The sequence below is a fragment of the Perca fluviatilis genome, chromosome 7 (assembly GCF_010015445.1).
Source record: "Perca fluviatilis chromosome 7, GENO_Pfluv_1.0, whole genome shotgun sequence".
Taxonomy (NCBI): Eukaryota; Metazoa; Chordata; class Actinopteri; order Perciformes; family Percidae; genus Perca; species Perca fluviatilis.
Genome location: NC_053118.1, coordinates 11,689,784 through 11,833,962, shown reverse-complemented (window position 1 = coordinate 11,833,962; position 144,179 = coordinate 11,689,784). Strand labels below are relative to the sequence as shown.

Below are 144,179 nucleotides of genomic sequence, written 5' to 3'. Positions count from 1 at the left end.
CAGAATAGACAACAGCCGCTGCTTGACAAATTGCCTGCAAAATGTCTGTTCCTAAACTGACACGTTGCACGATGTGCCCACGTGAGTGCACGACGCGCCGACAGTGAGCGGCACTCGATCGCTAGCCTTTCGACCACCGGGTTTCAATGAAAGCGGTGTGTTACAAAATGTAGGTGTTGCTACGCAGCAGAATACCTCACGTCTCGGTGTCACTCATTTTTCTACAGCTTATTTTTAAACACGGAGATCACATCAGCGAGGCGTCACGTAATTTCCATGTAATTAATCTATAGCCCAAGCGGTTCCTCACAAAAGTGTTTTTACGAAAAGTATAAAGTGAAGTGTTGTGATGGCTGTCACCGTGCAGCAGTGAGAAAAAAGTGAATGTGAGTTGTGTATGATGGCTACTTTTGTTATTCATTTCTGTGCTTAACTTGGACTCTTTATTTAAAAAAAAAAAAAACTATCCTATTTTAGACAACGTACGTGTCAAACTGGACTTTTAAGGACAAATAGCTGCGTTTACTGTATGCGCCCCCCCGCCCCCTCCATTTTATTTGAGCTAATTTAATTTCTTTCTCAAGGGTGGGCAAACTAGCTGCCTCTTCAAACTTTCAGAGTATGTAATTTGGTGTAAAACAGTAGCACTTTAGGCGTTCTCCACCAGTGAAATTAAATGGGACCCTGCGGGTTTGTGTTGTAGGGTATTAAGTAATGTTTATTGATGTTTATTCTCCGAGGGAGCTGCGTGCAAAAAAATCACTCACTTCAGCTTTGATTAATTCCCCCCCCCCACCCTTGCTCCACGTAAACGATGAAGCTGAAGCAAAATCGCTCTTTAGCCATGACTAAGAGAGACTACAAGTGGAGCATCTCTCTTTAAAAAAATAAATAAAATACCCTCATGCTGTTTTATGTAAAAAATGGACTGTGACCATGAGGACTTTTTTTTTTTTTTTGAAAAATGATGGCTGGAAGCCTGCAGCACGATTCATCACCTATGAATTTGAACAGCTGCTATGTCTCCGTTTTACTCCTCGTGGGTGGAGATCACATTTAACAGGACCATGGCCTCAGTCAGAGAAAAATGTGATCTTGTTTTTGTCATTAAAATGTAGGGCAAAGGTCAAACGTAACCATGTAAATTTCTCAACTTTTGGTAGCACGTTACACTAGATTAAGGAACTATCAAGTATCTAGATCATTAGACACCCAAACACATAGCGAATACATATATTGTTCTACAGAATAAGGAAAGCCTTCTCTGCTTTTATTCACTCCCTTCAGGTCTCAAGTAGATCTAAAGTGGAGCTTCTGTTTGTTTCCTCTTTGAATCACCTTTTTTTCCTAAGTGTTCCTCGGTGTTTCTGCTTGGCTGGCTGCAGGACTGACACCTCTCCCCAGATCCGAGCATGTTCAGTCGCCGTCCTGCTTGCCCCCTGTGCCAGCCTGTCATCTTGCCTAACCCATCACTCTCACACAGCACAATAAGTCCCCACCTGACGCACATGCACACACACACACACACACACACACACACACGCACACACGCACACGCACACGCACGCACAGAAAGTAACTTCTCCTCTTCACTCAATGATAAAATGAAATGAAAAGGCATAAAGAAAACAATGGCGGTGTTGCTATGGCAACTTCGGGCTGAAATCATCCGTATCCCCTTTTTCCTGCTCTTAAACACTAATATGTGTTCTGATAAACCTTTGAACCTGCTCACAATATAAAGAGAATGCATAGGTACTGATAGAAGTTGAGGGCCACTTGTGAGACAAACATACTGTAATCTTACAGTATGTAATCTACCTGCCACACTACATTGCTCCTTTTTTGCTATTTGTGGTAAAAAAAAAAAAAAGGTCCTATTTGATGTAAGCTATAAGCGATGAGAGGCAGTGCTTTGCAGTGAGTTTAATGCAGCTAAGAGGCGCTGTTAGGCATGGTGCGAAGCAGAGTTAAAGCCTCTGAGCTGTTCTAAAATCACTGTGAAGCACTACATTGAGTGGCTTATTGCGTTTATAAAACGACATTATTCTAATGTTATCATTCAGTACTCCAGTCCATGAGAGGGTTAGCCTGATTCATTAGTATGACGTTATTGGACTCTTATTCAAAATCAGATATGTACCTCTTCAGCGTTGTGCACCTCCAATACGACTGGTGTAATGTAGATTGATGATGATTATTATTTATTATAGCTCAATTCTACAATCTTCAGTTCTACAATTTTCGGTGTTACTTTTATTAACTAAATGCTTGGCTGGATTGTTGGCATACGGTAGTCATTTAAGCATGGCAAATTATCAAATGTAAAACTCAAAATCAATCAAAGCTTGTAACAATACCTAAATAATGGTAAAACATATACAGTTTTTGATTGATTATTTTTAGTGTGCCTTATACATGTAAATCAACAATTTAATGATTTTTTTATACAATCAGAACCAGGACTGTTATGTGTTGTCAAATGTCAAAATTGATTTTCTTATTTTATAAAGATTCATACGATTGGCTTGTTAACATTGTAAAAAGTGTATGAATGTTATGATTTGCTGCTCCCTGATGCTCTGCATGATTTGTGCCTCGAACATGCACATTTTTTTGTCCTTTGTCTGTATTTCTTAAAGGTCCCATGAGGTTTTTTTTAACATTAATATGCGTTCCCCCAGCCTGCCTATGGTCCCCCAGTGGCTAGAAATGGTGATAGGTGTAAACCGAGCCCTGGGTATCCTGCTCTGCCTTTGAGAAAATTAAAGCTCAGATGGGCCGATCTGGAATCTTCCCTTTATGACATCATAAGGGGAAAGGTTACCGCCCCTTTCTCTGCTTTGCCCACCCACAGAATTTGGCCCGCCCATGAAAAAGAGAGAACCCTCATGGCTTGCAAACGAGCGAAGCATGTCAGTTGGTTAAGGCCACACCCCCACCGTCCACCTTGCCCCCCCCCTCTCTCCTCCTCAATAGCATTTAAAGCTACAGACAGAAATGGTACATCTTAAGGAAAGCTCATTGTGGGACTGGCTCTAGTGGCTGTAATTCTGCACCAAGGCTGAATTTCGGGAAAGAGACTTCAGATACAGTATTAGGGGACCACTAAGGCCTGTATAGAAGCATCCAAAAAGCAGCATGTCATAGGACCTTTAACCTGTTACGTCATTGGTTTTACAATTTCCTTGCCAAAAGACTACAGTTGGAAATTAGCCGACGGGCTGACAGTGGCACATTTACAGTAGTGTTGAATAGTGTGCGTTGTCCTTTTAACCCTTGTATTGTCTTCCCGTCGTCCAAGCAGTTGTTGTCCTCTTGCATCAAAACTGACCCAGTCTGGTTTGCCTGTTTATAAAGCATAGCATTTTTCCCCACGGTCTGTCTTACATCTTCTTAGCCAACTTCATTCCAACCCATTTCAACAAATTTTATATTTATTATTCATGGTAGTCTATATCCACGATGTTCCACTTCCGGGATTGCTCCGTTGCCGACAGAAATTCTGCCGGATTTCACTCATTTAAGCCTGATATCCGTTGCTTTGGGCTTCCTTTGTGATGGCATTTTAATCTCCCGTTGATTTATGAGGACTAAGGTTAACCTTTTCTCAGATCTCTGCAGGGTAAATCCAGACAGATAGCTAGACTATCTGTCCAATCTGAGTTTTCTGTTGCATGACTAAAACAACTTTTGAACGTACACAAGTTCCACCAAAACACGTTCCTTCCCGAGGCTATTTTGCAGCGGCACCGTTGCTCCGTAGGGCGCTTATCAAGCCCATGATAATTGTGATTGGTTAAAAGAAATGCCAACAAACCAGAACCCATCAAGGAATGCTGTGTGGATTCACCAGACCTTCCTCCGCAGCGCTGTGGAGGAGGAAGGTCTGGCAAAGCGAGACTACATTCATGGTAAATAAAACCTAATTTACATGAAATTATACCTAATTTCTGAGGAAAATGAGGAGAATTAGTTGTTTTGGATTATAACAGACTGGTATATGTCAAATATTAGCAAGGATATCCCCAGGTCAGAATGAACAGATGTTTTTTATTCACAAACAACAGAGCAAACAAAAAGCGCAAAACTATTTTATGAAGAATTGTCTTAAATGGGTCAAATTTGACCTGAGGACAACATAAGGGTTTTATAGAGGAAAAAAAAAAAATGTTTGTATGTTTTGTCTGCTGAGGTTGTAACCCTGCAGCAGATGTCTCAGACACACACACACAAACATAAACCGGAAGGCCTTACAGTAAGAGACAGCTGTGGTTGTGAGAGGCCAAATCTGCTAATGACCCCCTGTCATATTCATTAGGGAGCCTCGTCAGTGTCTGCATGGCTGCAGTGATTGTCGGGCAGTTTACCGCCTGCCGCTAACATCTGAAAGCCACGTACACCTGTGCTGGTGGTTACAGGTGTTTCAATGCTGGGATGGATTTACTGTCCCGCATCCTGTCTTCCTTTGAGGAATCAAGGTAAGACCCTTTTACTTTTCTCTTCAGTGCCTTAAGTTTTAACATCCAAGTGGAAACTTTTCACTTTGAAACAGTTGACTTTTGACCAATTCAGTCTAAAAGCAATAGGAAGTGGGATTTTTTTGTTCAGATCAACTTCATTCTGATATTAATTAAAGCAAAATAACAAGTTACTGATATTGATTGGCAACCAACATTACTAAAATATATATATATATATATATATATTGCTTTTTCACATTACCGCCCAGCAATGCGTGCAAGTTGGTGCTCAACCACTGCAAAGATGTGGTGCTAACAAAGGTGTTGAAGGAAAGTGACCTCAAAGAACCCAAACAGAAAAAAAAAACCACTGACAAAATCATGTCTATTTTTAGAAGAAAATCAAAGTTGGTGTGTTCTTTTTCCGACCGTGTCCTTGCAGAACCCACATCGGCTTGGTAAAGAAACCTCCTCCTACATCCCAAAATGAAGCAGGCAATGGGATCAGTAGCTGAGTAACTACAGAACCAGTCAAACACCAAACACAATACCCGCAGCGAGTCAAACTGCACCACATCACACTAAAAAGAGCATTTCAGTTCCAAACTTTATCCATTTTGTACAGGAAGAGAAAAGTGCTAGTTGATGCGTTATTCGTAGCAGGAGAGAGTTGCATCAGTTCTCTCAGTTCTGACTGAAGTCAGTAAGAGCCGTGTTGCCTCATACTGTCCCTTCCCCCTTACCCTCAGCACACTGCATTGTGGGATATCCTGTTGGTTTATCTTCCTCTGCTGCTTGTCTGTTGGTTGTCTGAGCGTCAGCCTTGTCCATGCGATGTTCTGCTATTTCTCTCTCATGCCCTAAAAGAATGACGGGGCTTTGAAAGGCTTGGCTGTCACGATCCTTCAATAGCAGCCGGCTAATTGCTGACCCTAACAGGCCCAATTAGCTCTTACAAGCTCGGCGCAGGGGCCCATGGGAGCCGTCTGCGCAGACATGGGGACGAGACGTGGCCACCGCTAAAGCGTCGAAAGCACAAAGAGGGAGCCACACGGCAGCAGTGTTCTTTCTATCTGCTTCTCTTTGGCTTTATTACCCCCGCTGCCTCTCTCTCTCCATCTTTCTCCATCTCTTTCCATCTTTCACCCATCCCATAGTCTCCGTCCTCTGCCAAGGCCCTCAGAGATCTCTTGAAGTGCAGGGAATCAGAGGCAGAAGAGCGCTCTGGGAAAGCTGGCTGAGCAAGAGAAAAAGGGGCTCCAGCGCTGAAGCTGGTATCACGACAGCAACAAGCGTGTAATCAGCCCTCTTTTTAAAGTGGCTTCTCAAAGAGCGCGAGGGCTAATGTGCACAACTTAGACTGATATTTTCGATAACAGCCCCACATTTAGTAGCTGGCAAATACATCAGGCTGGCTGTTCCCTTTTGAGTGTGAAATGTGATAAAGACATACATCTCTCCACTGATAAGGAAAATGCGGGGAGGAGCCGGAGTGGTTGGCACACAAAAGAGGTCTGTTAAGACATTGGGAGTTTGGTGATTTTACAAGCCATAATTCTTCTGCTAAAAAAGAAAGAAAGAGAGAAAAAACTGCAGAGAGGAAGATGATTAACGTGGGCCGGACTGCTCGTCCCTCATCTATTCTGTTATCTTCATTATTTGGAAGGCATTAAAAGAGGCCAGGGATGGCAGCTTGGGGAGAGGGGCTCAGGAGGTGGGGGAAGTTCTATGTGCTGGGATACTAATTACAGTGTCCACTAATAGCGCCTCAAGTAAACCAGGCCAATGCATCTTGCTTGATGAGAACATGCATCAACCAGCTTAATTGAGAGTAAAATGAGGCAGGCGTGCCACAGGACCTATTAATCAACATTGATGAATGAAAGTGTAATTAGAAGTGGAAATACAACAAAAAAAAAAAGGGGGAGAGGAAAAGCAATCGGTTAACTTAAAGTTAAGGCCACAGTTGTTAACTAACACGTTGCAATATTGTGCACATTAGGCTTTATCTATCAGACGCTGCTTCCTGCCCAACTTTGTTTTTCCCTTTGTGGAAAAATGTATAGGTAAGAGTGTGTTTGCTGACGCATCATTTTTGATTACGTAGATATTGTACTTCCCTCGCATTAATAGTAAGTATTGCTGCACCTGCAATACAGTGTGCACCTGCCGCACAATATGCACTCCAGCCTAATTAGTTTATTCAAACCCCCTCCATCAACTACAGTACTTGATGCATTCATCTCTGCTCTCCTCTGGGGCGTGATGATCATTGCTAATATGGTCCACTCCCTTTTTACACTTCCACTGTTACTTCCACCGCTGGATTAAGCAGGTGTGACACCCGAATTTGCCGAACTATCCATATAAAGAACATATTTTTTTTTTATGTGTGTCTTTGGCAGCGCACTCGAGGCAAACAACCGTCATCGTTTTTTTTTTTTTTAACGTGATCATGTCAACACTTTCAAGGGTTACTTTATGTCATGAGACTTGGGATCTGCGTGTGATGCAGCGTGACATATTCAGCCTTAATCTGTGTTTATTGTTCATCATATTTATCTTGTGTTGCAGCGTTTTCGCTCCCTGACATTGACATTCATTGCCGGTCCTGCGCAGCCCCATGAGCTATGTGAATAAACACAGCAAACACAACACCCTTGAAACGCCATAATCCCTTTTGTTTTGGTGGAGGCTCTTTTCGCTGTGTATGCAAGTGGGAAAGCCTCTTCTCTCTCTCTCTCTCTCTCTCTCTCTCTCTCTCTCTCTCTCTCTCTCTCTCTCTCTCTCTCTCTCTCTCTCTCTCTCTCTCTCTTTCACACACACACACACACACACATAGAGACATAAACAAACTCGCAGGCACAAATCAACACACACACACACACACACACACACACACACACACTCTCCTGTCTGCTCACTTTCCCTTTCAAAAGCTCTTATCTATTTATAGACTTTGATATGTAAACCTATGAAATCTTACCTCAGGCGAGACAATCAGGCCTGTTCTTCTTCAATCCGCTGGAATCAAAAGACAGAAAGGGGAACAAAAAAACAGATGAGAAAAGCGAAACACAAAAGAGACACAATGTAAGAAGAGCGAGGCAGAGGCCTGCTTATACTACAGGGTTGATAATTACAGCCAAAGACGAGGCAGATTAGGACGACGTTTTCGCCAAATGCTTCCTGAAGAGGAGACTGACAGAGGAAGCAATGTGTTTTATTTTTGAACCAACTGCTCACATTGCCTCCCATCACTTTGCATTAAAAGAGCAGGATGGCGTTGCTCTGCTGGTGGAGGAGGAAAGCAGGCTGGCGATCTGTCATGGGACGGCGCACCCAATATCTGAGACGCGCTGTAATGAAGTGGACATTGGGGGGGGAAATAAACGCGGCAGATTTACCAAATTTGGGGAGCGGCAAGTCTAACGCGGCATAGCAGTACGGGGCACGAGAGGTCAGCTCCATTTTCTCCTGCGCCCACTGACATCATCTAAAATGGCCTGGCTGAAATTAGCCTAACCCCCGGAATGACATATCTCTCCGCATAAGCCGTGTGGACGCGACGAGCGGCTGAACGTGAAATCCAAATCAACACATTGTTTTTGCGATGTCAGAAGCAGCCAGGGAATGACCATCACTCCGTGGCTCGGGGATATTTGTTGTCAAAACGGTAGCTCTGCAAACTGTTTGAAATAATCTAATCCAGCGAATCTTGACTCGTTAGGGTCATTATGCAGGCTTGACCTCGTTCTGTAGGGATGGATCTCAGCCCAGCGAAGGGGAAGCGCAGGCGGACAGCGCTGTCTGCAGGAACACGTGGAACTTCCGCCGTCAATAAGCGTGACGCATGTTGGCCTCAGAGACGGGTGGCTGCCTGGTGGAAGTAGCACGACACCCGTTGACTTTAGAGCCCTTTACGCCCCCGGCACCAAACAAGACAACACAAATACAGTCAATTTCAGCAAGGAAAAAACACACACACATTGTAGGGCTTAAGAGCACTGAACTATTGTTCCATGGAAAAGAGAGGCCCTGCATTATAACACAGGAAATGTCTCGTAGACCAATTATAGATAACACAGGATATTAACATATAGATACTGTATGTAGGGTTCTGTATTTATTATTGACCTGAACCGCATGGCACTGATATGAATACATTTTGCAATTCCGTTAAGCGTTGCATATTTACTAGGCCTTCAAATAAAAATTTGAAAATAAAATGATTAGGAAATTGCAGTGGTGGAAAGAAACTAAGTGCAATTACTCAAGTACCCTTTTTTTTTCATTTTACTTGAGTATTTTCATTTGACTTTTAGCCCTCTACATTTATTTAGCAGCTGTAGTTCCTAGTTTTACATATGATTGCTGTATACAATATGCTGCAATTCATAAATTAGACTGCCTACTATACACTCAGCGGCCACTTTATTAGGAACTCTTGTACAATCTAATGCAGGGGTCTTTAAAAAAAATTTAAGCCAGGGACCCCTTAACTGAGAGACACAGAGCAGGGACCCCTACTACAAATATTGTTATAAAATGAAGTTTCGTTTTAAACTGGGCCCACAATAACGTGTGGACAGCCTACAGCCTTTATACTTTTTTTGTTGTTGCATAGAATACTAAGCTATTAAATAATAATTGTTGGCATGATTTTATAAATCATGTTTTAATGTAAAAATTGCATGTGGCACAGTGAATCTTTAGGAATGACCTATATCTGTGGATGGCCTTAGTGACTACCTTTCCTATAGGCCAGTAAGCCTATCATCAATGTTTATTTCACAAATAGGCTGATTTATATTTGCTAATAATATGTTGGATTTATGTTAAGATATATTCGTTTTTGAAAAGAACTTTCAAAAAATGTACAATAATTTGGAGGCCCCCCTGCAGTAACTCTGAGGACCCCCTAGGGGTCCCGGACCCCTTGTTGAAGATCTCTGATCTAATATGATCCAGTACAACAGTTCTGCCATGAATTGTACTTTTACAAAGCTCATCATTTTTCATTTTTCATTTAATTACATGTTCATTTTTGAGGTTGTAGTTTCCAGTGGTGTCGAACTGGATTACATTATATTTTGGCCACTCCATTTACATACATAAGAGAGGCAGAATATTATAAACACCTGCCAATATGATGCACTCCAGTACAACACCACCACCCACTATGTCTTCAACAATAAACATAAAGTAGAATTATTACCTTGACATTACCATGACACCCTGACAGTGTAAACAAAAACTGGAAAATTATAAGCTTTGTAAAAGTAGAATTCATGGCCGAGCTGTTGTATTGGATCATATATTAGATTGTGCGAATGTACCAAATGAAGTGGCTGCTTAGTGTAAAAAGCAGGTCATATTTGCCCACATGTTAATGTAAAAATAACAATCCGGAAATAAAATAATATAAAATTGGCAGGAGCTGTTCTGCAAAATTAATACTTTTTTTTTTTTGTATTTTCATACTAAACTAAATTATCTGAATACTTAGTGGAAAATTGGTGAAAAGGAAATACTAAATTTGAACGGTATGTAAAGCATTACAGCAGATAATGAACCCTCCAGAACTTTAAGTCAAGTATTGATTTTGTCTAAAATGTGGCATTCTAAAATTACATTTTAATATATTCCAACAATTTGTTATCTCTTCTGATACTTCATAATGTAGACATTCATGCATTACCAAGCATTCATTTATACTTTTTTTTTTTCTTTTTTTTTCATTAACTTCATAGTGTAATTTTGATAGAAGTTAATTATAATGACGCACGGCGTGTATTATATACCAGCCAGACAAAACGTGAATACACTTTAATCCTTAAATGAAGCTATGACTGCTACATGTCTCCTCCAGACTGCTGACAAACTGATGATTTTACAATCATCTCTATCCCTGTCCTCTTACGTGGCCGACGGAAGAGGCAATCGTCTTTGCTGTCTCCCTGTGTCTCAGAAATAATAAATACACTTTTTTTTAATGGCTGACTTTATGTTGCTTTTGCAGCAGAGCTGTCGCTTGGGTAGTAACACTAAAGATGCAATCACGGCGGACGGCGGGTGGAAGATGGACGAGTGCGCGGGACAGGTGGACAGGTGAGATAAGGAGGTTTTGTGAGAGGCAGTCAGGCCTGGATTTGTGTGGCTGTCCGCTGCCGGACGCTTAATAGCTGATGGCAAGCTGTGATTGGGATGAACATTTTAAATCTCTGGTCCAGTTTACCTTGACCTTTTTCCTTCTTCTCTTCTGTTGGAACACATTGCTGCTACCTCATCTGTTGTGCAGTACTAGTGTCTTTGTTTCAATGTGCACGTCGCTTGGATCTTAACTGTGGGATTTATGGAATAGTAAGGCTATTTTTACAGGTATAAAAGTACGACATATTTCACAGTCTGTCTGTCTGGCCCGTTTCTATTACATGAATTCTTGCTATACCGGAGAGTTTTAGATGCAGGTTTGGTCCGTCCATTTCACGCAGGGTTTCCGCGGGGTCTTAAAATGTCTTAAGTCAAACATTTCAAAATCAAAATTTTAGGCCTTAAAAAGCCTTACATTCGCTGAAGTATTGTGTTCTAGGTCTTAAATTATTTTAAACGGGTCTTAATTTTCCTACGTCCATGCAACGCTACCTCTAATGCTCTTTTTGTAATTATTCCGTGGTGTTGTAGTTCTTTCTTTTGCTAGTCCAAATATAATTTTGCTGTATTACGACTACAAATGAGACCAACATGCAGCTTATATTGCAGCCACCCAGCTTCCGTGTTATTGGTGCGAGTCTCTTACGGATTGTACCACAGACATTAAGCGGATTTTATTCTTCAGCTTTGGGGGGAAGTGCAAGTTTAGCGATACTTAAAATAAAAATAAAAACTGAATTTAGGACTTAGTTGATGTTGTGATTATGGTCTTAAATTTCATTCATAATGGTCTTAAAAGGTAAAAGGCTTGTGACCTCTTAATAAAAGCTTTGTTTCCTTGCCACCCTTCATAACAGATTATACGTGTGTGTGTTGGCCATTTCAACCAAATATTCAGTTTGTTTTTTGAATAATTTTACCAGCCTGAAGATGTAAAAACTATGCCGTGAAAGCAAATAGCAGAAAATAATCTGAAATAAATGACATCATTTTGTATATTGTCCTAACCTATCAATTATGACACGACCACTCCGATTTTTCTTCCGACCCCGAGGTTGGGAAACACTGGTCTCTGAATAATCTACAGAACATGCTGTCAACAGTTTGCGTAAGGACTATTCCTGACAAAACATGGCATCATGACTTTGCGTAAACATACACGCCACTTTCCTAAAGCCAAATGGCGTGTTTTCTGTACGCATTTTGAGCTATCCGCGTGTACAGTACAGGCCAAAAGTTTGGACACACCTTCTCATTCAATGTGTTTCAATGTGTTATTTTCATGACTATTTACATTGTAGATTCTCACTGAAGTCATCAAAACTATGAATGAACACATATGGAATTATGTACTTAACAAAAAAGTGTGAAATAACTGAAAACATGTCTTATATTTTAGATTCTTCAAAGTAGCCACCCTTTGCTTTTTTATTAATAAGGGAAAAAATTCCACTAATTAACCCTGACAAAGCACACCTGTGAAGTGAAAACCATTTCAGGTGACTACCTCATGAAGCTCATTGAGAGAACACCAGGGGTTTGCAGAGTTATCAAAAAAAGCAAAGGGTGGCTACTTTGAGGAATCTAAAATATAAGACATGTTTTCAGTTATTTCACACTTTTTTGTTAAGTACATAATTCCATATGTGTTCATTCATAGTTTCGATGCCTTCAGTGAGAATCTACAATGTAAATAGTCATGAAAATAAAGAAACACATTGAATGAGAAGGTGTGTCCAAACTTTTGGCCTGCACTGTATGTCTACACTGCATACAGCCGATGTAAACCACGTGGTGTGTATGTTTAGGAAAGAAACATTGGGGAAGGCTTAAAATAAATAAATAAAATGAAATAAAAATAAAAACGGTTGAAAAACACCACACGTGGGACGCGATCCTGGCTCTCCTGGGTGAAAGTCCTGCGTTTTACCCTTCAACCCCCCCAACCAGCCACCCTCCGCGGACTTACGTCCTTTCATACTACTCGCTACGGCGAAAATTCACAGGTAATGTAGGTCAATGGCGGCCAAAGGGCGTTGATAAACACGCTAAAAAGCGATTATGCGTCTTGATAACATGCCAAAATGGCATACGAATTGGCGTGTCATACATACGCCACTTCATGAGATCAGTCTGTCCTGAGGCAGAAATCGGTGCCAATGGTTCAGCTATAATCTATAATTAGCAGTCAAATACGTTCAATCAGTTGATCAATTAATGTCCAGCAGATGAAGGCCTTTACATTTCCCATGATAAACGCCTGCTGTCACTTTCTCCAGTGCACGGGTGGGGGGGGGTCTTCTGTTTGACATCTATGGCAGTATCGCCAGTGGTTTGGAATAGAGGAAGAGAGAACACAAACAGAAGAAGAGCTGGACTGTAGGCAGCTACGGTTCAGCAGCTGTGGCTGATCAACTAATAAAAAAAAAAAAGAGCTCCACCTACAAAAACACCAACTTTATCCGCAACGAAATCCCAGAAAGAAGATCACAGCGTTGGACACGGACCACAAGATTTGACTCTTTGAAGTGCAGCGTAATATATCTTATAAATGAGACAAACATCCAACAACAATACATATCTTACACAATGGTTAAAATGTCGAGCGTAATGGAAAACATCTGCTACAAGCGGCGCAAATGAGCGGTTTAAAGTCAATCTAAAAATGCATAACAGGTCCGTACATTTCCACTCAGTCTCTCGCTGCTTGGCCTCTCCCAGAGTGATCGATGCTCTCTGGCCCACTCGGCGATGAAAAGAGTCACCCTTTTTGTTTCCTGCTGCTAGCGGATTTGAGCGAAGTTTGATGGATGTGGGTGGACTTGTCACACGTGGGCGTTATCTCTTTGTTGTGTGAAACGGAGACAAAAGAAGAGGAGTGGATGAGGAGACTGTGATTTTTATCTCTGAAGTGCAAAAATGTTTCTCGCCGCAACACGGGGAGGGAGTGAGAGAGAGATTAGAGCCGTTGAGGAACAAAAATAGATTGATCAGATCGCACGATAAGTATAACGGGAGGGCTTTGTTTGTTAATTCTCATTGTTTTTTTGTTGTTTTTTTTTCCCTCTCTGTGTTGTGTTTAACATTTCCCTGATCCTCCCCTTCTGATTTACCTTAGCATCCTGTTATTTCATGAGCCTTAAATATGGAAACGTCTGTATTTACACCTTGTAGTAATTAGTCTCCTTGCCTCCATAGATTAAAAAAATAACCTAATTAGGAATATTATTGTTTTGCTTGGCTCCACACCTGTGTTACTGTGTGTGTGTGTGTGTGTGTGTGTTGTGTGTGTGTGTGTGTGTGTGTGTGTGTGTGTGTGTGTGTGCGTGTGTGTGCTGGCCTCCAGGGCGGCGGTCCGCCTGCCTAGTGTGTGCTCCAGGGCCTCCGTGACTCACTGAGGGGAGTCAGACGTGGCCTCCCAGGCCGGGACCAGGCTGGGAACCCCCCCCACCCGATTTACCTGCACTTAATCCCCATAGAGAGGTCAGGCCTATGTTCCTCAAATCCTCCCTCATGTGGAAGAAAACACCTGCGATACATTTACTTCTGAGAACCAATGTTCCTAAAGAGGCCCCGTGGGAGCCCAAAAACGTGTGTGTGTGTGAGGGGGGGGGGGAACTGTTTGTTTGTGTTTGTGTATATTTATAATAAAAGGGCTGAGCCACATGTGCGTGCCGTACGCATGCATATTGTGCGAAGGCATCATTTCAAAGGGAAAGAAAGCAAGACTTGACATATCGCCGCAGACAGTTCAAATTACTTTTATGACTTTGCTCTATCATCCTGAATTTGCTCACGCAGTCTCCTTCTTTTTTTTCTCTCCCTCAAACAATGTAACTTTTTGCTCAAATCTGACAGATGTGGAAGTAATGATGCCTTCTGCGAGCGAGGCCTCGTAGTCTACAGGCCCGCGTCTCCGAATGCGCCAACACTACCTGAGGGCTCTGATAGAGATGATTTCAGTTCTTCTCAGCCGTTTAATGATGGATGAACCTGCAGCTGCAGGAACATTTGACAAGCCGCTGTCAGCTGTGACAACCGGGGACTGAGTGAACGAAGGGAGGAGGAGGAGGAAGGTAGGTAGGAAGGAGCAGATACACACGCGCGGAGACGTGCAGACAGACCACAGATGATGGCAGATGGATTGAAGGCGGGGGGGTCGGCCGCTCAATCTGCGGCATTGACAATATGGTGTCAGCCCCTCGCTGGGGAGACGTGACAGGCTGGCAGGCAGGTGGGCTGCTGCTGTCTGTGTCACTGACTGGGAGATCAGGGCCGACATGCAGAGATTCCGGCAACCCAGACTGCAGGTTCTGAGGCTTATGATTGCAGCCGAGGCCGCGGTGACACATGAACTCACGGTGGCACACACAAGTGCAAACGCGAACACACACACACACACACACACACACACACACACTCACCGAGTGTAAAGTTACATCGCCTATCGCTAATTACTGCCACAGAGCCGGCATTCGGAGCCGGGGCTCCAAATTACACGGCTCAACCACAACAAGGGCGATGTGCCCAGCAGTCATTTGTCAGACTAATTATTTGTCTTGGGCTTGTAATTGCAGTGAGAACAGGTACTCAGGTAATTGTGTGGTAAGCTGCAATGTTAAGTGATGCTTTCCCTCCATTTTCAGGTCGAGATGAAAGGAGTAGAGACTGCAGTGCTGAAATACGTGGTTCAATCCGGCCTCCCAGTCAGACATTGCGTCTAAAAATATATGCCTCGGATGAGTCTCGGCTTTTTGAGAGGAAGAGAAGAGCACCTTGATGTTAGGATCATCACTGTGGGTAATGGCTCTTTCCATTACACTGGCTACTTCCTGAATATATGTAAATAATCAAGTCCCTGGTGTATGCTGCATAATAAGTCCATTAATCACAAGCCACAGTCCACGGAGGTAAAATACTGTTTGGATGTACAAAAGGAGAATAGTTCAAATCAGTCGAAGTCTCATATCTGTGAGCAATAGTTGTGGTAATTCAAAGTAGCACGCTTCCACTTTGTGCAGTATTATGCGGCTGCATACAAGACACACAGGCCACTGTCATTTGCAATGATGTTTGGCTCACTAGCGCTGTCACCCATCATCATAATTATGACCGCGCTCTCTGTTATTCTTATTTTTAAATGTGTATCCCATGATTCCTCACGGGGGCTACGCAGGGCCGACTGGACATGATGTCAGGTTGAATATTATAATGAGCAAAAAATAAATAACTCATCGAGAAGTATAAACAGAGGAATTTTTGTTATTTGCCCTGAATCCAATAGTGGCCCTCCCGCTGTCTGTGAGACTTGTCTGATCTAGACAATGGTCACTGGAGTCCTCCGTGTCTCTTCCTGACGAGCAAATCAGTCTCACCACGCGATCGTCTCCGGCCCTCCTTGTAATGCTGCTCCTGTGCCCAATATGGCCCAGGGGCCCGCTTGTTCTTTTGTGTCAGGGAACACGCAAGCTCTTGAAAAAGGATCCATAACGATCAGCGACAGCCGGGGCCAAGCGCGGCTGGCCTCATGCAGAAAAGGCCACTTCTACATGAAAAGGTAGAGACATAACCGAGTCCTCTACCTTCCCTTACCTTGCTTTAATGCGGCGCGTGGCCTGGTCATGTCTTTTTCATGTGTGCCGGGGTAAGAAATGTCGGCTCTATCGCTAATACCAACAGACGGCGACAGTCCCTTTTCCGATAAACAAAATGTTCTCTCTCATGAACAGAATGTGTTTGGGTGTCCGTCAGTATTTCAGACACCACCTTTAGCTTCCACTCCAGGATTAAGTGTTTTGCAGCTCAACACAGTCACCGTCTGTGTAATGTGCATGATCAGTGTGTCTGTGGAGGATGAGAATAAGGAGTAGGCGTGTGGGTTTTTTTTTTTTCTTTCTTTCTCCTTTTCTCTCTTTCCTCTCTTTCTTTTCTATCTTCACGGAGGAGACACCACGGTGCCATCTGCTTTGCATTTGTTAAACAAAGATTTATTGTGCAGCAAGACACTAATCCAAAACACACACACACACAACACAACATCTCGCCTTCTTCTCGTCACAGGCCGCGAAGAAAAAAAAAGTGAGGGATGTGGGATTGGAAACGCTTGGCGCTCTCTTTGTCAACTCTCACTCTGACGAGAGGAGAGAGAGCCGGCTGGCACACAGAGGTAGGAATGCCAATTATGGCCTCCTCTGCCTCCATGTGGCACACACCAACACGCCGATTTGGAGCTACAATTATAAACTTGTCATACGCGTGTTTATGGTGAGGTGGAGACATAAAAGTGCACGACTTTGAGAAAAAAAAAAGAAAAGATGTACATAAAAGATGGAATCAAAGCAGGGGGGAAATTGTTCATCTGTAGCTCGGCAATGACAGGATTCATTTGTACTGTGGCGCAGAAGGTGTTACTCACTTCAGCATCAAACGTGTTTGAGTAGGCAAGGATTATCTTCTGCTCATGAAGGGAAAACAGGTCAAAGTGGCTCTCAAGAACAGCTCGTATCATGTCAGCTCGGGAGGCAGGGCGATGTAGCTCGGCCTGTTACTCCTCTCTGTCCTGTCCGGGTGAACCCTCGTGTCCACTGACTCCTCCTGCCCTCTTTGTCACCCGCATGCCAGGTAGAGAGGCAAGGTCCCGGGGGCAGGGGCTGTGCGCCCCTTTCCACTGGAAAAGGCCACCGCAGAGGGTTGGTAGGGCCCCTCAGAGACGACAGAGAGGTTAGAGGGCCCCTCGGATGCGGCGGCGTAGAGCCTGTCGAGCCGCTTCTGAAACACTCGTCTGCGTGTTACCACACTCCAAGAAAGGGCCGGGGGTCCCCATCTGCCAACTGGTACTACCAGGGTGTTCATCATTTAGGGGGCTAAACGCCGAGAGGCACAGCCATACACACACAACGGAGGCACATATGAGCATGTGTTCTTATGTATATGCACTTGTACAACCAAACAAACACACCCACTTACAAAAGCACAAGTGCACACGCTCTCACACACACACACACACACACACACACACACACACACACACACACACACACACACACACACACGCAGGATGCATCCCAGAACCCCTATCCAGTGGCAGTGTTCAGTGCTGAGCCCTACAACCTCGGGGTGAAGCCCCTGCCAGTTCACCTGCCAGGGCTGGACAAGCAGAGCACTTAGCGCCCCCGAAAGGCCACTCTCACCCCCACCCATCCACAGCCACTGTGGAACTCGGGGTCAAGGAGGCTTCGCCCACCCTCCCGTTCCCTCTCCGCCAAACATCACCCGGTGTCACCCATGCGCACGGCTCGACAACCCCTTGTTCTCTAAGCCACTCACGCTCTAACTGCTACATTTGTAAGAGATTACTTCCTGCAGCTTCTCATCTCATCTACAGTGGCATGTTAAAGGGTACTTATCTCAGAGTGGATTTCCGTGTTATAAATAGCGCAATAGATACATTAACATCTTCATTATAATCATTCACTTTTAACACGCATTTTCATTTTAAATCAACACGCTAATTTCATAAGGTGTTGGAGGATCAAAACTCAGCACAAGCCAATTAAAACCAATTATCAAGCTTTAAATGATCAGGTTTAATGTTTTGACTAATGGCGAGTGTGTGTGTGTGTGTGTGTGTGTGTGTGTGTGTGTGTGTGTGTGTGTGTGTGTGTGTGTTTTACAGTACAGAAAAAGGGAGGAATAGTTATCATTTGTGTTGTTTTCCAAGCCAGAATTCATTATTTTAACGGTGGTATGTATTGCCTTGAGAAAGAATGCCTCCACTTCTCCCCCTGTGCTAAATTGGCCTGTTGTTGCTGTGTGCTGCATGCTGTGCAACATTGCATTGCTAAGAATAAGGCCTGCGACTGAAAAGAAGAGACATGAATGAGAAAAGATATCCACCCTGGGAATGCAAGCAAACAAGAGGATGTGGCCAATTTTTTCTCATGACCTCTTTCTTAAGAAAAAAGTAAAGCGTAACATTTTTTCTTTGTAATAGCCAGAGCTTTGTACATTTCATCCCCCATCAAAACTGCAATCAATCACTTTGAGCAAGCAGGATGGTTTCATAAGGAATTTGACCTAGTTAATTGGTGCTGTGTAATACAAGACAGTTACACAAAACTAAGACTGACAAGTGTTGTGAGGCAAATGTAGCAGTGTGTATGTTCTATAACATCCTACGTGGCTTAAGACTTTTATCTTGAACGGTACAGGTTAACACTTATTGTGCTTCTTAAAATGTTGCTGATACAGTATATTTTAATGTGAGTTAATGTTTTTCTCATGTAGAATTTCTACACTTTGTACAAAGGAGAATGATCTGAGTTTTGGCAAGACGTTTAGTGTTTTTATTTTATAAACTGTAACTGTGAGTGAGGCCTCTGGCTGTAATTCCTCTTTTTCCTAAGGAAGGCAAGCATTGTCTTTGTGACAATGTGAATGTACTGATACTATTACATTTAGCATTTTTGGATATATACTATCCGCTTTCTTTGTTAAGAGTTGACATGAGAAGATTGATACCACTCTCGTGAATATGAAGAGACAGCTACTGTAGCAGCTTAGCTTAGCGCAAACACTGGAACAAAATGAAATGCCAGTGTTGTCATCACAGTGAGGTTGCAAGGCAACCCCGAGAGACGGACGACAAGTTACTGCACATTCACTCCCCTTACAACCTTACAACCAAACATGTTATATTACATAGTGTATATCTCTTCTCTCTCTCTCTATATATATATATATATATATATGTATATGTATATATATATATGTGTGTATATATATATATATATGTATATATATATGTATATATATATTATATATGTGTATACATGTGTTTTTATATATATATGATATATGTGATATGAGATATGTGTGAGATATGTGATATGTAGTAGCATGTATTATGTTGTGTGTATACTGGCTGTGTATATATATATGTGAAATATATATATATATTATATATATATTTTTTTTTTTTTTTTTTTTTTTTTTTTTTTTTTTTTTTTTTTTTTTTTTGTTTTTTTTTTATTTTATATATATTTGTTATATTTTAAAAATATATATATATATATTATATAAATTTTTGTTGTTTTTTTTTTGTGTTTTTTTTTGTGTGTGTGTGTGTTTATGTGTTGTGTGTGTGTGTTATGTGTGTGTGTATGATTTTAAAACTTTTAATAAAACCAACAACAGAACCACAACCGAAAAAAAAAAAAAGGGGTTTTCTTTTTTTCAGACAAAGAACTGGATAAGGAAAATAGAAAAGGTGACCACACAGACGAGAACATTGACATAACCAACAGAGTAAACACGATGTATTTTTTTTTTGTTTTTGGTTTTTTTTTGTGTGTTTTTGTTTTGTTTAGTATATTTGTATTTGTGTATGGTTTTGTTTTGAGAATTTTGTTGTTTTTGTTTTGTTAATTTTTATTGTGTAGTTGTTTTTTGTTTTTTTGAAGGTTATATTTTTTTTTGTTTTTGGTTTTTTTTTTTATGTTTGTTATTTTTGTGGTTTTAAGCCCCAGCATGGACTACATGTTTAAAAAGGCAGAGCTTTAGGATGGAAGCACGGAGATCCCAGCTCACAGAGACAAGGAACGGAATGATCATGTGAGTCCAGACAGAGGAACACACATCCCCAACAGGAAACATAGCACACAAGGAGGACTGGATACTTTTGGAAAAGAAGTGAATGAAACATTGGATCCCTACATATGATCACCAATTTTTTTTTTTTTGAGGAAAAAACAAAAGGTTACATTTGTAGAGACAAAATGAGTTCCTAATACAGTACGGAGTAATTAGGCACGCCAATATGGAGTTTTTTTTTTTTTTTTATTCCTTTTTACCCCTTTATTTTTTTTTTTTACTGAAGGAGTAAAGTATTGGATGAGCCAGATACAGCTAGGAACACAATGGAGGAAGGACCAGATACAAGACACACAGACTGCACACAGGACCGAGACACAGCACACACAGGAATGACAGACACCTACCGAAAATAAATTTAGAACTCCCTCTCCTCCCTGTTCTGCAGGTTTTCCCCACAAAGTGGAAGTAGCCACATGTAAAAGTCTCCCAGAAATCCTGCCTTGGAAAGCCGAAATGGTAGAAAGCTAGTGCAATTGTGAGTTTTACTTCAAATGGACAGCAATAAAGCAATAATTCCCTAGCGAAAATAGGAGACATGACATGAAAGAGGGAGGTAGCAATGGTAGTAAAATAAAAATGGTTTTTATATTGAATGAAAATGTAGAGCTATAATGGAATACAGTATCAAATTATGAATCAGTTATGAAGGAAAGGTCACAAATGATATGGATGGAATATACAGGCGAAATAGCATAAATGGTAATGAAAAAGGTTAATATGGGAAATAGTGGTGTAACAATAGGTAAATGATAGTGCAATGGAAGAATGGATAACAGCAGCTAGCAAATGATAGTGCAGGCATGTTCCACCAAAACAAGTTCCTTCCCCAGGCTATTTTGCACCGGCACTGTACCTGCGTCCGCCGCATACCACATACATGCCAATAAACCAGAGCACGTTTTTCTCCCATCCCAGAATGTTGTGTGGCCTAGCCAGACCCTCCTCCGCAGCGCTGTGGAGGAAGAGACATCTTTTTCTTAGAATTTGTGAACATTAATTTAGCTTTTTCAGCATTTGGACCAGTGCAAAATCATTCACTCTGCGTTCAATAGCGTTAAAATTCAAATTGAAAGGCGCCCAGATAGCTCAGGTGGTAGAGCGGGCGCCCATACAGTATATAGAGGTTTACTCCTCGACGCAGCGGGCCCGGGTTCGACTCCGACCTGCGGACCTTTGCTGCATGTCATTCCCCCCCCTCTCTCTCCCCTTTCATGTCTTCAGCTCATCTGACTTGTTTGTTAAAGGTCTCTCCAATTGATTTAGCCTTACTGTAGGCCCCTCAGTATTTCTACAGGATAGCACATGATGCTGGGATACAGAAAATACATTTGTATTTTGTATTCTGTAGAACTACATGAAAGACCAATTAAAAATCCACACTGACAAAACAGTGACATTCAGTAAAAGATATGAAGACAAATGCAGATAGAAGGTGCTATTCTCTTTGGTCCACTGCCACAATAAACTGCTTTGAATTTGCCTGCAAAAATATTATCCCTCTGTCTTTCTTCTACATGCAGTTTTTTCTAGCACAATCCAAGCCCCCGGGACAACTGATATTGTACCAACCTCATTTACATTATATGTATTGGTAAATCCTGAACAAAACTGAAAAAGAAAATGCCCGTTTTATTCTGTCAGAAAGCAATTCCCCTTCCTTCTGTGTGGTTTCTCTGTTTTTGACACTTAAGAAGACTTATTACATTTTCAGGGGTGAATTAAAATAGTGTAAAAATCTCTTCTTTTTAAACGCATCAGCGAAGCTGGAAACAGGCCTGGCTGCACACCAGCGTTAGCTGGGTGTTAGAGAAACACAGGGGAACTCTCTTTACATCTCTCTCCTCATCCATCTCACCTCAAAAAAAATCTTTCATAAATACACACACAGTCATATACAGTACGTGCACGCACAAACACTCCGCACACACCTAATTAAAACAACAGCAATATGGTATAGAGGAGAGAACGGGTCCAAAGGGAGATGGCCTGCAAAATACGCAGTTCCATCCATGTTGCTGTTTATCATATTTACAACCAATTTTCCCGCCAATGCATTTTCTTGTTGTTGTTGTATGTAACCTCCAGTTCTCCATCTTCTTTCCAATCCTTTCTGTCTCTTCCTTTGGCTCTCCCCTCCACTAATTTACCCTCCAACCCGCTGCTTTCGCCATGTACAATTACAAAGGGGAGTGCTAGTTAATGCGCACTAATAATGTTCAAGCTGAGAAGGTTTGTCGGTAATAATTAGTTCCTGTGGAATGAGTTATAGTAGTCACAAGATGTGTATAAATACCTACTGTTGCTCTGCCTAATTTTCAATTTCCAATGCAATGTGATTGTTTCCCGGTGCTAAGTAAATCACTTTGTTTTGTGTGTGAAATTTGTCACCGGTGACAATCAGCAGAGAGGAAAAACGTTGAAATGTCAACGCAATGTGTCATCTTAGATGTCTGCTAGAATTTAAAACGGTCATATAATTGTATGTTTGTATGATTTTTTTTTTTTTGCGTTTTCGCGTAACGACAATTACTGAATCGTTGAATCTCATCACAGGTACACAACAAAAAAAATATACCCTTAGAAACCAGGGAAGAAGGGGGCTGGTGACGGCTCGTCCCTCCAAAGTTGATCAAATTCCAATCTTAGATTGCCTCCTTGGATAATGTGGAAATATTAGAGAAGCCTTGATCTAAAATGGAGCATGGAAATGAAGTGGCAGAGGGAGCCCTGAGGACAGGCAGCAGACACAGCGCTGGGCTAGCCATACATACCTCTGGGAGGCTGCAAGCACAGCCTGCCTCTCCTATGTAAATGTCCCATTCCACACATTAGTCATACTGCCTTCACCGTGCACTAAAGTGTGCCTCGCCCATCAAATCCTGCCTGCCTCCGTGAAGATCCCTCGAATGTTCCACAGATAAACCCCAGAGGCCCTTCCTACCCCTCCACCACCCCCACCTTCAGGACCATTGATTGGTTAGATACCCCAGGTAAATGGTGGAAATTCTAATGGGACACTTGAATGCTGATGTCAGGGAGTTTCTGATATGGGCCAATTGATATCTGTGAACGAAATACCTCTGGACTAAGAAGTTTTTTGTTTTTTTTTTCCTTTCAGCTTTGATCTAAATTTACATCCGTTGTTTTTCATGATATATTTCATCATAATGAAATCCCTGATTTTTATGAAACGGCGTCAAAAAAAGTGGCAAGTGTATGATAGAAGGGCAGATTGGAGAATCTGAATCATTTACAACATGTACCATTGAGTCACAGACTATTGATCACCATAAACTATTGACTTTCACATGACTGTTTTTTTTGTTTTTATTTTGGTCATAACGTACTCCGTCACAGTGCCTTGAAATGACATGTTACGAACCAACACACCAGTCCCATTACCCTCCAGAAGCAGTAGGAGCTCCACCTTATGGCCCTATCCCACACCATCAGTCCCCTCTTCTCCCTGCTCTGTTTCTATTGTTGAGCTGTGAGGTCTGGGCCAAACTGCCTAATTTATTCCACAATTAATTGGTCTCGGGCTGTATGGCTGATTAAAACCTGTAATCGCTTACAGGGGAGAAAAAAAAGAGACGGGGGGTTGGGATACCGCTGCTAACCAAATGACTCTATTAGACGTCTCACTGTCCGGCCAGATTTATCACCTCAGAGATGATGCTTTCAATCTTAATTGTTTCATCTGTTGATCAATCGTGAATTCTGTAAATTCGTCGCCTGTTCAGTATTTACACAGTTTAACCAACTGTGTCGTTGGACATTATTTTTTGTAGCTTACAGTAGTGTATGTCCGTGTACTTTGTTGCTTTACGGAGGAAACAATTACTATTCAATACAAGATCATCTGAATATACAATACATAAATATAAATCCTATTTTTTTTACGCTGCACTCATAGATATTTTTTATGTTTCAGTTGAGATCCCACCGATAATTATTGCTGAACTCAGCACTGTAGAGTGTATTTTGGTTAGTATCTTTTTGTCCAGTCTCATTACTTTCATCAACTCCGTTTCAAATAGCAGTGGACATTTTTTATTTTATTTATTTTTGTAGTTAAACATTTTTTATGCTTATGTAAACCCGCTATGAGCACTACCTGCCCACCTCATAGCCAACCCTGTCTCCTAAAAACTAACATTCCCATACAACAAAACTGCATTCTCAATTACATTACAAGGAAAATGTCATTTTTATCGACCGGCGCACGATATGGTCGCCGTTTTAAACGCGTGGTTAACATTGAGACAAACTAAACTACTTGGTTAGGTTTAGAAAAGCTCATGGTTTGGGTTAAAATAAGTTTGTTACATAATTCAAGTTAAGTATGCAAGTTTTTTTTGTTTTGTTTTTTAAAGATAATTTTTTAAGGCCTTCATTTGATAGGACAGTTTGGGCATGAAAGGGGGAATGACATGCAGCAAAGGGCCGCGGCACGTCTGAGCCTCTGTGTATGGGGCGCACGCTCCAGTTGAGCTACCCAGGCACCCCATGTATGCAAGTTAAAGCTTTAGTGTGTAACTTTTTTATATTAATGAACGTCCGTTACGTTCAAGCCATGGCCAAATGAATTGCTACAATGTTTTTTAAGACTATCAGCTCCACACAACTCTCTCTGGATTTCTTAGTATGACTATGTTCAGAAACTGGTGTCGTCCAGCGACATTCGCGCGCAGAAAATCTAGCGAAGATAATTACCTCTTCTGAAGAGTCCATGTTTTTCCTCCTTGGCTACTAGCGACTGCGTGGAGGAAGGGTGGGGGTGGTGCACGATCAAGGAAGGCTTGTATCATGTGGATGTGCCCACAGTTTTGTTGTCAGTACTTAGAAATTCCTCATGGGGGTGGGCGACAGAAACTACGCACTATAGCTTTAAAGCTGCAGTAGGTAAGATTGTGAAGAGCCAGGACTTTGCTAACAAATTTGAACACGACAACTTCTCAGTCCCTCCCCCCTTTCTGCTGCAGCCCAAACCGTCTCCTAAGCCCCTCCCACACAACGGAGTTTGACAGAAATGCCGGCATGTCACACAGACAAAATTTTCAATAACTAAAACACTAACACAACGTTAACTTTACTCACCAACAGTAAAACGATGCTAACTAGCAGGCTACCGTTAGCCATTTCAGCATCACATCAGACCGACCACTGTGCTAACGTTACTATCATCCTCACCAACGTAGCTTTGTGGACTTTTGACTACTAATAACCAAGTGAAAGATAAATCACTCATGGTAATTATGTTACCTGTTGAGAGGAAATGTGGCTACATCTGCATCGTTCTTCAGATCTTTAAAATCCTGCAGCCACGCCACCTCTGAAAAGCCAATCCATTATTCACAGAGTTTTGGAAAACTTTTCTGCAGCTCGTGTGCAGGGAGGGGGGAGGGGAGAACGCTATATATGCGTGTACGTGCCTGAGCAGTGATTGACAGGCAGATAGACCACCCCCGTGGCCCTGATTGGAGAAAATCAACCGGGAGCGGTGGAATTTTGCCAATGGCACTACAGGCTGTAGTAGGTGCCAGAGGAGCTGTCTTTTTTTTTTTTTTACATAATTCATGTAGTTCTACTGGAACATAGGGTCAGTTTCAGCAAATATGACAGAAAGTTAGTTTTATAAGACTTACCTACTGCATCTTTAAGTGTTACTTGCATGATGCAAGTTAAAGTAAGTTAAGTAAACATCTGAAGGCTGGAGCAAGTCAGCGTGGACTTTTGGTTTCACACAGACACGAACAGCGATCTCCTGGATGACCAGTTCTGTTGTATGGGAATGTAATTTTTAGGAGACAGGGCTTTCATGGAAGACAAAGTCAGCTGGTGAACATAGTCGAGCATTTAGCAGCCAAAGAACCAGATATTACCCACAGAGAGCTAAAAGGAGTGTGAATATTGGACTTACATTCACAAAGTGGCCAGAAACATTCCTCCAAATGAATGCTCCGTGAATGCTGGATGTGTAAATAGGCAACATTTTACTGACCTGCTCACCATAGCAACTTTATAAGATGATAAAATGTCAATGTTGTATTTTCAGATTGTTTCCGCTGCCCCCAAGTGGCCAAAACAATTCTGCTGATGCAGCTTTAAAGCTATAGTGCGTAGTTTATGTCTCCCCCATGAGGAATTCAAAGTAATGACAACAAAACTGTCGGCGCATCCACATGATACAAGCTTTCTGTGATCGCACAACACCCCCTGCCCTCCTCCACGCAGTTGCTAGTAGCTAAGGAGGACACGGAGGATTAAAAAACATGATGGACTCTTCAGAAGAGGTAATTATCTTCACTTGATTTTCTCCGCTCGAAATGACACCAGTTTCTGAACGTAGTCCTACTGAGAAATCCAGAGAGAGTTGTGTGCAGCTGATAGTCTTAATAAGCTTTGTATCAACTCATTTGGCCACGGCTTGAACGTAACGGACGTTCATTAAAAAAAAAAGTTACACACTAAAGCTTTAAGTTTGTAGATTTACATGCTTCATTTCAATGTATTTCTGTGTCTCTGTACTCTGAAAATGAAAGTAATCCAATAATGACTAAGGTTAATACAACTACAATTTGGATGAGATAATTACTATTATAATTGACTGTTGAACCATCAGTAACTTAGCCCGGTTGTCTCTGAGCCGGTTCGCCTTCTGTCCTCCGCTTGATCTGTCTCTTTGTGTACACAGAGAAAGAAGAAAAAGTCAAGAGTCAGAGATCACAGAGATGAATATGTTAGCAACGTGATAGACTTAAGTACAGCAGGTGTTCAGACTTAAAACTACTCAACAGGATGTGATTGGTCTGTGTCTCCTGGGGTCACTGACGGTAGTTTGCTTTTCTTACAGTCTTCTAGGATCTCCTTAATGGCCAGGTTGTTCGTTGTGTTGAGCAGACAGAGGTAAGGCGATTTCAGCCTGATTGCTATTCTAATCAGGCTCTATATATGACGGACTCTAGGCTCCAAACCTCCCGACCAAGTTAATGTCATTAAATAAATAATGAAAGATATGTATTATCTATCACTCCATCCGACATGGGATCATCTATGTATTATGCATTACCTTCTCTAATTTATTCATTAAGACAAAACGAAAGTCTTGTTAGCCTCATTTCTAAGACATGAGCCCAAGCCATGCTACCCTCCACGCCGACACACGCCTATTTATACACAGCCACGCAGGACTGCAAGGCGGTTTGCGACAAACCCACTGGTAATTAATTGAAATATAGGACTTAAGAAATAATCATAGCTCATTCATTTATTTGGTAATGTTCTTTTTATTTAAAGCATGATTGCGTATAAACGTTATTTTGTTTCTACTATTCAATCAAACTTGGCTCACTAACAGTGTTGTATTTTTCTATCTTTCTTTTGATTTTAAGTTAATTAGTTAGCGAGTTATCTATATATTGCTTATTTCTTTAAATGCCTAATGCATATAAAACCTATATTGCCTTATACACACAAAAAAAAATGTATTACTGGTCTAAAGTTGTGTTCTTTTAACCCCCTTTGAGAGCCATTGTGTTTGCAGAGATTTGCAGTGGTGGAAAGTAACTAGGTATATTTTCTTAATTCCTAAATTAAGCAAATATATTTCCTAAAAAGTGCAATTTTAAAGTGCTTGTACTTAACTTAAGAATTTCCATTTCAAGTGTCTTGACACGAGACACTAGAAATATTGCCCTTTTAACTGCAACACAATTATCTTATGGCTATAGTTACTGTTTCAGATTTTACATCCAATCCAGTTTAAAAATCATTATTAAAGTACCACTGTACAGTGAGCTCCATCTGGACCAGCTACATCATGTAAACACTGATGCAGCAGTAATGAGAAAAAAAATAAAATAAATAAATATATATATATATATATATATATATATATATATATATATATATATATACACGCATTATAACAACTGACAGAGTACTTTTGTAAAGTATATTCTAATACTTTTGATTACAGGATGTTTACCTGTAATGGAGTATTTTGACATTGCAGCATTGCTACTAGTGCTATTGAGTGATTGTGTACGTATTGCTATACTTGAAGTAGTAGGTAACTTTTCTCTCTTTTTTTTTTTTTTTTTTTTTTAACTCCTGCTGTATTTGTGTAAGAACCCCCATACCCTACATCCCCCCACACACTTCTCTGTCCCCACACTACTGCTCCACAGTGTGCAAATGTCAATAAAATCCTTAGCAGGTTAATCTCCCACCAATGGAAACATGAACACTTTATCCAAAGCTGCATATGTTTCACACCCGGGGTCGATTTACTGTATGTCAGGGGCGATATTAGCATTCATATTAGCCGCCCTGCCCATGTATGATATTCGTCATTGCCAGCCCTTTAGCACACCAACACAGTTCAGGGATGCTTATCTCATGAGCCATAAATTAGGGGATGAATTCCCTCCGAAACATCGAAGGCGAAGGATGGAGGATGGAGTCATTGTGCTTGTGTGGTGTTTTGACACTGTAATGACACATGTTTTACAATCACCCCCTTCCCCTTTTCATTCGGAGGAGTGGACCTGTCCGCTCCTGCTGGAGAGAAATGGGCCTCTCGGACATTACCACCTCCTCCCAGGGGACACATAAATGAGCGAGTGGCAATAGGGGGAGACTATAGGAGGAGGAGGAAGAAGAAGAAGAAGGTAGAAATGGAGTGTGTCCAAACACCGGAGGAGGGAGGGACTATATATATATATATATATATATATATATATATATATATATATATATATATATATATATATGTATATATGTATATGTGTGTGTGTGTGTATATGTGTGTGTGTGTGTATATATGTGTGTGTGTGTATATAATGTGTGTGTGTATATAATGTGTGTGTGTGTATATAATGTGTGTGTGTGTATATAATGTGTGTGTGTGTGTATATGTGTGTGTATATAATGTGTGTGTGTATATGTGTGTGTATATATATGTATATGTGTGTGTATATATATGTATATGTGTGTATGTATATATGTATATGTGTGTGTATATATATATGTATATGTGTGTATGTATGTATGTATGTGTGTGTGTGTGTGTGTTAGTATGTTGGGGGAGTTGCTTGGATGATGCAGAAAGGGAAAAGAGAGAGAGTGTTTGTTTATAATTGCAGCCGGGGCTGCTGCACAAGCACAAAGGTGCATCATTACTTACCTGACAGAGCGCCACAATCACCGGCCCTCCCTAATAAATACTCGTTACTAAAAACTAGAATACAAATAAAGTGAAGGTCACATCTGAGGGAGGCGTGATCTAGTCCAGAGGTAGGTGTCTTACCCATCAACCCAACCTCTCTCTCCCTCTCTGTTTCTCACATTGGGTCTCTCTTTCTTGCTCTCTCTCTCTCGCGCGCGTGCGCGCGCTCATTACAGGAGAAGCCATGCAGCGCTGGTTAGGAGAACGTGTGATGAGCCTTGGGAGATATATCCACTGGGAGGGAGAGAGGTAGAGAGAGAGGGAGAGACTGAAGGGGAATAGATAAAAAAATGCTGACTTGTCTTCAAAGGAGGCAAAAAATAATTGAAATGGGGTGTGCGTGCGTGCGTGCGTGCGTGTGCAGGACGGGTGGGGTGGCGGGCGTAGATTGAGTGGCTCCATGTTCGAGTTGGTCATTAATTGAGGAGGAATGTGAAACACTGTGTGGTCCTCGGCCGACACCCTCGCTGACACAAAGGGGGAGATTGATAGAGGAAACGGCGTGATAAAGATATGAAAGGAGGGAAGAGAGGGAGAAGGAAGCGAGCAGCTGAAAACATAATAAAGTGGAGGGAACGTTGCCGGGGCCCGACTGGATCACGGGCGAGGGAGAAAGCGAGCGAGTTCAAAGTGTGCCCGAGACGGAGTCCTGTCCTCGCCGTGTCCTTCCTCGAGCCCCGAGTCACGCATCGCTCATCTTGTCACATTGAACTCCAGATGCTCCTACCCAGGAGAACGCTCCGGCCTCGGCCATTTTTCTTCATTCTCGCTAACAATTTGGTAATGAAATATTGATTTTTAGTTAGATTCATATTGATGCCATTAGCTTTGCATTGATAAATCACGTTTGGCTGCTTGTCTAGCGCGGCAGAGCAAGAGCCAGGGCGGAGAGATTACAATCAAAGCCACTGATGTGTTAATTTGATGGATATTTCCCCTCCGCCACCCCACACACACACGCCCCCTACTTCTTTCTTCCTTTATGTTTCACTGCGTTTCATAACATTGTGTTTTTTTTATTTTTTATTACAAAGCACCCTGTAGGGATATTTATGTCCATGTCCATTTCTCCTGAAATAGCCTTTCAGCTGGCCTGCCTGTGGCAACACTGCAGTCTTAAAGTCATTTCATCTCTTATAGACAAGACAAGAATATGAGGGGCTGTTTCACACCCGTTGAGTCAAATGAGGCAAACAGGAGAGGGCATGGCTATTTCTACACTTTGACACCAAAAAAAAAAAAAAAAAGCAGCAACAGAGACTCACTGTTTATGAGAGGCCTTTTTATTTTTTTTTTGCATGTGATAACCATAATCTCCCGGGGGTAAGCGATATGGATTTTAATCAGTTTTTCAGTATTTATCGTCAAAGATATTGGCAATATATGTGAAAGCAGGGAAAGCAGCTCTCAGGGTACATTTTTTAAGCAGAAACTCCGTTTGAATGCCTCAAAATGTTACAGCTCTCTTAAAGCGTTTCACATGCTAGGTTGGGAGGATATAACATTTGAGAAACATTAGAATCATTTTCCAGATTAGGGCGGTTTTTAAATGAGTCTCCTGCCGCAGCTTCGCCTTCCAACTGCAATATGTGTCTGCACACAGTCATCTTAATGAAAGGAAATGATGGCGTTCACTTTAATGACGTGGAGTTCAAGGACTGCTTATTGTTCCAGAGAAAAGCCATCTTTTTTTCACGGTAATATGAGTCTTTCTCTTCTTTTTTTTTTTTCCTTTTCTTTTTTTTCCACAATGCAATTTCATTTTGAGAAACAGACACCGAAGGTTAAATGTGCTATATAGGTTGTCAAAATATGAGAGAGAGAGAGATTCAGGATGTGAAACAGATATATTGATAACGTCTACGCGTGCAGTTATCATTTTTTTGATAATGCTTCATCTCAACTTTTTTTTTTTTTTTTTCTTTCTGGGCGATTATGCAAAACAGAATATAGTCCTAATTATCACAGACACATGAGCCACTCTGTTTCACTCCAGTTATAAAGCAATCCTACTCCAGATGATCAACACAACTTCTCCCTTTAACATCCTGCACACATTTCTCTGCAGCTTTTTAAAGAAACGAAGCAATGGCAATCCAATTTACAACATGTTTACTGTGTGTGTCATAAAACAGCTCCCCGTTTACATGTTTTCTCTAATTTAGTGCTCTGCGTGGAGCGAATCTCTCACATGCTACTTCTCCAAATATTTTGGTCCAAATGTGATTTTGTTTGATAGAATGACAATAACTGGTATTAAAGGCAGGCAAGATGATTCCCAGACGTCTGGGGTGCTCTGACATTTACTCGAAACACAATTAAACCCCAGAGTTATGGCTTCTTTAGGGTTCCGCGTTTTCCCTTTTGATCCCATAGTGCCCCCCCCCCCCCTCTACTGTCATGGATTATAGGGCCAAACGGGCTATTTGGGGAAAGGCCAGTCAGGTCCAAATGGGGCTAGTGGAAGAACACAGGCTCCACTGGCCTCGGGGAGGGCTTCAACATGACTGCGACAAATCTAGCAGATGAACTGGCTGCCCTCCAGTTTGGCTCCAACCCGCTTGATACTCCGTGTTCTTCTTTGAAAATAATGTTGAAAATAACGCAGTGAGCTAGGCACAATTGATCTGATGATTGTCTATGAGGAGACATTTCTGTTCTGGAACTCCACCTAAAGTTGGAGCTCTGTTTTGGCGTCATTTCCTTCCCCCACCACCCCCACCAGATAGTTGCTATAATTTGGCCCTTTCCCTGATTCCCATCATTCTAAACTTCCATCAAGTCCAAGATGCCTGTCTGTGCCCCTTATCGATTCGGCTTAGAGTCCCCACCTCTCTGGAGATATACCCCCAGCTCAGGAGGATTTACTATTGATCCCCACTTCCTGCGCGGGTGATATACCCTCATCCACACACACATTTAGTCTCGAGCTCACCGACGAAGGTGTGCGGCGCAGATATAAGGACAATATTATGACAGAAGAGATAGACTGTGAGAGAAAAGTTTTTCCCTAAGAGGCCACGCGGGGAGAGCTGACCCCTCATTCAACCAAGAGTGAAACACCTCAGTTTGGATTCTGTACGCGCTGATCGATGAGTCTTTATGTTGCACTGCCCTTTACAGTATTGTACTACCAAGCTCTTTATTACTTTAATGCCTTTCTAGTGATGTCATCCTGAGGTCAGGCCCAGAAACGGGGGCTGTCAGTGGCGTTTTGATTGGCAGAGGCGCCGTTGAGGCCCAGCCAATGGTGGCCCGGTGTGGCAGCTGGTTGTCATGAGAATGGGTAGGCAGGGCAGGGGCTTTGTTAGCGCCTCAGCCATGCAATGGAATCGATATCTAACCCCCCCCCCCCACCCCCCCACACCCGAGGCATCACTGTGCTCCCCTGGCCAGCCAGCAGAGAGAGGAAGACAGCAATGCTCACACTCACTCCACAGCTCCAATACTACAGCTCACAGCCGCTAAATGAGTGGGGGGGGGAGTGGGGGAGGTGGGTCTGAGAAGAGAAGACAGAGCAGTCAAACATTTCAGGGCCCGCCATTCCAAAGTAATGAAGCATAGCAAGAGAATATACCTCTGCAACATTTGATAAAGATGGGCTGACACACCAGTCCAAATAGGTTCCTCTGTACGCCGGCACACGTCTATCCATCACCGCGCAGCGTTACAGACAGGAAGAAAGGAAGGGGAGGGCAGTAAAGGGGAGGGGGGGGGCAAATAGACAGCAAAAAGAGAGTACAAATTGACTGACAGTGAGGGAACAGGTGGGGAGGCAAGGGTGGATAGAGAGAGGTACAGGGTGAGAGGGAAGGGAAAGAGAGGGAGTCGGTGTATCCTTGGCAGCTGGTGGATCCTATCAAGGCCGACTGGTTGGTGAATGAGGCTCGGGAGGCCCGTGTCCTTGTACCCACCAGTTTGTTTTCCGCTCACTCCCTCACTCCGCTCCTGCAGCGAAAAACAATAAAGAAGCAAATGAGTAAACGTTGCACATTTTACGTCCTCATCATCCCTGCACTCTGTCTCTCCATCTGTTACTGCCTCACCAGCGCCGTTAAAAAACAAAAAAAAAAGACGAAAGGACTAGAAAGAAGAAAAAGAGAGAGGAAGACAGCTGTAATGTGTGCCTGGAGTCATGTTTTGGTAAAAGTTTTAGCTGAGCTGTTAACCTTTGGAACCCTGCTATTTGGTCTCACTGCTGAGAGAGTAAAAAATTTTTTTTGATATGTGTCAACAAGTACATTTGTACGTCTGGCCCTGTTAAGACAACAAAACAATATGAAACTTTTTTAATTTGGGAATAAGAAAGACAAGAGTGTGCAGCCATGCTAACAGCTTTGTGAGGCTAAGGCACAGTGGTGCTTTGAGCTAAATGCTAATCTCAGCATGACTATTTTGTCTTGAGTTTGGTCTTCGTCACCTTGGTGTTGACTGGGGGGAATCTTTGACGCTTGTTTGTTCCAATAAACCAAAAAATATCCAAGAGAGTAAAGTTGAAAAAAATAGATGGTCCTTTATTTCAACACAATAAATAGCACAGATCCTTTATCTGGTAAATAAATAATAAGGCAGACTGGATATTTTTTAACTAAAGGGCACAAAAAAAAGGAGCAGCAGTTCCTGCAACAGTTTGCGTAGCAAGGTCAAAAAGCTGTGTGCTCGCAGTCAGCCACGCCTCCACCCCCGACACCTTCCTATTTAATGCCTTTTGACCTGTAGAGGGCACAACTAATGCCGCCTTCTATTTACCTTGGAACTCGGAATCCGCAACTGGGAATGATGTCATACCCGAGTCGAATGCGTTCTATTTAAAAGTCGGATTTTCATTAGCTCTAGCCCGGTTAGCTATTGTTAGCAACCAGTTGATAACAACGTATTACGTCGTTTTTTGTGCATGCAAACAGCGTAACAACATGTCCACAGATAGAAGTTGGACATGCCTGTGTGAACGACTGATTTAGTGAGACACAAATAAGACAGAAGTGCTTATAACTTTATGTTACTGCAGCTTTCACAACTGTTGATACAGGGGGCAGCCATGTTGGATTTTGAACTCGGGTACTGCGAGGTTGTACGAGTTCCGAGCTCGTAAATACGAGGTCAGGGGGCGTAAAAAACGAGTTGTCGAGGTAAATAGAACGCGGCATTAAGAAGAACTGGGCAAACTTTATTATAATAAATTATTAAACAAAAGAAATGGCTCCTACAGCATGCTAACACACTCACTTTGACAGTTCCAACATGCTGATGTTTGTCAGATATAACATCATGTTAACCATGCTAGTTTAGTGTGTTAGCATGCCAACATTTGCTATTGAGCATTAGACACAAGGTGCAGCTGAGGTTGATGGGAATGTCATTAGTTTCCTCGGTATTTGGTTATAAACTTAAAGGAGCAGTGTGTAGTTTTTAGGGGGGCTGTATTGGCAGAAATGGAATATAATATGCGTAATTATGTTTTCATTCATGTATAATCACCTGAAACTAAGAATTGTTGTGTTTTTGTTAGCTTAGAATATACCCTTCATATCTACATAGGGAGCAGGTCCTCTTCCACAGAGCCTGCCATGTTGTGCCGCTGTGTTTCTACAGTAGCCCAGAACGGACAAACCAAACACTGGCTCTAGATTGGGCCTTTTGCGTTTTTTAGGTTACCTGAAGGCTAGTCTACGTCCTTGACGTTCCACTTCCGGGATTGCTCCGTAGCCGACGGAAATTCCGCTGGATTTCACTCATTTATGCCGGATATCCGTTGCCTTGGGCTTCCTTTGTGTTGGCATTTTAAACTCCGGGGGATTTCTGAGGACTATGGTTAACTGCTCCTCAGATCTCTGCAGGGTAAATCCAGACAGCTAGCTAGACTATCTGTCCAATCGGAGTTTTCTGTTGCACGACTAAAAAGAGGCGTCTTTGCTCTGTCCGATGACGATTGTGATTGGTTTAAAGAAATGCCAATAAACCAGACCACATTTTTCTCCTATCTCGGAATGCTGTTTGGACCGCAGTGCTGCGGTGGAGGAAGGTCTGGCAAAGCGAAACTACCTGAAGGCCACCGCTTGGAAAAGGGAGGGGTGAGGGTCTGTTGCAATCTTCAACCTCACCGCTAGATGCCACTAATTCCACACACTGATCCTTTAGGTATTGGTATTAAGTATAAATCAAACATTTGCACTTGATGATTGTGCTATGTGATAAGTCAGAGGATCACTAAAGCCAGTATTATACATCCTATTTTACATCCTCTGGGGAACATAAAATGCCTATACACAACTTCATGGAAACTGTTGATATATCTTAGTCTGGGCTAAAGTGTGTGTGTGGGGGGGGGGGGCAGCCAACTGACCTAAGAAAGCTAGTGCCCACTTTACTCAAATGGCAGTGACCTGTGACCTTTACAAGTTGGTGAACAGAAAGATTTAAAACATTGATAGAATTTGTGTCCGTCCACATCAGTCAGCGTTAGAACCATTCCACCTCTCCTATCCCGTTGTGTCACAGTGGCCTGTAATTGACACAAATAATAGCCCCATATTTCCACAGTGGTGTGGAATCAAATTATAAATCCAATTAACCTGTCTAAAGAGAAGGTAATACGCTGTATCTCAAAGTAATATTACGGCCCCTCCGATTTGGGGAGTAACAGAATACGTGCAACAGTGTTACGGTTAATGGTGTAACTAGGATGACAAAGAAAGGTCATTGTTTTTACAGAAGTTACAGAAAAGAACGTAATCGTATTACCAGTATGTTTATTAAAAAGTGGGGTATTAATAGCAGGATTACGTTTTTAAAAAACATTTTGAAATGAACAGTGATATACTACGACGAGATTTGCACGCGTTACAACACTTCACTAGTCTCACACAATACCACTCTGGTGTCAGGTAAAACTATACAGTAGCTAACAGTTGCCAAGTCATTATCATGTTCTCAGATGTTAGTGGAAAAAAAGGCCTTTACTGGGTGGACATTTTGCCATTATTTGTAATTTAAGCAGAAAAGGTGAACAACAGTACAGTACAGTGCAAGTTATGCCCATATTTGGTGTTGAGGTAATCCCAAAGTGACGGAAAGTATAATCAAGTTTTGCTACTTTAATATTGTGATACTTGGATTACGTTACTGACTACATGTCTTTTAACAGGTAATCAGTAATTGTATCAGAATACATTTTTTATGGTAACCCTCCCAACCCTGTAAATTTTCATTTTTTGGCTCTTCTTTTTAAGCTGCTGCAGCTCCAGTCACATACTTATACTTGCTCTTCCATCATTGCACAGTTGTAAATATAGAGTTTTGAAAGCCAGAAATCTCAACACCTGGCCGAATAATTGTTGACTCAGTTGATATTGATTAACAACCATAACAAGCCTCTGCTGACATATTACGTGCTATTGGACAGTAAGAACTTTTCTTTTTGCTCCTTTCAGCGAATTCATTCTTTTGTACAGAAACGGCGTTACTTGGAAGCATAAACAGTACGACAGGAAGAGAGGGGAGAGAGACAAATACAACAAATAAGCCTTGCCATAACATAACACAACATGGCTGCACGTCATCCCCAGGAGGTTGTACGCCGAGGCCCGCTGCCTGCTGGCCGGCCAGGTACGCTGCTTTGCTCTCAAGTCTTGGGGTGATTAATGAAATCTTAACGGCAGGCCAGACACAAATATTCATCACCTGGCTGCCCCTATTGTAATGCATGTGGAGAAGCCGGAGCGTGACAGAGGAGAGGGGAGACGAGAGCCGGCCCAGAGACAAAACACAACATGGGGCACAGGGATTATTACCAGGCCCACGGAAACAACACTTTTTGTTCTCCTCAACAAAATGGAGGCATGTGATTTATGGACAGCGAGCATCTGTTTGGAGCAAAGGGAGACACAGATTCATGTCTGCTATTATGGGCTGTCCATGTTACCGGGGTAAGAATTTGAAAGGGGGGGTAGGGGGTGGGGGGTGCAACCCTTAAGAGCAAGACCTTCTGGGAAAAGTACACCGTGTCAATTCCTAGTCGTACTGTGAATCTGTGACATTTTAGCATGTGGGTGAGGTGTTGTATTACATTGTATATCACAAACAGATGTAGGCCTACGAGCCACCCGGAGGCGTTTTTTTGGAAAGAGTCAAGTGTTTGGTGGGTGGGACTGAGAGCGAGACGCGCCGAAAAAAGTTTGATACACCAACTGATAATGTGTTACCACGCAGAGCGAGAGGGAGGATGAAATCTATTGTATCATCACTCCTCGCAATAAATGCGGCTTTGTGCGCAAGACTGATATGATCGTTTTGATTTATGACATGCATGCAAGACTTCCTGGAATCCCTGAGACTGTGTGCACGAGATTGTATGCGCGTGTGTGTGTGTGTGTGTGTGTGTGTGTGTGTGTGTGTGTGTGTATTTTTAGTGTCTTTGAGAGGAGCAGAGGCAGAGGGACAAAGAGACATACATAAATACAGATAGAGGGAATGAAATAGCCAAGCAGCGGAAGTGAGACAGAGTGCAGTAGACAGTGAGGGAGATTGTGTGTCGGTGTGTGCAGTGTAGCATTGACTCCTGCATGCTCCCAGTGATAGATAGTGTCAGGTTAGGCTGCTCAGTGGCAGGTCTCACACTGTCAATGCTATGGCTGTGGGGAGAGCAGGGGCCTGAAATGTTTTAACACCCATCGCTGATCCCTGTCAACATACACACTAACACACATGACATCAGGCGGCGCCGGCTGATACGCGTTGTGTATATGTGCACCTGAGTGTGTGTTTTTTCATGTGTACGTGACCCCTGCGTGCTTGTGTGCGTGTAACAGTGCACACTTCACATTCTTTTGTGCATGGCATCATCTCATTCCCTCCCGGAATAACTAAAAAAAATACTTAACATCTCCGAATCACAGCCTTACAAAACAATTATACCGGCCCAGTTTTTTTTTTTGTTTTGTAAGGATCTTCCCCCTCCTCCAGGCAGCAACAGAGAGAAAAAAGCCCCTCATTGTTCCATTGTTCACATTGTGTCATTCTTTGCCTTGGAACAGCGATTGTTTGCTGCACAGTTAGGAACACAATGGTGTTCACATAAAAATGAGCCACTTAGCTCTCACACTAAATTGCAAATTGCACAGCACTGCAGAGGAGAGTCAAGCTTTCCAAATTTGCTTATTCACATTTTCCGCTCCTTATACCAGCCCTATAAAACCAGCTGCTTCTGCTGAGGTGGACAGAAACGGTGACAGCCGTAGCGTACATTCTGTTTAGATAGAGTAAGAAAAGAGATATTCAATTATATGGGGAGAATTGTATTATCATTCGCCATAATCGTTTGGAATCAAAATCGATATCCTGTTGCAAATAATATCTAACAACAAACTATGAACCAACAGTGCAGACATGTGCAGCACAGTTGGTGGAGTTTTAGGGGGAAGTGCGTTCAGAGTGACATATATGCCTCCAGTGGGAAATCCTTTCTGTTTCCGTGCTCACTTTTACTGTAAATCTAACATAGTAGGTGCATGTTACTCCCCCCCGCATAGCAAAAGGTGGCATGTTGCTCCACTGCAGCTTTAAATCTGAAAAGTGGCCGTGAGGTGCTCCCGGTGACGAGTGACTGGAAAGTATTGTGTCATCTGTAAAGAAGAAAAAAATGGTGCACAGGAGTGGGTGATTTTTCCAGGCGCTGTTAAAAAATAGTTTTGCATGGATGCCTTTGCTCTCCTGTTAGTAAAACACGTCTCGGAGCCCTCCTGCTGCCGTGACCAAGAATGAAGTACTCTCTTGGGCCAGACAAAATCAATTCCTCACTCGGGCAAATTTCCTCCTTCCCTGCTTTTTTCTTTTTTTCAGTCCAGCTATTTGTTTTTAATGCTGGCATAGACTTATGGTTCGGGGAAGGCAGTTATGCCAAACAGTAAAAACTACACCTCCTGACAAACATTCCGAACGCCATTGAACTTTCATTCATTTTTTGGTGGTGTCAGCCTCAACTTTCCAAGGCTTTGTCATGAAGAAGTGGTGTTGTGAATTCCACAGTTCCTCAAATGTGGCACACACCATTTAAAAAAAAAAAAATAATAATCTTTTTAAGAACGCACATCTGTCTATGTCTTTCCAAAGCCTGCATTTATCATTGAGATCTGTTTATTTGAATGATCTCCTAGATGAATTACCTGAGCCGGTACATGCACAGCATTTACAAGAGATAGAGGGTTTTTTTTTCCTGTGGGAAATCAGAGTCACTGACTCAGTACTCAACATTGCCATTAAATCAAAGATAACCTACGTTTACCGCCAAACACTTATCCATAAGCACAACATACAGTATGTGTCATTATGTTGCTCACTCATCATGTACATGTTGTAGACAGTTTATTTTGACCAGAAACTGATTTATCCCTTGTGTTGTCCTCCCGGGTCAAAATTAACCCTCAGTCTTTTTGTTTTTACATTTATGTAGCTTTTTCCCCACGTTATGCTCGCTTTTATCAAATTTTTGTGTAAGATAAAAGCAGAAATGATGAAGGATTTTGACTAATGTGTTAAGATCAGAGGAATGAAAGTAATGGATAATCCAAGATCTGTCAAAGTTTAGTCAGGACAATGCTATAAAAGTGAATACAACACCCCAAAATTCTATGAAAATAGAGATCCGATCCTTAATTTCCTTTTGTGAAGAGCGTCTTATGGAACCATCCATGTTATTTTGGGGCAATGTGGTTAAAAGAAACCCAAATTTATGATAGAAACTTTAAAAACGGGTCAAATTTGACCCAAGGACAACATGAGGGTTATACAAGTGACTTTAAAATACAAAAAAACTATGTACTTCTGCTTTTCTCACTGCTCTCAGTAATTCTATAGATTGATTCAGTGACCGCCACATGATTAGAAAATGATTTAAATGTATTTTCAGCTATTTGTAGGCAAGGCATTCCTATTCTAAACGATCGCAAATGTCAATTTATAAGCTATAGATTTGAAATATCGACTATCACATTAGCCCAAGAGCAAGGCCATTGTACTAAGCACAATCCCCTTTTTGATAGCATAAAAATCCCCTTGTGAGTAATCATCTTTGTGTGTTTGGCCGGAGTCGGTTTCACACGGTTTTCAGCTCCTCCTCCTCTCTTTCTGAGCCGACCCGGGGTGATTTCCATGAGAATCAACGTGGCGATTAATCACAGTGTTCCTCCACTCCCAGATGTCATTCAGGGCCTTTTAAAGACATCAGCGCTCTGTGATGTTTATGGGAGGAGAGAGAAATGTGCTTGGCAGCCCAGCCCAAAGACCCTTGTGCAATCTCCCTCTGGGACACTCATACAGTCAGTGAGCTACTACTGTCCTGGATCGTCCCAAAGACGGTCAAACGTGCTCTTCCAAAGACAGAAACAATCAAAGCCAGGCCTGACCGACAGCTGTACTCCATTTCTGATTGATGGTGCTTTATAGAAGGTTTTCCAGACACTCCCGCACACATACTTTCTCTTGTGTATTTTTAACTTCTTTTTCTTTTCTTTTTTTTACCAAAATGTGGTCAAGCTACTGTAAAAATAGCGAAACTTTACAGTTTTAACGGTTTATTTAGTGTTTTGGAAGTAGATAAAAGAAGATTTTATGCTTTTTAATTATAGTAATTTTACTAATTAGACTCATTTGTGGTAAGAAAAATGTGTACTGTACGTACGGTACAAAAACACCTTTTACACACTTCAGTCAACACACTCACTAATACCTTAACTTAAAGGACAATTCCGGTGCAAAACGAACCTAGGGGTTAATAACACGTGTACCCAGTCAACCGTTCTCTGGGACATTTTAGTCTCTAGTCTTTAGTTTTCATGCTAATCAAATGTGTTTGAAATGTGAAACAAGCTAGCGCGAACCGGTGATTAGCTGCTAACGCTAGCTTTCGGGGCAGAGGGTAAATCGCTATTTTATACCACTAACAAGGCTCAAAATAGCACCTGGCAGCATAATGAGGGTCCCTACATGTAAACCGAAGCATTGAGAAATTTGTAAGTGTACAGACAGTTTATTAAAAAGAGAGATTATAAAGACAGTAGTGTTCATTTTTACATGCAGGCGCCATCTTGGGAAAACAGTCACGACCAGTTGAACGACTTTTGTGCCGGAATTGTCCTTTGTCCTTAAGTTGGTGCTCATAAGGCATTTAGAAAAAATACTTTTATAAACTTTTATAAAACCTGTTTTAACCCTCTACTCCTGTCTGTGGACAAAATAATGTGTTCTAAAGGTGCTTACACACTAACCAGATGGCCGACCCTCAGCAGAAAAGCCAGTGTCCCCAAGGTCCAAAAAACTGCCGCGGAACACACTGAGGCGACACCGACTTGAGAAACGTAATACGTCTACATAGCAGCAGGCGGCGCTACTCTGTATTGTTGCCCAAGAAATGAAAACCGGCAGCTGATTGGTACAAACGCGTCACATGGGTTTGTTCTCTCCGGAAATTCAAAGCCAGACTGTCATGGCGGCTTGTTCAGAATACAATCTCATATTATACTAAAATAGTTCACTGAAACATGTTTCTGAAAACATTTTAAGCGAGAAATAGGCCGTGCAGTTCCTGAATCAGTCTTCCTTTCAGCTCAACAAAGGTCAGTTTAAAAGATTTTCGTCAGATTTTGAGAGACTCTAGTCACCTCATTCCGCTCCCCATTTCCGGGTGAGTCCCGACTGACCTGCCACCGACTCATGTCAGGTCGGCCAAAATGAACGCCGACAGCCCCCCTGGCTGACGACGGTGTCCACACCTTTACTCTCACCCTCCCATTTATAAATGTCTTTTTTTTTTTTATTATTATTTTTGGGCATTTTAGGCTTTTATTTCCGACAGGATAGCTTAGACTTGAAAGGGTTATAGAGAGGGGGAATGAGGGGGAATGACATGCAGCAAAGGGCCGCAGGTCAGAGTAGAACCAGTGGCCGCTGCGTCGAGGACTAAGCCACTTTAAATGGGTGCGCACTCTACCAGGTGAGCTACCCAGGCACCCAGATGCTCATGACGTCATTATCATTTGATTGATCCAGGACAAGATGTTGGATTTTGGGGGTGGGAACAACCTCTCAGACAGCAGAGATACAGAACAGAGTGATCTAAATCTTACTGTTCAACATGAACTTTTAAATCATCACTTGGTGGGGAGAAATCATTAAAGACCATACACTAATTGATGGCTTAAAGAAAGAGATTTCTTTCATATAAAACTAGGAGTTGCCATCTGACATGCACCCATATGACACATAGTTGCCCTGCGTGAGGCAAAAATAAATAAATACATTTTTGATTGATTGACATTATTACCCAAGCGCCGCTAACTGACCCAAATCCTCCAAAGGGTAGGATAACCCGAACCCTAACCCTAGCACTTAAACCAAGATAATAACAACAATTACAAATTGATAAGCATACTGCATAACAATATGCTAAAAATATATGATGTGGCGACAGCGTAGTTAATCATATAGTATTAAACGAATATAAGCCATGATGCTCATAGTGCAAAAACAGTTTGTCTCTGCTTTAGAGCCTAAAGTACCCGATGTTGCTATTTTCTCTTTATTTAATGAAATGAAAACGTAGCCGCCTGCACAGGAAGTAGTAGGCAGAGATGAGGACAACAGAAGCGAGCGAATGGGAAATCCCCATGAGCCGAGCTAAAAGGTTAAGAATCCCGAGCTCCAACAGGTCCCTGATAATGAAAGGGAAAGCGCAGGCTTTAAGTGATGTCTGAGTGAAGGTGGTGGGTGGAGGGGTGAGCTCGGTTTAAAGAGCCTCGTTGAAGTCAAAGACGTGTTAATAAACAGTTATGGAGAGCCCTGGGGTTGCTTGGGGGGTCGACTCACGAGGATGGAAGGAAGCAAGAAGGGTGAAGGTGGGGGTGGGGAGGGGGTCAGGATCATGGTAGTCAAACCGCTGTTTCCTCCTGGGGAGAAGAAAAGGAGTTAATGACACCCTAGAGCTTCCCACCCCCGGCCTGCCGCTCCTCCCTCTCCTTTATGGAGGGTGAGCGACACACACAGCCCTTTTCGGAGGTGAGGATGCCAGGGAGACAGCCATGCCGTCCCACCGCCCCGCTAGCGGGAGGCTCTAACAAAAAGGAAGGAGGAGGAGGAGGAGGCGCGATAACTGTGATTATTATTACTAAATATAATATAAAACAGTCAGTGCGGGGGCACGGGGAAAGGGATCCACCCATCCGCCCACATGCCCACTGTTGAAAACTCTGTTGAAGATGCGGGGACAGGTTTAAAGACAGCGCCTTTTCAATGCCAGGGGAAAAGGGAGGGGTTAATGAGGGGCTTGGTGAAGGAGCTTATGGCAGGGTGAGGGGTGAGGGAGTGGGGAGAGGAGAGAAGGGTGTAGCGGGGAGGGATGCCTCGCTGCCGCGGTGTCAGCGGAGGAGACGGCGGAAAGAGACCTGGAGACAAAGCTGAGACGAGGCGACAGTGAGCGTGTCTTCTCCCCCCCCACAAACGAGGGACAATCAGTAAGAAACATGTCACCGTGTTTTGAGCTGTAATTGTAGCTTCCTCTTTTGGCCAGGAAGTGTAATTTTTTTTTTTCGAAAAGGTGAGGTGCATCATTTCTCCAGGTTTCGTCAAAAAAGGGGAGCCACGGGTGTCTGAGGAATCGCACGTGATGGAGAGGGTAACAAAGTAGCTTCCCCCGCCGTGCCATTTTGAAAATAGCAGAATGTAGTCGAAGTGGGATGATATTTTTACTGTTTCCCTGTCTGTGATTTATCTTGAACTGATACATCATTTCCCCAAGTTTCAGGAAAAGTGGAACAGTGGTGACAAACCAGTGAACAAAACAAAGAAACCGACACAAAGCCTTTCTTTGATTTGATACACGGCTAACAGAACGAGTTAACCTGATTATTCTTTTTTTCTAGTCTCTCCGTGATGAAAAGACGGCAACGGCGGCGTCCCGACAGCCACGGGAGAGGCGTTGACCAGTGGAGAGTCGAGTTGAGACAACACCGGTGCGAGTCAAGGGCACAGGAAATCAGGGGAAAGACAGCAGTTAAGTGCTGATGTGCTGTGGCAGCAGCCCTGAGCAAAGGTGCACTAAGTATGGGACGGCCCAGGCTGGAGTCCCAGGGCTATAAATCCCTCCTCTCCCTGTCCAAAATTCATTAATGGCCACACAAAGTGGCCAGTGAAACCAGATGGAGGGAGAAATTGTGTGTGTGTGTGTGTGTGTGTGTGTGTGTGTGTGTGTGTGTGTGTGTGTGTGTGTGTGTGTGTGTGTGTGTGTGTGTGTGTGTGTGTGTGTGTGTGTGTGTGTGTGTGTGTGTGTGTGTTGGGACATACAGCGGGTCCTGGGATAGGGAATAACTGGTTCTACTCCAGTGTAGTGTGAAATTATAAAGCGTTACCTGCTTTAATTTTCCAAATACAAATTAAATCCTCAGTAAGCTGACTTTAAATCAATAGTTTCATTTAAGGGGCTGCGAGATTTAACAAAAATGAAAACTAGCTGGTCTGCTCAATGGAGCCGGGTCATAAATCACAGGGCTTTGGGAGGCAAAAAGCCGATTTGACTTGTATATGGAGCGGCTGGTGGCCGGGGGGGGGGGCAGTGGGGAAATGAACTCACGCTTTATTAGGACTCATATTGACCAGCCTCTCCTCCACCAGCACCACCTCCACTCTCATAGCGTCATGCTGTATACACCCCCCCGATTGAAAACCAAGAGGTGTTCGACTGGAAAACGTTTATTCCTTAAGTCACATGCGACCCGAAGTGAATTTTCAGTTTTTTTGCTCCTCAATTCTGGCGAGTTTCTGGTTCAAGAGGAAAGATAATAAGAGATAAAAAAAAAAACAATCCAAACTTTAAAAAAAAAAAAAAAAAAAACGGGGGGGGAGAGAGGTAAACTTGAATCAAATCTGGAAACAACACAGAAACAACAAATGCATTGTCAAAATGCAAGAAGAAGAGGAAGAAAAAAACATGTCTCACCGGTGAGGTTTTTATTTGTACATCAGTTGTGCATGCCAACATCAAACATTTAATGTCAGCATTCTTCAGAGACACAGACGAAAGGAAGCGAGATGCAAGGCTCACATTGTCATCAAACAATCAAACAGTGATCCGCTTCTCCAAACAGCTTGCAGCTCAGCTCAGCTGGCACCAGACACTCATATTACAATAAACATCCCTCCTAATGTTGTGCTTACACCACGCCATGCTTACACAGACACAATGCACACAGACATACAAAAAAATAATGCTCTGTTTAGTAGGTCGGCCTGACAGCTGGAAAATGGAAGTCACACACACACACACACCAAAAAAACAGCGCGCGCACACACACCGTCATGCAAAGATCTATTTGAAGCCCCATCAATACTTTGCCCAAAGATTGTGAAGGAAGAAGGCCGTGAACATTATGCTTGATTGTGAATGAATGGTTAGGAGCGCCACAATAAATCCATTATCAAGTTGTTATGTCATACTTAAATTCTCCCCCAAAGTGTTCCCATATATCTTGTCAGTGGGTTCATTAGCCATTTGGACAGGTAAAGCTTTCTGAGTTCGGCCCACAGCTGACCTCATATTCTGCCTCTGTGTTCCACTTAAAAATAATGGACATCCCCTGTCCCGCATCCATCAATCACACGCCAAGAATCCCCGGGAAAATAGTTTAGAGGGTTAGGAATTACAGTTACAGCGGCTTTCTGACTGGGGATAGATTAGCCAGGCATTAGCAGTGTTTCATTAACCTTGCGTTAAGTGACATCCTCACATGATTAATGGACATTATTAACAAAAGGGAGATTGTATTCCCGAAAATGGACCTTTTGTGAAATGTCTGCTGCATTGTTAATAGTTTGTTTATTAATCATTCATAGGAGAGGGCCTTCATTTCGGAGCTAGTGATACATAGGATGGCTATGAAGGAGATTGACAGCAGCGCTGAGTGAGGTCCGTGCAGAATGCGAGCGTTTGTCTGCCGATGCACACCGTTTGCATTTGAAGTATTCAACAGTTTCATGCAAGCGTATGCAGTGCTGGAGAGAGACTGTTTCATGCTTTATTTCATTTTATGCTGCTACATATTGTACTTTATACTCCACTACATGTATTTGTCATCTAGTGTTAATAGTTACTTTTCAGATTAAGATTTTACATTACATTACATGTCATTTAGCTGACACTTTTATCCAAAGCGACTTACAATTGCTACATATGTCAGAGGTCGCACGTCTCTGGAGCAACTAGGGGTTAAGTGTCTTGCTCAGGGACACATTGGTTGATGTATCGCAGTGGGATTCGAACCCAGATCTCCCACACCGCGGGCCATGTGTCATATCCACTGCGCCATCTTACAGTAAAGGAACGTTGGTATTTTTGGCGATTTTTGCGCCCCAACAGTTTCAGAGTGCAAATCACTTGACACTATGGACAGCTGTACACGTGCATTTGTTATGATCAAAAACTAGTGATTGGGCAATTTGGATAACTCAGCTAGTTAGCAGCAGTTAGCGGTTGGCGAACAAGTAAAGCTTTCTGTCCATCAGGAAACTCCATAAATCAAATGAAGTTGAGACGGAGCAGCCGGAGGACATCAGAGAGAAAGCCAGAAAACATTTTCTCCATAAAATGTTTCATCAAAATCGGTGACTGAAATCAATCACTACTCGTACCTGCTTGCCAACATTACATAACTTTATTATCCAATATTACACAATAAAAATACAGGATTAGAGAAACATAAAATAAATAAAGCATAACTTTGTGTATTTTAAATAAAGTTTTTTTTTTTTTTTTTGGAAGAAACAAACAAATGATGAAGGTGCTCTTTGGAAAGGGAACAAAAACTTCAAAGAGAAGAAAAGGTCCAAGGCACAAAAGGCTTTATTTAGATTGCTATTTCATATCGAAATTAAAATTTAGTAGAAGTGGAAAAGTAGAACTGGGCAGCAACCCTTAGGCCTGCTGTCATTATAGATGTAATGTAATTTATTTTAATTTGTTAACCATTGTATTTTAGGATGCCTATTGTCAGCTGGCCGGGGGACTATAGCTGGAAAATCGGAGACTAAAGCAGCTCCTTTTACTGTACAGTGAATTCAGGGGCACTGTCCACGACATTATAAACTACTAAACTAAACGTGTATCGGCACAAAGCAGCCTTCTTCAGGGTTTCAATTTAGTTTTTTGTCTGTACGACCCCACTAATAACCTCACAACCCCCTTCGATTTATCTTGTGAACCATTAGAGGGGCCCGTCCTCTACGTTGGGAACCGCTGGACTTATCAAAAAATGTATGTAAAGTAGTTCAAACTAACCCGCTACAACAGTAAAATGCCACTTATGCATTTATGAGGCAGTCACAATCAATGTCGTATATAATAATACATCAGTCACAGGGGCCATTTTACGGCAATATACATATTTTTAAATGTGACACTTTGAGAACATTTTCCAGATAATACTGTACTTTTACTTTAAGTAGTATTTTGAATAAAGGACTTTTACTTGTACTGGAGTGCTTTTACATAAGTAAAGGACTTGAGGACGCCTTGTACCACTGGACATATGTCCATTTTCAACTGTCTGTCAATCATTAATATAACACAGTAGTGAATCAAATGTGAGCTATTCATGGGGGCTTTGACATTTGCTGTTCTAAAAACCAAGCGTGGGGCACACAGGAGGTGATGCATTTGACATTTTAGATTAAATACAAGCACCGATAACCGCTGTGGCTAAGCATTCAAAGAAAAGAGCACCACCTATGGAAACTTAAAGGAAAAAAGACCACACGCACTCCTTCACTGACACACGAAACGACAAAGCAAAGACGTCACAGACAAAACACAAGACCTCAAAACACAAGCATTTTGAGGATTACAACTTAACTCTCTTTCCTTTTCTGTTGCTTTATGTCACAGCGAGCTGTCTTTTCCATGACGTTGGCCAGAGAGGGCGAGAGTTCACACCAGAGACGGCCTGTCCATCACCTCTCATCCTGCTGGGCTCTTCTGAGGGTTGCTGTCCTGGGCGGTGATAGGCAGTGGGTGAGGCTGGAGGTGAGGCAGCAGGTAAGACCAGGGAGGGGGGGTGAGCGGCAGCAGCGAGGCGAGGGGAGGGCACGAGGTGCTGCTGTCCGGGCCTCCTGTCCTGCTGTCTGGAAACTCTCCGGGCCACATGGGAGCTCACGGGGCTGTCGGCGCTGTCGGATGACCTGACAAACAGGGCTGCCGTCACATCTTCTGTGTGTATATGGGAAGTATGAAGTGTACGTTTGTTCGAGCGTACACCTGTGTTTGTGTGTGTCCTTGTTGTCTGCCATGAGTGTTTGTAGCAGGCTTTTATCTGGGCACCTTCTGGGGTGACATATTGCACCCTCGTGCAGCTTAGGCTAAAAAAAAATATATAAAGCAGCATGAAATGAAATAAAAATGCAAGTCTAGCCTTCAGGTCTGACAGGATAAGCAGGTCAATCATCAACTTGCAGACTGTCAAATCCCCAAGCCAGGCGCAAACACACACACACACACACACACACACACAACACACACACACACACACAAACACGCACACACAAGAATAATTCAAGAGGTTAGAGAGCCACTAGAGGGTCGCTTTAAATCCTCGCACCAGCTGAAAAAATTGGTATCACCCCTCCCTTTCATAGCAAGTCTGAAACTGCTCTAGCGCCTTCTTCTGTATCTGAATGTTGAAAAATATCAAATCAAATGCGTGATGTGTTGTGCATGTGAAAACTGAGATTTCATTTTCCTGTAAACACTGGACTTCCTCACCACTTCCTAGTCAGTCTGTGCTGGAGGTCTTCCTCCCAATCCCCCCTCTTCTCTGTCCCACAGCCTGCTGCTGGGCTGGAGGATGACTGACGCTGTCATAACGTCTGGCAGTCAAACAGACCCGCTCCTGACGGGTGGCGGCAAACGCAATGTGACACAGCCAGCAGTATCTGGTTTCTCCTGCACCGACTTCATTTCATATGGCTCAGAGGGGCTTAGAGTGGCCATGGGGAGGGCGTCTCTCTCTCCGTGTGTGTGTGTGTGGGGGGGGGGGCTGTAGGAGGTAATCGAGCAGATGTCAGGAGAGAGTCTGAGAGGGGATGTGTACACTGAGGGACGACTGAAACCTGTCACATTGATTTTCAGTGGTCTAGTAGCATGGGCGTGTGTGTGTGTGTGTGTGTGTGTGTGTGTGTGTGTGTGTGTGTGTGTGTGTGTGGCGCGCGGCGCGCGCGTCGCGTGCGCGGCGCGTGCGGCGTAGCGGGCGGCGTCGCGTGCGCGTGCGGTGGAGTATGCCCATGTTCAAAGCAGTGGTAACAGAGCAAATGTAATCACACTGTAGGAACACACTGTTACATTCACTTACATTGTACCCAACTGCATGCAGGAAGTACAATCAAAGGGATGTAAGTTAACATAAAAGAAAGAATAAATAAATGAATACTGATATTTGAAAACATCCATATCAGCTTGTGCTCATAAAATGACAGAGGAGAGATTGAAAGTGCGTGAATCATAATCCATTCCTAAGGTAGCAAATTGCACATTTTCACATGTTGTATTTTTCGGATAATGTAATGATTCCCAATTAACCCACCAATAAAAGGGACATTCCAGTCGTCATGTCTGGCAAAAAGAAATAGTTTTGCACGGATTTAAAACCACCTCTGCAGCACTGGCGTGAGGAAAGAATGATTAAAAGAAATCAGCAACACCCATAAAAAGACAATCTGGGTTGGATTAATGACAAATTTGTTTAAAGAAATGATGAGGCTCTTTTTCATTCTCCTCTCCTCTCATTTTTTTTTTTTTAGAAACCAAAAATATGAATCTGTACAATATGTCCTAGCCGGTTAGTTATTTTTCTGAATGAGACGGTAAAAACACAAATCATCAGAATCACCAATCATTATTCTTAGCCGTATTCTCAGATTGCATTGAAACTCCACATGTTCTGCAGACAAAATATACCAGGTGGCTCTCAGATGAAATGTCACAGCTATATATCCTCAGGCTCATTTCAGTTTAAAAGCAGCCACAGTACGGCTTGTTGAGCAACATGGGCAGAAGCATGACATGTGTTCACCTACCTAGCTTCTTCTTCTCCCTCCTCCTCCTCCTCCTCCTCCTCCTCTATGAATCCTAGAAGAAGAAGATTCCCAGCAGAGGAAACACAGACGCTCTCCAGGTTCTAGGTTAAATACAGACACCACAGCCGCCACAATACTTATCACAGCCCTCTTCCCGCCATACATAGTGTGCCATCTTTTGGCTGCTCGCAGAACTGCCTCTTCTCTTTTTCCTTTTTTTTTTTTTCCCCTTTGCAGGAAAAGATCATAAAATCAGTGAAATAAAGTGAAATGGTTGTCTGGGGATGGATATGTCCCTTGCAACGTGAAGTGGAACTTGAGGAAATCGACGGATCTCCTGCAGCTTTGCGGAGGACTATTGCTGCAGGGCTCTTTTTTTTACAAACCCTTACAATTTATGCAGGCTCTCTAGCCGTAAAAACACACATTTCTGCCTTCTGATGTCTCACAGGCTCGCTCCTGATGAGAGGATTGGACGAATGAATGAGCCGGGAGCTGAAAGTAATTATGGTGGTTAAAAACAATTAGACATAAATAATACAACTTCGTATAAAATCACGAGGACTTGTGTGCGTATACGTGTGTGTGTGTGTGTGTGTGTGTGTGTGTGTGTGTGTGTGTGTGTGTGTGTAAATGGCATGCATGCATACTCTTCCACACAGCAAAACACAGAGAGAGAGATAGAGATATTCACCTTCGAAGGGTCACTCTCCTCTCCCTGGCTCATTAAAAACAGCCCCATTAGCAGTGTTCCTTCAGAGCCTGACTGCCGACAGATATGTGAGTGTGTGTGTGTGTGTGTGTGTGTGTGTGTGTGTGTATACACTGGATTGTAAAGACATGCAGCGTTTTGGAGGCCTCTGGGCTGCCGAAGAATACATTAAACAGCAAAGAGCCCCTCTCCTCTTCCTGACTGACTCCTGCTGGGACTACTTAGCATTTCTGGGGTGAAAACGTCTCCAGCAAGGTTGTCGAACACTATATATACAAATTACAGCGGAGCTAAATTGCTCCTGTATATAGTTATTTAACTTTTGTGGCGGCTCATGTGTGTTTTTGAGCGTGTGTTTGTCTTTGCCTGATGAAGGCTGTATTCCCTCGATACACTTACGGGCAATGTCACCGGAAGGGAGAGAGCAGATCTGTAAAAGAAGGAGAAAAAAAATTGCAAAAGAGACGTAAAAAGCTGCAAATCCCATAAGAGTCCAAAACAACTTCACAATCGTTTGCTCATGAAAATTCTGGATGTTTTAATGTGTTTTTGGGTCACAGATGGTAAGAGAAAGTAAAAATATCTCTTTTCTTTGCACTCATTGTATCATCATCCAGGAAGAGTAAGGCTGAAAAACTAAAAATGAAATGAAATGAAATGCTAATCAACAGTTCACATGTAAGTTTGTCCTTGTTGCCTCATAAAGTGAATGAGTGAGGTGTGATTGGCTAAGGCCTGCACTGGAAGTCAGTCTCCAAACTATTGTTCTTCATTAAATATGGCCCGGTGGTGTAATGAGAAGCGTTGAGGTGTGAGACTCTGGACTGTACTTTGTACTTTATTGCTCTGTTACTGCTCTGTAAGAACTACTGCATGTTTTAGACCTGTGACTTTGGACATTTCAGTGGTGGAAGAAGTACTCTGATCCTTTACTCCAACAAAAGTACAAAAACAACATTGTAAGGATATTCCGTTACATGCAAACAACCTGCATTCCAAGTTAAGTAAAAGTACACAAGTGTAGACCTTTTTCACGGCAGACATGTTGACATGTCATAGTAGGAAAAACCCAGGTGTATTCAAAACTATTAATGATGGCTGCATTCCACTTAGGAGAGGCCCTGGTATTGTGCATGCTGACTCATTGAAATAGCTTACTGGGACATTTGATGTCAGCACAGCTGATCAATTTCAGCTGTGCTTTTTCTACTATCACAAGTCAAAATGTCTGCTGTGAAAAAGGTTCATTATCAGCAACATTTACTGGAAGCATCAGATGTAATATCTGCAGAAAAGTGGCCCATGTGAGTGACATTAGATTGTTTTGCATGAACGTGTATCACTTTGCAGCTGAACTCTAGCTGGAGTTAATTTTCACTATTTTAGTTTGTAGTTTAGGCCAGTTCTAGTTGGGCCTGAAAATGTTATTCTGATGAAACTATATGTTGTATATGTTTTAGGGATGCACGATATTGGATTTTGGCCGATATTCGATAGGCCGATATTTTCAAACTCATTTTGACCGATACCGATGTATATGCACATTTTTCCCCTGATATGCTGTTCACTTTAATTCTACTGAAGAGAAATCCAAGTATCTCTCCTGTACTACCTTTACCTTATTACAGTCATGTGTTGTAGAAAAGGCAATACACAAGACCAACAACATTTGATTCTACCATAAATGTATCATTTTACAAATGTAGACAGACATTCACCCCTGAAAAATAGTTAAATTATTTAACTTGGAGGAGAATAAATTATATGCCAGTGCCACATTTCACTTAGACTTAGATAGACTTCAAACTTCAGTCCTTAAGAGTAAAATAAATCAAAATAAATTTTCAAATAAAAAATTTAACTCATCTCCTACTTGAACAGGTCTGCCAAATGCCTTACATCAGAGGCAACGCTAAACAGCCGTTCACTGTCAACACATAGCACGACATGCACTCGTTCTCTTTCTATTTTCCATTTCACAAACGTATTATCAAATGCAGATGCAGTTGCAGCCTCTGTGTGAGAACCGGAGCATTCCTGTGAGTGTAGGTCGGACAGCTTTTTTAAGGGTGAAGTCTTCGTCTATCCACTGGGCAGTGAGGCTCAACATGCTAACAGGACTCACGCTTGATGTCCAAATGTCCGCGGTAAAGCTAATGTGACTAGCGCCGCGAGGAGCTTTTCAATGTGACTGGCGACAACACTCTGGAGCTCAGATAACGGCACATCAGAAAAGTAGCGCCGGCTAGGCATAGCCTGGGCATAGCATACCGCGGCTCCACCACGCTCAACGGCTGGTTATCAAGAGCAATACATTCAAAATTCTACTTTTACCTTTGGGTGGTCGCTGCTGTATTTTCTAGCTTTATCAAAGGACTGAAGTAGAGGCTGCTGATGGGTTTTTTCGTGCGTTTTTCTTCTTACTTTTCCGGTGCTGCTCAGGATGACGGCTCTTGAGATGCGTAATCATATTTGTAGTGTGGAACACGCCTCCTCGCATCACTTGTGCTTTACAAGTACTGCATATAGCAAGTTTGTTATCTGTTTTACATTCGAAATACCTCCACACAGCCGACATGTTGGAAGTTTAAATTGCTGGCGCTCATGCTACGTTCATGGTCGTCATGTGCGCATAGTAAACAAGACACCCTATCGGCATGGCTCATTGGCAGAAATATTCATATCTGCCGATGCCGATGATGACCATTTTAAGCTTTTATCGGCCGATACCGATGTCGTGCCGATATCATCGTGCATCCCTAATATGTTTATACAGGAAGTCTCTTTTTGGAACTGCTGACAACTCATAGACATTTGACAAATGTTTAGGGGTCGCAAGCCTATCATCAGTGTGGTGATCTTTCCACCACTGGGAGATTTCCATGGCTATTTATTTTATTTGTTTGACTTTTTACCTCCTTAAGAGGTAGTTTACGAGTTTAGAATTATGTTTTGAGAATTTAGGTTGAGAATTAAATGTAATTTAAAAATGGTCATACATCTAGTCAGATTCAGTTTTGCCTGTGAGGATAATTATTATCATGATAATACATTACTGGAATTCTAATTTAATTCAAGATTGAATTTAGTGTAAACCATGTGAGGCAATAGGGAATGAATTGTGTCTGGCAGTCCTTAGAAGGACAGCAACACCAGTGTGTGTGTGTGAGTGTGTCTTGTAAGAGTGATAACAAATCGCTCACCACCACTAGTCATCCATTAAAACTAAACCAGGATTCAAATACTCGACCCATCAGAGGTGCCAATAACGAGGAGTCCCGTAGAAAATTACAGGGGAATTTAAGTGTGCTGGCTAATGGCATTGGCACCGACACTTTGCCAATACACATTTAGCGGTGTGGTGGTGCGGCTGGCCCGGGGTGCCGGCGGAGACTGACACATCTCTCTTGAGTCTGTCCAGGCGGGAGATTGGCCTGTCTATCAGCGGCCAGGTCCCTGCCATTACCCATGATCACCCCCAGCTCTTCTTACCCTTTTAACCCCCCATCCCTGCACTAAAATACCCTCTCTTCTCCCTTTGTCCACAACATCCCTCCATGTTTCTCCCTTTTACTGCCACCTCTGTCCTCCATCCTTGTATTACACCGGCGTCGTAGTGGTAAACAAAAAAACAGGTGTTTAAACTCTGCCCTCTAGTCGATGAGCTTAATGAGACAAAACAACCGATGTAATAAAAATCAGATAAACCTGCGGAAAAGCACTAATTAATGGGCTTTCCTTTATAAAAAGTGAAATTGCTCTAACACCATTAAGCACTGCTTCTATTGGTTATCATGTAGTGTGTATCCTTGACGTTCCGGGATTGCTCCGGTGCCGCAGGAAATTCCGCCGTATACATTTATTTTTGTCGATTTTCCGCTTTCTTTGTGTTGGACTTTTAAACTCCGGTGGATTCATGAGGACTAGGGTTGACTGCCCCTCAGATCTCTGCAGGGTAAAGCCAGACAGCTAGCTAGACTATCTGTGAGATTTCTCTCGCACAACTATTTTACAGCGGCTCCGTGCGTAGAGCTTAGCACCGCCCACCGAGGATTGTGATTGGTTTGAAGAAATGCCAATAAACCAGAGCAGGTTTTTCTCCCATCCTGGAATGCTGTGTGCACTAGCCAGACCCTGCGCCGGTCCGCATCGTGTGGATGGTCTGGCAAAGCGAGACTAGTTTACATGTAACCTTTACTATTACAATACTCAGTTAGTGAAAAGATAAACTGCTAATGTTAAGTTGCTCTTCTAATTCAAAAGCTATTTGTCAATGCTAGCTAATTGTCAACTCAAATTCTTAACTTTTCTTTCAAATGTTACTCAATTTAATTAAAGTCTGATGTGTTCATTTGCAGACTTTTTGCATTAGTTAAACTCAATTCCTCGGCTGTTTCTCATGTTTTGAACTCAATGTCAAAGCCCTACTCATAAATATGCAGCAGTTAACCCAACTCGTAAGAAATGGTTGGAAAATGTTGCCTTGTTTAGTAAGTTTTATTAAATTAGCAGTTTTTACAGTGTTCATATTATGGATTTACAAACGTGATGCTACACAAGTTTATGATGGCTCACACCCATTGCGTTCCTGCATCCCCCCTCTTTGTTACTTTCCCCTGTCAATATTTGCCATTAAATTACCATCATATTAGGAAAACGTGTAGCTGGAGAGGCTGATGCTTGCTACAGGATCGGGTGACCTCCACATGGGAAAAGCTCACCGCCCTTGAACAAGGTTGGAGACCATCACTAATTGCCAGAGAGGAGGGCGGAGGGCTGGTCGGAAACTGTCGTTTGATAGAAACACAATGCTCCTTTTTCACGCAATAATCTCCTCCATGTACAGATCTTAGCAAAGGAATGATAATAAAATGCCAGCGTTTTTTCCAGGCTCTGTTATCCTCTGTGATTCGGCTTTGCTGGGGGGGAAACTATAGAGTGAGGTTCAAGCCTCTGAAGGAGAAGAAGAGATGAAGGGTATCGGACAGCACTTGTTTGAACAAGAAGGGGCCGAGGGTGATAGAACAGGCGTTGAGCCAGAAAAGAGATGACCCCCCCCCCCCTCCCTTTTTCTTAATCTACTGCGATGCTCATGTCAATTGGTAAATGGTGTGACCGATAGAATAGATTCCCAACTTAAAGGCTTTATACGACCCCCTCCTTCTTTAATTCTCCTTCCCTGTTGTCTTCTTGCGAAGGAGCAGAACAAAATTAAAGTATAAAAAAAAAGAACCCCTGAAAGATCTCTGCCAAAAGTGTAACGTGAAATTTAAGCTGCAAGAAGCAGCCACCAGCATTAGCTGGTTAAGTATCAGCAGCAGAAGAAGGGGTAATGAATGTAAAAGGGGAGACATATGAAATGTCATTAATGTTAATTCTAATCACTTTTTGGCTATTAAGCACAAATTAGTGAAGGCGATGTTAAATGTCATGGTCTGTCCTGGGATTCATATAAGAGAGGGTGGGGGCCACCGAATAGGTTCTCATTTACATACTTAAGATCCAACTTAATTCTCACAAGGGGTGATGGAAAATGAAGCCGAGTCGTAAACCGATGACGGTGACACGCAGCGCTGAAAAAAGAAAGAAAGAAAAAAAAAAAAAAAACACAAACGTTTTCTGGCGGCTGATTCTTCATTGTTCGTGCTCAAGGTTATTTTCTTGAGCTTGACGTCGAACGTCATTCCCTTGAATAATTCCGCTCAGGCTTTTCCTCCCTCTGGCTTTTAAGGTTTGTGCTATTTAAGACCAATCATGTCAATGTGAAAAAGAATTAATCCTGCTTAAAAACATATTACATGACTAGAATGTATGTTAACGTCCCCCCCCTGATTCTGTCTCTGGATATAGACTTTAGTTTGGTAGAGCTGGAGATAGTTGAAGTAAATAGTCATGTGGGCTAGATATCAAGAGGAGTTCAGTGTCAAGTTCACTTATGTCCTCGCGAGGGCTTGTTTTCATGTAGGTACTCTGTTTCTGTCAAGCACTCCGATCCTGGGAAAAAGAAATGAAGGCGGTGAACAATGCAGCATTTTAAAAAGCAAGTAAAGCTCGAGCCCCACAAAAACCATGTCATGTAATTCATTGCGATAGATAGATTAACCTCAGTGCACCGCAGAGGCCTCTGCATTCTTGTCCACATTGTTCTAATGGCAGCCCACGGTCTTTGGGAATATCCTGGCGTTTTGCTGCTCTCTCTTTCTTTCCTCTGTGGCTACAGTTGACTGTGGGAGAGTAAATAACATTTGATATGCATAAACAGCCCCTTCCTATTCATTACTGTCAGAGTGTTGGAGTGCAGGAGGCGGAGGTCAGCATGTGAAGGTCCTCCTCAGGCAGGAGAAACGCCTGTGGTAGCTGTCACTCCTCCACTCCCCCACGCCGCCGCCACAACTCAACCCCCGGTCCTCCCTCCATCACCTCCTCTTCCTCTCCCCCCCCCCCTCACTCCCCTATTAGCACAGGCTCCGGGTCATAACCTTTCCGTGGCATTTTGAGATTCCACAACCCTTTGATTAGTGCAATATTTACATATTTCACAGTGGAGAGGGCGTTCTTGTGTCGCAGACACCTGAAGTGTTGTAAATGTGTTTGGCCTTTTGCCTGGGAGATGCAGAGTCGGACTCTCTGGTGGTAACTGTAGTCAAGGCTGCCGCGCTCATATATACACCGTAGTGTGTTTTAAGTATATTTACCCCTCGACCGCCCACGCTGCCGCAGCCGTTGCACATGTACAAATGCCATTTGGTCTATGATGTGGCCCTTATCCTCCTGATGAAGGCCGTTTAGCAGCCATTAGAGAGGGATAGTGCTCCCTGGTGGCAGATATAGATCATGCCCTCTGACTTGGACGGTACACAGCAGAGCTTCAGAGCATGCAAGAAGAGAGGAAGCTACTCCAGAGGGATGACTACGGTTCATTCTTAGATGCAGGAACAGTGCAAGAGATACCAGAAAAACATGGATGAAATTCAAGGTATGCTCAGGAAGAGTCACGCAATACAGTGTATTGTAACAAGGGTTGGAAACTGGCCCTAGTCATTTTGATAGCTGAAGTTTTGTTTGCAGGAAAATCAAGCAATTCTGGTGAAAACTAGTGCAGTCCATGTGTCCCTTTCAGCCCCTTTATTGTGTGTGCCAGGGTCAGGTCCTTGGGCATAGGTGTAGTGATGCGCATTTCTGACTGCCATTATTGATACTACCACAGGATGGCACAAAAGTAAGACATTTTTTGGATGTCTGCCAGACAGTTTTAAGTATTGAAGGGTTTTTAGTCTTGCTAGCGGGGTACCTTTAAGGATGGCAATGTCAGCCTGTCAATTGGTCAGTCCACAACTTTGTTCAAAGCTAAAATATCTCTACAACTATTGGACGCATTGCCATAGAATTTGTGTGCCTAACCCCATAAAGGCAAACATGTTTATAACGAATAGCCACAATCGAATGCGGAGTGAAAAGCTGTCATATCGATCAAAAGGGGGTAACGGCGCACATTTTTTTAATAATCTCTCCTTGAAGTTATTCTTAGTGTTGCACTCGTTTGAACAACAAGAAAAGTGATTAAAGTGTTTTTGTGAGGAATGAAAGAAGAGAGATTGAGAGTGTAAATCCTGCCTACTTTCTTATGCTGCGTGAAATGGGCTTGCTTGTCAGATTTGGTTTCGTGAAGTTACAAAAATTGTCAGACACAGCCCCATCAGATCCAACGTCGAAAAGCTGTGGAGAAAGGGGGTTTCCTACGCTGTTCGACAATGCAAAAAGTATTTACTTTGAAGCATACTGATGCCTTTACTGTTCCATGGAAGTCTAAATGTTGTTCAAGGCTTTGTCACCTTGATCAGAATATGATTCTTATCCTAATCCTATTCAAAATCATTCAAATATACAATATCTGCCACAAGTAGTGTCGATCCAAAAATCCTGTCTCAAAGACCCATGTCGGTTGCAGTTGCAACCACAATTAAATTAGCAATACACGTGCATCGAAACAGGTACAAAAAAACCTTGTACATGTTCTGCTCAAAGGCAAAAGTTAAATGTAGATAAAGCCCTGTGGTGACATGTCTTTAAAAGCAAACAGCTTTATTTTGCGACATAAAGAAGTAAAATAGGAAAAGCACATTATGCTGTGTTCTCCACCACACCTGTCCATCAAATCTGAGTCAGCCTGACGTTTGGTGTATTTTCCGTCTCAGTCAGTCATTCAGTCAGTCAGCTTCTCTCTGCTGTGTGACAGAAAGAAGTGATGTCAGCGAACAGGTTTTCCAGGGAGCTCAGGGCCGTCACGTCTGCCTTCGCAGTGACTGATGAGGTTAGGAAGAGTGACGGGCAGCTGCACTCTTTTCTCAGCCTGCGGGCCTGCCTGGCATTAACGTTATGTGCCATGTTCTCAGAGGGAACCCGTCATTCACCCGTCGCTCAAATCGACAGACAGATGGTGCACATAGACACTGAACATGAAAGAGACTGGCAAAGCAGCAACAAATCCCTAGGTGGCCCTTCGTAGTTGAAGGGTGAGGGTTTCTCATCACCGTTGCTTGGCAGCTCGACTTCAACCGCATGGCCACACATGGACATCAAGGTGCCAACGGGCCCCGGACGAACATCAAAGTCGCTATCCATCAAACATGTCACATCTTATGAAAGGGAACAGCTTGCAGTGTGGCTTAGGTCTGGTCTGTTTTCACCTCATCTTCATGAATCATGACTACTTTCTTCTGCAGGTCGTGGAGGTTGCATGTGGAGCCGAATCAAAGCCACAAGATTTAAGAAAATAGATGCAATATTGTCTAATGTATAGACAATCTGTAACCTAGTTGTTTTTAGCAGTGAGAAAAGCATCTCTCCAAGGATGGCAAGTTTGATGTCAGGGTGGTCATACATTTACGTGTACACCATGAGACACTATAATCTGAAAAGGGTTTACTGCCACAATAAGTTACACTTACATAGAATTTGCCTTGGTGACATGGTGCATACATAAACAAACAAACATATTAAACATTAAAAATGGCAGAGTAAGCAGCACCCTAAGTGGTCAGACGCATCCTATTCACCCATCCAACTAAGCTGATACCTATCCCATTATTTCAAAGGCAGTGAAACATCCTGGACACTGGATACATTGGTCACACCAGTTAACATACTAAAGAAACTACACCAGAAATTCCTTTAGTACACTCTAACTGTTAAAGTGGCTATAAGCGATATTTGAAAAGTATGTGACAACGTAAAAGGGGTCGCTCATAGTGATAAACCTACAGAGCATTATTGCCTGAATATGCAGCTCCGCTCGGCTTCACAGAGCTTTATAGTGAGTTTCAGCTCGTTTAAATGTTCGGCCCACAACGTTAACATTTGATTCACTCTCACGGCTCTCATAGTGATGCCTTTTTCAGTGAAAAACCTCTACAAAGTAACTGACTATACATTACCAGCAGACTGACACATAGTGGAGCATTTAGCGGCTAAATAATTCAATATTTCTCTCACAAGCTGGTAGAGACCAAAAACGGAGGTAAAAGAGAGTGAATATTGGACTTCTATTCACCAGGTGGCCAGAAACGCGACTCCAAATGAATGCTCCATGAATGTCCCACTATGTGGTAAAAAGAAATTACTGGCATTTAGGAGAGAAAGCAAAGAAACTAAACTCAGGTAATTTACAACTGTTAACCCCTGGTGTATATGTCACCATAGATCTTATAGGTTAGGCAGATAAAGGGGACGGGTTTGTCTTACCGCTGGCTCAGACAGAAATGTAACATCAGCCTGTTGAATCTAACGGTTGAACAAGAATTTAAATGAGAAAAGTAAAGTAGGCTATTTCTAACTTCGGGATGAACTACACCCGGTTACTGGAAGATAAAAAGGCCTTGTTAGAACTGTCTGGGAGACAAGTATCACATTTTGTTTGAATATAACCATTATAAATAAAAGTATACCTGCTAAAGTACTATTTAAACCATATATCAATGTTTATATTGATTTCGTTATAACAGAAACTTATTCAGATAAGCTGAAAGTTATACAGTATATGTAAATGGGTTGCATATTGAAAAACGTTCTTAAGTCATTTATGCTGTACTTCCCTCCTCACACAACATATAAGGGCCCCATTTAGTTTTGAACAGGGGCCGCCCTGTTACAAGGTGACAATGCTAACCATATGGTATTATTAGGGTACAATTCCAAGAACAGTTTCAACTGTTAATTTGAAAGATACATTGTAACAAAGTAAAAATGTAGGTTTAACAGGGTTTTGTGTACTGTAGCTGCAGTCAGGGAGGAATTGTGGACATGAATATTGAGGATTGATAAAGCAGTAAAGCTTGTGTGCACAGTGACGACAGTAACACGACGACAGCGAGTGACCGTGGCAAGAATAAGTCGCGTGAGAGACAAAAGAATACAAAATATGCTTAGTTTTTTTTAATCTCGTCGATATTCAGAGACGGTGCACTGCATTGCTCTTTGTAAATTTCACACCGGCAGTGTGGGTAAAAAGGGAAGAAGAACATTTGCAAACTGTGAATCTGTGATGCTTTTTCATCTAAACTTGGACGTGTTCAGTCACAGCGGCTGCGGTAAATTTAAACACAAACAAACTAAACCAGATGAAACAGCGCCAACAGGTGCCATTTTGTGTGTCTTTTATTGTGGACATGACATTACATCTTTTTGAAATGATGTACAAAAGTGTAACAGAACTGAGAATGGCTCAGACGAGGTAGAGCTTTCACATCTGGCATGAAAACTACACAGTATTAAAAACAAAAACAACCCCGAAAAAATCAAATTAAAACAAACGCTCCTGTCTGCCTCTGTCCTCTAATCCTTTTTGAAGTGATAATAAATACAGATATCAACCAAATACATTTGGAATAATAATGTCTTCTAAGGTAAATTAATCATGAAATTCATAAAAAAAAAAAGAAAAAAAAAAGCAATACGGACACAAAAAATACAACTTAAGAAACATGATAATAACCCAACCAAAGAGAAAAAGAACAACACCTGCCAGCCCCTCTGGGAGGGCAGCCATGACTAGCTACTGAACAAATCCTACAGTTTAGCGAAGAGAACGACTAAAAACATACTCTTACATCTTTATGAAAAGAAAAAAAATAAGCAGTGCTGTGCCTAGCAGTATCAAACTTTCAATGGGGAAACGAAGCTAAAAAGCTGTGCCACACGGCCGTCACAGAACAAATCTTTTGCCATTAACCTATGGAATCACCCACACAAAAAGCCTCTAAACCAGAAATGACATTAACATGTGTTAGCTGGCACCATGAAAAGACATTCTCAAAGAAACCTTAGCTAGAATGGGACAAAATGAGAACGGTTAAAGCAGTAACCTAGTCTAAGAGCACTAGCAATGCCATTTGGTTTCTACCGCTGTATATAAGGGTTTGGTAAGAGTGGATTACAGATATACACTTTATATTACATACACTCACTCCTGCTTCATAGTTTTTCTAAGTCACACTTCGGAGTACAAATTCATAACTGAGGAGTTAGTCTTAAAGGGAATTCTGTACAACATTGGTATTAGTACTACACTACCTCGAAGGCTAGAGTATCCGTTTTCAAGTATTTTCACTACCCACACCTTCAGTATACACATTTGTGAATTATTAGGCATATTCAAGCACACAATGTATGTATGCATGACCCAACAACCCACTGGTATAGCGACCATTTCATCATCATGGAAAATCTACGGAGATCTCAAAATAGATGGCAAGTACAGTACTCTGTATGCTCTGTCATCTTTTAACAGGTTTGAATTTTGACTCAATATGCATACAAAAATGTCTCCACGGTTCCACTCTTGCTCTGTACGTCTGCGCCACTTTTAACTGCCTTGCTGTTCTTCTTTTTCCATCTCCTCCGAGCAAAGAACGGGGGCAGAATCACTTACTGCACCTTTAAAACAGGCTTTTAATCGCGAAGGAGGTAGGCTAGTATACAAAGCATAGAGGGAGGCTGGAGTACTTATACAGTATGGAGAGGTTTGAAAAGAATGCACGTACACACATAAATGCATACTCTCTCTCTCACACACACACACACACACACACACACACACACACAATACACCTGTGTTAAGGCTGTGGCGGCTCTACGATTCAATAGGCTTCAAAACGTCTCCATCTAAACTCTCTGGAAGCCTGACATCCTGAACTCTGGCTGCACTCTCTCTCTCTCTCTCTCTCTCTCTCTCCCTCTCTCTCTCTCTCTATGAGAATGCAAATCTTCACATCACCATTCAAAAAACTAGACCTGACAGTATGGGAGTTTTGGTCTGCTTAAATGCTTTGGTAACAAAATCAGCTCTTTACCTCTGGTAGTTTGTTCTGTTGAATGTGCATGCGCTGTTACAGCGGACATGTTGAATTATATGTCGCTTTTATCTGTTTAACCAACCTGTCACTTTTAAAGGAATAGTTTGGCACATTTTGGAGAAATATTCACTTAATTGCAGAGATTTAGACAAGAAGCAGATAAATACCACTCTCATGTTTGTCCAATAAAAATCCAGCAAGTGGCCGCTTAGCTTAGCTTAGCTTAGCACAGAATGGAAATGAGGAAACCAGCTAGCCTGGCTCTGAAATTCTCTTGTCAAATAGTTTGAGTCACTTTTAGAGCCCTGAACGCGTTAAACTTTTCACTACTTTACAAGATGAGAAAAGTCACAAAAAAGAAAGCTAACTTTGTGAAGAAGAACTTTCTTTTCTTCTCTTCTATCGAGTTAAGTATCTTGTGACCCCTGTGGTTACATTGGTGCTAAGGTGGTTAGGGCTGTTGACAGGCTTCCTACCAGAGAGACTGGGGTGGTTTTGGTACCAAAGCTTTCGTCTCTTAAAAACCAACAGGCCAAAAGGTCAGTGTTGCCCTTTAGCAATATGAATGAAAATGTTGCTGGCTAACACTAGTACCATATTCTCTTTTGCAAGCGCACAAGTCAGAGTTTAATCAGTGCAATCCACAGCCGAGCTAGCGTCTTCCTGCATTCCCCACTGTCAGACTAACTCAAAGTCAGAAGTGTCGGAAACACTCTTTATTATGATGGAGTTATGGAGGAAAACTGCCTACACTCAGTCCCTTCATCTTAAATGGACAATAATTGATTGCCCATAAAATTGGTAAGCTCATTTATATTGGCTATTAAAAACGCACACTCTTTTTAATGAGCACTAAAGCAGACACCTCCATTAACGCGCGCTCTCTCTCCCTCTCTCCCTCTCTCTCTCTCTCTCTCTCTCTCTCTGTCTCTCTCGCTCCTTCCAATCATCAGCTACACAGCCTCAGAGTGGTCACTGCACTTCTAACATTACACTCTGGACTGGAGGGAGGTGAGTTTTACACACTTGTGCACCCAGACACACACACACACACACACACACACACAGAGAGAGAGAGAGACGGAGACAGATGCAAGTCTTCATTTGTAAATTGACTGTTGATGAACTGCGGAGCATCTTTTTTTCTCATCTCTGATGATTGGTGTCCTGAGGAATGCACAAACTCTTATACAATAAAGCTAAGAAAAAAAACGAAAGGGGGGCAACTACAGCAGCCATGCAATGCCACAGTCCTTGATCAAAACACAAGCAGTTGCATTCAAGTTCAGTTTTTCCGCTTCTCTTCGTAAAAACGTCGCTTTTCTCGTAAAGCTGCACTGGGCAACTTCGCTCGTTGGTGCCTCCGGAATGGCAGCAAGAGGCAACTCTTTGAATTTTGAGGGCTTCAAGAGGCAACTCTTTGAATTTTGAGGGCTTCAAGAGGCAACTCTTTGAATTTTGAGGGCTTCAAGAGGCAACTCTTTGAATTTTGAGGGCTTCTATAATCAGAAATCCTTGAAAGGTGATGTAAACTACACACAATCTGCCCAGTGTTGCCAACCTTCAAACTAAATTAGCAAAAGATCGATCCTTGGTGAGTCCAGCTTTCCTGCTGAGGGGACACTTTTTCACTCTTCATTTCTTCTGTGCGGAGAAAAAAAAATATGTCCCACCTGTGTGCACACACCTGACACTTCTCTTTTCTTTTTTTTCTTTTTATTTCCAAATGCAGAATTTCACCAGAAATTCTTTCCGTTAGTAGATAAGACACTCTTCTCTGCTGCTAAAATTGCCTAGCACAGCTTTAACTAGCTTCTTATGTGAAAAAAAAAAAAACCCAACTACAAGAGTCTTCATTGTAGATAATTCTTCTAAGGTCATTAAAGGATGATGCGTGGAGAGGACTCCTCTGATTTTTAGGAATGGCGATAGTGTTTTTAGATTGTGTGATTCCCTGACTAGTCTGGTCCCACGTCCAGATCCCGATCTATCAGATGGTCTACTGTTGTTGTTGTTGTTGTTGTTGTTGTTGTTGGGGCGCTGGTGGGTGTTTGGCAGCCAGCGCTCCTCGCTCCTCCCGGCTCAGTAACAAGCTCCTTGTGTCTGGGTACTGGCTGTTGTCAAAAGGCATATGGTGGACACTCTGGACGTGCGTCTTTAGGTTCCCTTTCTGAGATGCTCGGTATGGGCAGAGCTGGCAGAGGAATGGCCTCTCCCCTGAGGAAAACGCACACAAAGCACACATTAGGTTGAAAGGTTCAGGTAGAGGCCAGAGAGGAACGCATAGACAAGATTTGGAGAGGACAAGACTTTTTAGAGAATGCTGAATATACAGGAGATTTAACAAGACACAACGGTGTACACTCGGATGAGAGCTGCAGTGGAAAATAAAAAAGGGGGCAGAAACAAACAAACACACAAGACAAGCATAAACCGAGACACATGATGGCATTCGTCTAGAAATAGGGGAATATTATGCAGGAAAAGAGCAGCGTTCACATTAAATTTCTTTCCTTTTTTTAACACCTAATTTCACTTAAAAAGTTAACTTTGCTTTTCGATCCTCAATTCAACACATGTACAGTATTAATCCCACAAGGGGAAATTAGTTAAGAGCAGCTACAGGCATACACCCACACATAACAGCACACAAGCCTACATATAGATCCTACACCCTGGAGAGTAGATAAGTAATAATCAAAAAAATAGATTTCATCCATTTAAAAGTCAAAATTGCAGAAGGGATAAATGAATTAGCGTGGCGATTAGTTTGAAAAGCAGGTAAAATATAACGACGTCTTGATGGCAACAGAGAAAAATTCAAACTCAAACTCTTCCTTTTCTCTTTCCTGCCATCTGGAGAAGAGCGCCACACATCCCCTGTCTGAACAGTCCTACTTTTGTATTTCTCTCAATCACCTGGGCCACCCCATGCCTCCCCACACACACACACACACACCCACACACCGTACTCTCTCTCCTAATTAGACTGACCTACAATGGCACAGACACCGCTGCAGAAATATATTAAAAAAATAAATAATAAGAAGACACTAAGCAACACACACCTGAACAAAACAAATGAGATTGCCATTTAATTGCACCTAATTATCATTTTGATAAATGGAAGAGTATCAAAGCGGGAAAACAAATGACTCCCTGTGCCCCTCCCGCACCTTTCTCCCTGAAGAAGAAACAGGGAAATATAGCTGTTATCATACATCATCAGAAACACAACGGAGAGAAAGAATGGGAGGGGAGGGTGGCGTGGTGCGGAATGGGGGTGGGGGGTTGAGAAAGAGAGAGATAAAAACAAAAAAGGTATAATTAATCACAGAAATCAAAAAAAGAAAGAAATATAAACAGCTGGAGAGACGGCGAGGTTAGACGTGAGAAGAAAAGCGAAGAACCTCCACGACATGGTCCTGCGAGGGAACATCGCTGACGGGACCGCCGCACTACATTATAATAAAGGTTATCGTCACCGTAAAGCAGCGTCAACACTACATCTAATTGGACCCCTCCGCTGCGCCTGCTCCCATCATTCATAGTGTGCGGTAAATCTGAGTCCATGTGTGTGTGTGTGAGAGATGTGTGTGATTAATTAAGATGTGTGTGTGCAGGGTGTAGAAACCGGCTCTTTCCGAATGTCAAAGCAGAAGAGATTTACGCCTCTGTTCCTCCTCTGTCTCAATGACTGACTCTAAAAACTCTTTAAAGACATTAGAGAAAGTACAGGGAATGTGTTTGCAATTCTTTACGTTTGCTACATGTTTGTGTGTTAAAAACCCATTTGAACTTTTCTTGTTCATATAACCATTACTTTCATTATTGGTCAATCTGTCCTTTCTTTCCTCATTTAATTGATTTTAATATTAGTTTGCATTAACTGCTTTTACTGATAGGCTGAATTACTGTTGTTTTATATGAATTTCTAACAGGAAAAAAAAAGCAAAAAAATAATGTGCTGTCACCCTAAGTTACCGTTGGACATTACACATTTGATTTACAAATTTAACTTACAAGTTTCATTGTATATATTTAAAAGTGTGAATTCAGTCCAGCCAAAGACAAAAACCACACTTGAATACAAAGAAGTGATGCAACCATGTTTTGAAAGAATCCGCAAGAATAGTGAACAGTGTTAAAAAAATAAAATAAAAGAATCACAATTATTATTGTATTAAGGCTTAAATTGAATTCATCAAGCGTCTGGTAATTTCTTCTCAATTAATAAAGGAACCACTAACCCTTCAAGTGTAATTCAAACAAAAATTGAAGTTTCTTTCCAACGAGACGACTGTGATATGGATTACCGGATACACACGCTAATGTCAGGTGTGATCCAGCAGCATGTCAGAGTGCCAGGTGTTAATGCCTCGTGCAGAAGGTGCCACATGTGACTGTTACACATGAAGAAAAAAAAATACACACACACACACTCAAAAGGATGGGGGTTGCGGGGGTTGACACAGACGAACATGCGGAGGTGAGACAAAAAATAATACGAAACATGCAGAAGCGATGAGGGAGCCCAGTGGTTAGCCATCGTGCCACATACTTGTTTGGGAGCTTCAGAAGCGGTGGTGTGAGCGTCAGTACCTCTGTGGAGTCCGTTAAAATCAAACCCAACTGTGGGGGGAGAAGGAGGATGGGGGGGTGGGGGTGGAAAAGGAGGAGGATGGGGGGGGGAAAAGGAGGAGGATGGGGTGGGGGGGGCATTCGGTTAAAAGCTCTACCAGATCCACACAAGCATTTTCCCTCCCCCACCCCCTTTCCACCACCACCCGCACACAGTAGCGTTTGCCACCAGCACCCTTGCTAATGGAGGGGAGCTGGCAGTGATGATGATGATGGTGGTGGTGGTGATGATGGTGGTGATGGAACCTGGTGGAAGCAAGTCCATGATTTAATATGACGCATGTTAATAGAGGCCTCGGGGTGGCTGGCCTTTTCTGCGTGTGCACGTCCAATGCTGAAGACAACCATCGGTGACAACATTAATTACAGCCTCGGCGAGTGTTTACCGACCCTATGCATGGGCGTGTGTGTGTGTGTGTGTGTGTGTGTGTGTGTGTGTGTGTGTGTGTTTTTTTTACAACAGGGCTTGCGGGGGGGGGAGCTGAGCGCTGCATCACTTACCATTTGGCCTCTGTCACTTAGAATCACTGGCTGTGTCACATATCATTCACACTCTCTATAAAGAAGCTACTTATCTCACTGTCTACTGTGATCACCGCCGGCCCGGCTGATGGACATGACAGGACAGCAGAGGGAAGAGGAAGGGGGGAAATGAAGAGGGAGGAAGGCAGACCCAATAGGAGAGGAGAGGGTAGAGGAGGAAAGGCGAGGTGAGAGGAAAAAGGGGAGAGAAAGAGGGGGAGAGAGACTGTGGGTGGCGAGGTGAGAGGAAATGAGAGGAGAGACGAGAAGACTATAGAGGAAATAAGAGCAGGAGAGCAGAATAAATGACAGGAAACAAGAGGGGAAAAGGAAGTGAAGAGAAGAAAAGGTCAGAAGAGAGGAAACAATAGAGGATATGAAAGAGGAAGAGGGGAAGAGAAAGTGCGAGATGAGAGGAAATAGAAAAAAAAGAGGACAGGATAGGATAGGACGGGTTAAACTGGGAGGAAACAAGAAAAAGGAAAGGAAAAGAGTGGAAATAAAGGGATTGAATGGAATGGAAAGTGCACTAAGGAAAAGTAGAGGAAAAGGCAGGATGTCTATATCAAGCTGTTTAGAGAATGGCATCGGGCACGCATGCAAATAGCCTCTTAAAGTTGGCGTGGACAAATGCTGTTCTGCCTCATTAGAATGCGCAATTCCATCTCTCTAATTGACATGTGATTAATAATGTATAAAATTTGTCACAGGTCAGTATCCGGAGCAAATCACGTTTCAGTTTAAAAAATAGAGACAGCTGCCCAGCCCAGGGCGGGGAAGGACTCACAGACTGGCTGTCACACTCAACTGAACAAAAAGATCTGTTTTGATTTATTTCGGAGAATGCGGGAACGTAGCGGACGTATGGACAGTCAGGCGATGAAATATCGTTGAGAATGCGAATCCCCATGCATATATTCTCTATATCTCATGCGAGTGTTTCTAAGTTGAATAAATGGCTGCGTGGGTGATGATGTGTGTGTGCACAGGTGTCACGGGAATGAGTGACTGTTGGAGGAGTGGCCATAAAAGTGGGAACATCTAGTAGTGCATGAATAACAAGTAGCTAATAAGGTTGTTCCACAGGTTTAAGCAGGATGCTGGACTTACAGTGTGCAACAAATGCTTGTGTCCTGAGGATGTTTGTCTGTCTGTCACACCCTTCCCTTTTAAATAATTCTACAGTTTCTTTAAAAAAACTCTTTTAGTTACTGCATACAGTATGACTTTAAAAACTCCTGTTAAAGGACTTGATTGTTCTGTTTGGGTTCCTGGAGACCCAGGACCCGATTTAACAGCACAACTAACATCCCTAACAATGTTTAATCATCTTGATACCATATCAAACACGTTCCACTTCCAGGATTGCCCAGGCGACGCTGGAAATTTCGCTGGATGTCCTTATTTTCGGCCAGATGTCCGTCACCTTCCGCTTTCTTTGTTTTGGCATTCTAATCTCCGGTGGATTTGTGAGGACTATGGTTAACTGCTCCTCAGATCTCTGCAGGGTGAATCCAGACAGCTAGCTAGACTATCTGTCCAATCGGAGTTTTCTGCTGCACGACTAAAACAACTTTTGAACGTACACGCGTTCCACCAAAACAAGTTCCTTCCCGAGGCTATTTTGCAGAGGCACCGTCGCTCCGCCCAGCGCTTAGCGCCGCCCAAGAGGATTGTGATTGGTTTAAAGAAATGGCAATAAACCAGAGCACGTTTCTCTCCCATCCCCGGAATGCTGCGTGGACTAGCCAGACCCTCCTCCGCAGCGCTGTGGGGGAAGGTCTGGTAATGCGAGACCATCTTGATACTAACTTAAAGCTATAGATAAGCATGATTTTGAACGTATGACATGTTTCAAAATGAAAATTACAACAGTTTTAATATCATGTAATTGACCCCAAACAGAAGTAACGGCTCGAGTACATTTCTTTGTCTTGAAATTACTTTTTTTGGCAAACATAATACTAATAATTCACATACTATTTGTTCATACATAGCCCATATAATATACAAAACATGAATTATTTCCTTATTTGTTGTAATACAAAAAAAAAAGCTTCATGTTCATTTTCACATTTGGTCACTTCAATCAAATGTGCAAGCTCAGTTTTAAAATACTTTTCTACACATTGGGTTTCAATAAGGTCAGAAGAAGGAAAATATATTTTAAGAGAAAAGGTAAATGCATTTATTATTATTTTTACGCATACAAGCAATGAGGAAGTAAAGCCAATTTCAACAAAACGCACGGGTTAAAAGCTGTGATCTAGTTGATCAAAATGAGGCGTTTCCATTAATTTGTCTATTAATTTGCCACTGGAAGTATGCGAAATGTATGAGATCTGTGTTCCTTTGAGTGGGTTTGTGTTTGTGAGTGGGTTTGTACCTGTGTGGGATCTCATATGAGTGCGCAGGTGGCTGGGCTGACTGAAACTCTTCCCGCACTCATGGCAGAAATACTGTCCCTGCCGCATCATAGACCTCAGCATCCCTGATCACACACACACACACACACACACAGACACACACACACACACACACACACAGAGAGAAGACAGAAACATATGATTAAACAAAGTACTAAAGAGCACATTTACATCACAGGTGGTCAAAACAGAGGTACGATATAAATCGAACATATGGGATGTACTGTTAGCAGATACAGCTGTGTTAAGATAGTTCTGGAAGTTATTATTATTATAAGTTATTCCAAGTCACCTTTTTTTTATCTATTTAATGAATGAATCCATATCACAACATTCTAAGTACTGTATGTCTTTCTTGCTACACCCATTTATAGCTCAGCAGATGTTTTGCCAAATGTGGTCTTGATCAGGTGTCGTCTATAAACAATGCCACTCTCTCAAAGACAGGTGAGTTTAAAACATAAGCCCTTTTTGGCACAGGTTTCACATATGGAATCTTAAAATTTCACATACCAAAAGACAAAAATGAAAAGCGTAAAAAAAAAAACAAAGGCGTTCAAATTCAAAGGCCAGTTTTTTTCGATAAGAGTGTTGGAAAAGGTGGACATCAGCATCAGTTTATTCCGAAGCAGAAGACATTTTGAGATTGAATGGCGATGTAAAGGTCAGTTATGGGCAGAAAGTGAGTGGGTGTACATAAGCACAGAGCCTGGCTGCAGCGGTGGAGGTAGGCAGCGTCAGTAGTAGTGGACTCGCGCAGGCATCATTAGTATGTCTAATGTGTCATTATGAGCGGCTAGCTCCCGGGGCTGGACTGCAGCTGTCACACAGCATCATCTCAGAGGCTGACAGCCAGACACACACAGCACACACACACACCGCATAAATTACAGGCAATTAAAACGCCCCGGCTGTGATGTGCCCGCTCTGCGGCCCGTGTGTCACATGTCAGGTGTGTGTGTCTGCGTGTGTATGTGTTTCAAGAGTTGTAGGCCTATATATGTGTGTCTGGTCCAAGGGAGGAAAGTGAGGCATAGGCTGTGGCGCACACTGGACACACACACACAATGACACAACAACACTACCATTACGTGCAAGTCAGATTAACATGTTGAGGGCCTCAAAAAAACTTGTTGAGTCTTTTTGGGGCTTTTTTGGCCTTCATTTGATAGGACAGCTGCAGACAGGAAAGGGGAAAGAGAGAGGGTGGACGACATGCAGCAAATTGCTGCGGTTTGGAATCTAACCTTAGCCGCTGCGGTAAGGACTGAGCCTTGGTACATGGGGCGCACGTTCAACCAGGTGAGCTACCTGGGCACCCCAAAACTTGAATTTTGATGATTTCAAAAGTTCTGTCTCGTGACATGACGTGAAATGAGTAAATGTGAAAGCAGGAAGGTTTTCTCTCAGTTAGTCTCGTAGTGGAGGTATGGGAAAGATCACATCATTGTTGATAAGTGAACTTTCCTGCTCTGTCAGAATTTCTGCAAAACTTAAAAAATTCTTTAAGCTGTGTTCATATTCGATAAAACTGAAATAATGCAAACTGGATGAATTAACAAGAGCATCATTCCATTAGTTGCATGTTACAAAATTCCATTTAAAACTTGTTTTAATGTCTTTTTTTTAATAAAAGTTAGACCAATGCATTTGCGGGGCCCATATATCAGCTGATGTTAGCTTATTGAAGATATATCGTTATTATCGTTGTAATGTCAGCCGATAAGAAACTACATATTGCGCTACAAACATGCCAAACTAGGGCTGAGGTAATTTAGAAAAAGCTTTGCCATTACATAGTTTGTCAAATGATTTTTCAACTGTGAAATTTTCCACTGAGTATGTATCTTGGTCGTAATAAAAATTGTTTTTAAATCAAAGTGATCTGTATCAAGATTGTACATTGTTTATGTTTTTAAAAAAAATACTATTGACTGATATATCATCATCCTCCTCATCAGATTTCTTAAACTCCCAGGCAATCTTTATTTAATTTTACTTTAAGACCAATTTAAAAAACAAACACTGGCAAAACCAGACAATTTCTAACTCAACACAGTTAATGAGAGGCAGTGTAAGGAAAAGGCCACAAGCAAGTTATGTGACATGAAGCCCAACTCTTGAGAGTTGCTAATGCCATTCAGCATGAAGAAACCTGTTGACTACAGACATTACATTTTTATCATTTAGATAACTTTTTAATAAGGACCAGTCAGTCATGTTATAATCATGTTTTCTGGTGGGCATGTAAATGTGGTCAGAGCAGCTGGAGCCATAGGGACAGCAGCAAGAAGAAAACTGTGACCACTACCCACACACACACACACACACACATTAACAAGCACTCCAATGACCTCTCCTGTTGACAGATAACAGACCTGGGTTGTTTTCTTTTGGCGGGGGGTGGGGTGGCTTATGGTTAGGGGGGATGCCTACTGCACAAACCCCCAGCAGACGCATCAAAACCCCAAGCATTAAGGCTGGCATATACCTGGGCAGTGCCCAATAGATTTGTGTATGTGTATGTGTGGAAAGTGAGAGGTGTGTGGGGGGCTGGGGGGGGATCGGAGGGACACAGCAGGACAAGGAGGACAGGGAGGCGGAGAAGGTGACAGAGAGTGTCTCTGGCAGCCCGACTGCTGGCCTCTGGATACTCTACTTCTACTCTGGGCCGCCAGCCCTTCTCACTGATGCACTAATGAAAGACAAGACAGAGCTGGACGGAAAACACAAGCAGACACACACACACTCATACACATATTACGGAGAGAAATGGGAAAAAGACTCAGTTGTTCAAAAAAGGTCACTTTATAGCATGTGACTCAAAGGGCTAAGGCGGATAGTGACGATATGCGCCCGGACGGGTGACGGCGATGTCATGCGTCTGCTCTGGGGCTGTTGTCTTTCACCCCTGGCTCCATACAGCCCCACTTGACCTTAGAGACACAGCTGAAAATGGGCAAATAATACGCATGTTCGGTAATGACCATTTCCAAAGCAGCTGGTGGGGTAATTATTCTGTCTCATCTCTCTCTTTGCCTCTTATTTTCCCTCTCTCTCTGTTTTGCATCTCTCCATTCGCATCTGTGCGAGTCTCTCGTCAGGCAGAGCCGTGACCTAAACAGTTTGTGACAGCTTTCTGGGAGAGTGGAGCTGGAGACTAGGCATGCCTCGCAGACCTGAGAGTAGCAAAGGTTCTCTCATGTCTCCCACATAAAAAAAAAAAAATACACACACACACACTCTCCTATCTAAAAATCCAAGCACATATGGACACACATGCGCAGACACACATGCTGCCCCGGATCCGGCCTCACTCACAAACATGCAAGCACACGTGTGGGTGCCCATTTAATGGATCTCCTCTTCATTATTCAAAACCTTGTCAGAATCGAGCAGTACATGTGTCTGTCAATCACTTTCTGCCAGATGGCGAGTTAGTGTGAGAGAGAGAGGCAGCATGTGTTAGAGAAGATAAATATGTATACCTGATTGAATATGGCTCATACATTAAGTGTGTATGTAGGTGACTGCGGGTGTTTTTTTTCCTGGTTTAGCCTGTCACCTTCAGGCAATTCTATTCATAACAGCTCAAAACAAAATGCTCGGTCACTGGAAAACATTCCACTCCTGACTTTTGGCATTTTGTATGTGAGCTGATGATTCCAAAGGGCTTTCTCAAAGAGAGCCTATTTTGAATGATGGTATCACAAATTGTTGCTTTTCAGGAAATCGACTCGCCACGCCGCTGTTAAAATATATGTAAAACCCACAGGCTGACATAAAGGGTGACCAATAGCATTGATTTATGAAGCAATTTTAAAATGACGTAATATGGAGACACAAGGTTATTGCCCGACAGCGACGAAATACTTAAAAAACTGTTTTAGCATTGTGTTACTACACATTTTAACAAAAACATATGTCAATAAGTCAACAAAATGATCAAACTGAAATTGCTCCCTACCAGTTGGATCCAGCATTGCATTGGCTGCACCCCAGCGGTGGTAGAGGGAAGCCAGTTCGTGGGGGTTGTAGTTTTTGAGGAAGCCGAGGATGTCACTTGGCGTCTCTGGTGTCTCTGCGATTGGCTCCTGCTTCACATCTCCACGAGCCTCTGAAGGCAAAGAAGAAGAGGAGGAGGAGGAATTCAGCAGAGTGCCTCCATGTGCCTGGGAAGATCCGTAGTTGTGTCCCGCTGTGGAGCTGTGGGTGATGGTGCTGGGCCTCGTAGCGTTAGCTCGGCTCTGGCCGTGGGAGTTGGGAAGCGGCTGATGAGGGGAACCCCTTGCTCGGCTGTACTCTGATAGGCCGTGTTTGCTGGACAGCATGAAGCCAAGGCCCTCTTGGGGCATCAAGTAGCGGTCAGTCATCCGGGATGCAGTAGCAGAGCTGGGGCTTGGGGCTGAGGATCGTGAGAGGGCACCGGTGCTCTTCTCCAAGGAGCTGGAGGAAGACGACGAGCCTCCCCGAGGGTAAATATCCGCTTTGGGTTTGAAGCGAGACTGATGACTCTGGTCCTCCATGTGTCTGACGCTGCTGCTGCTGTTGCTGCTGCTGTTGCTGTTGCTGTTGCTGTTGCTGTTGCTGCTGCTGCCTGGCCGGACGGGGACTTTCCGAGCTTGGGTGCCTGGGGTGGATAAGGAGCCCCTGGAGAATGAGGAGGAGGGGGTAGAGGAGGATGATGATGATGGCATGGCTGCCTGACTGGCTGGCCTGCTTTTCTTTAGAACCTCGCTGGAGTAGGTCGGGGGCTGGGTACGTTGGGCACGCATCAGTGGAGGCAGCGGTGGGCATTCCTTTCCCTCCAGGACTGGCGGGGGACCAGTGCGTCTCCTGGAGGATAACAAGTTGTCCCTGGAGCCCTTGGAGCTGTGTTTGAGAGCCCATTTAGGAGCAAGATTGGAGCTGCTGCTGTTGATGCGGTGAGCCACAGTCTGGTGCATCCAGAGCACCTCGGGGTAGCGGGTGGAGTGGGAGCAGAAGGAGCACTTGTGGCTAGGGAGGCTCTTCCTGTCCTGGGTTAGGGAGGCTATGCCCCTGCAGCCCTCAGCCCTCACACATAGATCCACAGGGGTCATGCCGGGATCGAGCGAGGAGGATCGAGCTGAAAGGTACGCAGGAGGGGATGCAGAGTTGTTCAACCCCTGAAGAAGAACTTTCTTGAGCTTGGGATAACCACTTGGGGTGCCTCTTTCCGAGCTGGAGCTTGGGCTGGGAATGGGGCTGGGTCTATCTCCGGGGGCAGCCGGGTGTTGGACACGGACATGGGTCAAATAGGCCTGCAACTCTGTGGTGACAAAGTCACAAAGGGTGCAGATGTAAGGCTTCTCATCTGTAGGGAAAAGGAATGACAACATAAAGGTCAATGAGTGCAAAGGAGACGATACTCTTCTCTACCACCAGCTGTAAGTCAGAGCTCATTACTACAGCTCACTGTGCAAGATTCATATTGTTCCATCCAGATGTAGTTTTGCTGAACAGCCACCAGGCTGCAGTATTGGCCTGTATTCCCATATCTCCTCTTATCTTTTTACATACGAATGTATCCTGAAATGAAACCATTACTTCACCTACTACAAGGACAATAAACATATCAACACACAATAATTATATCGTATCATCATTAGATATTGTTTTAAGGGCATCTTGAGGGCCCTTTAATAGATAGTACTTTTTTTTAATGTTCAGATGTTAAAACTGTGTCAGAGAGTTGTTGGTTCATCTCTATGGTAATGATTGGGATGTATTATGGCCCATAGGCTGTGAAACAATTACACCACAATATTAAACAACAACAGAAACAGTGAGAGTTCAGTAAATACATTTTGACAAATATAACATATATATATTATAAAGCTAAGTTGGTTTATTGATAGTAAGGCTCTGATTCCTGAAGTGCAGCTCTATGAATTCCCCACAAGATGGCGCATGTGACCCGTCTTTCTTTACAAGTGAATTATATTGGTAAACTTTCTATCTCTCAGTGTTAAATTTCAGGAATTCAGGAAGAGACTAAGGCTATAAATAAATAAAAAAAATGGGGAATTATGGTAGTAGAATTAGTTGTATTCATAGTGGTTGTTAAATGGTTATTAAAAGTAAAGTAATGTAAAGCACGAAAATCCTCAAGTTGGAATTCAGAGGTTTTGAACAGAAAACCACAACAGTAGCCGAACGCTGGGTCATTAAGCATTATCTGATCTGACAAGCACATACATGCACACACGCCAACAGATCAGATTTTGTAGGTAGCATATAATGGTACTCTCCACTACCCCTCCTCTTTTTCACAATAGCACCACAGTAACCTGCCATCTGTTTTTCATTTGGCTTCCTGTTGGCAACACTGACCAACACACACAGCTCAGACTCTGCCAAGGTGAAGCCCTGGGGCTGGGCAGTTTTAGTAGGGAAGGTGGTTAGACTGATGTGTCCTGGTTATCAGGCTGATATTGGTCTTGTATTAATTAGTTATTGACATGTTAGAGTAAAAGGAATTGAAGCTCCTGATTATAAAAAAAAAAACTTTACACCCAAAATATTCGTATTGCTCTTCCAAGTCCTATTATTCCAATCCTGACACTCACAATAATTACCACCATGGAAGATGTTATTAATCTGTAACTAAATCGTAACAAATGTATCTAAAAGCCTATCATGTATGTATATGTTGTGTATGTGCATGTACACTGCCACTTCTCATTTGCATTCCCCAAAAGTAGCTCTATAGCTGTAAGGGACATCAGAGTAACAGCAACTAAAGCGTTCTCTGAGTGTCTCTTTCCCCATTGCCTGTATCCCTCTCCATCGGGAGGTGACTCTATAAATAACCAATCCCTCAGACATTGGGCAGCCTGGCTGGTTCAATAGTAAGAAGAGTGGATGAGTGGCAGTGGTGTCACAGGAGGTTATAGATTAGTAAAGAGTCAGAGGGGACAGGGAGTGAAAGTATAGAGTAAAAGGATGGCTGGCTGTATAAACAGAAGCCTCTACATCTAGACAAGATGTTTGGTAACTATTGAATTATATAAAAAAACGTCTTTCACAAATATTTTATACAGTTTATCAAATATCAACAAAGAAATGCTTCAACAGATTCTATCACATTTTACCATGTCTCCTGTCAGATATTTTACATTAATTTGTGTACAATGTATGTATTGAGTTAAAAAGATCCTGTATCCCAAATGCAATTCCTGAAACCAGACACCAGGATGCCAGTGGGTTGGGAGAGAGTCAATACTATACAGTATGTTTATTAATATAAAAGGAAGTTGACCAGACCTTTTAACAGCTAGTTACAGGGCCTTTTAATAATTGGTTGTTGTACAATAAACAACCTCAGCATAGAGTAAAAGGAAACGTGCAGATAGATTTTTACGGTGAAGACAAAGCAAAAGACATATTCACGCACAGATACGGGGGGTGAGGGGAGTTTCCTGACACAGGAAGACCTGAAATAGCACACAGCTCGATCAGGCAGAAATGTTGCTGCTATTTTTGAATGTCTGTACTAACAGGGAGTAATGGAAGCAATCACTACAATCTTACCAATCCACTATCCTAACCTGTACTCAGTGAGTTTGAAAGTTTAAAAGACAAAAGCCAGAGAGCTCTGATGTACTGCTTCCACAGGAATCCTTCCTTTACCATATTTCGCCGTGATTATGGGTGTTTTGCCTTTGCATGGGTAGTTTTCTTTTTTTGCTCTGCAGTGTTTATTGGTGGTGGAGGTGAAAAAATGATAGGCATTCCAAAAATGCCCTCTACTCTACTGCCATGCCACTGAAAGGCACACACTTTGACTCAACTGTTAGCTTTATTGCTCTGTGATACCAAATATTTGCATTGTTGTAAACTGAATTTTCAGTGGCAGTTAAAGTTTATTGACCATGTTTGATAGTATTTGTGTGTAGCACTCTATAAAGAGCTGAAGTCAGATGTAATTCTGATATTTTGCCACATGGTGGCTCCACTTCCTTCTCCATAGAAACTGAAAAGCTGAGGAGCTGCACCTACACAAAGCACATTTCATCAACAGATGTTTACTACAGAGTGACAGAGTCAGAGGCCTCGAGTGGGAGGCTTGTAAAGGGCTACAGTCATTTTTGCCACTAAAACTCCTGCAGAGCATGCTTCAATTAGTGAACTGGTGTGTATACTATTCATTTACCTGTATAGCAGTTACATTTTCATATTGTTTTATGATGGGAAGTTGAGTCAGTATCTTTAAAAGACAAATAGAATACCAACTTGGCAATGGTGGTCATAAGCAATGAACGAAACAGCAACAACGGAATCTTCAGCGCTATGACCTCCAATTAATGTGACTGATTCCCATAGGGCTAATATTAACCAAAAATCCTTATCCTGATTATAGATGATCATGTCAAACAAAGTACAAGAAAAAACCTGGATAAAAAAATACGTTTTTGACCAACCTGCAATCTCTCCAGATTTTGCGGTACCCATCTCTGAGGCCTGGTCTCCAAGGGTGGACGCTGGTGGAGAGTCTCCATACCCTGGGGTGCTGGGCCGGCTGGGGGAGCCTGACTCTGGATCACTGGTGGACCCCCATCGGTCGTCTCTTGCAGTTCTTTCATTGTGTCCCACAGATGCCCTACCTCCGTGCTTACTGTGGACCCGCTGGTGGACGATCATCTGGTGACGACTGCGAAACACCTTCCCGCACTCAAAGCACTCGTTAGACTTCGAGGAAGATGGTCGCCGGCGGTCCTGGCGAGACGAAGGCCGGTACTCTGAGTCGCTAAGACTCTCCGGTGTCCGATCCCCTGAAGAAGCATGGCTTCCCAATCCGGAGCTGCTGCGTCGCCCTGAGCTGCGTTTCGCTTGACCTTGCAGGACATAACGGCTGCTTTCCTTCTCAAAAACCACAGCAGCTCCGGCGAGGGCCTCCTCTCCCATACTTCCTCCCCCATAGGAGGCCTTGGAACTCGCCTCCACTGGCTCAACAACCCTTCCTTTAGTAGCTAATTGCCAGGCCTGGTAGCTGCAAACTGGATCCAGCTCTGGGATTCTTTGACCTAGCATCTTCTTCTCACACTCCTTTTCATCCAGGGTCTTTTTCTCAACAGGCTGGAGGCTAAAGTAGTCAAGGTAACGTCTCTTAGCAGCTGGTGAGTCCTCGTCATCACTGAGTTTGCATTGGTTCTGGGATTTCCTGCCATGACTTAGACTGTGGATTTTGTCATGGGCCCTCAGGCTCTCTTTGTCGTGGAACAGGTTCCCACATTTGGAACACATCTGATAGATGGATGTAATAGAGCCAGTGACAATTTCAGGATCCTGGGCTACGTCGTTGATAGTGGCCGGTTGCTCAGTGGATTCTGCTTTTGACCTCGACCTGGCTCTGGTGTTGTGTGTTTTCATGTGCGATTTGAGAAACCAAGCTTCGCGGAACCGTCGTCCACAAATACGACAGCAGTGGTCCAGGATCCCTGCATGTTTCTTCATGTGTGACTTTAGAAACCAGGCCTGGGTAAAGATCTGGCCACAGGTCTCACAGGGGAAGGTCCCATCACTCTGGGGTTGGACGACATCAGGTTCGGGCACAGCCTCTTCCTTAACAGTGGTCTCCTCCTCTGTATCTGCTGTTATGTGGACCTTTTCAATATGGCTGAGGAGCTGGTCTTCTCGAAGCGCCTCGTAGCCACACAGACGGCAACAGTAAGGCCTCTGGTCGGTAACGGGCTTCTCTCTTTTCATGCTCCTCCCAGGCACTTTCCTCCGACTCTCCTCACCACTGTCCCCATTGATCATCCGGTTACAGGCGGAGCTGCTCTTAGTTGGACTCGTACCTCCGTCGAGACCCTCTGAAACACTCATCTCCTCCTCCTCGGCCCCACCCTCTTCATCCTCATTGGAGTGGTGGCTAGAGAGCGTGCCCAGTTTGTGGCTGCGGATGTGAACTTTGAGGTTGCCCTTCTGAGAGGCCCTGTGGTCACAGTAGGGGCATTTGTAAGGCCGCGCACCAGTGTGGCGTCTCATATGCTGCGACAAAGAGCTAAGGAACGGGAAGCTGCGTCCACAAACGTTGCAGTTGTAAGCCCCGGGGATTTTGTCGTCCTCACCCTCAACCTCGTTGCCAGGGTTGATCGGGTCTTCAACCAGCTTCTCCTTCTGACCTCGGGTCTGGGTCTCCATCACCTCCACGCTGTCTCTAGGATTCATTGTACAAACTAAACTACCCTGTCTACCTGGCCTTTCACAAGCTCAATAAAACCTGAAACTACTGCTATCTGCAGTTGCACATGGAGGGATGTCTAGCGTGCCTTTGTTGGTCAGTTAAAATACTATCTGCCTTCAATCATCCAGAGATCAAGCTGCTTACACAGCAGCTCATTTAGCACTCTCCAGTTACTGGATGCAACACCATCTATCCATCTTCATCTAGCACTGTCAATGAATGACTGGCTCAAACTATCTGCGTGCCACTGGCACCATAGAAAGCAACGTATGGAGATTTACCATTTATTCAGACAAGTAATATGGACTTTTTTCAGGCTAAAAAAGTCCCAAATTTAAATTTAACAATCTCTTTGTCTCTTCCAAATAAAGGGAAGGTTTTCACTCAATTCCAGGGCATCATTGTGTAAGTGGACAGAAATTGTGAGAGTTCTGTTCATCAGGTTTGTTATTCCACCACACTTCTGTTCTTCATTTTATTGGCTTCTCTCGATTCTCTTCAGTTTTAAGCACATTAGCAGATTCCAGATCATGTAACAGTGAGGTCTCTATAGCACGGCCTGCACATACTTCATATCATTCACCTGAGAAAGAGACACAAAAGAAAGAGGCAAAGTGGGAAGGAGGGTGGGAAAAGAGACAAAGAACATGTAAGTAAAGCAAAAAATAATTCCAAAGGCACTTTCAGTTTACAGACACATTAGGTTACCACTTGCATACACAGCTAAGCTATCTACAGTATGTGTCATTAAGTATATCTGAATATGTTTGTGTAGTAATGTAGCTATGAATTAAAAAGTAAGATCTGGGGTTGGTGATCATCATAAGGCAAACCACAAACAGGAATAAAATACAATCCATGACATCTTTATAAACATGCACATGTGTGCTTTTTTAGACTGCAAACTAACTTACAAGCAACTTATAATTAAAAGTGAAAATGTTTTTTTGAAGATTCTCCTTATCCAAATGAATGAATTTGATAACCAACATCAAGTATGGCACCAATAGCTATAGTTATATTTACCCCTTTTTTAGTGACAGATTGTTTATTCCTTAAACCCTCAAATCCATTGTAACTTATATGAGTTAGAATTTGCCTGATAAAGATTTACATACGTATAAATTGAGTGTAGATGGGGTATTATCATGCATAAAGTATAAACTATGTAGCTGTGGCTGAGTGTGTGTCGTGGGTGTGCATGAGTCGTGCAGGGCTTGGGGGCTCTGACTCCACACTGGCTGAGTCGACACTTTACACAATCAGGGTGCGGGGTGGGGGAGTGGGGGGACGGTGGGCTGTGTTCACATCAGCAAGATCAGCAGTGCCACCATATTCCCTCCCCATACTGGCCTCACGCACACCCGCCTCAACTGACACTATCACATGACTGGGATCTTAAGTACACAACAGGAAGTGGCTCTTCTGACAGTTTGTTTTGCTCTATTTCTCAAACTGGAGTTGAATGGGGTCGGGGAGAGAGACAAACAGAAAGAGAGAGTGATAAGAGAAGAAAGTAGACAGTGATGACGAATTTCATACTTGAAAATTTCCTTCAATGGGTGGAATCATTTGCATATTTTCATCAACAGTTTATGTGCTAGTTTGCTCGACTGTTGTTGTTTTCAAAACCTTCAGATCCTGCTGTAACTTAAGTGCATGCATTCAACTGCATTATGTTATACATCTGTTGAACATGTTTTCACCACATTTCTTTATTATGACCCATTAATATTATTTCTTGCAGCAAAGTCCCAATCATCTCGCTAGAATCACTGAAGGTTATTCACATCTTTATTCTTTTCTCCCTCTCGGCTCATTGATAACAGCATTACAAAAGGCCTCTTTCTCTTGCAGCTCTGTTGATTAAACTGAAACATTTCTTACTGGAGTTTTAATTTTAGCAGATGCTAGAGCCTGAATGTGTGGACTATATGAAATGTGACTGACAGCATTATTACAGGCTATTATATAAGGTGCCAGGGCCCATAAGCTGAGTTACTGCCAGGCTCTAATTATAAGTGGATAATTGATCATAATCATAAGAGGATAAGGTGGTGGAGGAGGGAAGTTAGCACAAGAACAATCATATGTCTTAAACTCTCGCACTGAAAATGATTACCCTGTGCCAGAGCCACCTATCTATCTATCTAGAATGATTTATGCTATTGAATTCAGCACGCCCTCAATGGTTCACCATGCTTCCTTTTGCTGTGCTTAGTAAGCTAAGGCTCCCAGCTAACAAGTACAGTACTGTTCCAGTCAGGAGTGCAGCTGTGGCTGACAATACTTTGAAACAAAATGTATTTTCGAATCCAGACATTTTTCTGTCTAAATATAACAAAGGCCTACAAGGTTTTATCAATATTGATCTAAACAAGGATAGAGGCTCACTATTTCTGCTTGCATTTAAAAACTCTTAACCTAACCATTTTTTAGCCATAGTAGCGACGTGGCTCTATGCGTGGCAGTGACGTCGGTCGGTCGGTCCACCACTTTGGTCCAGACTGAACCACTTGATAGATTGCCATACAATCTTCTACTGTACATACATTCATGTTCCCCAGGGGATGAATCCTGAGGACTTTGGTAAACTCCCGACTTCTGCGAAATATTTCACCATCTAGGCTACTTGATGGACTGGCATAAAAATCATAGGTCCCACAGGATGAATGTAAGGATGCATCCCTGACTTATTCTTAGCGCCACTATGAGATTTACATTCATGGTTTTGAGTGAAAAGTCTCAACAACTTTTCAAATTTTTTTTATTTTATTGGTTTATTTGATAGAGACCATGCATATTTATGAACATTGTTGTATAAAAACACCATGTAAATATGCCAGAATTAGTTAAAATAACTACTTTCCGTCTGCAGTCCCTAACTATTGGATGGATTGCCCTGAAATTTGGTACAGACATTATGATGATCTCCTGACTTTCAAAATTTCAAACTTTGGTTTAATATAAACCTTCAAAACTAAAGACATTCCTATCAACCTCAGCTGCACTTTTTGTTTGGTGCTAATTAGCAAATGATAGCATGCTAACATGCTAAACTAAGATGGTGAAGATGGTAAACAATATGCCTGCTAAGCATTTTCCTGGTAGAATTTTAATTGTGAGCATGTTAGCATGCTGACTTTAACATCTAGTTCAAAGAATTACTGTGTCTAGGTACAGCCTCAGAGCTGCTAGCATGTTTTTACACATATTAGAATTTGTATTGCATAGCCTACAGGAGTATTAATATTGTTATCATTGTAATCTGTGTCCCTTGTGCAATCACAAGAAACAGCACAGCAGTGCACAGTTTTCAGTTGAACACCATAACACCATATTGATTATTTGTACAGTACAGCGTTGTATTCACACAGGTGCAGTGTTTGATAGGACTGATTTATTTGCATGTCTGTGTTACATAAGATATTCACACTTATTATCACACTGTTTATGTTTAAAACCTCAAATGTGACCAAGTGAATTTTTTGAATTTATGAGATTAGGTTTACTGGAAAGATAAAAAAAAATTTTATCAGCTTGACACATCACCTAAATTAGGAACACCAAAGCTTGAGGGAGTTACATCCAGCACATGGCACGATACACAATTGGGTGATGATGGACATAAATCAGCAAAATAAGGAACACAAAGCTGTCCAACCCCGTCTATCCATGCACTATAGTTTCCCCTTCCATCTGTTCCATCTGCTCTCTGTCTCCACATCCTAATGTTACTCATTAATACTTAGTAGTTTCTTCCAGCACTGGCGCTAAAAACAGAGGATTATAATCTTATTTCCTGTTAAATGGCCATGCTGACTGGGGGTCAGGAGGGCCAGGCGGGTTGAGACTATTCAACAGTAAGCCTGTCAACCAGACAGTTGTATGTGCAAATTGAAATGTAATGAGATTAGCCCCCAGAAGGGAAACAATGCAGGCTCCTCGCCATACAGGCAAAGGGGGAATTACAAATTGGCTTAAAGAGGGAGAAACTGTCCAGGAGAGACGGACAAGATTAGCAATCATCGAAGTCATCAAAAAAGACAAAAGCTCTGCTAAAGGCCAACATGGTACAGTAAAAGTGTCTTCCTGAAGCTAGAAAGAACAGTCCACTTTGTAAACCTTGACTGTCATTGACATCCTCCATACAGACTGGAGATAGTGTGTGTTTAAACGCTGGATTCTGATGGAAACTCAAGTTTTTCTGATCGCCTTTAAATACTTAAGACCAGTCCAACCCTAGTTGGGAATGTCATTGGTCTGATATCAGACATGCCATTAATGGACACTTAAGCTGCCCTACCATGAGTCACTGGGAGTGAGTGGAGGCCTACCCTCGGCTGAAAATGACTGCTGTGTCAAACAAAAACAAAAAATTGTTCTCTCCCCCCCCCCCTCCTTCCTTGCATGTTCAACCTCTACTGTTCTGCTTTCTGAATGCTGAACCGTAGCGGCTGAGGTCAGGCAAGAAGAGGAAATCCACTCTTATTTTCCCATCCATACACAACCTTTTCAGAGGAGCCTGGCTATTTCTGTTCCTTACACTCCTGAGGATCACATCTGGAGTGAGTCTCGAAACAAACAAACAGTGTTAAACTGCGCGTGCAGGCCGGCAGAGAACCTACTTTATCTACAGCTGTAAGGTGTTCTGTTTTGCACTCGTTTTCACACATTAGGTACTGTCACAAAGCCAGAATTTTAACTTAAAAACTAAGTTTAATATCAATGTTACCATGACACACAACACAATTATCAATGACCAGTCCAGCTCTACAGAAACTCTTGATCGTTTATTAGAAGCCTTTCTGACTCTCTACGTCAAACAACTCGATACCTGTCAACAAGTTTAGGTGGAAAATAATCCAGTTCTAAACTAAGTGGTCTGTCATAATTGCTATATGCTCAATTGCGCCCCCTTGAGGCCACAAATCCAGCTAGCAGAACACATTTGGTTCACTAATATGAAAAAAAAAAAAAAAAAAGTATTTATATTTGGTTCCAAAACAGAACAACTGCAGTCTACTATTTAAAAAGCATTTTCACAAAGAGTCAAACAAAGCTTCAGCAGAAGTCGCAGAGCCTTAATGTTTTGCTCATCTGTGATAGAAGACACTGTCATCCAGCCAGGAAGCACCTTTATCATAGCAATCATCTCAGAGGCAGCCATGACACAAATCTCCTGCACCCAAGGGTGCGGAGATTGGCTTTCATAACACACCAACTCACTCACACTGTCACCTTATCACTGATAATGACTGTAGGTCGTCCTCGTGCGGGACATCCTTCAGCCGTGATGGGCTCTGCCTCCCTCCCACACAGCAGCACAGAGACGAGCATTAGAGGTTAAGAAAAAATACACAGCGGGGGGAAATAAAGAGTGGGCCTCTTGTTTAAATGCGCACGACACACACACACACACACACACACACACACACACGAAGGGAAACTGAGGAATCAAGAAGCAAAACAGAGGGGGCTTTTAATGTTGTCAACAAACATCTTTTGAAAGTCTATATGTGCTGTACACTGTGGGCTTTTAACACTGTTTCATACAGGCAGCATTGAGAGCTTAACAGCCCATATAGAGAGCTACACACACACACACACACACACACACACCAACTGCTTCATGGAGCATAACATACAGAGAGCACTTTACAAAAAACCTTGCTATCCTCTGTTCAGTTGCTCATAAAGTGGAGACATTCAGTGCTCAGAGTGGGACAGATGAGATGGTATGGAGTCTTAAACACACACACACACACACACACACACACACACACACACACACACACACACAGAGTGCAGAGCCAGTGTATTCTCAGACCAATCAATAATCCATTATGAACAAACTGCTCTTCACCTCACACCCTGCTCTAAACCGGTAGACAAAGAGGTCTGCTGCAAGCTCCACGATGAAGAGAGAGGGGTAAAGCACAGCTGGATGCACACACACACACACACACACACACACACACACACACACACTGGAGCTTTAGGACATTTTTAGGGTGACAAACATGTCAGCTGTGGAAGACAAAAGACTTTGTGGTTGACAGACAGTGTTCTGCTGCAACTGCTGTTAACTAATGTAGATTCAGTTCTATCCCATTGATCAAAAACTATGTCTGCAGTTGAAAATGGAGAAAAGTTATTCTCTTATTCTGTTCACTATATAGGTATACATAAAAACTATAAACACTACAGAAAGAACACTTTCAAGAATGCTGTACATGTAATTATGTAAATAAAACATGTTATTAAAACATTGTTAAAATGTATGTGCTCATTCCAGGATTTACTTACATTGCTCAAATACTTGCACATAACCACATCTGGCCGTGTGTGTGTGTGTGTGTGTTGTGCATGCAAGCTAGATGGGACAGTCCTTTAGAGACTACATGCAGATGGATGTGGTGCAGCTGTGTGTTCCGTCAGTTTTGCAGTGGATGCGCCATGATTTAGGTCTATTTTGACTTTAGATTGTGTCTAGACTGGCAGCTCATTAAGCCTGACTCAGGTTTGGCTCTCTATTTTGACTCAATTTCAACTCCAGTTGTGACTCTAGTTTTGGCACATGACTAATTCTGGTCTAGTTTGTCTCGTTGGGGCTTATTTGAGTCATTTTTGTTTGACTATGGGTAGACAAAAAGCCCAAGTATACACACGGTTAAAAAAAAAAAGAAAAATCACTGGAACTTATCACATCATGAGGTTTGGTAGTTTGGCTGTAGTTTGATTGATGTGACTCCTGACACAAAATTGTCTCCAATGTAGGTCTAATCTAGGAGGAGATTAGGTTTGCTCAACAACCAATGTGGATGCATGTTTGGTCTGAGTTTTGTTATAGTTTTGGTCTAGATTCCTTCTAGACAGGGTCTGTCCCTGGTCTGTCAGAGCAGGTCATGCTCATAAGCAGGAAGAACAGTGGGGGGTTTTAGTGGCATTGTTGGGGTCTCCCATTCCCATCCTATCCCTAGTTCCATCCCTGCGCCACCCCCCCCCCCACCCCCCCATCCCTTAAACCCAGCCAGAACAATAGAGGGGGCCTACGCTGTCTGTCCCTTCTCAAACCCCACCTCTGATAAATAGGCTGAGAAGGGATCTTGCCTGCCCACTCTATTTGCGTGAGAAGGGCCTTTGGATAGAAAAGAGTCCACTGGGTCTCTGTTTATGTGTGTGTAGGAAGTGGCAGGTGTTTGAGTCAATACTGTCATGTTACATTTTGGTGACCAGTCCATGCTAGTGGGATTACTGGTCGGGTCAGGAGGAGAAGGGGACGGTTCCCAGCCGTATAGAGTACACCCCATTAAACACCAACAAAACACTTAGTAGGAAATCATGGAAATTTGACGGAAACAGCTACCTGTTTAGACTGATTCTTTTTCAAAATGACTGGTATGCACCTGTCTCACGCTGCTCTCTGACTGTTGCACTGTGTGACTTATTGCTATTGTGTAGAAAAATGGAACTAGGGTCAAAATGCACAACCTGTCAACATTTCCAGAACTAAACTGTGCATCTGTACGTAATACCTTTAGAAAAATTGCATGCATTGTCCTTTATTGCATTGTTTATTACTTTAAAATAAGGCAAGGAACTGATCAACATGGAGTGATACCTCCTGCTACCATGTAGCTCTGTTTAAAGCCAACAAGACAAGAGCTGCCTGCTCTCATGGCAGCCCGGCCAGCTTTAAATTTCTCTGGGGCTCATTGTGGACGTGTGTGTGTGTGTGTGTCTCCCCCCTCCCCATTCTCAAACTCTGCCTGTTTTTCTCACACTGCTCGTTAACCCCTGGGTGCTCCTGTCCATAGAGTCCCTCCTCCCTTCTGCACCACAGCAGCATTCCTCACACACACACACATATATATATACACACACATTGAGATCTGTTGTCACCGTGCAACGCAGACTAAACTACCATTACATGATCTAAACTACCTTAGCGTTCACAACCAATATGATATGCTTTCTGCATAAACTCTTCCTCTTCGTGTGCGGAGATCTCCAAACCCTTAAACACAACTTCAACCCTGACCTAGACCTTCATCTTGAACCATAAACCTAAATCCTAAACTACTAGAGTAGACGTAAGGTTGATCGAAATGTGCTTATGTAACACTCGTTTCCCCTACAAGGACCGTAAAAGCACTCAAATGTTTTTTTAATTTCTCAACAAGTCATTTAGAAAGTTGCAACCGCGCTTGAAAGATAATGTGTTTCCTTGTTTTCTTTTCGGATCCTCGCAAATGGCTGCAAAACGTGCTTTCCTTCTACGTGTTCCCTCACACTGACATCAAAGGCATAGAGAGGCAGTATGGGCCGGAGAAGGACGGAGCAGAAACACACCAGAAGCAGAGGTGAAACCGCAACTTGCCGCAACTTGTTGGTGTAATAGCGGCGAAAGCAGAAGAGGCACTCGTGGTAATAGTGTTCGATTGAAATCTAAATTGAAACTCCTCCATCTCTTTTCACTCCATGCCCAACTGTCCACCCTTCTCCAAACTCTCTCTCTCTGTCTTCTAGACCTCCTCTTCCTCTGCGCTCCTCCATCCGTTTGCGGCCCCCGAACAACCTCTGCAACTGAACCTAAATCAGTCTCTCTGAAGTGTAATTAGACTGGTGACCTGAAAGCTGGCCACCAGTCTTTTACACTGTCACACTTTCTGATATAACCGTTTTATTTTGTTGCTCGCCGCAGCGAGGTGCCCCAGTGGTTAGTGAGTTTACACACACACACGCACGCGCACACACACACACGCTGGAATGGATCCAGTGTTGCAGTATTACCTGCCAATGTGTTCTTCAGCAAGACAGACATTTCAAAATAATCACTGTTATGTATAAATGTGCCTCTTTGGTCTAAATGCAGGTAGAGAGCTTGAGATTAATAAGCTGCAGCTGATAGAATCTACCGCAGACAGTCAGAACCCTGAGTCCTGAGGCCCTTTCATGTAGACATTACCGGCAGGAGCTGTATGTGAGAACGCAAATGTCCAGTTGGACCGGACATTAAACGGACTTTACCCTGCCAGCTCTGCAGAACAAAAGTGTGTGTAATGTCCAACTCAGGCCATGTGTGAATAGAGCAGGTCATTGTCCGGAGAATTCACAGCGGGCGAGTGGGCGCGTTGATGACGTTTCTATTACGCGACTGGCGCGAAACCGGAAGAATACAAGAATGCAATAAAACATGCCGATGCTGAAATTATCAGACAAGTTGAAGGAACGGAAAGACCTCGCCTAAACCAAGCAAACTATTTCCAGTAGGCGAGAACGCTAGACCGGGTAAACCCAGCCTGATCTGCTAGCGATTTGATTTCGGCCCCGCAGCTCAGGCTGGAAACCTGTACATTTTTCTATCCTGCTTCCGTTACAAATCTGATTGGTCTGACATTGTCCGGAGTTTGTATGAGAAAAACGGCTCTACCCTCACTGCACCTGCTACTGCTAGAAGGAAAAAAGAGATTTCAACCTTAAAGCGCATCAGTTTAAAAAAAAACAAACAACCAAGAACACTGATACCAAGATTACCTGCAGTGGATTTTAAGATGCGAAATTCAGTTTCAGAGCTGTTCCACTAGCATTATCTCAAATTCAAGTGACTTGCTGTTTGACACAGTATTCAAAATGTGTTAGCATGGAGCTGTCAGGTCAATGTTCTACTGTCATCTCATTCCTGAATAGCTAAATTGACCTTCAATGCATGTTTTTATGAACAAAAGTCCATGCAGAGGTGTTGCATATGCAGTATGATATCTTTTTTTTTTTTCTGTGCGTGAACACATTATGTCTGTTTGAATTTTCTTTGACTACTCATTTACGTGGTTTCGTGTTTTTGCTACTTGCTGTGCGCCTTGTTTTAAACCCTGTCTTTGCCTTGAGGCAACAATCTGAATAACACATCCTGTAAGAGTTGTCAAGAGGAGATATGAGAACTTCACAGGGCAACAGATCTGCCTTTGACTCTTCCTTACCGCCTGCACACACACACACACACACACACACACACACACACACACACACACACACACACACACACACAGACACACAGACACACAAACTGGCAGGCAGGATGGGAGGGTTTCCACAGAAATCTCCTGATGGCTCTACTACAGAGAGAGTGTGTGGGCTTCAACAGGCGGTTGTTGTTGTTGCGAGGTGGTTCACACTGCTTTAAAGTACAAACACACAAGCCAACAAAACACATACACATTATAAAGAAGCACAGCTCCAAACAAAGTAACCTGTGGGTAAAATCCAATTGAATCCCCTGGAAAAAAAAAAGTGTTATTGTGCAGAGTACACTGGACCCTCTCTGTGTGTGTGTGTGTGTGTGTGTGTGTGTGTGTGTGTGTGTGTGTGTGTGTGTGTGTGTGTGTGTGTGTGTGTGTGTGTGTTTGTGTGTGTGTGTGTGTGTGTGTGTGCATGTGCAAAATAAAAAGCAGTGCCACACAGATACGCTATAAATTATCTTTGGGTACCCATATAGACACTATGAATCCTAATAGGACTGTCATAGAAACAGTATAGGCAAATTATTATGATACCTAATGAAATAAAACTACCATAGAACATAACCTCGAACCTAACTGAACTAAATCACCACACTATGAAGTCTTAATTCTAGTAATATTGTGGTGATAACAGTGCTGGCAGATGTGGTGGAAATCAATATCACAATATTATTGTAATAGGGCTATTTTTTCCAGTATTGATATGGTACTAATATACATTACATCAGACAAAAGTCTACATTTAAAACAAGAACTTCAATTACCAGCCCGGAAGACCGGAGAGAAACAACAGGACGAACTGGAATTCCTGGTGAGCGGAACACAATTAATGAGCTTTAAACGAGTGGATATTGTTTCCTTTGGACAGAGCAAGGCTAGCTGTTTCCCACTTTTATGCTAAGCTAAGCTAGCAAGCTGCTGGTGATAGCTTTGTATTTACCATACAGATATAATTTAATAATAATAATTTATACTTTATTAATCCCACAAGGGGGAAATTACAATGTGTTCACTCTGTTGTTATTACACACAGGCCTGAAATGCACACACATGCTCAGTACCGGTATCAGTATACATGCACTAATGGAGAGATGTCAGAGTGAGGGAGACGAGCAGTTGGGGGTTCAGTGCCTTGCTCAAGAGCACCTTGGCAGTGCCCAGGAGGTGAACTGGCACCTCTCCAGCTACCAGTCCACCACGATACTTTGGTCCGTATGGGGACTTGAACCGGCAACCCTCCGGTGCCCAACCCCCTACTGACTGAGCTACTGCCACCCCATATGAGAGTGGTATCTTTCATAATTTCCCAAAATGAACTCTTTCCTTGAAAGCGATACAAAAACACCCATTTTTACCGCCCCTTATATATTTGGCGTTTTTCCATTACATGGTACCTGCTCGACTCGCCTCGACTCTACTCGCCTCGACTCGGCGCACTGTGCGTCCCTTTTCCATTGCAGATTTTAGTACCGCCTCAGCGTGGCTGGTCGTCATAGCGACTGCCGTGGGCGTGGCTTGGTAGCGTTGCATTTCCCCCCCCCGACTCATTTCCTGGTTCTCCTTCTCCGTAAACAACATGAAATCAACAAGATAGTTCACTTTTACTGCTCCAGATTTCCCACCGTGGTCAGAAAGAACAGGGCAGACACTTTGTTTCTCTCACTATATGACTCTAGAGTCACTACTCGCTGCGGAGCTAATCGCCGTCACTCTCTCACTTCTCCCTCGCTCACCAGCTACACACACACACACACACGGCGACTCGACACACACCAGCGCACAAGTATAAACATCAGGCCACTTGTATGCTACGGAGAAAGCTCTGCGTGGAGCCTCCGGCAGCAAAAAAAAAACCGCTGGCTAAACTATTTAAAAATGCCGTCTCTCGCTAGCAATGCAGTGACAATTCTTTCCGACCAATCAGCGCCTGCAGGGTTTCACGTCACCTTCTCGGCTCGCCTCAGCTCGCTTGGAACCTCGACTGAGGAGGTACTAAAAAAAGTACCTGTTAGCAGGTACCAGGTACTTTTTATCATAATGGAAAACCAAAAAAGGCGAGTAGAGTCGAGGCGAGGCGAGTAGGTACCATGTAATGGAAAAGCGCCAATTGTGTCCTACTTTCAGTCCGCGTGTGATTATTATAGGAATATGAAAGTGATACAACTGGAAAGAAAAAATACCACAAAGTTCAATAAGGTTAACACAAACTCATCATTGACCATCATAAGTCCCTTAAGGAATAGTCTAGATGTGTTATTTGTTTGTTTGTGTGCTGAAATATCTGCCCAGGATTACATAGCCAAAAATAATTATAAAAATAAACAAACAATAAGCACCACACAGGAACTCGGGCTGCTAGATGCGAATAACAAACGTTCTTAGTCTTTTATACGGGACACAGAGTTTTTCTAGAGAGCGCACTGAAGCTCCATGACACATTTCTGTCATACGAAGGCTGACAGGCATTGCCGCATGAGCGAGAGAGTATGTTGGCTACGTGGTCTTGATGGATGGCTGTATAAAAAGAGCCGGAGATCCCATCTGGGTCACGTCGTATCAGGCTGACTGATTCACATTGATGAAATCATGCCGGCTTGTTAACCCACCCAGTGGGGAAAAAAAACCTCTAAACTAATACTGAGGAAAACAAGGCGGCGTCGGAAAAGAGAGAAGGAGAGAGATGTATGTCAAGGAGAGTAGAAAAGGCAGAGCAAATAATGAGAGGGAGGGCAGCAGAGGGAAGATAAGTGGTAAATAGTGATGTAAAGTCACGGCAGGAGATAGATTGGGATAATAGGAGCTGACTGAGAGGGAGATGTGAGAGATCTAGGCAGACAGAGAGCAAAAAAAAGAGAGAGGAATGCAGGCTGTGGGCTGCACACTGCAGAAAATGTCCATCATACAGGAGTAGTTTTTCTCTCTTTTTTTTTTTCCGGGACTATTGATCACCACTGTCTGATGAGAAGATGGGTTTGAAAAAACAAATGTGTCTTTCTGGTTATTAGACTCTGTCTGGTGTTTTCTCACTCAAACTTTCTCTGCGGAAGCATGATTGAATCACTCAATACCTAACTACGCGGCTTATTATGACAGATATTATTTGCAGTGCAACCACAGCACAGGAAATTGGCCAGGATCCACTTTTTCAACATTTGTCCAATAGTCCTACTGAGACAATCTGCTAGTATAGTTACACACTAACCCCCCCCCAAATCAACCCACAATGTACAGTGTGTAGCAATATGCGCAGCATGTGTGTGTGTCTGTGTGTGCGTCAGGTTTGTGCGTAGGTGTGTTTGTGCAGGGTCGGTGGTTGTGTGTGGGAAACGGTGAGTTTTTGACTTACTTTTTCCTCTGTTTTGACAGATGTTTCACTTAAAAACATAAAATAAAATTCAAAAATCAAAGAAATCTCCCACTAAAGAGTTGGCAGTTCCAATCTCCGTGCCTAAGTACCAGTCAAAAAAAAAAAAAAAAGACTCGCCCTAATGTCTTTAATGGCTGAGGTTTGACTGGAAATTCCAGTTTCATAAAGGCAGCTACTAGAAATGACATCTGCTGGGGTGTGAAATGCCTCCTTGCAAAATTTGCCAAACAACGAACACACCTACATAAATAACATACTTTAAGTTCAAAATAGGAAAAAATTGCAAACTATAATCCTGTAATATCTGTAATGTAAATAACAGCAGAAATAAGGTGGGGGATTAAAAAACTCAATCATGTAACAGACATTTCTCTGGTTCACTTTCCCTTCTGGTGCAGGTTGGCTTAAGAAAACCAGATCACAACATCTTGTCGGTACACAAGCAGCATTCCTCAACCCGCCTGTTTGCATTAAACTCACCAACACAACCCGCTCTGCACCACTTACTGTGTTGAGACAGTAAGTGGATTTACCAGATCGACATCTGGCAGCATGCAGCACACCACCTACACTGGCATGAATGACAATCCGTCTGGTAATGGGCTACACAATGTCCGTGGGATATTAATGGTAACAAATTGCTGTCAAGTGACAACTTTTTATTTTCATTTAAATGAAGGCAAGTTTCCTCCATAGATTTGGAAAAAGTGTGTGGTCAGGGTTTGTAAAACTCGCTCACATATATACAGTAAATGGCCCTTTTTTTGGTTTTACTTCCTGAAATCACTTTTGGAGACGCTACAGTAACATATCATATTGTGTAAATAATTAGCTTTAGTTTGTTATTATGACATGTAGGCTACAGTATAGTACCAAGCCTGTGTAGTTGCTCTGTATTAGACACCAATAATCAATTACTAATGGTGATTCTGGGACTGACCCTGATATTGGGGACAAAAATGAGAGTACAACGCTGGCTGGCTGTGAGCCCTGCCTCACTCTTCAGCTAGACATATTAACTAACAGGAGATAGGTATCCAGAATTTGAATGCAGTTTTTATATATGACACAACAATGTGTGCACTCTTTCAAAAACCCACTTTTATTAGCAGTAATACTAGCAGTACCGTATATTGTATAACCGGCTTTTGCATTTTGAAAAGAATGAAAGTTGGAGACGTCTAATTTAATATAGATTATACATTTTTGTGTTGAAGCATTTCATTCCTCTTTCAAAATTCTGCATAACGTCACAGAATATCATCTCCACTCTGCACTCCACTTAACATGGAACTCTTAATTCAGAGGAGCAGCCGAGGGTTATCCAGGAGAAAGCAAATGTTGCATCAAGCAGTCATGTTTGCGCAGCTTTTCCCTGGAGAGATCAGACTCTTCCAACGGGAGTTACCTGCATCAGCCAGGCAGCAAAAACAGCCATTAAGCCAGCCAACACAGCCAACACAGCCAATCTGCCAACGCTAAAAAAGCGTCAGGTCTGTTACACAAGAAATAAGCGACAGAGGATTACGAGCACTGTCATTTTCTCCACATCGCACCAGTGGACCAGCTTTACACAACAAACTGTGCCCAGCCCAGACTCAAAGACTGCAGGATGGGTTACTAAAAATGGAGACAACTCACTCCTAGACACACACTCACAAAGACACAGAGAGTCTCCAGGTTAACTTGCATGTATTTGTATGAATATGTAAGATAAGCAAATCCAACAGTGCCATGGGTACGAACTGAAAACACAAAGCTTTAGCTAACCAAGAAAGAACAGAGAGATGGTGACACCAATCAATATTGTGATTACATCGGAATCAGAAAAGGTTTTATTGCCACAATAAGTACACTTATGTGGAATTTGCCTTGGTGAAAGGTGCATACTTAACCAAACAAACCTATTAAACATTAATATGGAATACACAATAACTACAGAAAAACAAATATATTCATACAGAATAACTGTTATAAAAAAAATACGGTTTGAGATGTCCAGACAGTGTTATGAAAGGGTCAGAGAGAGCTCCACTGTAAATATGGTATCAAGCAGCAATTATGAGCTGAATGTGTGTCATACAGTATACACAAGAGATAGACTGTCATAATAAGATCACAATGGCCCTTTATTGCAGATCAGACACACTGTTAGGTACTGTATCTGATATTGTTGGTATGGTGCAGCTTAATTCATTACATATGTATTGTAGAATGAATCAATGCCACACTTGTTGAGCTGATTCTAATGAGATACTTTGAATTGGTCCCACACTATTAATAGTAGAACTTGTTATATAATATAATAGCATAGTATGAACAGCCCGTCCTCACCCAGAAAACGACCACATGGGTCGATTGTGCGACCAAAAATGACATTTCTCACAAGGCTGTAGTAATTATCATAGTGCAGAAGCGATAGTGAGGTGACAGAGTATCAGAGTGCCAAAATAAGCGTCAAACAAACAGGACTTTTACTCAGGAGACCGGGATTGGTGTCCTGTATGAAACCAAACGTCAACTGTCATTTTGAAAATGTACCTATCGGTTCTATGGACCTTAGTCCGTCACGTTACATCCTCATTTTAGTAGTTTTATGTGACTAATTTTAACCCAAACCCTGATGTTTCACTAACCCTAAGTATTTTTGTTTCCTAAACTAGTATCGCTTCGCAACGTTTTCAACTGGTTTAAAACTGCGCCCGTTACGTTAAATAGAATGGTCACATGATTAAACCGCCACCTTGCGGCAGTAAACAGAATAGTCGTATTTGTCGTTTTGGGAGCCTTTGGAAATCGTCATTATTCAAATGTCATTAAGGTATGAGGATGTGTTGTGTATGAAATGATGTCGTTGAGGTATGAGGATGTGTTGTGTATGAAATGCTGTTTCGGGTGCTTTTCCATACTGACTATTAGAATTGCTCCGACAGGTTTACTAATGAAAAGTGGCGTTTTTAAAAATACTGAAATTTGGCACAAAATTCTCTGCTGCTTCAGTTAAAGAGTTGGCAGTACCAGCTCTTAAAAAAATAAAATAAATCCTAATACATACAAGTATAGCACACACACCTCTACCTCAGATCTATCTGGGACAATGATGCCTGTGGAGCCTGCTGTCCAGGTATTTAGACCTAAGCATACCAACTGCTTGTGGGACTCCAGGCTCAAACCTAGTTTTGAAAATCGATATGCATGTACAAGTAGTCACATCGGAATATGTGCAGCAGACAGCAACAACCGACCACATTACAGTGGTGCACCCATAGCATCTGTAGTCTGGGGGTAATGTGCAGTTTAAGATGGTCTCAATTAGGTGCAAATGGTAACTAGTATAAATATGCAGATATGTTGTTTTTTTAAGTTCCCATTGTCAGCTCCTTTTCTAGCTGAGGAGTCACAGCCATGTTTAGGCTGTACCCCCACCCGCCTCTCTGTTTGAGACTATAGGTTAAGACTCCATAAATGTGTCCGATTTTTCTATGCGACTCATTGGGGTTTGGTTTTTGGGGAAGACGGGCTTCTGTGACCAATTTTAAGACTATTAATTGGATGATTTTGTGGAGTTGGTCAGGTATAATCTGATGGGATTAGCGGCTATGCTCTTTAAATAGAGTTCTACGGCCAGGGATTAGATGATCACAGCCAGTCGGCCTCAAGAGAAACAGATTCTCTATCATTTTAGTTTAAAGGATAAAAAACAGAAGCAGGATTATACAGTAGGTTATGATGTGGTATGTGGATGTTTGTGTGTGTGTACAATTCTAAACATCATAGAATATGAAATTGATGCTTAACCCCCATATCTAGTCACTACACTTTGCACTAACCTTCATCCTGGACTAAAATCTGCCTATTGCACAAACTATGTATTTTTTGCATTCTGCATTCAACCCATTCAGCCTCCTTTTTCTTATGCTAAACAACTATTTTGTATATATTTGTTTCTGTATTTATTGGTTATTTCTTATTTATTTTAATATGTAGACATATTATGTATGTAACTTACTGGGGGAATAAACCCTTTTCTGATTTCTGATATTGAAATGAAAGTCGCATGTGTGCGAATGTGACTAAAGTGGGATATCTACTCTGCAGGTCTCACTCATTCTAAACTGGTAGTATTGGAAAACCTCCAGTCTTGGGATGTGTTTAGCTGAGATGGTGTTTGGGGCAGGGGGTGGAGGGGGCACTACCAGGGGCCCCTACCTTCCTCCCCTCAACTATCCTCCTCACATCTGGATACAATGTGGGAACAGGGCACTGAGGCCAGTGGGATAGCTGAAGGGAGGGTGTGAGTGTGCTGGGGGATTCTTTACAAAACATCAAGAGCCAATGGAAAAAGGTGGTGGTGGTGGTGGTGCTGCTGGTGGATGTGGGGCGCTGGGGCTGTGTGTGTTGTGGTGGTGGTGGTGGGAAGGTGGGAGGGGGTACTAAAAAGCTCCCTGTCTTTGGTCTCTTCTTCCCTGTGTAGTTGACTGCAAGGCCCCGAGCAATAGACGGATAGAGAGGCAGCTGGGAACTGAGGTAGGTAGCAAGCAGCGGCCCAGAAAACACAAAGCGGGAGCACAAATTCAGACGTGGTAAAAATCTGTTGTTTCTGCTCTTATTAACAGGGTACATATAGCGGATATAACAAGCAATCACTTGAGGTTTGGATTCCCATATACTCTCTACATACTAAATACAGTAACTGAGTTCCACTTTGATGCGGAACAGAAGGAAAAGGAACACCCACATCACCCACAATCAGGATTTCTGCAGGGTTCACCAAACACAACATCAAACCCAATTTAATACCTTGCCGTTTCATGATCATACTAGCCAAGTATGGTGGAAAACCTGCAGGGATGATATGGCAACAAATGATTTATTATTATATCACATTTTGTCAGTACTTTACAGCAGTACATAACAATAATTCTGAGTGATATAATTATTCAAATGAATGCGACCTGGACCCAGATAAGCAGCATACAATGGATGGATGGATGGATTAACCACTGAAAAATCATTCATTCATTTAAATTAATTAATTATTCATTATAATTATGCTAACACGCCAATTATGAGACAATGAGCTTCTGTAGCTAGAAATAGCGTCTTCAAGCACAACCACAACAATCCCACTTGTATCTCACAGGTGACTAACGTCTCCCAACATCAGCCTGCAGTCAGATACAACAATATTTGATCACTAACAATCTATCAGAGATTGTGCACCTCTTTTTGGAGCCACAAAAGGCTTTATACCGTTTTTTTTTACACTTTGAGGTGTAAAATTGCCGCACTTTCCCTTTAATAGCATGTAATACATCCATCTTGTCAACCAGAAAGCCATCTCTGAAAAGCCGAAATTATCTTTACAATCTGATTTTCCAACGTTCACAAAAGCAAGGGCTACAACGAGGGTCTCGCTTGAGAGAGCCTAATGTAATCACTCACAGTCATAACAACACTTAAGTCAGTGATTGAGAGGAGAGTATTCGTGCTATTTTTGTCTGTAACAGGCATCCTTTGTATAAAAAAATATATATAAAAAATGAAATAAATATGATTGGGAGATAGATGAATGGAAAATGAAGAACGGTAGCCTTGTACTTGTTTTTCCTTGCTGAATAGAAACCCTCAGAATAGATGATAGATGCACATGGCCCGCAGCTGCGTGGAGTTAAACTGTACCTCTGATCCACATGTGGATTTGGGGTGAGCTCATTAGCTCCTGGGCGACCCTCCTCCTCCTCACCTCTGTCCTCATTGACCCTAAAGCCTGCTTGACCCTGTCAGATTTCCACTACCACTTCCTAGACCCTGTCTCCTAACGCCTGTTCAATCCCTTCGCTACAAAGTATCAACAAAGGGAGTAAGAGTCATGGTATCACTACCGCCATCAATTATTGCCCAAATTTGGCTTATAATAAAACTTTTACATTGCACAAATACGGTCACTTGTTACTATTGTTCATTCTTTTGACTCACTTTGAGACAGCCAACAGTTTGAAGTCAAACTGCCCCCTGTATTTCCATATAAGTGGGTCTGCCATACCTCTTTTCCCACAGTAAAAGGCTGAAGAGTAGTGACATGCAGGCACGTCAATAACACAGCGTTGTACAGAGGTCCTGCTCATTTAAACAGCACCGTCTTCGCTTTTATTCATTTTTTTTTTTTCTTTTATTTATTCATTTATATCAATTTGTTGTATTTTTATATTGTAATCCCATAATTGAGAAAAGGAATCATGTCATTCTCCTCTACAATGATCAGAACAGCATTTTTGACAGGATTACGTCCAAACTTCCATCCCTCTGTACCCCCTTTTACCATACACACACACACACACACACACACACGCACACACGCTCACTAAAACGCATCCCGGCAAGGTTAGGCTGACATCAGCGCCTAACGATCAGTTTTTCTGTGGGCTGAATGATTAGCTGCAGTAGCCTGGAGACTTTTCCAGCTTGTTTCCCTAAATTGGTCAGACATGCAACATCACTGGCCTTCAATCTGCACTAACTACATCCACTCTCCTCCATTCTCTCTGACTCAAAAAAGAGAAAATACTTTTAGGGACTAAGAGATGATGCTAACAATGCAGTGAATGTGGGCCAATTGAGGTGGATAAGGTCTAGGGTAAAAGGGTTGTTGTCTCTAAAGTTGTTTTCATAAATGGAGTAACAATGGTAGTTTCTTGAGGGAGATTAGACAACTGTGTGTGTGTGTGTGTGTGTGTGTGTGTGTGTGTGTGTGTGTGTGTGTGTGTGTGTGTGTGTGTGTGTGTGTGTAATGGGGTGGAGCAGTTAGCAGTTACAGTTACATATTTGCATTAAAGTGAAACTAAAGTGAGAAAGAAAGATATGACAGCAAATATTTGCAAATATCTTTAAAGTAGTACTCCATACATCCCTGTTTTTTTTTTCTTTATTTAGTTTCCAACTGAAGTTCTTAATGCTCATTTCTGTCATATTTCTGCTCCCTTCCCAGAAATAAATCAAATAATCAAATCTTGCAATATTCTGTTCATGAAGTTGAGCTCCCATGGGTGACACTCCTTACTTTGTCTGCACAGCCACACTGGCCATCACCATCGCCTACGCTTACCACTTATTCTCTTTATTCTAAAACAACTGCAAACAAAGCATAACTTCCTGTGCATCAGAATATTTATTTCCTGGCAAAGAACCATAACAAAGAACTTACATTTGTATAATTTAAGACCTATTTCATTTTTTGGTAGACTTTTTAATTCCCATTTAGAGTGTGTTTATTAACTGGACGGAGTGGTGAATGCTAAAAAAGGAGCCTATCTGCTTAAGAAACAGTTCACCCAACCCCCACCCACCCTTAATGCCCTCTGGGCTGCTGTGAGTTTGGATTAAGTTTGGGTGCCATGTCCCCTCCCTACTCAGCCCGGCCGTCACCCTTTGCAAAACATACATACAGAGTTTGTGTCGTGGAGTAGCCTATCAAAAGGAAGGCCACAGTCTGCCAGAGAGATAAATAGACTAGATAGACAATGTACAAGGAATGCAGAGGCAAGAAAAGCTGGATGCGTTGCATTGTGTAAAATATATCACAAATATCCTTGAAACTGATCTATATTATATGTCCAACTCATGGTTCCTCAATCAGAGTGCGTTGTGTGATCCTAGTTAAAAGAACGATATATACTGAAACATCTAGTTTATAAAATAAAGGGTGAATCATTGCTAAAAGGTGTTTCTGTAAATGCTATCTAATTAAGGCATGAGTGCATGTGGTGTGTGTGTGTGTGTGTGTGTGTGTGTGTGTGTGTGTGTGTGTGAGAAGCAGTGGATCAATAATGGTAGTCTACTTCGGTGACATCTGGGCTGGACAAAGAGTTCCGTTCCTTCCCCCAGCAGCTCTCCTTTTTTTTTCTCTCTCTCTCTCTTTTTTTTTTTTTTTTTTTTTTTTTTTTTTTTTTTTTTTTTAATTTCCTGATCACAGCCACGTGGTTCTCTGGGCTATTTCTCCCAGCTAAGCTTATTTCTCTTCTTTAATCCCACAGCAATCACAGCAACAATGCCAAGCGTTGGGTTCACAGACGCGGGCTGAAATCTATTAACTATGATCACTATATGTCAGCTCAAAACCTGATAAGCACTGCTAATGAATCCAGCGCATTCAGCTCAGTGTTGTGTGCTCGTGATTGCTATTTCATTGGATCATCAATAATGTGTAAGATGGGAAATCAACATGAGTGCCAGAGATGGATAATGCAGCTTGTAATGTAGTACACGTGCCATCCATTTGAACTGAAGTGGGTTTCTACTTTTTTGTAAAAACACATCCTATTCAATTCAGCTGATGGAATCTCTGAACTGACAAGGAGAACTAAAGCTGCTAGCATCCCTGCAGGCCCGGGCTGCTGCGAGCGTCCTCAGTTAATGCAAACAGAGTCGCACTGATAAATGGGGTCGATATCCAACCCTGATTTTTTGATTATTATTATTACAGTGTGGTCCAACTAGGATTTCAATGATGGTTCCATCCTTTGCACATCTTATGGCATTGTTATCTATTAGTACAACTTCAAGTAGTAGTGGTAGTAGTTGTAGTCTGACCACGCAAATTGTCAACGTTCAAACAGCAAATAGAGCAGACGCACACCTGCATGTGTGAGATAGACGGCTATAACACAAACCCAAAAAAAGTCACTGCACACTAACACCGCTTCCCTATTATTTAATCATTTAGAATAGCTTCATACCAACATGTTGGTATCGGTTACAACTAAAAAGTTGTATTAGTTGTAACTTTTTGGAGTATTTTTAAAACACATAATTCCAATCAGAGAAGTGTGTGTTTTTTTTAATTTTCTAACTACATCTCTGCAAATACATTTACAGCAACTGTAATCATCTTCTTTCATCACTAACATATTCAGGAATGTTGCTTATCACTGGGAGTGATCTCAACATTGAATGACTTCAAATGTCTCCTATGAACACGGCCGTGGTAATGATCTTGATTAAAAAGCAGGTGTGCCCTTTGTTCCTACTTCAAACATTCAGTCTGGACTGTGTTGTGTGTAGGCTCTATTTATACCGATTATAACAGTGTGTGTTGTCATAATTGTATTGCATTAAGCTGTCAATGTTAAACAACTGGGGGTGTAATAATATTTATAGCCTTTTGCAATGTATATTGTATAAAATGGCTACAACTAATAAGCATGGGTTGTTTCCACAATTCCATTCAGCTGTTGTCCCTTTGGTTAGTGACGGGACCAGTATACATAAATAACACCATCGTCTTTTTATTAGTAACCCTGAAACATCAGTATAAAGCTATATTACGGTAAATAATGACAGTAAACTAAATTGTGAAGTTGTCTTTTCCACCTTATTGACTTGATTCCATTTCAGAACATCTCCTTCTGTATTCTAACAAATGATTGTTTATACATTTGTCTTTTAGACGACTTCTCAACAAGAAGCATTTCAGCGCAGTCGTGTGACTGCAATAATAATAATACTTTTTCAAAACGTGATGCTCCGCCACAGGCATTGACTATGAATGAACTGCACCTTGTACTGTATATATGCACAGTGTGACATGTTTGACAGTTTGTATTTGATACAAGTTTGTTTCAGGTCTACATAGAGCTCTACTATCCATGTAGTTTGGCTTTTACTGGGGAGTTCCTGAGTCCCATGGTGGCATGCTGTCTCAAATATCAACTACCGGCAGCATGAATGAAAAACATATCAGTATGCGCAACAGTTGAACCCTACTCAACACCACCACCCCGTTCCTTCCCCCCCCCCACCACGGGGCGAACGCTAAAAAGGCCCAGTGCCTAAATCCCCTCCCCTACCCCCCACCAACTCTATCCCCTCTCCTATCTTAATCCTCCAGTTACTACATCATTTTCTTTGGAGTCTATTTTAGACACAGGTGGAAAGTAACGAAATGCATTTACTCACGTTACTGCATTGAGCTGTTTTGTTGTGTATTTGTATTTCTCAAGTCGTTTTTTAAAATCGGTCATTTAAAATGTACTTGATTACGTTTTGAGTGACGAATGATCAGCATCTGGGCTGCCTACCAGGCGCCAAGTCTTTCTGTAGGAGACTGAGAAGGGGATGGAGGCGGATCAGGCGAGCGACGGCGCTTCAGAGCCTGTTTTCAGTAGAAAGGCTAGCTGAAACGTCAAATTATGCTGCCCAAAACCACGAAAATCTGAAATTTGAAAGACTGGTTTTTCATTTAAATTCAAGAGGGCCAATAGTATCATCGTGCACTGCCAGATGTGCCTGCCAAAGGTGACTGAACTGGCAGCATGTTTTGGTAAGTAGTTATTACATGTGTATACATTTGTATAGATGTTTATACATTTGTATAGATTTTTCTTTAATTAAAAACAAAATGGTTTTGGATTGATGACCCCTTGTCCTATTTTCACTTCATGGGAGAGATCCCCCCGCCCTGTTTTACAGTTCTTTTTTAATGTAACTAAGTAACTTTTAATTAAAGTACATTTTAAATGAACTACTTATTACTTTTACTTTAAATGAACTACTTATTACACAACACACTTTTACTCCCAATCATACTTACTTTAGTCATTTTTCAGTTAGGTAATTTCACTTGTACTTGAGTAATATTTCATCAAAGTATTGGTACTTTTACTTGAGTTTACAATATTTTAGTACTTTTTCCACCTCTGATTTTAGACAGCTATCAGTCCCCACAGTTCACTACCTGGACAGAGCTGCTTGGCTTGGCAAAGACTCTATTGATCCCTATGGGTTGGGAGGCTACAGGTGGGACCCAAATAAAGGGATTAACTACCCACCTGTTAGCAAGGTTTGGCAAACAATGGGCAATGTACTGTACATACACTGGAAATGTGTAGGATGACAGTCGCAGGAAATATAAATTCTTTCTGATTATCCTCGGCAGTAATCAATAGGTTTCCCGTGGAGGGCTCATTTTTAATTTAATCCAGGAGGCGGGGTTTCTAGGCTAACACAGAGAGGTTGCCCTTTCAGAGTGGAAACCCCCACCATGCGGTAGGGAATCAATGCCGTCACCACAGAACAGACAACCAGACCTCGGAGTATTCTCATTTTTTGTTTCATACCCCCCCACCTTAAAAAGGAACAGTTGTTAAAGTGGGTTTGCGCTTGTTGTTTGCTTCCTCTCTCCAGAATCCAACCTCAACATAGCACAGAGAGTTATTTCAACCTGTGAAGTCAGATCTTTGCTTTGAAGTAGAAAGGATTGATACGATCTAATAACAAGGAAGAGTTGAGAGAACAAACAGGAAGAACTGGACGCATAAGACTGCATAGGACTTCAGCCTAACTGACTGTCTTGTGATTTGTTGTCTCCTTTTTCCATAGTCATTCTAGTTCAAAGCCACACAACATTGACATGAGCAGTTTGGACAGAGATGAAGAAGTAAGAGGCAAAGCACGGTAGCAATTACACTTTAAAAAGGACCAAACTGATTCAATCTAAGACATAAGTATGCACAAACCAACTAGCTCACTCTGGACCTCTTCCAGACGTGAATTCCACAAGGTGCTGGAAACCACAGAGACCTTGGTCGATGCCAACTACACTTGTCAGTATTACAGTAAAAAAAAAAAATAGGGAGATCCACACACTTAAGCCACTGCCATTTTCCAGAACATTACAGAGATACTAACCAGGATATGCACCTGATAGCAACAGTAAATGCAAATCAGTGTGCTATCCTTACTGTAAACCTGCTTTGAGTGATGTTTTGGCCACTTAGGGGCAGCAAAAGCGAGCTGTAAACACACCACTGACATAGTATTAGGTTGAAACGACAAACTTGCTAGCAAACAGTGGCTCATTAACATATCCAGCACTATCCATTTTAGCATTAATCCAGGGTTCTGTTTCTGGCCAACCTGATGAATGTAAATCCAATATTCTTTCTTTTTAGCTCTGTTGTGGTCTACACCAACTCCTGAGGGAACTATCTGCTCAGTTCTGCCAAATGCGCACCTGTGTTCGCTATAGTTCCTGACTTTGTCTTTCTGATGTTTAGTTCCAAGCATGTAGCATGTTTTTTTTTTTGGGACTTGTTTTGCTGTAAAATCAAAAAAAAAGCGACACAGAGCTTTTGGAGAGCGAAATCAAAACAGTAAAGTTGCCAGAAAACCAAAACAATAAGCTAAAAGTCTCTATAAATACCTGTAGAGCTAAGGGGAATTTCAAAGTCAGGTGAAAATTCGCTGTGCGTTGATCATTTTGAGCAATACCTTTCACATTACACACAGTCATTTGATCCATTGTTAATATCATTTCTTTGATTATAAGCAGCTTTAATATTACCTGCTGGGGGGAAATCAGCAGAACATGTACACAGCTCAGTGATATTACCTAAAAATACATCTCATCTGACAGTCTGTATAGTGTTGATGAAGGTAAATGACTATGTCCATGGTGAAAAGGCACAAGGCAGTAATGAGTAATGAAAACAGCCGAGTTAGTGCTGCCATTCAGTAAAGGGCCTGCTGCTGTGGAATGTGAGGCGCCATTCATTCACATGGGTTAAAAATGCATTTCTGCCACCACAAAGCCCTGCCTTGTCCTCATTGTTTCTCACCACGCCAATAAAACACGTCCACACTCTGAAAGGAGAAGATAAAAAAAATATAAATAAATAAATGAATTTGCTAATTTTACTCCTACAGATACAGGGGGAGAAGGGGGTAGGTGAGGAGTCAGGTCTTTGGAAGAGACAAACAGTCACGGTAGAGTTGAAAGTTTGATCACGATAGGAAGTTGGGGTCGGGGGTGGGGGGTGGAAAAGTAAGCACACAAGCTGCCTACTAAAGACAAACAGTCCTATTGACAAAAGCTACATGTATGGAGCATTTATTAATTATATGAAAAGAGACACAAGGGCGGACGGCGAGCAAATACAAAAAGCTTCGCTCAAGTCCTGCGTGAGCTCTCCGCGGATCCATTTGTGTGTACGAAGCATCTGTGACAGGCTCTTCACACACACACACACACACACACAAAAATCACATTTTGCAACTGCTGTGGAAGCTAGATTCAACATGAATCACATTTGTATTAGTCAACTGATATGTCACATTTAAACATAGGTCATGTTCCTGTTTCGCCCTCGCTTAACAATGCTCAACAAGTGATCTCAGACGTGACGTGACAAGTGTTTGGAGCCTTGTATGACATAACCATCTAAGAAAGAACAAAAATACTCCCACATTGTGGCTTTTCCCAGAAGGAAAAACTAAACCTAAAGTCTGCCGATACTGCCAATACACAGTAATCAATGAAATGTTCAGAAAAGCATTTATTTACATGTTCCCTAAAGCTACAACAGACTACATTAGGCTAATTACACTTTTACTTTCCATGGGTTGGAGAACAGGTGGCACTCTTAAGAACTATCTATTATCTAACAGTCCATTTGGGAAAGTAAGATCATTTATTGCCGTGCTGTGTTGTAGTCACTAGTATAACCACAGAGTGAGGGCTGCGGGCTGTAGACGAAATGTTTAACATAATGTCTGAAATCTGACATAGGGGAGACCATGTAATCCTGTCTGCAAAACAACACTCTGTCTCTGCCTCCCTCCCTCCCTCCCCTCTCTCTATCTCTTCCTCTTTCTGTATGTGACCTTACACAGAAGAAAACACTGTATCTTTACACAACCAGAGAGAAAAACAGCACACCACAGAAAGACAATATCAAAGGAGGGGGGGGGGAATGCTGGCGAGTACAGAAAGCTCACAGTTGATGATCCGACGCACACTGTGAGTTTGTAAAAGAGAAATACTAGAATACTGAAAGAATACCGGACAGAAGACAATGCCCATATATCACCTAGTACTGACACAGAAATTCATTCAAAGTCGAAAAACACCAAAATCGCTGAAGTAGGCTACTACACACAAACGACAACAGGAATAGCATGGTGCGTGTGTGTGTGTGTGTGTGTGTGTGTGTGTGTGTGTGTGTGTGTGTGTGTGTGTGTGTCAGCCAGCCCAATGTAGTCTACTATTCAAAGTCAAAATTCCAACAACATCATATAAGACAGAGCCCTCAGTTTTGTGTTTCTTCATTATTTGGATTTCTTAAAATACAAACAACGTGGAAGTGCGCGTGTTTTGACACGTGCGCGCGCACGTAGGCTGCATGCACGTGCGCACTGTCTTCTCTCTCTCTCTCTCTCTCTCTCTCTCTCTCTCTCTCTCTCTCTACTGTAAACTCTGCTTTTACATAACTATCTCCTCTGATACTCCATCCTGCCCCTAAGGGAGGATCACTATGACAATCATATAATGTCCCTAACTGTAATAGGTAGCCTATATTTAATGTGTAATGGCTTTTATTGTGACCTTTATGGATGTGTTTTTCCTATGGTATAGCTATCATTTTAACGTATGGGACTACTGCTGCTGGTTTCTAGCGCGCTTATGCTAGTTTATATCATTGTAATATTGCATGCAATATCACAAAAAAAAAAACTTTAAGAACTCCACTATGTCTGTTATTTGTTTAGCACCCTTCCAGATTCCACTGTGTGTTATCAATCAAAAAAAAAAATTTAAAGAAAATCCTCAAAATGACCCATATCTCCATTATAGCACATGTACTTGTGCTGCCCGTGTCTTAATCATTCCTTTCTACACTCTTAAAAGAAATGACTAGGTTAAAGCCAAAGAGTCGGTAGTAACAGCCAAAGATTGCACTGTAGCGGCAGCCCGGCGAACGCACCCTTAAAATAACAAACAATGATAATTATACAGCCACTTCCTTACCAGTTAAAACACCGCTGAGCTCAAACACTCACAAAAAAAAAGCACCGGTGCAGCTCTCCAAAAAGCAAAATATAAAAAGTCCAGATCCGGCAGAGATAAGAGGAGACACACTGTGTCTTCAAGCGCAGCGACTGACAACAGCGACCCGTGGTTCAACTCTGCAAAAAATGGTGTGCAATTAATATTATCTCTGGCGAATTCCTGAATCTCCTTGTGTTGTAGAACAGTACAGGTTCCTCTCTCTCTCTCTCTCTCTCTCTCTCTCTCTCTCTCTCTCTCCCCTCGCTGTGTGTCTCTCTCTCTTGTCTCCTGTCGTTTCACTGCTGCTGCCTTCAGGTGTTGTCGGAAATGTCGTGACTCAAAAGATAACAAATAAATAAAACTAAATTCAGTAAAGTGATGAAAACTCAGCTTATTGATGGAGTCTAGAAGAAGGGGGGGAGTTTTTTTTAACTCATACAGTATAATTCATATCAGATATATGTCTTCAAATAAAATATAATACAGTAATAATACTGTAAATGATTATATTACTGTAATTATTTTACAGTATTGGAATGTATGCAGTAATACCTACTACAGTAGTCTAATATTTACTGTGATTAAAAGTGCGGTACTGTGATTAGATTTACAGTAAGCATACTGTAGAATATACTACAGCAACTTACTAGCTAATTGCTGCCAGCTAGTTGTAGTAGATTTCACAGTTTTCTTCTTACAGTGTAGCCTATGTCTTGAATTTGGGGTCCAAGATGGGGGCATTGAATTGCGGGATATTATTAATATGCTATTTTAAGAATCTGGTATTCCATGCAGGGTACACTATGTTGACAATCAAGTTGAAATGATTAGTTAATGAATTGACTGGTCAATTGAAATAAAATGATACAGTGGATTATATATTTTGCTGATTGATTAATTGGTTTTACAGCAAAAAATAGTTCCAGCTTCACAAATGTGAGGACTTGCTGCATCTCTCATTGTACCGACTGACGGACTGTTGATCAGACAAAAGAAACGTACATTTGAAGACACTTAATTTTGGACTCCGGGAATTGTTCTCTATTCTCTGACATTTTGCGGACTAATCGGTTATTCACTGAATAGAGAAAATAACTGCCAGTTTGATCAAATTTGTAGTTGTTATATGCTTTATTATTAGGCTATAATAGTTTACAGTTAGGCTAAATCAATATGTAACACATGAAAAACAATGTTTATTCAGATTAAGATATCATATTTTGTTGGCATATAAGCTACTGCATGGTTTGTTACTGAAATCTGACTTTTTCTGTAATGGCATTGATTGAGACCCATGCCCACTCCATTTCCCATAATTCACTCATCTATATGGAAGTGCACTGGGTAGGCTCACAGAGGCTAGATGCTCTCGTGATAAAACACATATATGATCATCCGACATCCCCTATCAAGTCACAGTAGAGAGTACAGCTTCCCTTTCCCCGTTTAATAACCCGATGAGGGTCTTTCTGATTAAAGCCGTGCTCAATTGTTGACATTGCGGAATTTTCCGGATCACCTGAACGCACCACGAATGGAAAGAAGCCCTGTGTGCGAAACACCGAGGACAAGATCGAGGGCGAAAAAATAAAAATAAAAATAAAAAAAAGGAGAAGCAGAAAAGTTTGTCCCCGCGGTGTAGGCTTGTCCTTGTCACTAAACCTTACGTCCACACACAGAGGCCACACATTTCACTGCGTCTCGGTTTCATTTTTGCCTATGTCTCCATCGCTTCCCTATCAGCTGCATCAGCTGGAGTGTGTGTGTGTGTGTGTGTGTGTGTGTGTGTGTGTGTGTGTGTTTGTTTGTGTGTGTGTGTGTGTGTGTGTGTGTGCGCGCGCGCGCGTGTGTGTATTCTAAAGTGTCCAGAGAAGAGGTGACGCTGAACAATTGCAGTCCAACCATTATCGGTTTTGTGCGTAAAAAAGACACGTTGGCTGCTAAGACCTGCACGTAGGCTACACGTCCGATAATGGAGTTAAAGACAAAACAAAAAATCTAATTAATTCAGATTGTCTTGCACTGAACCCCCAGCTGTGGCTCAATCCTATTGTGTCCCCCTTTACCATAAACAGCCGGCTCACATCCTGTAGGTGCATTATTATTTGGGGGGGTAAAAGTTACATTCACCCCCCCCCCCCATTTACTTCTCCCTCGCCACATGTTCACCCCCCACACACACACACACGCGCGCGCGCACACACACCGCATGCAGATGAGCTGTGAGAGCTTGAATTGGTGCAGACATTGAAAAGAAGAACAAATGCGACACACCAGAGATCTTCCAGCGGTTTCAGATCCTCAAATTACTGACATGAAGAGCAGTTTCCGTCTGCCGGCACCTGTGCCTTGCTCAGTGGCAGTTGTGTGCCTTGTAGCCTATGCCTATTATGTAGGACACATCTTCCTAATATGGATATACACCCCCCCCCCCCCTTACCCCTCCCCAACGTCCACCTCCACCCTGTGTGTCTGTCTCCGTGTGAATAAAACAATCTTAAAAAATAAAGAAAGAAAGAAAGAAAGTAGCCTAGAGAACCTATTCATCCATCTCTTGGATGTTTTCTTTACTGAGCCGAGTCTTTTTTTTTTTTTTACTACTCGCACTTTTATTGTTGCCACAAATCTGTCTGTCCGATGCTGCGGTGATAGACTGTGTTATGTCCAAAAAAAAAGGAAGAGATGAGCTGGTGGAAAGTTTGCTTAACCTCAGAGATGAGTCCGGCCATTCTCCGTTTATTGCTAAAAAATAGTTTTTTATTTGAATAACTGACTTTAGGCAGCTTTTTAAAAGCTTGACAATAAGTAGCCTAGGCTGTACGGTGACTCACATAGATCCCAAGTAGCATTAAACTGCTTTAAGTTATATAGCGTCTATGAAAAGTGGACATGATAAATGATTTCTTACGCAGTTTTGGTTTCGGTGCCTTGAGATGATCGCCGACAGAAGGTCATACAAGATCTTTTTTTGTTTTCTTCTTTAATCAACCACTACACCCGTGCCTGCATGTAACCTATTTATAAATCAAGATCCGACAATCGCCTTCCACCTACATCCCATTCAGAGCACACGAGGTGGGCCGGTATAGCCTGATCTGTATGCGTTACAAATGGAGAAAATCAGAAATCTGCGTACCTGCTTTATCCAAAAGAATATTCCGGGGGGACTTCAAGAAACACAGGCAATCCTAAAGGTGAAAGCATGCTCTTTGCAGTGTATGCTGAAGTGCATGATTGAGTAGGTCGGGTCCATTCTGTCCCGCGGGGGGTGAACAGGGATTCCTCTCCGCGATGATTTGCACATCGCCGTTACATTTCCTTTTTAAATTGAACACCTAGACTCATATGTTAGATTGTAACCGCAACATGGACTGCGATGAAAATTAAAAAAAAAGTCAGCTTGCCGCCTCCTTGTTTGTGTTGCTAATTTCCTGACACCCCTATCCCGCGGCCGAATGGCTTCTCCCGCATTAAATGGAACTATCTGCTATTGTCTCATCAGCGAAAAGTTGTTGATACTGCTGGAGACTCGAACAAAAAGTGGGTAAAGGGTGCGAGCGTGCCCACCGTGCCGACTAACTCAGACTTAAGGTTTTAGATGATGTCAAGGCAAAGCAAAGAGATACAAGATACAAGTATATATGGCGATGTCATTTGCCAAATGCAGTGTCAGGGATAGATAGATAGATAGCTGAAGAGTCATCCTCCTTGACCCACCCTGTTGCAACAACACCCGGGCAGCTGTTTCAAAGGGGGAGGGGGAGGGTGAGGGGAGGGGGGATAAATCCTACTATTATGAGCATGAACGTATGAAAATATGACCAATATTATATAGACTATCATATCTTGATTCACTGGTTAAAGCTGAAAAAAAAACTCTCTTTTTTCACAAAGATGCCACACACATTGATACCATTGTTACATGATTCCACCAGCACATTGTCTCATTCTGTGCTGTCACAGAAACTGTGGTTTTGTTTCACGTGGAAAGCTCCTGAAATAAATGAAACCGTTCTCAAACAATGCACATTTTGTCCTACTGTTTTTGATACTTCTGGAATGCATGACTATCCCAACTACTTTATTTTCAGTCAAGCAGGTTCTCGATCCTGTTCCACGCGCACTCTTGACAAACGACAAACAAAATGACACAGTCATAACACGGTGGCAACCCCGTGGTCAAGCTATTATGCTCAAAAGTGATTTGCATGATAACTATAAGAAGTGGCCGCTAGATGTGCTGTAGCTCTGATGCTCACCCGTGATCCACTTCCTACAGACAACGGCTTCAACAACAGAAATGACTTGTTTAATTAATTGGGTCCCGTTTTACTAAAGCTAAACAAATGCCAAACACGAAAGGGTTAACTCTCTTGCAGGACTGGAAAATCTAGAAAAAAGCATGAGAAATAAATGTGATAACCCAATGGTGCACAAGTGTTCGACAACTGTGGTTGTTTAGCCAACAAATCTGATTACACATCATTTCTGATCAGTGTCTTTTGTTATACTTGGGATTTGCTACACTCCATTAGCTCTCGGTATTGTTTAGAATAGATTTTGAGATTCTTTTACTTGTTTTTAAAGCTCTAAAGGCCCAGACACACAGACCCTCGGCAGAAAAGCCAGTCGGACTGATCAGTCTCCCCGAGTTGGTCAAAAAATATGTCTCCATAACAGCAGGCGGCGCTAATCTGTATTGTCTCCCATAAATGAAAACCGGCAGCTGATTGGACGAACGCGTCACGTGGGTCTTGTTTTTCCGGAAATTCAAAGCCAGACTGTCATGGCGGCTTGTTCAGAATACAATCTCATATTGTACTAAAATAGTTCACTGAAACGTCTTTCTGAAAACATTTTAAGTGAGAAATAGGCCGTGCAGTTGCTGAATCTGTCTTCATTTCAGATCGACAAAGGTCAGTTTAAAAGATTTTCGTCAGATTTTGAGAGACTCTAGCCACGCCAGTTTCCGGGTTAGCACTCTACCAATCAGATGGGTCATTTGAGTCCGACTGCCGGCAGTGCCCGCCCCGCCGATTATACATGTCAAATCGGCCAAAATGAAGGACGACGGCACGGAACACACCGAACAGACTCGAGTCACTGACCTCGGCAGACTGTCCGACGGCCGATTATCGGCTCGGTGTGTAGTAGGCTTTATTGGTTTGGGACCGGCCTACATTGCAGACCCACTGTCATTTTATAATCCTTCACAAGATCTTCTACTTCTGGGTTTTAAAATACACGCAAATACACGGAAAAAGAAATAGACACCGCAGCCTTTTTAACAAAGCTCCAAAATTACGGAATTACCTTAAAAGCTATAAGACAGGCATCTTCAACAGGTTGGGGGGGTCCTCACAGTCAATTCAAGGGGGCCTCCAAATTATTGTTAATTTTTAAAAGTTTTTTCAAAAGTCTTAACATGAATCCAACATATTTGACCAGATATAACCCACTGCTTACTGGCCTATCACTAAGGCCATCCACAGCTACAGTAAATCCTAAGGATTCACTGTGCCACATGTATGTTTAACATTAAAACATGATTTATAAAATCATGCATACAATTATTAGCTTAATGTTCTGTTAAAAAAAATTTATGTATAAAGGGTTTAGGTCCCCCTACACGTTAATGTGGGCCCAGTTTATTATGCAACTCTAATTTATACAATATACGTACAGTATGTAGTAGAGGGTCCCTGCTCTGTCTCTATTTTAGTTAGGTGTCCTTGGCTTTAAAAAAACGTTGAAGACCCTTGATATAAGACATGCAGGCTCTGTGAGCATTTTTAAACCACAGCTGAGCCTTATTTGAATTTATTAAACTTGGCTTCAAATAACCTTATTCTTATTATGTTCTACTAATTCCCTCATATTTTGGATTCTTAATGGTCTCTGTTTTTACTTTCACCTATATATTTTACCATCGACTGTCTTTTTATTGTCTAATTTCATCAAAGCACTTTGAGCTCAGCCTACATCTTTTGTATAAAAAGTGGTCTTCAAATAATTCTTTTTACGATCAGTATTTATTATTGCTGCTATTTTGTATGTATGCGTATTCGTCACTGTCTGCACATATCACACCTATCACCCCCAAACATTTTGCCAGGCATTAAGAGCATGACACTACGCAGATGCTGTTAAAGCGTACTCCAGTTTATTGTATGCTGAAGTCATGTGTAATAACTGTCACGCAGCGGTGTTGTTGTGCAGAGGTCAGGCTTGTTTGCTCAGCATGCGTGCAGTGAGAGGGAGCCATGTTGCTGACTAGTGATGTACCAGTGAGTTAAGACACACAGACATCTTATCAGCAAAGAGCCCTTGAATTGTAACGGCAGTGCTTTACAAATGCCCCCCCCACACACACACACACACACACAGACACACACACACACATGGGGGCTCCCTGAGCATTTGCACACATATAATGAAACACACACACAGTGACCAATGAGTATCTTAAGCGCTAAAATGCATCGCTGCTTTCTCAAATATAACAACATATATAACACATACAAGAATGTTAAGTAAGTCATTATGTCCTTGATGACATATGATCTACTTAGCAGTACACATAAGAAACACGCATATTAAAACACACACCGATAGCCCCTCCAGCACACACACACACACACACACAAAACACACACACATATACACACCCATACCTACTAAAATGCAGCGCTGCATTCTTGAAATGTGATCTACTCACACACTCATGCACTCACAGCCATACACATACATGTGGACTTCCTTATATATACACACACACACACACACACAAAGACATTTGTTAAATATGCAACATGGCTACTAAAAAACAACATTCCATGCTTTGAAAAATGTGACACTCCCAAGCAAACACACACCGTCACTACTGACGTTCATTATTACATTATTCACACCCATGAATGTAATAACAGACACACAACACATTGGTAATACATAGCTACAACACAATGAACAGTGCTTCCCTACTCTCTTTCTCTCTCTCCCTGTAGTGTGTGAGTCACTGTTCAGATACTTCCTGTTACAAGAGAGCAGTCTTTAAAACAGCCTCCCTCTCTCTGTCTCTCTGTCTCTCTGTCTCTCTCTCTCTCCCCATTCCTGCTTTCCAAGTCAGAGGGAATGTCAGGCCAAAAACACACACCATCCTCACCCTCTCTCTCTCTTTTCCCTCTGAACCAGTCGGCAGAGAAGCCTCTCTGTCGGTCTGCAGGTTCACCCACTCAGCATTTTCGAACATACCTCACTGAACCTTCACCTTTAAAAAAAGGGCGGGGAGAATCTTCCACTGCCTACTGTACCAGCAGTGCAAATGCATACAACAATGCATGCATGCATTTGCACACTATTGCATGCATGGCTGCTTGTGTGTGTGTGTGTGTGTGTGTGTGTGGAAGACCCATACGCGCACCTCAGGGCAACTCTTATAATAGCTCCCTGTGATGTCCAACGCAATGACGTGCATTTCTCTTGGCAGCATTGATGTACGTTACTGTACATGGTCTGAGCAGGGGTTGTGTTAGGGGTTAGGGTTAAACTAGGGCTAACCCTAACCCACACTTAATGAAAGAGAGTCGATTTACTTTGAGCACCAGGGCTATAAGTAGCAAATGTGAGTCACAACCAAGAGACAATTCATTATCAGTATTCATTCCTCTTATTGTCTACCCTAAACCACAACATGGTAGAAATATACTTGTTCTGTATATTTCCTCTTTTTGAAAGTCTCTTTGACTTCACTTGGGCTCATAATTTGATCCGCTTTTCTCAAATATTATATATTATAAATAATATATAATTCTCAAAGTTGATCCTCTCTTGTCTTATAATGGCACTAGTGTAACGTAGCTGTCACAAGCACTCTCCAGTGCTGACACCCTCGGCCCCCTTGTGCTCAATTAGCTCGTAGTGCATTAGCGACTGCATGCTAATTGTCAGCTGGCAAAGGAGTGCAAGGAGAAGCCTCGAGGAGATACCTCAGGGAGGGCTGGGTGGTAGGAATGGTGGGACGGAGGGAGGGAGGGGGTGGGGGTGGGGGTGGCGGTGTGCTTTGTCGCCTAACCAGCCCATGAGCAAAGAGAGTATCTCCGAGCAGCAGGAGGAAGCCCACATCTCGCCATGCAACGTGAAATATTTATGGGATATCACATATCGCACTTCTTTTGAATGAGACAAATGACACGCTCTTTGGACTGTGATGATGCACCTCTCTCAATTCAGTTGAACAGAAATGTGCTTTGTAGGTATGAAACACACAAACCGTACACACACAGGATCCACGTTTTCTTCTTTGTCACTGTTAATTGTGTGAAATGGTGGCACCTCTGGGCACGTGTTGTGTTCAATTTCTCTTTCTTTCTCCTTAGCTGATGTTTCAGTATAGGGACAAAGGTTTCCCGAATGAATTTGTGTGGTTTTGAATTGAGAAGGAGTGGGTTCTTTTACCTCTTCATCGTTACAGGAGGAAGTGCGGCTCCCTCTCTCTCACTCTCTCTCTCTATCTTTTTGACTCAATCTGAAACAGCTTTTGGATCTCATCTATTTCCTGGTTACACTCTTCCCCTCCTCTCCTCTTTACATTTTTTCACATCCCTCTCATTTTCATCTCCCTCCCTCTACTCCTCTTCTTCTCTTTTGACCACCTTTCCTTTCCATCTTATCAAATTCCATAGGGTGGGGAGGGGAAGTGAGGGTGGATCCACCCACGTGAGCAATCACTCATGCTATTTTAGCGGCGTTGTTCTCAGTTGGGCCGCAACGTCCACCTGCAGAAAGCTCCCAATGCAACACAAATCATGTTGCCTCACTAGATCAGCCTAAAATCAGAGACATACAATTTGAAATACATCACAGCGCAAACAGTGTTAAATCATGCTTATAATAGCTAATTCAGCAGCAGCAGCAGCAGAGAGGATACAGATGAAGGTAAATGGCTGACTCCTGCTGTTGTTAGTTCAGGGTGTGTACAGTGTGTGTCTGTGTGTAAGGCAGGGAGGGGTTGTTGAAAAGTCCTCTCTGTATAAAGGGAAGGTGACTGATTGAGAAGTCCCAGGTTGTGTTCTGTTGCTAATATAGTTATGTGGTGTAATCGTGCAGTAATAACATCATAATCCCATCTGGAATGAGAAACTGTGGACTGTGTGCTACAATGATTGAGGCCATTTCCTGTGTGTGTGTGTGTGTTTGTGTGTGTGTATGAGTGTGTGTCTGTGGCAGTGCATTGTAAGCAGTGGTGACTGCAGGAGGCAGCCTGATGGATACAGGATCATACTGCAGCGCTCACATTGTCTTCAGTCCTCCTCTTCTTCCTCCTCCTCCTCCTCCTCCACCCTCCACCTTCCCCTACTGTCTGCCTGCCTCTCAGCAGAATTATCACTCTAAAACACACACACACACACACAGGCACACGCACACGCACAAATACGCAGGATCATATGCAGCCACATGCAAGTATAATACACATTCTCTGCATGGCAAGCATGACACACACTGAAAAAGGTGCACAAGCTGATTGCAGGAGGGACTAGTGTCCAAAAAGTGCACACATGCAAACACAGAAACAAAAGGTAGCTACACATAATACTCTCCGGCTCATTCAAAAGCAGCCATGCATGTTCAGAGACAAGGTGCCGCGAGAGCAAACAACAAGACAAAAACAGCCATCAGGGACACGCCGAGAATATCACAGTATCACAGCATGGGATTTCATCATCAAATCTTATGTCACTTATGTGAGTGTGTTGCAGAGCTCACATAAGAATCCCATGTCTGACTTACACCAGGCAAGCAGGAAGTCAGACAGGGAGCTGTTGTTGTACCTTGCCACGGGTGCACGCGTGGTTAATTTAACCAGTGACAGCGGACCCTGTTACATATAGCTTGTCACAGAGGAAGGGCAGTAGCCACTCCTGTCGTAGCCTTTTAATTCAAACACAGAGCCGCCTCTGTACTGTCTTCAGGTTCAAAAGAGACAGAGAGGAGGGGTGTTGGTTGTGTGTGTGTGTGTGTGTGTGTGTGTGTGTGTGGTAAGGGGGCGGTGGGGGGCAGAAAAGGTGCCTAAAGCTTGTGTATGTTATATATGCTTGCTCGTATGCCTGCGTGTGCTTCAGCCTCGTTCTATCCACTGGCACACACTGGGATTTAAAGCCACCACTATTGTGCTTTACATTGTGTCACCCACTGGCTTTGTACCATGCACTTTTAATGATGCTTGTATTCATGCATATACAGTGTCCAATGCAGGTGTAACATCCTTTTTTACTGACTTCTCTATAGCTTCGCTTCCACTTTTCTCATCAGCAAAACAAGAATCCTGCAATCATTTCTGTGAAAACTGTGTTTACCAAGAATGTGTGCGGCATTCCTTTTCCACAGGTGTGTATTGGGATTTAGTAACATGTAAATCCTAGATGGGGGTTAATAAATGCTCCTTAGAATTCCCAAATTTAATTGAGGTAAATGTTGCCTTTTCTCCTTTTTTTAATCTCACCCGGTGTCCGTTTTAACATCATTAGAGGCATATTGCATTTGAAACACATGCCCAATGATACCTTGCCTTGAAAGCTGTCACATTACCGCAGTGTTTATATGTGTGATGATGCTGTAATTAACATGTTGCCTGTTTGACATTGTGTCTGACATTGAATCTGGCGGTAGACAAGCGCTCAGAGGCATGTGATGAGTATGCCGGCGAGAGGCTGGTCTGGACTCCAGGCGACACACCATATGATATTGATTATCTTTTGTTTTGGCTATCTCTGCAGCTCCTTGCCCTGAAGGACTTAACTCACATTATTGTCTGGCATGAGGCTCTATTATTCCAATTTGGCGAGCTCTCCACCCAGCGGTAACATGTGTCCATGAGATCCCATAACGAAGGCAGCTACACGTTGCACTCACAGGGCTCAGTTACACAAACTTTTTGGAGAAATCGTCTCATGTAATTGGATGAGTTATAAATGTGCCAGAGATCCTCAGATCTTGTGATCACAAAAAAACAACAGGACATTTGAGATGAAATGTAATGTAAGTAATGAGAACATCATGTTATAGTATTAATAATTTTTTTTACTTTAACCAAACATTAATAATCTTAGAATGTGATATAAATAACTAGAGACTAAGCTTTAAAAAGCATATATTTTCTTGATGCTTTGCTTATGTTCGCTTCAGTCAGTATTATTAATTTATTATTAACTTTGAGGGATTTGCTGTTTCAGTTGTTTTATGTTTTTAAGGTTTTTGTGTATTTTGTGTGTGTATGTACTGTATGTGTGGTTGTACTCCTGCCGCTCTTGGCCAGGACACTCTTGAAAAAGAGATTTTTAATCTCAATGAGTCTCTTCCTGGTTAAATAAAGGTAAAATAAAATCAATTAATTAAGGAATATATGTAAAAGTGCTCATATTATGCTCATTTTCAGGTTCGTAATTGTATTTAGAGGTTGTAGCAGAATAGGTTTATGTGATTTAATTTTCAAAAGACACCATATTTTTTGTTGTACTGCACATTGCTGCAGCTCCTCTTTTCACCCTGTGTGTTGAGCTCTCCGTTTTAGATACAGAGTGAGGCATCGCACTTCTGTTCAATCTTTGTTGGGAGTCGCACATGCGCAGTAGCTAGGTAAGCACTGCTAGCCAGTCAGAAGCAGAGTATGAGGGCGTGCCACGCTAGCAGTTGGGCGAGCATTATAACGTGTTACAAAGTGACCCACGTCTGTCTCTGAAGTAAAGGCTGGACTACAATAGAGCTGTTTGGAGCAGTTTGTGAACAGCGTTTTCTGTTGGAGATGGTAAGTCCCTTTGGGGTGGACTTTGAGATTTTTCACTTTGTAAACCTATTACATGCACAAAAAAGATATATAACACAATAAAGGAAAGGGAAAAAGCCAAAAAAGTATAATATGAGCACTTTAATATGCGCTGTTTGGTAACACTTAAAAAGATGTCGGGGCAATGCATAAACATAAGCACATTTGTGGTGCACAGAAAAGCTGCAGCGGCATCTTGTCGCCTTGCCAGATTTTCGCTCCACCGTCGGTTTCATCTCATCACAGAGTGCAAAAGTTCAACTAGAACGAGGCATTTTCCAGTCTTCATGGGTATGTGTGTCAATCTGTGTTTTTGTGTGAGTTTGAGCTGATGCGAGTGAGACGGAAGCATTAATTAGGCCAGCAGTTTTCCCTCGTTCTTTTTTTCAGGTGGCGTAAAAAAGAAACTGTGCTGATGACCGAGGTCAAATGAAACCTTCAAGTGGTGATGAAATTGTTTCTCTCGTGTGCATACTCAGGGTTTCCAGCAATTATTCTAAATTCAATTTTGACCCTATTTCCATAACTTGAAACTGTAAACTAACAGCTTAAAAAGTGAATAATCTTTAAGAAAGATTTTGCACACCCAGACTTTAAAATAGCAATTACTTTGATTCAGTGATGCCAACAGGCTACATTAGGAGATACAAAAATGCAAATATAACAGTAAATATGTAGTCAATTTTACACATGCTCCACAAAATGCTAATAGGAACCATATTCCATGCTAACAGTACATTTAAATATACGATAAGACTTTACTTGAAGGTATCTACATAAGAGTGACATAACACTGTCATGACACAGTCATGACACATGGACCCTAACCCTAACCCTAACCATAACTTGTCATGACAAAAACCGAATGACACGTGCTAAAAGGAGCGTTATGCCATAAACGTTTATGACTTGTTTATAATGTTCATGACACGTTCATGACAGTGTCATGTCACTCTTATGTAGATACCTTCAAGTAAAGTGTAACCAGATATACATATACATTGCATGCTAACATCCATTTCTATTGTCACCATTGGTTTTCAGTATTTTAGTTAATAAATGCATCCATGGTGCTTTACAGTATTGTACGTTTAAATAAAGATGTATGATAAAGATGACCATGTGCCAGATTATGGAAGGCTTTAGTTTTTTGAAGCTAGGAAAAAGCAACCACACTGAGCGGAGTAAATTTAGGTGACTCCTAGTGTCATTCTTTTTGTTTTCTTTCAGTTTGACGCCCTGCAGTATTGACTATCCATGAAACATGATTTCAGCTGGAGGAGCTATAGAGTTCAGGCCCCACATTTACCTGCTTTGCAGACACTTACAAAATCTGAAATAGTACTATATCTAAAACCTGCTTACACACCCACTCACCTAACCCTCGCCTCAAACACTCTCACTCACACACCATCCCACACTCACTTCCTCCCCTGTCAGAGAAATTGATATTGCCACTACAACTAATCGTACTACTGCTTTTGTTTGACCACAGTGAGAGTTCTTGTGGTTCAGACTCACATCGTTGAAGGGGTCAGTGTTGTATTATGGACAACTTTAGGGCATTGCAAGAGACAGATTACAGAAAGAATGTTCAAAAGCAAAGCAGCACAGGTCAAGATAGCGTGCCTGGTAAACACCTATGTCTTTGAAACTCCACACCCTGTTTGTAACACCTTTCTAGTGTCTAAGCCCAAACTGATGGAACCCTGATTACATCACTGTGACATCATGGGGGATATTTTCTCAGGCTTGACAAAGCTTCACTAGAGCTCCAGAAAACATGAAACCACTTTCATGAGTGTAGCAGTACTAGTAAAGTAACTAGTTCTCGTAAACTGATCTTTGTGTGAAATTATCCCGTTAGTGTCGTTTCATGTTTGCATCCAGCCCCAGAAATCTCTTTCTGCTTTCCACTGTTGACCAACGAGGTCCTCCTTGAATCATTGCACATTTTGGTTTTGTAGTTTGTGAACTGAGATTTGCTTTACAAAGATTGAACTGAATAAAAAAAAAAAAATATCTATCTATCTATATCTATCTATCTATCTATCTATCTATCTATCTATCTATCTATCTATCTATATCTATCTATCTATCTATCTATCTATCTATTCTATCTATCTAAATCAGTCAAACCACCTGTGCCCCAATCTTGGAACCCATCAGCAATCGGTCTGACAAATATTTAGCCACTGGGGGCTAAATGGCCAATATGTCGGTGTAGCCAGAGGATATCCAGGCCAAGACTTCCTCTTTCGTGTGCTGGCTCCGATTAGCAACTTCAGACATGAGAAAAGAGCTATATTAAAACAGGTATCTGCATATGAATGCAGATAAATACATAAATACAATAGATTGGTCGGTAATCCTCAAAGAGTATACCTGTAATAAAGGAATAATATCCTTGTCAGGTAGGATCTTGCTTAGCTCACCCCTACTCTATACTAATGCGGAGGTGAAATATGTCACAGCAAACTCCATTTCATGTGTGTGAAGTAAGGCCAAGGGACGCCGCAGCTGAAGGAGTTATCAATTATGCTGCGCCCCCTTGACTGGTAGTAGTTGAATCGCTGTTGTACTTCTCCATGCACTGGCTCCTTGAATGGGGTGATGAGGCAAATCGGAGTTTCCAAACAGGGATACCCACCATCACCCAGGAGGATGTAGCCTGTTGGGGGATACCGTCTTGTGGTGTAAAAACTGCTGTTTTTCAGTATCCGTGTGTCATGGACAGACCCCGGATACCCCACAAAAATGTCCAGAAACCTGCCATTCGAGTCACATATTGCCTGCATGTTGATTGAGTAAAAGCCTTTATAATTCAAATAGTCCAATCTGTGACGCTGTGGTGGTTTTATACGTATGTGGCTGCCATCGATTGCTCCAACCACATTGTAGAATGCAGGGGTTCCAGAAATGTTGACAATACCCTGACCCACTGCAGGCAGGTCCACTGTTTGAGGGAAGTCGATTGCTCTCCTCAGATTGTCCCATATGTTCTGGGCCACTCTGTGGATGATGTCATGAACTGTGGCCTTTGGCACATTAAAGACACGGGCCACCACCCGATAAGAGAGTCCATGTGCCAGCCAATAGGTGTATATGAGTACCTCAAGCTCATTACCCCAGCCATGGTCCTGCTCCCTGTGCAAAAGCCTCTGTAAGCTGTGCATCGCTCTTCTGGTGAGGCGGAAATCCTGCCTCAGCTCAGTCTCCACATCGAACCACAGGCGCAGTATAGGCATGTTGTGGTGTATGGCACAGTATGTTGTTGGCTCACCAGTCTGGAAAAGAAAACCATTTCACACCATTAATGGGCTGAGTTGGATAAATCAAACTTTCAAAACCTTCAAACTACTTTTAAACCGTCTCCCCTTCCCCACAACAATAGCACATAGTGGCTACAGTTACGTCCCACCCCAAAAAAAAAAACATCGTGACCAGAACAAAGCACATAATGGCTACAATTACGTCTCCCCCCAAAAATAAAACACATCGTGACTACAGTCGTCTCCCCCCCCAGAACAAAGCACGTAGCAGGACTGGACTTGTACAAAAAACCCCGACAAAATAACGTCCCCCCTTCCCCACAACAAAGTACATAGCTAGCTAGTTAGTGGCTACACGCCCCCTAAAATAAAACACATCGTGACTAGAGTTGTCTCCCCCCAGAACAAAGCGCATATCAGGGCTGGACTGGTACAGAAAAATAATCGACAAAATAATACTTATACACATAGATATGTAATGGGTTCGTATTACAATATAATACAGTCCATGTAATATACACGAGTCCAGCTCGGCTAGCTACACCATAACGTTGTTTGCAGCGAATCCATACAGACCATAAACTGATCCACCAGCATTCGTAGGCGTTGTAGACGTCTTCTTCTCCTCGCATGATTTCTTCTATTTGTTGCAGACAATCGCAAAAGAATCACTATAACCAATGCAATCGACATGCGCACACTTGCAGACGGCATCTTGGATGTTTGTGATCAACTTGTCGCCTCTGGTGACGTAACAGCCAGCTAGCGACAATGCTTGATGACGTAACCGTAACCAAGTAGTGTCCGATTTCTTAGGGATATGTTTCCTCTCCTAGCCCTTAGCACTCTGCGTGTAGGGCCTAGGGTTAGGGATAAGACAAAGGGTAAGGGATAAGGGGAGGATTCGGATTCAGCCTTAATCGCCTGCTATAGACTGGTCGTTGGTTAGAAAACTGGATACATGGCTTGGGCTGCCTTGCTTTTCCCACACATTGTAGTACATTATATAAAAACAGTCCATTTACATTTATCATTGGGCGTGATGAATTGAAATATGATTAATAGTATACAAATACACATTTGGTCAGCAGGGTGGCAGAGCCTTAGTTGACATTTACCAGCTCTGTGTTAGGTAACATGTACAGTCAACAAGTTGGTGCACATTTATCTGCAATTGTGAAACTTAAATAGTTGTTTAGCAACGTACAACACACACACACACACGTCTTGAGTTGCCCTCCACATTTATCTTGATCTTGCTAATTATATCCAAGGCATGTGTGTGTGCCTGAATACGCAACTGTGTGTGTGACTTTCCTACTGATGCCACAGACAGCTGTTGTTTGTATAGCCCCAAGTGCTCAAACCGACTTTGTAATTAGCCCTATCTGTGTTTTACTTTACTAAAGTGATGTGTGTGTGTGTGTGTGTGTGTGTGTGTGTGTGTGTATGTGGGACCTGTTGCCAGCGCCATCCCAATTCACAACACCCTACCCACCCCCAATCCCTTCTGCAAAGACACACACACACACACACACACACACACACACACACACACACACACACACACACACACACACACACACACACACACACACACACACACACACACACACACACAGTTCCAGCCAGTAACAATAGCTCCAACACAGAAGCCATGTTAAAAACAGCTGACATAGAAAAGTGTTAGTTTATGACCTCATTCCAAAGGAATTGAGGACATATGGAGTGTATGTTTGCAAGGAATCATACTGAAACAATATTTATCAAAGTCTGCTCGCGTATCAAAGCTGCTTATACCCACACAAACCTGTTGCCTGAAGCAGCAAACTTGGCAAGATTTTTATTTTTATTTTTTTTTACTGTAATCAATGCGAGAGTCATTCAAGTCGCATCGATCAGGATACATTTGAGTATTTTGCATTATGGAAAGTTTGAGTTGAAAAACACAGGCCTAATGTAGGAAGGTGAGGGAGGAAATCATGGCAAGGCACGCATTTTTTTTGCGAGAGAACGGGGGGATGGGTGGCTTTTTAGATTGTCCCTCCTCCCTCTTCCTCTGTCTTTTTTTCTCTTTTCTCTCATCTTTGTTCAAGGGCTGCCTGGCTAAAACAAGCCGCCCCTGCACACCGAATGAAAGTCATAATAAATGAGCCAAAAGTCGTCGGCAAGACATTGTCACTGACTAGAAGTTGGTGTGTTAATTTGAGATGTTGTATATTATTATTGTGTAGTGGTGGTGATGGTGTGTGTGTGTGTGTGCTTGTGCATTTGTGTGTGTGTGAGAGTGAAAGGGTTTGTGTGCGTGCGTGCATGCGTGCTTGCATGGGAAAGAAATGACTAAACATACACACATATTTAGAATATTCATAGATTCAAAAGCAAATCTTGTATTGCTTGCTACACTATCTCATCATCCTCATCTTTCGTATGGATTTTGTTCCCTTTTGCAATGAATAATACATGAAAGTACAGTACTACAAGTGGCTCTGGTATATCTCTTGGTTTAATGACCACTGATGACGCACAAACACAATTTCCAACTCCATCTCTATGCTGCGAGTAGGCAGGGACACACAAAGCCTCTCACTGAAAACTCCTCTCTCTCTCTCTCTCTCTCTCTCTCTCTCTTCTCTCTCTCTCTCTCTCTCCCTCACAAAGCCTGCATGCCTCTCATTTGTAAATCACTTAAAAGCATGACAAATGTGCAGTGGAAGTTTCAGAGCGTCCCTCTTGAAAGCCTTCTCATTCAAGTCTCTCATTCGCACCCCTTCTCCGAAACACAACCGCATTGTACTAACTAGGCATATGGCTTGCCGTTAGATGCACGGTTATGGTCACTTAATTGCTATCAGGATGGTGGTGGCCAGGTCAGTGTGATTTGGCTGATTACATTCAGTGTTTCTAGTTACTGAGCAGAAAGGAGTTTTGTAGTTGTGAAATGATTTGAGGGCAGAGAGAACGTTGGACTGAAATCCAAAACAAAGGAGTCTTGTCCACAACACTAATCCCACAGGAACATTTCTGCCGTAGACTGGGAATTACTGTGTATTTCAATCATGTGATGGGCCATCAAGCAGGGGGTTACAGCATTTTCTGGTGTGTTTGGGTCTGAATGTAGTCTAAGCTGATGGCCAATGGCAAGGAATGTATATGGCCAACAGTATAAAAAAAAAAAAAAAAAAAAATGAGGGTAAAGTATATTTACACCAATGTTTAAAAAAGTCTGAGTAAGTAGATATCTCTTACTGCAGTCTCTCCTGTGGCAAACAAATGTAAAGAAGAGAGGTTGGAAAATGGTAACATATTTTGCAACCGCTGCTATTGTTCAACCTGCGTGTGTGTTTTTGTGTGTGTTTGTGTGTGTGTGTGTGTGTGTGTGTGTGTGTGTGTGTGTCATCATTGCAAAACGTGGTCCTGGAGACACGTCCTGTAGCCCAAACTGCCAGGCCCGAAACTGTCTGTTTCATGCTAGATTTTGTCACCGCAGTAGCGTCACAACCATAGACTGTAAATATTAATATTAACAGTCTATGGTCACAGCCGTGCAAGATGCAGTCACAAAACTTTACAAGTGCGTAGTTGAAATCAAAACAAAGGACGAGTTCGAAAATGGGTGTGGTCCGAGTAAGGGCACCGGAAGTAAGGGGAGTAGGCCAGCCCCTAAGTAGTCTACATCGATGACGTTCCACTTCTGGGATTGTTCAGGTGCCGCCTGAAATTCCGCCAGACGTCCCTCTTTTTATGCCGGATGTCCGTTACCTTCCGCTTTCTTTGTGTTAGCATTCTAAACTCCGGTGGATTGATGAGGACTATGGTTAACTGCTCCTCAGATCTCTACAGGGTCACTCCAGACAGCTAGCTAGGATATCAAATCTGAGTTTTCTGTTGCACGACTAAAACTACCTTTGAACGAGCACATGTTCCACCAAAACAAGCACCGTCATTGAGTCCGGGGCTAAGACGAATGTGATTGGTTTAAAGAAATGCCAATAAACCAGACTGGACCTGGGGACAGGCATTAAGAATTAAACTAAAATAGTCCATCTTCGGCATTACGGTCTCGTTTGCTTAATGTAGGTCATATAGAGGAATCAATATTAAATTAAGACGGTTTCATAAGTAAAATCTCCTTGTAAATGCTTTAATTTAAATAACTGTTTGAGGCCCAAAGAGGGAAAATGAACAAATGTTTTACAAAAAAAAAGCAAAGATTAGAGAAAGGTCTGTAAAAGTAATACACATTTGTGTGGTAGAATTATTTTTTTCTTTGTCCTATACCCCATTAATCATCTCCCGACCCTTTAAAGCTCTGTCGTAAAACATTTTTGTAACTGTTTTACAACTGGCTTTTTACCACCGGCTGGTAGACAAGCCATGCATGTTTAATTACATGTTTAACAGTATGTAACCATTCGCTTTCAGAACAATGCCAGCTGTCAACAATAACTGGATGTATCTGGCTGTCTGCCTACAGACTACACAGTTATTACAGACAAGATGAGACTTTTGGTGCCAGTCCTTACATCACAGACAGCATACTGAGTAAGCTGAACAATGGGACAAACTCCTAAAAAAAAAGCTGGACTTTCTAAAGGTTTTATTCGCAGGTTGTTCATCATCTCTGTATGTGCTAAATTGTGACTGGGATCACAAACATAGCATGTGTGTTCGAGCCATCGATATCTACCTACAGAAAATTGTCAGTGGTTGGTTGGAGTTGCTGCTGTCACAGGAAGTTATGGTTTACTGTCAAACCTGCCGCTGCAAATACTTTCTGAGATACTGAAATGATTCCTGTGGTTTTTAGTGCTTGACATTGCCAAGAAGGAAAGCTGTGAATACGAAATGATTGTTTAATTAATATGTCTGCCGTAATAGATGTTACTAGTCTATTAACAAGCTTTGGCTTATTTATATATCACTGTAGGTTTGCTAACTCACTTTAATATTTCTTTGTCGGTTCAGCTGTGACCATGCTGACTAGAGGTGCAACGATGAATCGATTAGTTGTCAACTATTACATTAACCGCCAACTATTTTGATAATCGATAAATCAGTTCAAATAAAAAAAAAGAAGATTTCTCTGATTCCAGCTTCTTAAATGTGAATACAGTACAGGCCAAAAGTTTGGACACACTTTCTCATTCAATGTGTTTCTTTATTTTCATGACTATTTACATTGTAGATTCTCACTGAAGGCATCAAAACTATGAATGAACACATATGGAATTATGTACTTAACAAAAAAGTGTGAAATAACTGAAAACATGTCTTATATTTTAGATTCCTCAAAGTAGCCACCCTTTGCTTTTTTTGATAACTCTGCAAACCCTTGGTGTTCTCTCAATGAGCTTCATGAGGTAGTCACCTGAAATGGTTTTCACTTCACAGGTGTGCCTTGTCAGGGTTAATTAGTGGAATTTTTTCCCTTATTAATAAAAAAGCAAAGGGTGGCTACTTTGAAGAATCTAAAATATAAGACATGTTTTCAGTTATTTCACACTTTTTTGTTAAGTACATAATTCCATATGTGTTCATTCATAGTTTTTATGCCTTCAGTGAGAATCTACAATGTAAATAGTCATGAAAATAAAAAGGAAACGCATATGATGAGAAGGTGTGTCCAAACTTTTGGCCTGTACTGTATGTTCTAGTTTCTTCTCTCCTCCGTGACAGTAAACTGAATATCTTTGAGTTGTGGACAAAACAAGACCTTTGAGGACGTCATCTTAGGCTTTGGGAAAACACTGATCCACATTTTTCACCATGTTTTGACATTTTTATAGATCAAACAACTAATCGATGAATCGAGAAAATAATCGACAGATTAATCGACTATGAAAATAATCGTTAGTTGCAGCCCTAATGCTGACACATGTGAATGATGTCTCGAAACAGTTTGTGTTTTATATTAAGGGATTTAAAACCATGCAAAATACCGACTAAAACTATTGGTTTCCTAACACATTGGCTGCCAAGCAATTGTTGCCATCCTCACATAGAATCCCTGACAGAGGTGTACCATATTGTCCATTGAGGAATCATGTTGCGCAGCCATTTACTACTGCACAGAACTCCCAGAGGACACGAGGCATGCTTTTTTAGTCTCATGAGCAATAAAATACAGGAGGGAAGTCTGTTGTATTCACTTCACCTTTTTAGTGTTATCTCTGTCTTAATGAGACATAAAATAAACACCCAGATGCTAATGGTTTATGTCTGAAATGAGTCACGTTCTCCTTGGGCTCGGCTCGCAAACTGACAGGGAATTAAGAGACTGCACGGTGAGTGATCATTTGGTCAGAACTATACCCCCCTATGATAATACACCTGACAATTTCAACGGATACAGCTATCGCATCTTCGCGATTCACCCATAAATATGCTGTGATGAAAAATGGATGAGGTATACTTTGTCGAAGGATCAATTATTTATCTCTGCACAAGGTTTCAACACCTCCATTAAGTGTCTGGTCACTCCCTGCAGGACTGTTATCTATTCTACTTCGCCGCAGCACACACGCCCGAAAGGATTTCACCTCACATCAAAGTTTTCAGCCTTTATTTCTGCACTTTGGTGTCTTTGTCCCCCCCCAAACGCTCACTCATAACACACACATGCACACCTCTGCTCCCCCACCGTTGTGTCTTTGAATGAGACCCCTGCCTCGCCCCCTGTTGTCATGTTAATTACCTGTTTGCTCTGTTTTTCAGCGGCCCGCCATCCATCAAAGCGTCTCCCGGCTTTTCATCTCACACAGTGCATCTCTACCTGTAATTAGGTTTGGGGCGAGGGAGAAGATGGATTTTGTGAGCACCCTGCAGAGGGAAAAGAAGACATTAGGAAGTCTCCATGGCTGTTCTGGGACCAGCCTTTAATGGTGTCTAATTGATCTGAGCTGTCATGGGGCCATGGCTTCATGTGGTAGGAAGCTGACTATCCTTATGTGTCATCCTCAGTGCATGAGCATTAGCTCAGCGCTCTGGCTTTTACAGTCTGATAAGGTGGATGCCTGCGTGTGTGTGTGTGTGTGTGTGCGCATACAGGTGTGCACGTGATTATGTGCATCTGCGTAGCCAAATATAACTACAAATTCTATGCACTCTGCATCTGTGTGACTAAAAGTTGGGGGAGGGGGATCCTGTTTGTGCTTGTGTCTATGTGTGCATTGCATTCAGGCAGTGACAGATTAGTATGCACTGTATTGCTGCGTGTAGAAAGGGTGACTACTTATGCGTGTATTTCTACCAGTGTGTACGTGCGTTGTGGCCGAGGAGAGGCTGTGCTGTGGTCAGAGTAATTTAACATCCAGATGTGCGTAAGCTTGAGGGAAATCTATACGGACGATGGCTCCCAAGCAGGTGATGAGCATACTGTCATAATGCAGTAAGGATGGAGAGGGATTAATATTTAACAGTAATCTGGACCGAACAGATGGCCGTTCATAAAAAAAAAAAAAAAATACGAGGAGTGTGAAGATGAAATTATATCAAGGCCAAGTAACCACAGTAAACAGTAATTTAGTAATCAAAATAAGTTATAATAACATCTAGTGTTTAGATTACAGCCTGTAAAATGACAGGGCATCCATAAAATACTTATTGGGTACCTTATTGGGAATGACATGGAAGGAGAGAAAGGGTTAGGGAATAAGGGTGTAACAATGTTATGTTTAAGAGTGACTTAAAAAACTAATTACCCATGTTTTAAATTACTGAATACTTCAACAAAATAGTGAATTTATATATATATATATATATATATATATATATATATATATATATATATATATATATATATATATATATATAAACAAGGACATATACACTAAGTCTGCTGCATGGTACCCTGTTTGTTCCTTGTGATTATTTAATATGTGCTGCTGAGTAATTAAAAACGTACATATCCCCCTAAATTACATTTACATTGTTTCAATGTTGATTAATGTTCACTGTCCCCTTTCAAATAAAGATAAAAAGAAAAGAAAAAAAAATGCAAGTGTTGTTTCTTGTACTTTACCAGCACCTATAGGTGTCCAGTAACTATGTCCTTCTTTATTACACTGTAGCTTTCTGGCTACAGTCTAAAAGCGTTACCCATCTTGTCATCTAAAGCATTCTATTGAAAAGATTAGATTACGTTAGTGATCAGATTACACGACTAGCTCCGAACAACCCTGATTACGTTCCAGGCACTTAATCAGAAGATTCTTGTCTATTACAAAAGTCCCTTCGTGACAGCATACAAACATGCAGCTAAGTAAGGAAGGAAAAAAAAAAAGATTTTCTGTTTACTTGCTTGTGTGGTGTACTGTTGGGACGTCCATGCTGCTCCGCTGACCTTCAGCATGAAATGAAAAAAGGTTGTGATGCCTCTGGTGTGTTTGGAGGGGCTTTCTCTTTTCCGAAGATGGACAGCCATGCATTATTGATTACAAAACACTCCTGCAATGCTATTTCATCTTTCCAGCACAGCTGACCGTGAACTGGGCTTTACTTTTTATTTATTTTTCCAGATTTAGTTTGTATTAATGTGTGCACTTTTTTTGTGTGCACCCCCCCCCCAAGGGAGGCTAAATGGTAGATATGCAGAAAACAACTCCCTTAGCTCCACATCTCACAACACACAACACTGACAGAGAAACGCACAAGACAAAAGACAAACGCAGTCAGAGACAACCTAATGGTTGTCACACATAACACAATTGGTTTGGCTTCATTTGGAGTTTTGTGGTTCAGCAGTTATTAAAGTACACGTGCGTACTGAAACACTTTGGGTTACATATATGTATCTCAAGCACAATAATGTTTCTATAGTGCGTGTGTACCTCATCGAACATTTTATATGTTTACATATTCTAAAACACTCATTGTTCTTCTGTCATTTCTGTCTCACTGTGCTCCACTCAGTGTTATTCTGCACAACCTGCAGGCTGTTACACAATATCTCATTGTAATTCTTATTAATTCTAGTGTCAATTACTGACTGTGAGATGTTAAATATTCATTCACTCGCTTATTCATACTCTAGATTCTTTTCCGGGCTCCTCGTTTGAAGTTGCAACATTTCAACAATCATTGAAGGTTGATTGTGTTTTTTACGTATGTTGTGTCTGGAATTTTTCACAATAAAGCATACAAATCTTTTGCCTGGTCATAAAGGTTCTTTTACCTATGCAGGGACCCAGCGGACCAGAGAGTGTTGCTGAGCGTGGCCTTACCTCCCCGGTCCCCCGTTGAGGATGGTCACAGGGGAGGACGCCCATGGCGACCGCGGCTGTCAGATGCTGTTTCAGTGATGCCGAAGAATGATTGGTTTCATGGATCCGGACAGTGCTCTCTGACAGCGCAGGAGGGGTGGGGGGTGGGTGGTGGGGGGGGACTCTGCCACACCTGGGAGAAGGAACACTGGCAGGATGTGAAATGTTACTGAACAAGGTCTTTCCAAGGGTCATTGTAAGACCTGTCAACCGCCCCCCCCCCCCTCGCCTGTCGTCATTGAAGAATTTACAGCCCGGCCTTGTGCTACATATGGAGAATATTGTGTCTGAATTTATCCTTTGTTTGAGATGGGACTCTGACTTAGGCTTTGTCTGCCTCTGCGTGAGGTGGTGGGGAATCTGCAGACAACAATGTCCTGGTTTGAAAAAGGAAACGCACTAGCCAAAATAAGCAAGGACGCCCTTCAGGCGATGGTTGTTTTGGTTTTTTTCTGCTCTACCTGTGAATAGTCGGGTGTCATTAAATCGCAATAGAAGCTTCTGATTGCACAGGAGTTTTTTCACTAGATACCTCATCTGCAAAGTGCTGCAAACAAGCACCGCATTTTCAAGTCTGACTCATGTCTAGCCTAGTCTGTGGAAAAGCGCAGCCAGCCAGTGTCATTTGATGTCAGTGCTGTCGGTGAGGCCTGTTACCATGAATGACAGAGCTAGAGATGTGACTCAACAACAGCAGCTCCCTCACTCTCTGCATGTTTTCCACAACACGAGTTTGGCATGTCTCCTACAGAGGTGGGCTTCGTGACAATCCCACACCCGGAGCCCATGACAATTTGAATGATTGATCGCTCTCCTTTTGACTGAGGTGAAAGGGAAGAGAGCAGACCGCAGAGCAAAAAGAAAAGCGGAGGGAGGAAAAGAGGGGCGTGAACAATCCCACAAGGTCAGAGTGATGTCCAGTCTTTTGTTTTCGGCGGTGAGATCAGTGGCCTGTTCAGCCGCGAGGGGACAGGCAGAGTAACTGGCGGCCTGGCAGGAACAGATGTTCTTACACAATGAACATGCATTTGGTTGGTTGCTTATTCACTAAAAGTCAAGGGGCTGACTTCCCCTTTTTTTTAGAAACAAAGAAAAATACAGCAAAGAGTCACGGCTTTCCACCTGTAGGCCTACAGTACATCAGGGAGAAATGTTGCTGAGGCAATCAGGCTCATATATAGAATGATTTACGTCCTGCTAAAGATGCATCCTCACACAACAGATGGGTATGTATTTATGGGCATGGTAATATGTTAAAGTTGCATATAATGCTGGTGCGCGTTTGTGCGTAAGAGGTCAAACACTCTTTTTTTCTTTATAAAAAAAACGTCAGGGCCGGGTCCTATTAGTTTGTTCGTTCAGACAAAATGACTATTACTTCCGGTTATTTTTTCGTTTAATTTCAAACTTGACGTAAAGTGTGTACTGGAGGATTTTTTCCTTGATAATTCCTTAAGGCATTACATTGCACTACATACAGTGTATACTACACTACATGCAGTATGGCACATGTGCTATGTTTAGTATGTACTGTAGTATCCAATTCTGGACGCAGTGTTCTGAATGGAATATCAGTTATCTACTAGCTCACCAAACAAATTCTCCCAGCAGTTTAAGTTGTAGAATAAACGTGTGTAAATTGACAATAGTGTGTCCTTGCTTTTAGCGATATGTCTATTTCTGTGTATGTACATTGAGAGCAACAAAAAGTCAAATTTGACTTGGCTTACTTGGCAATTAAAACGGATTTTGATTCTGAATAGTGGGAACAGCAACTTGAGGTCCATCAGATGGAACATACAGGCAACCAATGTAATTTCATAGTCATCAGCAAAGACCGAATGATAATACTACACCCCATCGCATGTGCAGATACTGTAGCCCAGAGTAGACACTTTTAATAACAGATTTGGGGTCAGGCTGAAATAAAATCTTCTAATGAAACGAACCTTAACACAAATTCACAGCCCTTTTTTTTTCTTTCAACGCTCTAAAAACTCATGATATTCCACCAGTGGCATGACCAGATTTATTTATCTTTGGTCACCAGAATACTTAGCCTGACAAGCCAGACCCACATCAAGATGTTGGCTGCAAATTCCATTTGCTGCCACTAGAGTGCGTCTAGATTTCTAGGCTACAGAATACTACATACAATACAATTAACCTACACAAATAGGCCTACACAAAGTGTTTTTGTCTCAATCACTCTGGACATCCATACTCTCTTGCTCTTCCTTTATTTGAACACACAGCTCTGCTCCCTAATGGTCTGTATTCCATATATAGAGTGCCTATTTATGTCAAATGAAAACATACGTTCTCTTGACTTCCTGTCATTGTGAATGTATGAAAGAGATGTTATCAATAATACCAACATGTTATAAGTTTCCAGGGAAACGCATGTAAAATGAGACATGGATCTAGTATTAAACATAACCCAAGTCATCCTGTGTGTGCATTAGTGTTTGGGTGTGTGTGAGCTGCCTGTGTGTCTTTCAGTTGGAATGTAAGATCAGGGTTAGGTAGGATATTCACCACATTCCAATTTGCTGGAAGTCATTAACTCTTTCAGATGCAGAGGAGATCTGAGTGAATCAGACTGTCTTTCAGGCAGATGAGATCGGCAGCACAGTCCTAAACAGGAACATCCGCTTGTTGGCATCTCCAGGATTATTGGCCTATAAATGACCAAAGCCATCCATAACTCATTGCCTCCCTCTGCTGGTGTTAATAGACAGTAAAGTCATTTTACAACAAGCATCATCATTCCTTCTTGAAAAATCAATATGACGTTGTCTATGGCACTCAGTTGTGAGTGCAATCATAAAATATCACACTATGATATTTTATGTCTGATAGTCCTTAAACCTGTGATATCCTTAAACTATATCACAGGTGAGTTTAGAGTCACCTTATTTATATATAGTGTTTATTGATCCCCAGTGGGGAAATTACAATTTACATACAGTTCTTTATGGTATTTTTTAATATGGTATCAATAATATTCCAGTAATATCTCTACAGGGGATTTATGAGTCACTGCAATCAATACTGAGTTTGTATAATTTGTGGTGTTTTCTCTCTTATAGTAGCTATACCACCAGAACTTTTCTTCTTTAGAATTACAGTTTGCAATACTAAGTTACTTTCTCTCTAGTTTGATTAATGTAATAATATAAAGGTTATCAATGACGATGACTCTTAAATCTTGTTTATTGAATGTGTGTGTATGTATGTGTGTGTGTATGTGTATGTTTGTGTGTATGTGTGTGTGTGTGTGTGTGTGATAAATAGGATCAAACTATTCATTATTAATATATCAGTTCTTTACATTTACTAATAGCTTGCCTTATTGCTATTTTCGGACTTGTTATTTAATTATCAGTTTCCTTTTTTAGGCTTTTTTCATGTATAATGTATTTACTTTTTTTGGGCTGCCCTCGAAAACGAGATGGTTAATCTCAAGGGGTTTTATCCTAATAAACACATTTCAACACACTTTTGACGTTAATACACTACTGTAATAAATGGCCAAATTAACCTACTAGAGGGTCGCAGGGTAAACATTTGCTATGGGCCCCTATTAATTCCCCTGGTTAAACAGAAAATGATTTAGTAATATGCATGGTATCATTTTGACATATACAGGGCAGGTAATAGCCTTATGCAGTACTCGCCTGTAGAGCTTTATCATTTCAGTTATTGTGCTTTGTTGGTGCATATTGCCAAACAATTGGCTATAGCCTAAGTTATAGTACCTCAAACAATCAGACTTACAATGGGTCTTTCGGGGCCCCTGAGGGTCTGTAGGCCTACAACTAAAACAGCTACAGGTGTCATGTAGATCATGTATCACAACACTAGGCTACCAAGTATTATAGCCTACATTTATACATATCCTACACTTAAAGTATTTACAGTGAATTATTTGAGAAAAACAAAAAAAGTATTAAAGTAGTAGCCGTAGTAATAAAAGTAAATGATAGAAATGATAACAACAAAAAAGTATGGTAGCCATAGCCTAAGCCTACTACTGAAATTTGGTATGATTTCTGTATTTTGCATCATATTTCAAGAATTGAAATGTGGTTTATTGTAGGCCTACATGGTCCCTGTGAAAAAAAACATTAAATACAAATAAATAAATAGCCTAATAAACAAAGTGGCACTGAAAGTGTAAATTCCATAACTATTTGATTTAGACCTGTTAGTGTTTCATACAGTAGCTCACTCCCCCGTGCTTAAAACAAAAAAAGTTGTTGTTTTTGTGTGCACCTGAAGATGCATGTACAATAAACCAAACGGTAGATGTCTCCCTACTCCGTGCAGCTGTGTATCTGCATGGGTACTGTCGGTACGATGCTGTACAGAGATGACCGAGTCGCCATTTTGAAAAGCAAATCGTTCACAGCACACCCACTCTGAGTACTGGAACTATGCCGCGGGGCCGACCTCGCAAACTGAGAGTTAAAAGCAACGACGAAACAGGTAACAAGTACCAAATTGCAACGAATAAAAAATACAGAGTATGGGCTATCCAAATAACCTGGTATTATTTGGACAAACATCTCTGTATCTGATATAATAACACTTCAATGTAGTGTATATAGTCCCCGGATATAGTATTGCGGGTGGGCTTTGCTTTGTGCGGCGAAGGAGTGATTGAGGCGGAATGATATTAATAACGTTTCGGTGGCGCTTCTTATTGGCTTCCAGTCTAAATTGGTGTCCGCGAGGGAAAGGACAGCGGTCTTGTGCAGTGTTGGTTAATGTACTGTTTTTAGACATAAATCTTTGTTTATTTGTAATTCGTCGTTAGCTTGTTGTTGCTAACTAGCTCGCGTTGCTATCGTTAGCTTCGAGGCTAACACGCCAAAATGTTGGCCATTGTTATTTTGATCCCGCGATGCACTGTTAGCGCTGCTCTCCAGCTGCTGATGGATCAGAACAAGTTGCCACACTCACGTATTGACATGCTCCCTAAAGTGTTGAAATGGGCTGTCGGAAAGCATTCACTGTGCTGGCATGCTGGTGTCATTATCGGAATACCATATGTGACGTTATCTCGGTATTAAAGACACGTTTGGGTAACTTAATTGGTAACGTCACGTTAACCACACTTTTCCTCGGATGGATGTAACGTTAACGTTAAGCAGCCTCACATTAGCGTTAACGTTACATAGACTTTTCACATTGGGTTGATTACCTATCAGTCACATAGACAGTCCATGGTCACATACTGTCCAAGCAATGCCTGTGACTGTGACAGCTAAGATGGGAGCGTGGAACCGAACATGCTTAGACTAACATTATTTGATAGTAGGCTATAACTGTATCTGTAAACACGCGACCTATGAACTGAAACCCAATCATAAAATAATATCTCATTGTCTATTTATTAGTCTTCTTGGGAGGCAAATAAGGTGAATAAAAAAACTGAATTTTACTAGTGTACCTCCATTATGCACCTCACGTGTTGTTGTTGAATATAGACTAATGGTAATTGGTCAAAGACTGCTATAGTGGTTGTGGTAGTCTACAGTTAATTTCCATCTATACATTTGACATATAACAAGTTCAGTCAAACCTAAACATACTGAATATAATATGAATCTACAATATAATTGTAACATACAAATACATGCAGGCTCAATTCATAAAACACAGTGGTGGAAAGTACATTTACTGAACTAGGCTACTACTAATTTGAGGTACTTGTACTTGAGTCCTTTCTTTTCATGCTACTTTCTACTTCCAACGTTACTCCACTACGTTTCAGAGATACATATTGTACTTTTTACTTTCACTACATTAATCTGGCAGCTTACAAATTAATATTTTTGCACACCAAACACATGTAGTTTATAAAATACGATGTTTTATTACAAAATTAAACTACCCAACAATATAAATATAGGCCTACAAGTCCAGCTGAAATGATTAGACCATTAAACACAGAACTGTTGATCGTTTCCACTTTCTAAAATGTGAGGATTTTTCTGCATTGAGTACTTTTACTTTTAATAAAACCTTTCCTGATGATACTTTACTTCAGTCATATTTTCAATGCAGGACTTTTACTTGTGACAGAGTATTTTTACAGTGTGGTATTATTAGTACTTTTACTTAAGTAAAGGATCGGAATACTTCTTCCACCACGGCTAATACATTATATAGACCAGGACCCCAAGTAGTTGTTGCCCTAATAAACGATGCAATACAACTTTACAACTCAAAGTGAAACAATTTCAAACTACTTTCAAATTCCAGAGAGAGGACGGTCATATGATAGGGTGTATACAAAAATACTTTTTGGATGCAAACCAAACAATTTCTTTTTTTTTTAAACATAAAACCACTGAACACAGCACCTGTGGAATTTAAGTAGAAAATGCACCGTATCTGATGTTCTTCAGCTATTCTTGTCACAAGAAAGCCTCTTGAACCAAATGAAGATATTGTAGTGTTTTCTCTTGCACTCGATCAGATGCGGATCCCAGTAACACTAAGGCGGACGGTCTTAGTGATGGAGAGCTCAAGGAAAAGAAGTGCTCAATCTGCTCCCAGGTCTTCACCACTGAGAGCCAGCTGCAGAAGCATCTCCGTGAACATGAGATCAACGATAAGGTAAGTACAGCACATAAATGTCGGCACTCAGCCATAACAAGTCAGTGAACACAGTTTTTAACCTTTATTTATTTATTTATTTATTTACTGACAAGGTCAGAAGAGTATGCTTGCTCTCTATCATCAGCACTGTGTTTGTATTCTTACGATGCCACACATTCAGATCTTCAGTCAGGCCAGTATAACAACATCCACTCCAGTAGAACCACACTATTATTATTAATTCAATTCAATTGTATTTATAGTATCAAATCATAACAAGAGTTATCTCAAGACACTTTACAGATAGAGTAGGTCTAGACCACACTCTACTCGCTGTAATTTACAAAGACCCAACAATTCCAGCAATTCCCCTAAGAGCAAGCATTTAGTGCAACAGTGGTGAGGAAAAACTTCCTTTTAGGCAGAAACCTCTGTGGTGAGGAAAACTCCCTTTTAGGGAGAAACCTCAGACAGACCCAGGCTCTTGGTAGGCGGTGTCTGACCATTCTGGTTGGGGGTGTGATGAACAGTGGCAATAATAGTCACAATAAAGATAATGGAAATATGACTAGAAATAGTAGTTGTAGTAGTTCATGGCATAGCAGGGCACTGCAGGGCGTTACAGGGTGTAGCATGGCATAGCAGGACGTAGCAGGGCACTACAGGGCATAGCAGGGCACTGCAGGGCGTTACAGGGTGTAGCAGGGCATAGCAGGACGTAGCAGGGCACTACAGGGCGTAGCAGGGCACTACAGGGCATAGCAGGGCACTGCAGGGCGTTACAGGGTGTAGCAGGGCATAGCAGGACGTAGCAGGGCACTGCAGGGCATAGCAGGACGTAGCAGGGCACTGCAGGGCGTTACTGGGTGTAGCAGGGCGTAGCAGGGCCCTGCATGGCATAGCAGGACGTAGCAGGGCACTTCAGAGTGTAGCAGGGTGTAGGAGGGCGCGAAGCAGGACCACGACGAAAGCTGCAGCCATGATTTAGGTGCCACCCTAATCCAAGGAAAACTGCTGGGTGAAAAAAAATGAAAATAAAGATTTAGACTCCGGGGAATAAGCTCCCCAGAGCTAAGTTAGTAACAAGCATTTCTGGGACGTGGATGCACGCAGATGGAAAGAAAGAGGAGAGAGGGTCTCAGTGTGTCAAAGGAAGTCCCCCGGCAGTCTAAAACTATAACAGCATAATTAAAGCTGGTGCAGGGCAAACCTGAGCCAGCTCTATAACTTGTAACCTTTAAACCAGTTGAGATTCAAATGCCTTCTTCAGCTCAGATGATATTTCACAATGTGAAAATTCAAAGCTGCCGTAGATGCCATTGTTTGTCTGAACTTTATCACAATATTTGGTGCCGTCGGCTTCCACAGCTTCTGTAATGTGCTGTTAACAGCAACATGGTGGGCATCCTCCCGTATTCTCGTCATACAGAACACATCTTGGGTTATTTACCTATCCTTACACAACATTACATTAGAGCCCCGGCTTTCTGTATCGCCACATGTTTCAGTTAAGCGGGTAAGATGTAAATGAGCACAGCCTCAGTTGAGTTGATTAAACAAACAGCGGCTCAATAAGACTTGATGCTGGCCTGTTTAAGACAAGTCTTGTGGTATTTCTGGGAAGCAAAGGAGCGCAAAAGCACAACCTGTCCCCTTGCCCCTGAACTTTGAACAGTGGAAAGTATTGTCGAACTGCAATGGCACAGTGTGACTCCTGGATGAATACAAAATCAACATGGAAGATAGGTCATGTACATAGGTACAGTATGTGTGAATGGCTATGTACAGTAATTCATAACACTAGTGTGTTATTTTAACACTAGTGTGTTATGAATTACATCACAGTGGGTTTGCTGTGAGCCATTCAAAGGGAAAATGCATACATTTACATTGTTGCATTGCTAGTTGTTTTTGTGGTGGTGCAGCTCAGTTATAGCTTGACTATAACAAACATTTTGCTAAGAAGGATCAAAATTGCTTAATCTAACCCCCACCCCCCTAGCTGGTGCCCAATAACAGTCTTAAATAGCACAGCAAATATTACACCCCCTTCACGTAGCTGTTGAATCACAGCCGCAATTTCCTCTGCTGCTGTGTTTACTGGCCGGTGATAGTAAAAGTAATTGAATCTTCATTTCCTCCTCCCATATTTTGTGGCCCTACATATGAAAATCCTACAATACATATTGCACTAAATCAAAAACACAAATCTTCATAGTGAGCATCCACTAATGAGTCAGATGGTTCTGCTAACCATGCTTTGTAATTTATAATAATTAGTTAAGATACTGTGTGAAGGATTTTCCTGCCCATCAAGAAGATGTGTTTTACACTTTTCACTGGTGACTCTTGGAGCGAGGATAACGGGATGGATTTGTGTGGGAACTTATTTTTCCATAGAGCAACAGGTGATTTTTTTTTTTTTTTAGGAAAATTACATTTTTTGGGGGGGCTTTTCTGCCTTTAATGGACATGACAGCTAGGTGAGAGAGGGGGATGACATGAAGGAAATCGTCACAGGTTGGATTCGAACCCTGGACCACTGCGTCGAGGCATAAACCTCTATGTACTGTATATGTGCGCCTGCTCTACCAACTTTTTTTAACAAACAGAATAATTGTGCATTCATTCATGTTTGAATATATGTCTAGGTCACCGTTTAGTGTCTAAGTGCGCCCTCTTCTCTCCATTTACCAGCTGCAACCACACACATCTTTGCCCTCTCCCCCTTTTAAGATCCATCTACACTCCCTTGCTGTCTCTCTGTCACTCACACACACACCTACCTTACTTCATTTGTAGCTGCACCTGTAGTGGGCCATTTCAATTTCAAGCCCACCATGTTCCCACTTCCACAGGCACTGTCTCTGAGGCTGAAGAGTAGCAGCCTCGGGGTCTGCCACTCTGAATAAGACTCACCGCAGTCAGAAAGTACTCTGGAATCAAGTCAGTCAGCTCCTCTTAATAGAAATGGAATTTAATATTGGGGCCATTTCTGCCTCATGGGAAATCATGTTTTATGTTGTCTGGTAGATTTCTGTACTTGTATGTCACATTGTCTCTTTCTTATTCTCCCTCTCTCTCTCTCTCTCTAGCTGAGACACACGGCAGAGCCGCCGCTAGTTAGCTTAGCATAGTGAATGGAATCCTATGTTGCCGGTTAGCATGTTGTGAGTAAAAGTGAGCCAACAAAAGACAAAAAAAAAACCTAATTACTTGCACTGAGACAAAAAATGCGTTGGCCCACCTATCTACAGCCAGGGTAGACCGTGATAAGCCCTATTTCAACAAGCGGTGGTGTATTCCTTTAAGTCAGTTATCTTATAATAATGGTAATTTGCATATATTTCCAGAACAGAAATCTCTATATTGGATGAAGCCAGGTTCCAAATTATTTTTTAATGTTGTTGATAAAACAACATTTTATCGAAAAAAAATTTATCGAGGGAATTTTGGATATCTCTTTTTATCACTACATAAATCAGAAAATACTCTCAACAGCCATAACATTTTCACCATGATTCTAGGCT

The 144,179-nt window shown here is 42.1% G+C and overlaps 3 protein-coding genes across 6 annotated transcripts in view; 1 reads left to right on the top strand and 2 right to left on the bottom strand.

Moving 5' to 3' along the window:
* Positions 1–65,037: 65,037 nt before the first annotated feature.
* Positions 65,038–112,847, bottom strand: LOC120562594 (zinc finger protein 516-like). 4 transcript variants are annotated; one of them, XM_039806392.1, is made up of 6 exons: positions 109,661–109,701; positions 79,703–82,051; positions 75,226–76,593; positions 71,219–71,323; positions 68,231–68,301; positions 65,694–65,886 (listed from the first exon to the last, which is right to left on the bottom strand). In XM_039806392.1, exons 2-6 carry the CDS (start codon positions 81,450–81,452, stop codon positions 65,827–65,829), a joined length of 3,354 nt encoding a protein of 1,117 aa, XP_039662326.1. In that variant the 5' UTR covers positions 81,453–82,051; positions 109,661–109,701; the 3' UTR covers positions 65,694–65,826. The 4 variants fall into 4 exon arrangements, with proteins under 4 accessions (XP_039662324.1, XP_039662323.1, XP_039662325.1 ...); XM_039806390.1 differs by lacking the exons at positions 68,231–68,301; positions 109,661–109,701 and adding an exon at positions 112,818–112,847 and having other exon boundaries at positions 65,038–65,886; XM_039806389.1 differs by lacking the exon at positions 68,231–68,301 and having other exon boundaries at positions 65,038–65,886.
* Positions 112,848–123,704: 10,857 nt separating this feature from the next.
* On the bottom strand, positions 123,705–125,582 carry LOC120561922. Its single transcript, XM_039805264.1, has 3 exons — positions 125,351–125,582; positions 124,366–124,789; positions 123,705–123,784 (listed from the first exon to the last, which is right to left on the bottom strand). Exons 1-3 carry the CDS (start codon positions 125,486–125,488, stop codon positions 123,705–123,707), a joined length of 642 nt encoding a protein of 213 aa, XP_039661198.1. The 5' UTR covers positions 125,489–125,582.
* Positions 125,583–138,405: 12,823 nt separating this feature from the next.
* LOC120562702 (zinc finger protein 236-like) overlaps positions 138,406–144,179 on the top strand; it is a 57,797-nt gene continuing 52,023 nt past the window's right edge. The window contains exons 1-2 of the mRNA XM_039806554.1: positions 138,406–138,528; positions 140,528–140,667. Coding sequence (XP_039662488.1) covers positions 138,477–138,528; positions 140,528–140,667 — 192 coding nt within the window. The 5' untranslated portion in view covers positions 138,406–138,476. The remainder of the gene's footprint in view (positions 138,529–140,527; positions 140,668–144,179) is intronic.

Excerpts from the sequence above, each read along its gene's own strand:
- LOC120562594 (XM_039806390.1), bottom strand. The coding sequence starts at position 81,452 with ATGAATCCTAGAGACAGCGTGGAGGTGATGGAGACCCAGACCCGAGGT. Across the intron at positions 76,594-79,702 it reads AAAATCTGGAGAGATTGCAG|ATGAGAAGCCTTACATCTGC; the intron begins GTTGGTCAAAAA and ends TTTTCCCTACAG. Across the intron at positions 65,887-71,218 it reads TCATATGAGATCCCACACAG|GGGAGAGGCCATTCCTCTGC; the intron begins GTACAAACCCAC and ends CGTTTTCCTCAG.
- LOC120561922 (XM_039805264.1), bottom strand. The coding sequence starts at position 125,488 with ATGCCGTCTGCAAGTGTGCGCATGTCGATTGCATTGGTTATAGTGATT. Across the intron at positions 124,790-125,350 it reads TGCTGGTGGATCAGTTTATG|ACTGGTGAGCCAACAACATA; the intron begins GTCTGTATGGAT and ends TTTCTTTTCCAG. Across the intron at positions 123,785-124,365 it reads AATCGATGGCAGCCACATAC|TTGCTAATCGGAGCCAGCAC; the intron begins GTATAAAACCAC and ends TCATGTCTGAAG.